General features: G+C 39.4%; 3 protein-coding genes across 5 annotated transcripts in view; 2 read left to right on the forward strand and 1 right to left on the reverse strand.

Annotated features, from left to right (window-relative positions):
* The window catches only part of KCNG2 (potassium voltage-gated channel modifier subfamily G member 2), a 20,342-nt gene extending 985 nt beyond the window's left edge, over positions 1-19,357 (forward strand). Inside the window, exons 1-2 of the mRNA XM_014057263.2 lie at positions 1-245; positions 17,812-19,357. The exon at positions 1-245 is cut by the window's left edge and continues 985 nt beyond it. Coding sequence (XP_013912738.1) covers positions 1-245; positions 17,812-18,624 — 1,058 coding nt within the window. The 3' untranslated portion in view covers positions 18,625-19,357. The remainder of the gene's footprint in view (positions 246-17,811) is intronic.
* A 6,553-nt stretch (positions 19,358-25,910) lies between these two features.
* SLC66A2 (solute carrier family 66 member 2) lies at positions 25,911-105,590 on the reverse strand. 2 transcript variants are annotated; one of them, XM_087707345.1, is made up of 6 exons: positions 105,407-105,590; positions 103,128-103,471; positions 91,692-91,825; positions 88,857-88,910; positions 55,368-55,584; positions 25,911-27,679 (listed from the first exon to the last, which is right to left on the reverse strand). In XM_087707345.1, exons 2-6 carry the CDS (start codon positions 103,355-103,357, stop codon positions 27,472-27,474), a joined length of 843 nt encoding a protein of 280 aa, XP_087563471.1. In that variant the 5' UTR covers positions 103,358-103,471; positions 105,407-105,590; the 3' UTR covers positions 25,911-27,471. The 2 variants fall into 2 exon arrangements, with proteins under 2 accessions (XP_087563471.1, XP_087563472.1); XM_087707346.1 differs by lacking the exon at positions 88,857-88,910 and having other exon boundaries at positions 105,407-105,589.
* Positions 105,591-114,216: 8,626 nt separating this feature from the next.
* HSBP1L1 (heat shock factor binding protein 1 like 1) lies at positions 114,217-119,649 on the forward strand. 2 transcript variants are annotated; one of them, XM_087707352.1, is made up of 4 exons: positions 114,227-114,403; positions 116,987-117,053; positions 118,325-118,421; positions 119,101-119,649. In XM_087707352.1, the coding sequence occupies exons 1-4, from the start codon at positions 114,359-114,361 to the stop codon at positions 119,123-119,125; spliced, it is 234 nt and encodes a 77-aa protein (XP_087563478.1). In that variant the 5' UTR covers positions 114,227-114,358; the 3' UTR covers positions 119,126-119,649. The 2 variants fall into 2 exon arrangements, with proteins under 2 accessions (XP_087563479.1, XP_087563478.1); XM_087707353.1 differs by lacking the exon at positions 119,101-119,649 and having other exon boundaries at positions 114,217-114,403; positions 118,325-118,425.
* Positions 119,650-122,230: the final 2,581 nt, after the last annotated feature.

Here is a 122,230-nt window from a genome sequence, read left to right on the forward strand (position 1 = left end):
AGGCGGCATTGTTTGAAGAAGAAGAAGAAGAAGAAGAAGTAGTAGCTAACGAAGCACCCCAATGTGCCTACAAGGATAGCAGCCGCTTGCATTTGTGTATGAGAAAGCTCAGGGACATGGTGGAAAATCCTCATTCAGGGATCCCGGGAAAGATCTTTGCTTGTATATCGGTTTCTTTTGTTGTCATCACTGCGGTTAGCCTCTGCATTAGCACCATGCCAGACCTCAGAGAAGAAGAAGATCGGGTAAGTGCACCCTATAAAAATGATGTCCCCCAATTGTAAACATTGCCAGAGACGTCTATGTCAATATTTGTTTATTCACTTGCTCTTGTATGTGCATATATGCATATGGCAGTAACACAAATTTTATCCCAAGCAGATGTTGTGATTGTGATTAGCATAATTACAAAATCCTTTTCTGCGTTTAATTAATACGGTCTTATATATTAACTCACAAAGGAATATCCCAGAATGATGTTGCAGGATCCAATTTAGGTAGGTCGCCATGACCACAGGTTTTGTCTTCTGAGCTTTTGGACTTGTGCTGGAAGTCCTCTGCAGGGAACATCTCTCTAGCAGGGTGTGCCAAGTTCCCCGAAGATGGGCTCCAGCATGAGTCTGAAACTCAGAGGACAAAACCTCTGGTCTCAATAACCGAGTCAGATTGGATCCTATATATTAACTTTCTGAATTAGTTAAGACAGATATCTCAATAATTGCATTTTGGACATTGTCCCAATTCTTTTTGTTTTCTTGTATCAAAAACTTTAGCTAAATTAAGGCTAGATTTTCTTTCTGACCGAAGAAGTTACAATAGACAGAAAGAAGATTTCTTGGCTTCTGCTGTGAAGGGAGATAAATTAACTGGGATGATGAGGGCCCTAAACCACAGCAAATTCAAAGGAAGTATTTGTGAATTGCAAACTGAGCAAGATTAATTTTGACTGTCTATAGTTTTATCTGATCAGTATAAAAAAGTAATTAGTGTGACATAATCCTTTTTATTATCAAGAACTTGTCTCTAAGCTAGTTTTGAAACTCATAGTTCATATGTAAACAGAAATCTGCAATTTGCTTTATAGTTCCATACAGATTTCTCCCTTGGGTAGAACATTTTGTAATCATTTTTCTTTTCTTTTTATGAAAATTATTGATTATTTAATTATTAAATTTATATAATTCCTTTTGCTTGAGCTCAATGAATACTAGTGTTATTGATGATAAACTTAGAGTTAAAGTAAAGAGTTTTGAGGACATAAATGGAAAGAGCAAAATCAACATTAAAATATTAGTGAACCTCACCAAATTCTAAGAGAGGTTTGAATACTTCTACAAAATTCTTACTTTAAATTCTGTTTAAACATTTTAGATTTTATAATACTGTGCGTAATGAAATATTCATTCTTATTACTGGTAGTTATCCTGCAACATTAGGTCCTTTTTCAAAACGTTTTAAGATCTGTATCTTAATAGTTAAGAATACTGTAAGTACAAGTTTCCTATAGTAATTCTTGAGACCTTACGTATACCTCTATCTTGTCTAATGGTTTTTTTTAAAGGTCAATGGCATTTTCTATAAATAGCATTTATTTCAGACTGTTAATATTATATCACTATATGTTGTTTATAGTTCATAACACACCAATTTCATCCATTCTTGATAATTAGAAGTGAAAGATCTGTCACACTCTGAAAATTCAGTTTTAATAACTGTACAACAGGGGTGTCAAACTGGCAGTCAGGGGTCTGGATGCGTCATGCGCAGGCCACGCCCAGCCCAGCTCTGCAAACGGGGAAAAGGTTGCAAAATGTCACATGACAGCAACATGACATGGCGAATTTGACTCCTGTGCTATAAAACATTTAACAATGTATTTTTGTTTCTAGATAAATAGATAAACAGAAATACAAAATAGAATACAGCAAACCTTGACTTACGACCACAATTGAGCCCAAACTTTATATTGCTAAGTGAGAAATTCGTTAAGTGAGTTTTAGCCCATTTTACGACTTTTCTGGTAACAACTAAGTGAATCACTACCATTGTTAAATTAGTAATACGTTTGCTAAGTGAATCAGGTTTCTCCATTGACCAGTCAGAAGGTTGCAAAAGGTGATCACATGACCCTAGGCCACTGGAACCGTCATAAAGATGAACCAGTAGTCAAGCATCCAATTGTAAATCACATTACCTTGGGGATACTAAAGTGGCCATAAGTGTGAAAAATGGTCATAAGTCATTTTTCCAGTGCTATTATAACTGAACGGCCACTAAACAAACTGTTGAATATCGAGGACTACCTGTAGGTACCATTTTTCCAACAAGGTTCGCTATAGAGAAAGGTGTCTGTCACATGAAAATAGATCTTTATCACTGCTTTGATTAGAGATAATGGACTAGGCAGCTATATAAGAGACTGAAACTGTGGTTTTTCTACACGCTAAATATTAGAACAGATGGTTAATAGGGGGATTTGAAGATTAGTGCAATGTTTACTTCAACCTGTTGACTGCTTTTTTACACACACACACAGCCACACACACGTGTGTGTGTGTATGCATTTAATATACATTTAATATACAATATTAACATTTAATATTGAGCAATATTACATTTAATTGATTACTTTTCTTTTTTCCCACCCTTTTTCTTTTTTGTTGATATTAGGGTTGAATGTATTCTTTTGTTACATTTTGTTTGTTTGTTTTGATATTTTGTATTTTATTTTTTTATGATAAAATAATAAATAATATTTTTTTTAATAATAAGGAAAATAGTTCTTCATCGAACAGGCAGAATCTGTTCCGAGAAAAATGAGAACTGTTCCAAGAAGAAAAAAGGGTGTTTCAGCAGGATGTAGCACAGAGCAAGGGAGGAGTCAAAATTTAGTGAAAAATACTAATTAAATTTGTTGTCTTCAAACAAGCCAAAGTAATGAATAACACTTTCTTGACTCAAGTGATCTAAAGGAGCAGATTTTTATAAAAACATTGCACGGTTATAAATTATTATATGACTTAATATAAACTCTCATAAATCAGTGGCTAAGATCTTTGTAAGAGTTCGTTTATTCTACACCCACAGAAGTGTTTTGATGCTTACTGTTGTGACTTAATGATAGATGATGGATGGATGGATAGATAGGTAGAGCTTTGATTAAACTCATAGATTTGGTCACAAGATTTTTTTGTCAAAATGTGGAAAAAGTAAGTGAAAAAAATAATGTTGATCTTAGACACATGGATCGAAAGGCATTCAATTAGTTCATTAGCTCAACAAAGCTTTCCTGAAAAGGCTGGGTCTGTGAGCTAGACCAGGGGTCTCCAACCTTGGCAACTTTAGGACTTGAGGACTTCAACTCCCAGAGATCCTTAGTCAGCTTTGGGAGTTGAAGTCCACAAGTCTTAAAAGTTGCCAAGATTGGAGATCCCTGAGCTAGAGGGCCTTCCTGCTTTGCACCATTGTTGAAACACTTTGTGATAGTAGCGAATATCTATAGCTCAGGTGTAAGATGAGAGTGGAGGTTTGTTCTCCAAGCTTGTGGGTTGGTTTTCAAACATTTCATTACCAGGCTCGGAGACATCTTCAGTGAAATTTAGGGAATTTCCTAAAGTCCACTGAAGACATTACCTAGTGTGGCAACAAAATGCTCGGAAACCAACCCACAACTTCGGAGAATGAACCTCCACCCTCAAGAAACACTTTAGAATAGAATAGAATAAGAGAGTTGGAAGGGACCTTGGAGATCTTCTAGTCCAATCCCTGGCTTAGGCAGGAAATTTCTCCTTAGTTCTAAGTTGCTTCTCTCCTTGATTAGTTTCCACCCATTGCTTCTGGGCCTGCTCTCAGGTGCTTTTGACAATAGCATGACTCCCTTTTCTTTGTGGCAGCCCCTGAGATATTGGAAAAATGCTATGTCTCCCCTAGTCCTCCTTTTCATTAAACTAGACATACACAGTCCAGCAACCATTCTTGATATGTTTTAGCCTCAGTCATCTTTGTTGCTCTTCTCTGCGCTCTTTCTAGCATTTCAACATATTTTTTACATCATGGCAACCAAAACTGGATGCAGTATTTGGGAGACTGCACTTCCTCAACTCTGCAGGCTTTCTTATTATTTTTCACTGGCAGTCTCTTCAGTTCAGAGCAGCAAAATGGGACACTAAATTCCCCTTCCTGTTCCAACAACAGTTTTATAGCACGGGCATGTTCTGAATAAGTTAAATGCCATTTAATGCAGGTTGTTTAGGAGAAGATTTTGATGCTCTCGTAATGTCATTCTTTTTCTGCTTCTTGCAATGATTACTTCAATTTTTATTTTTATTCCATGTGAGATGGTGGAGATGGGACTAGAAGTAAAATAAGCAACCCAACGTCATTAAAACAGAGCACAGGAATTATGCTTTCAGTCCAAGATATGGTTTGAGGATAGCTAAAAAGAAATGCACTTATAATCAAAGCTTCAGAGAATGTGGTATAATAATTTTTAGACAGCCAGTGCTGTCAAGAAAACTACAAAAATATACTTTCAGGATAAAACTGTTAGTCTTACATGGCTGATAATAAGCCATTGTCAAAATGCAATCTCCCTAAAATAACACACTAATATAATTAGTGGTAGCAACCAAATGGTGGAGATAGTTAAAATTCAACAAAGAAATGATAGGACGCTTATTAATATGCCAATGGAAAAGTAAAGCAAACCGTCATAAAGAGCCTTGAATTGTAGTGTCTATTTCTAGTCTAATATAACTATGAAAGAGGAGCAAATCTATTTTGGCTTTGCAGATCAGTGGGAGCAATCCAATATTAAGATACTAGGTATCAAATAAAAAGAACCATTAAAATGCTTGCAAGCAGCCTGTAATCACCTGCCTGCTTCCCAAGTATAGATTATTATAATAATTACAGCTAGCTTTTTGGACTCTTCCAAAGACTGCTCTACATAGTGAATATTCAATTAAATATACTTACTGGTTTAGGCAGATGACCTGAAGTGTAGGAAAGAAAACTTAAAAAAATATATTTTAAAAACATTTGAAAAGTGAGTTTTTTTTGTCATCTAACTTTGGCATCCTCACTCAGAATTGCCAAGATAACAAGTTAACAGCCTTGAAAGCTTGTCAAATGTGTAGCTTTTGAAATATTATGGTTTGTTTTAATTCACTTTATTTTTATATTAAACAGTTCACCTTTAGAAAAAAGGGAGTTGAAAAGTTCTACTGTTGTTTATTTGGTTTTAGTTATATTGTTATCAATTACCAAATGTTTGTTGTTTATTTTATTTGCCACTTTTATATGATTTCGAGCCTTCTCTGTGGGAGCACCTTCCCTCTGGAATGAGCTGCCCCCGGAGCTTCGTATAATTCCCGACCTCCGGTCCTTCCGACGCGCCCTTAAAAGTTGGGTTTTCCAACAAGCCAGCCTGGCCTGAACAAAACAAAATAAATTATTGATCACTGTTAATTTTAATTCGAATTTTTTTTTTAATGTCATTGTCAATTTTAATTGGGTTTGGGATATTCTATTTAATTTTTTTAAAACTTTTGTATTATGTGTTTCTTTTAATGTTGTACACCGCCCTGAGTCCTTGGGAGAAGGGCGGCATATAAATCTAATAAACCTAAACCTATTTGATTGCTGTTCCCTCTTTTGGACAATGTCACTTTCTATCCTCACTGATCGTTCAGACTATCTGGAGCAATTTATTGTTATTTGCCATCTTGTCATGTTTTACTGCTGTCTTCTCTCACAATATTCTGAGTTCTTTTTTTATATTCCCTCATTTATCTTATAATAGTTTACCGATTCATTAATCTGTACTCGGGAGATGCTCCAGTTCTTTTTGTCTATGACTGGATTCCTTTGCATGTCCTAAATTGATCCATATTTTTCCAGAACCCATTTTTTATGTCTGTTAGCCTTATGTGCCGGTATTGCAACTCACTACTACAGTACTTGTTTTCATCTGCTTTCAGCTTTTCAGTCTGGTCTTGATTTACTCTACTTTTTCCTCGGTTCTTCCATTCATTCACCATAGTACATTAACATAGTAGTATGTATAAGTTACCATAGTATGCCTAACTTAATCTCACACATGATGTACAGTACTTCATTGCCTAATGCTAAATATGCTTCTGGAGTGACTTCTAGTGACAATGAACAATGAATTAACATAGTTTTGCATCTCTCAGATGGTTATATTTTAACACTTTCCATCACAAGCAAACTAATCCTCAGAGTATTACATTTTCAATATTTGCTGCTAGCCTGACTGCTATATTGATGCAGTCTAGGACAATTTAAGCTGATAGTTGTATCTTGTAATTTGATAATAAACATTTAGAAGTCGGCTTGCCCCATCAAATTGTAGAGAATTGTTCTACTTTCATCATAATCAACATTATCCAGTGATGACACTGAAAACAAGAAATTGGGTAAGGCAGACTGCACATTTTAAGACTGAAAGCAAATGACAGTGCTCTCTTCTCCCATCTCATCCAGATTCTTCTTCTCCCATTATCAAACCTACTTTGCTAAAGGTGTTAGTTCCTCTCATCCTTGAATGATATGTATAAATATATTTGCCATTTACGGTATATGTACTTCTATGCTTGTTCCTTCACAAGCAGCTGTCAGGGTTCCAAATAACATCCAAAATTAAATCAGAGTCCAAGGCAAACTTGCTCAAAGTTCCAATTTATTAAGAGAGACATGTTGGCACATCTGGGAAAACCCGAATCTGAAAGCTTCCCGGTTTTCCCCACCCAGTTGAAAGTTCAAGATCCTGCCCCCACACCCACAAGCCCATCTCATGGTCCAATCTTCCACTGCCATGCTGGCAGTTACACCCATCCAGTTCCGGTCAGGTGCAGAGATATAGAGACAAAGGATGACCTTGGATTCTAGAAAGGAATTTTATTTTGAGATTCTCTTCCTTCTTGGAGGAGAGGAGATTACAGCTTGGAGAAATTTGATTGGTGGAGAGGTGTAGGCTGAGTCCATAGAAGGGGTCAAGCACGTCATCAATTTGGATCCCTTCACATCCACAAGAGACCTACCTATGTCCAGTCCTCCTTGAATTCCATTGATTCTTATCTCTCGACTGTTTGCCTTGACTGTTAGTAGTTCAGATTCTTATTTAGAGGTAAACTGAAATAAACTTGTAGTCATTTTGACCTAACTCTGGCTCCAGATTTCCTGCGCCGGACAGTAGGACCAAAAAGAAGCAGCATGAATTTAAAATATAGCACTTAACAAGAAAAGGTAAAAGTACTAGTTTGAGAATTTTTATTTTCTAAAATACCAACTGCCTATTTTCAATCTATTTTAGAGTATTATTTGCTCATGAGTGTTTTATAAATACATTAACCTGTGTCAGTCCATGAGAATGATGCTAGATAACCATTTGAGACTGGAAATTTGCCTTCATTTCTTCAACTAGGTATCGGCAGGAAGGAGAGATGTTGCTTTTAGAAATATTTGATCATTTATGCTAAATATGCTACTTATCATTGTATGAGCTTGTATAAAATAATTCTCCTAAAGATTGAAATATTGCTATTCAATATACAAGGGAAGCAGAGGTGGGTTCCTACCAGTTCATACCAGTTCGGTAGAACTGGTTCGTCAAATCTACTGAACCGGTTAGAAGAGGTTCCACCAGTGGACCCGGAAAGCAGGCCACACGTACAGAAGAGGTTCCAAAAATTTTTGAAACCCACCACTGAAGGGAAGAGTACAGGAGTGCTTTTAATCGTGACTTGATGTTGTACTGTAAGGTCTCATTCTCAAAGTCATAAACTCTGTCAAATCATGTGAGAAAGCTCTTAAGAGACCTCAGGAATCAAGAACTAATGTAAACTAAAACTATTCAAACAGATATTTACCTAATATTTTAGGCAGGTGGCTATTTCCTAAGGATTTTTGAGAAAGCTGTTACAAATTTTTGTCCTTTAAATGTAGGACTTGGACTAAAACAGTGTGTATGGGGTGGGAAATGTCTTGGCACAGAGATACACTCCAAAGCCAACACTAGGATTAATTGCATATTTTCAATCAAAATGATTCGTTGCTGCTTAGTTAGTTTCTTGGAGCGGGTTTTTCATGAGCCAGATGACTCATTTGAAACAGACGGTATCCAAGAGAAATGTCAAACTCCTTGTTCAATGGCAGGAAACATGACCAGACATCCATCAGGAAAACCCCCCCCCCCATTCCTCCTGCTTCAGGAGAGCAAACCTTGGGTTAGCAAATGAGTAGCATGAAATATCCTGGACACTTCTAAGAAATGGGATTACAATCTATTGCTGTGGTTAAGATTGTGCAGAAGTGGCTTACAAGAGTACATTTTGGAACTGGGTTTTTAAAATTATAATAATAATGGTTTTCCCCTCACATTAATACGTTCTTTCTTCAGCTTATTTACATTTGTCCTTCAGCCCCTCAGAACAGAAATGTTGGCTGTTCCTCAAGCTTTTACTAACATGACCATACCATCACAAGCCATTTTTCACCTTATTTTATTGGGTCAGATATATTCTTTGCATGTTCACGGTAATATGAAATCCCACCTCAGAATTGCTTCAGGTTTAGGTTTATTAGATTTATATGCCGCCCTTCTCCCAAGGACTCAGGGCGGCGTACAACATTAAAAGAAACACATAATACAAAAGTTAAAAAAAAATTAAATAGAATATCCCAAACAAACCCAATTAGAATTGACAATAACATTTTTTTTAAAAAATTGAATTAAAATTAACAGTGATCAAAAATTTGTTTTGTTTTGTTCAGGCCAGGCTGGCTTGCTGGAAAAGCCAACTTTTTAGGGCACGTCAGAAGGACCGGAGGTCAGGGATTATATGAAGATCCGGAAGCAGCTCATTCCAGAGGGAAGGCACTCCCACAGAGAAGGCTCTCCCCCTGGGGGTCACTAGCCGACACTGTCTGGTTGACGGCACCCTGAGGAGGCCAACTCTGTGGGATCGCACTGGACAGTGGGAGGCTACCGATGGCAGTAGGTGGTCTTGCAGGTACCCGGGGCCTAAGCCATGGAGCGCTTTAAAGGTCATAATTAGTACCTTGAATCGCACCCGGAAGACAACCGGCAACCAGTGCAGGCCACCTAAAAGGGGTGTAACATGGGAGCACCTAGGTGCCCTCATGATAACCCGCGCAGCCGCATTCTGGAACCAGTTGAAGCCTCCGGGTGCTCTTCAAGGGCAGCCCCATGTAGAGAGTGTTATAGTAGTCCAGGCAAGAAAGGACGAGGGCATGAGTGACTGTGCACAGAGCATCCCGATGCAGGAAGGGGCGCAACTGACGTACCAGGCGAACCTGGTAAAAGCCCCCTCCCCCCGGTCACGGCCGTCTGGTGTTCTTCTAAACTAAGACGTGTATCCAGCAGGACGCCCAGATTGCGGGCCCTCTCTGAGGGGGCTAAAATTCCTCCCCCTATCATCAAAGATGGAACAAAATGCACAAATCGGGATGACGGAAACCACAGCCACTCAGTCTTGGAGGGGTTGAGCTTGAGCCTGTTCCTCCCCATCCAGATCCGCACAGCCTCCAGGCATCGGGACATCACATCAAGGGCATCATTTGGGTGGTTTGGGGTAGAGATGAAAACCATACCCCAAAACCACGGATGATCTCACCCAGTGGTTTCATATATATGTTGAATAGGAGGGGTGAGAGAACCGACCCCTGGAGCACCCCACAAGTGACGCACCTCGGGGTCGATCCCTGCCCTCCAGTCAACACAAACTGCGACCGATCTGACAGGTAGGAGGAGAACCACCGTAAAACAGTGCCCCCCACTCCCAACCCCCCGAGTCGTCGCAGTAGAATACCATGGTCAATGGTATTGAAAGCTGCTGAGAGGTCTAATAGGACCAGGACAGAGGAGCAGCCCCTGTCCCAGTGCCGCCAGAGATCATCGACCAACGCGACCAATGCCGTGTCCGGGCTGTATCCAGGCCTGAAACCCGACTGAAACGGATCCAGATAGACAGCTTCATCCAGGGACTGGAGAAGCTGATGTGCTACAGCACTCTGAACAACTTTCGCTACAAAGCGAAGGTTGGAGACCGGACGATAGTTGGCTAAAGAAGCTGGGTCCAGGGAAGGCTTCTTAAGGAGAGGCCTCACCACCGCCTCCTTCAAGGCAGTGGGAAAGAACCCCTCTCTCAACGAAGCGTTGGTAATCGCCTGGAGCCAGCCTCGTGTCACCTCCTGGGAAGCCGAGACTAACCAAGAGGGACACGGGTCCAGCACACAAGTGGCACCATTGAGTCTCCCCATAATCCTGTCCATGCCCTCAGGGGTCACAGGATCAAACTCATCCCAGATGGTCTCCACAAGATTCATCCCCATCGACTCGCTCGAATCTACCCAGTCCAAGCCTGTCCGGATCTGAGCGATTTTATCCTGCAGATACTGAACAAATTCTTCAGCCCTACCCTGCAAGGGGTCTTTCCCAGCTCCTTGGTTAAATGAGCGGGTCACCCTAAACAGGGCAGCTGGGCAGTTATCTGCGGAGGCGATAAGAGCGGAAAAATGTTGCTATTTTGCCGCTTTTATCACACTTCAGAAAAGTGTCTATCAGTAAATGTAATTGGGGAAGGGGGGGAATAGAAATTGAAGAATTGATTACAGAGTCTTCAGAATGGAATATAAAATTGATTTTAAAATCATGGCATTGCCAGGGTCTGATATTTTAGCATTTGTTGACATGGAATGGTATATGGTGCTGGCTGGCTAGCAACTCTAGATACCACATAGTTTTAGAAAACCACTGGCCTCTTCCAGAGATAGAGTTAGAAGTTGCCTTTCTGGCTGCAATCCTCAGAATAACAGGGAATGAGAGCAGATGTCTTGGCTGGCCTTGTGACTCGGGCCTTCTGCCCAAAAACCCTGGAAGAACTGGTACCAGTGGGATAAAGCTGCCAGGGAAAGTACAGGCAGAAACAACAGGGATGTTTTATTTCTTTGCAGTGCTACTTTGCTCAGCTGTGGGTTAATGCCTTTGTTCCTCTATGTCTTCCTATGTTTGTTTGCTGTTGAATAGTTGTTAGATGCAGATAAATCTAGGAAGCAAGAACTCAGTTCCCCTTATTTCCCAAGTACCCTCTTAATTGTATTTTTGAAAAATAAAAGTCCTTCATAAAAGTTATTAAACCATATCACACCACACTATAAAATTACTAGTTATGTTATGTTACAGTACTTGTTATTGAATATTACTATTGAATAATAACAACAGAGTTGAAAAGGACCTTGGAGGTCTTCTAGGCTAACATCCTGCCCAGGCAGAGAACCCTATACCATTTCAGACAAATGCTTGTCCAATCTCTTCTCTAAAACCTCCAGTGTTGGAACATTTACAACTTCTGGAGGCAAATTGTTCCCCTGATTAATTGTTCTCACTGTCAGGAAATTTTTCCTTAGTTCTAGGTTTATTCTCTCCTTGATTAGTTTCCATCCATTGCTCCTTGTTCTGCCTTCAGATCCTTTGGAGAATAGGTTGCTCTCCTTCTTCTTTTTGGCAGCCCCTGAGATATTGGAACACTGCTGTCATGTCGCCCGCAGTCCTCAGTGAGTTTGTGTGTGTTCTACTATCACACATTCAAAAGCCAAGTGGACATAATCCCCTTTTAAAAGGAGAGTCTGGAGCCATTTTTAGAAAAGCCTAATTTATGTTCTGCACTTTTCAAATACTAAAGCAAGACAGGGGTGGGGGTGGGGCATTTTCCCACAAGTGGTAGCAGCATAACTACTTCCTTGTGTAAATACATCTTCAGTCACTTGGGGGAACAGATGCACACAGACAACCTGGGGTTCAGGTAAAGGGGTTAAAATGTGTGGATCCCAGAAAGAAATCAGATAGGCTTGTACTCTGTGTTCAGGATGGTTACCTGGCTAAAGAACTGTTACTTAGATAATCTGTGTAGTAATTTTTAATTTTTGACTATGAAGTGGGGGGAGGGACAAAAGATAATCTTCTGGACAACCTGGATCCCTAACTCATCCACTAGATGATATTCTTCATCATCATCATCACCAACACCATCATCATCAGTCATGTTGATGTTCTATTTTCAATTGTTCCTGGAAGAGTAAAACTGCGAGGGTACCTCAGTTCAAGCATGGCCTAATGCAGTGTTTCTCAACCTTGGCGACTTTAAGTCCTGTGGACTTCAACTCCCAGAATCCCCCAGCCAGCTCTCTCTGGCTGGGGAATTCTGGGAGTTGAAGTCCACAGGACTTAAAGTCGCCAAGGTTGAGAAACACTGGCCTAATGAATAGTATAAGGAAAACAGTACCTACAAGCCTCCAAAGCTTGTGGAATTGAAAGACTACCCACAGTTTTTCTCTCTCAAGATAAAGGAGCTGGTGAGCTTGATTCTGATTGAAGAAACTACTGAAGGTTTCACTACAGAGTTATTTTCAACTTTAGAGATAATCACCAGCATCTTAAATTGCACTCAGAAGTTAATTGGAAGCCAGTGCAGGGTATAATTATATATTAATAAGAGCCACTGCCAAGCAGTGAGCTGGCGGTTGCATTGTGAACTAATTGAATCTGTTGGGTGGTCTTCAAGAACAGCCTCATGTCAAGCACATTGCAGTAATCCAGATTCAGGATGATGTGTGCAGGAATGACTCTCCTGTGCCAGGTGTGATGCTTGGGAACTGGCCTAGATAATCTGCTTTTAAGGTGCTTGAATCAGTGTGTTCTAGCAGGAATGGAAGAAGCCTACAGGGTTTTGTCAACTGTTAACCTTCTTCCTGGGATGGGGTGGCTCAGTGGCTAAGATGCTGAGCTTGTCGATCAGAAGGTCGGCCGTTCAGTGGTTTGAATCCCTAGCGCCGCATAACAGAGTGAGCTCCCGTTACTTGTCCCAGCTTCTGCCAACCTAGCAATTCGAAAGCACGTAAAAATGCAAGTTGAAAAATAGGGACCTCCTTGGTGGGAAGGTAAGAGTGCTCCATGAGCCTTTGGCATTTAGTCATGCCGGCCACATGACCAAGGAGACGTCTTTGGACAGCGCTGGATCTTCAGCTTAGAAATGGAGATGAGCACCGCCCCTAGAGACGGAAATGACTAGCACGCATGTGCGGGGGAACGGTTACCTTTAACCTTCTTCCTACACCATTATTACTTACACTGCATTCTGTCATAACCCAGACTGAATAAAGTTTCTTTAAACAAAGCTAAAAACAATCACAACCAGCTGCCCAAACAACTTGCAAGAGTCTTCTCCAACATCAAAGTTCAAAAGCATCAACAGACTCCTTCTTTAAAGCCCAACTTTCACTTCTTTAAAGTGTCACGGGAAAATCATTCCCTGCATGAGCCTGATCTTTGTAAATACAGACACATTGCAATATCTGAATGTCTTTTCTAGCACTTTCATTGCTAATTTAGCAAGTTTTAATCCAGAAGTGTCAAACTTGCAGCCTGCAGCCCAGATGTGTCACACGCTGGCCACGCCCACCCCCAGCTTCGCGAAGGGGAAAAAAACTTGCGATATGTTACGTGACAACAACATGTCGTCACGAGTTTGACACTCCTGTTCTACACTTATAGCATCCTTCTTTAGTGTTGGTTCCTTTAATGATTGATATTCAATAATAATATGGATTCAGCTAGGGAAACTATAACTTGTTTCACTCATGGCCTGGTGTACTGTGAATATTACTTAATGGAGACATGTCAGGAAAAAATATGTTGCTAGAGCATGTTTATACCAAAATCTTTGCAGTAGCAAGAAGCCAAAAGAGAGGGGGGAAATTCACTATTTTACCTTCTATTTCATTAAAGTGCCCTCACCCCAAAAAGAAGTTAGGTTTGTTTCAGGAAAACAATACAGCACTGTCCTGTAAATCCTGGTAAGAGATTTTGGATTTCTTACTCTGTGTCTAACTCCCAGGATTCCCCGTTTATTATATTTTGATAATTTTGTTAGTTATTGGTTTTTAGTTCCAGAATAAAAGCCTTTATAGGAGAAAAGAATGATGGCTAGGAAGAGATTTTACTATAGAAATTATATAATTAAGCCTGGCACTGAATATTTTAATCCTTTTCTAAAATTTTAGGAGCAAGCAATAAAATGTACTACTAGATGGAGATAAAGTACTTTGCACAATGTATAATTAATGTAATTCACTACCACTGGAATCATAATTATTAGTCACATAGTTGTTGTTAGTTTTGTCAGTTGAAGCAATTTATGAAGAATAAGTTTGTTGGTAGCTCTAACCTGTAAGAACTAAATGCGAAAGGGAAGAAGTGAAGAAAGACTGCTAGCATCTTGCTTGTATAGCTAATCCTATTTGAAAACCAAATGCAAGGCTAAATGGATCTTTGTTCCAATCCAAACTTTAGTTGTGCCAGCTATAAAATTATAAAATATATGAACAATGAAATGAGGAAATAATTCTCGGTTCTCCTTCCAAAAGAAATTGAAAGTGGGTGAATTTTAAAAAGAGGTATTATGTCAGCTGCGTGTTTTCTCCCTGAATTACATGTGCTTTTTCCATGTTGCAGGGTTTTTTTATAAATTTTTATTTTATACACATAAGCACATCAACAGAAACAAACACATAACTTAAAAACAACATAGGAACAATAAGTTCCATCGTATATCATACCGCAGTTCCGAATCGGTTTCTTTGCAGTTAGTATTTTCCCTACTATACATTTCTATCTTGCATTCATAATCTCCTTATTCGTTATCCATTTTTATGTACCATTCTATATTTATTGATACTTAGCTACTTATGACCAAATATTATTTACCTATATTATGCTTTATATTTTTACTGTCATTTATTCTCTTACATACAATTATAGATATACATTCACATAGTTATTCTTTTTCTTTGCCATTCTTATATTATTATTCCATTTAACTGCATATTGCAGTTTTCTACTTGAGGCTTCTTTGTTTAAAATAGTCATTCCACACCTAGAACTAGTTCTTTATGATCAGCCTATTTTATATATAATATGCATAAATGAGCCACTTAGTTCTCTGCCAAATTATCTTTGCAAATCATTTAAATCATTTAAAATAATTCCTTTCCGTAACAACTTTTAATAATATTCCAGCATGGTATTATGCTGCCAGTATGCACCGGTTCAGGCAAACCGGTAGTAGTGGCAGTGCAAGGCTCCGCTCACCCACCCTGATGTCATCACGGACCTTCTGTGCATGTGCGCGCTCCTGCCACCGAACCGGTAGTGAAGAGAATAGAATACTATTACGGCCTTCAAGGTATTCCAGACAAGAAGATACTATCTCTATCTTTATTGTAAGGTTGCGTTAACAGAATCTTGCAACTCTGAAAGGCACCCCTCTCCCTGCCCCCCGAGAGGGGATTGAAAATTTTTAACAACTGGTTCTCTTTCAGGTTGCTGGGTGGGTGTGGTCTAGTTGGCTTCCTGCACCGTGATGGGGGGGGGGGCATTTTTGCCCTCCCCATGCTCTGGAAGCTTTTGTTGAGCCTCCGGGAGGGTGAAAACGGCCTCCCCCAAACTTCCAGTATGTCCATTTTTCGCCCTCCCAGAACCTCCGCTCAGACCCAGCACTTAGCTGGTATCCAAAATGGGTCATGTGGCGCCTCCTGGAAGGAGTGTGGTGCACGGGGTCAGCCGGCCCTTATAACTACCAGTTCAGTGAACCAGATTAAAATTAACATCCGGTTTGCCTGAACTGTTACGAACCGGCTGAATCCCACCCCTGCACACACACCCTTCACTTTTACACTCCCCAAAACTAGATCCCTTCTGAGATACTTTTGCCCTCTGTCCTCCTTAAGTCTCAAATTTTATCAAACCATTGTATAAGTTGTGGCTCTTCCTCCTGTCTCCCAAGGTCCTTCCCATATACCATTACAGCCATTCAGCAGTTCCTTGAGCAGACTTGTAGGAAATGTCTAAACCCTTTCTTCCTTCCCCTCCCTCCAAATAATGATGGATTTTAGAAATTCATCAAGGCAACACTCTTTTTATCTTCAGAGAAAATGAAGATGCATTACTAGAAAACAGACATCAACTGTATATAATTCAGTTTAGTAGTTGAGTTCCACTACCAATATGTCTGTGGAGATTCTCAATCATGCAGGTTGGGGAGAGGGTCTCCACACTTAATTCTGGAATACCACAAGTCTTAAAAGTTGCCAGGTTAGGAGACTCCTTATCCAAGTCATGGTGGATGGTAGTTTTTCCAAACGTCTTGAATGAGGAGTGAAATGTTTTGAAAAAGGAAAAGAAAGTCCAGTTGCCTTTTGGCAAAAGCACTTTTACTACCCCATATGATACCTATGCCCTAAGGGGTGGGTTCCGGCTTCTGTTACTGCTGGTTCGCTCAGGGACGCGCTTCGGGCACATGTGTGATGCGAGCTACGCACGCTTGATGTGCGCTATGCGTGCATGCTCAGAAGCAAAAAACAATATAAAACTGGTTCAGGTGCGTGCCCAGCTGAGCTACTACCTACTTGGCCGAACCGGTAGGAACCCACCTCACCTTGCACCCAGAAATCACGTTGTCAAAATACAGCACCAAAAAGGCTGGTTTCCAGCGGTACAATTTGCGTGGTTCTTATAGCAAAAATAGAAATGGAAATGTGGAAGGCAAACCTTGTTCCACCTTTAAACCCTGTGCTCTTCTCATCAAGTACATAGAATTTTTAAGGAAAAATAATTCATGTTTATTCCAATAGCCTTTATTTGTTCTCGCTTCTTGCTGGAGATGATTAACATTCAAAATAAAGAAAACGATAACGGTGAACTGTAGCTATATTTGGAAGTGGGGATGAAACAACCAAATAAGAAGCATTATTCATTGTTGCTTTAAGTTTTGGGCTCGTGAGTTTATTTGCAACCTTTAAATAACAACTTTATTCAAACAGTTCTCTTACATTTTGGATTTTTTTTAATGGCAGTTATTAGTTTTAATTTAGGGGCAATTGTTTTATAGAACAAGCTTTTTAGAAGCTTCTCCAGTATAATTGATTAGTGTAGAGTAGCTACTACATTAGTATTATTATCACCACTTTTATTCATTAAACATGAAACACAGTCAACTAAACATTTAAAAATGTATCACAAATACCATTGACTGGCATTAATGGTTGATATGGGTTGCTGCCAGCATCCTAGGTGTCAACCATGTTTCTTCTTAAAATATACGATATTCTGAGTAGCACAGGTTTTTGCAGTTCCACTGGTGTTATTGCAGGAAGCTGCAATTTCTTGATGTATTTTATAAAATTCTTGGACATGGTACCTGTGGTGGTGGTGGTGGTGATGATGATGATGATGATGCCAGAATCAAGTCCCAGATTTAGTGTGAATTTGGGATCTGGCCTTTGGAGAAAAGAACTAGTTTAAACCTATTATTCATGCTGGCTGGAGGGAGTTTAAGTCCACATATCTCAAAGTTGTCAACGTTAAAAAAAACTGCTCTAAATGAGTTAGGCATTTATAAAAATGAAGTCAAAATAATCATTATTTTTAAAGAAGTTTACCAAAATCTTTGCAAATTCATTTGGAAAATGAGTAATATGAACAGTTCATGTGATAAGGAGGCTATTGTCTGGGCAGGTGCATCCCATAATAAATCTGTTGGTCTCAAAAATGCCAATGCACAGAAATGCATTTAGTTTAGCTTTATATTGCAGCTTTAAATCTGTAACAGAACATAGAAGCACACAATACAAGAGCATTTTTGGCATCTCAAAGTACTTTTTTTTTTTTGGCTGGCTTGTTGAATAACTCTTAATTTTCCGCCTTCTTTGCAGGGGGAATGTTCCCAAAAGTGCCATGACATCTTTGTGCTGGAAACGGTCTGTGTGGCTTGGTTTTCTTTCGAGTTCCTCTTGCGCTCTATCCAGGCGGAGAGCAAGTGTGCCTTTCTGAAGACGCCGCTCAACATTATAGACATTTTGGCCATCTTGCCTTTCTACATCTCTTTGATTGTAGATATGGCTTCTCCCAAAACCAGCACCAAGCCTGGGGGTGTGGGTGTTGGAAACAAGTACCTGGAGAGAGTGGGGCTGGTGCTGCGCACCCTGCGAGCCCTTCGCATCCTCTATGTCATGCGCCTGGCAAGGCACTCTCTGGGGCTGCAGACCCTGGGACTCACCGTGCGCCGCTGCACCCGGGAATTTGGACTACTACTTCTTTTTCTTTGCGTCGCTATGGCACTGTTTTCACCCCTCGTCTACTTGGCAGAAAATGAATTGGGTGCCAAGCATGAATTCACCAGTGTTCCCAGCAGTTATTGGTGGGCTGTGATATCCATGACAACCGTCGGCTATGGTGACATGGTGCCTCGCAGCATTCCAGGGCAGGTGGTGGCCCTAAGCAGTATCTTGAGTGGCATTCTCCTGATGGCTTTTCCGGTCACTTCCATTTTCCACACTTTCTCGCGCTCATATATTGAGCTTAAGGAAGAACAACAGCGTGCTTCTCATAGGCAACCTCATGACCTGGAAGAAAGCAACAACCTTCCACAAGACAGCAGCTCTCAGGAAGAAGAGTCCTCCTCTTTGCGGGGCAATAACGGAGCAGCGATTCCCACTGAAATGGAACAAGGCGCTAAGAATTGCTGACGCAAAGGAAATTGGAATCTTGGGGAACAGGAGAGGAAAAGCGGATGGAGGGCTATTCATGTCTTAAAGCAGAGGTCTTCAAACTTGGCAACATTAAGACTTGGGGACTTCAACTCCCAGAATTCCCCAGCCAGCAGAGGAGCAGAACATCACAAGTCTTAATGTTGCCAAGTTAGGAGACACCCCCCTCCCTTAAAGTAACCAAGCTGCTTAGATCTCCTTTTGCAACCAGAAAAACTCCTTTTGAGTAATGGCTTACGTGATCCATCATAGCGCTGAAGACCGGTTGGCTTTAATGTAACATCCTTTAGAATTTCAGAGACTCTTCAGAACTAGCGATGCTGCTAATTGCGCTTTTCAAGAGCCATTTTCAAACTTCTTTCTGTTGTATGTATGTGGGAAGAAATAACACAGCTAACATATTTTTAAAAATATCCAGATTCAGGTAGCTCTTATTCCATCCATATTGCATAGAGCTAAAGAAACTGACAAGATTGTCCAGCAGTATTGTCCTCTCTAGCTGTTTTCATCCCTAGTGGATTCATGTTGTGGTGTACATCATGAAATATGCATAGAGGTTAAAAGGAGAAATTGATATATGGGTATGAAGATATTTTTGAATTAATTGCAAAGCCAATCCATGTGTTGCCCATGGTTACCCTAACCCTAACCCATGGTTTAAAAAGGCCTGCTTTAGTTCTTTATGCATTATTGCTATTGGCCACAGGAAGCTTTGCACTTTAACTTAAATCAGGATATAGCCTATAGCCCCTATATGACTTGTGGACTTTAACTCCCAGAATTCCTGAGCCAGCATGCTAGGCTGAGGAATTCTGGGATTTGAAGTCCACTGCTCATAAAGGGGCCATAGTTGTCCAGCCCTGGCTTAGATGGTGTTTCCTTTGCTCAGATTTAAATGTGTGTTGCTTTAAAATGATTCTAGTAGATTTTTTCCCCGTATGTCTGATTGATTGGTACTAAAGCTATGATATTTTTACAATGGAAGATGACACTTTCTGGGGCATTTATAGCTGGCTTTAAACTAAACAGCAAAATTGGGCTTTCATTTTATTCCAATAATTATAACCTGCAGTGTTAGGTTAAAAAATCTGGGAAGCTTTGGCTCTTGTCTTTCTAAATAAATAAATAATGAAATTAAAGCTATTAAAGCCATTGCAAGGATGCACAATAAGGAGGAAGCACAAAATATTTGCACTTCTTAATTTCTTCTGAATTTGCAACGAAATTTTTGTTACATGCAGCATGTGAGATTTACAAAACGTGAGATAAAAGCTTCGGGTTTGGATGGATTTTGACCATGCAAATCGTTTCCTCATAGTTAAAAATGACTTCTCCATTATGTTGGAAATAAGCGCACAAGAGTCACAACGAGAAGTATTTTTGAAGTACATTTTGCCACCAGAAGGCAGGAGCCTTTTACAGTAATTAAGAATTGTGGTGAATTCCAACTCCTGGATCTAAGTGAAAATTAAAAGCCTTACCACTTATGAAAATGGAGGGTCTTCGTGCCGGAGGTACTAGTAGTAAGTCTACTTACTCTTCCATTTGTATTGATTCTTGGTCCGCAAGATTGTGATGACGCTGGGAGTTTTATGCAGTCTTGTTTTGTGTGGCTGAGCTATATTAAACATGTCATCTGTTAGCAAGGAGCATTGTAAACAAAAGCTTCTTAATTTCTATTTCCTGAGTCTCATTTATTCCAGTTTATTTTGAAAATAAGAAAGGAAAATAAAATTACCTTGTGTACATAATCTAAAACTAGTTTTCTTTTACCATTTCACCTGCCCCCTGGTGTCTTCAGGCCTGCTGGCACAACTAGGTCTTGAAGGACCTGCAACAGCTCCAGAGTGATGGCGCTGACCTCATGGGTGTGGTGGGGTGGAGTAGATTCCATAATACAAGAGCCACAGCAGAAAGTCTCATTGCCTAGGGCTCATCAAATGTGGCTTCCTAGATGATGGAACCCACAATAGGTCTGCTCTATTAGAAATCAGGAAGAGACTGTCCCTCAAATATCCCGGTCCCATGTCATTTAGGTCAATACCGGCACCTTGGATGGGATCCAAAAACAAACTGGTAACAAATGCAACTTGCACAGCAGAGGTGTAACATGAGTACTACCAGGAACATACATAACTGCTGTATTTTCCACCAGCTAAAGTTTCTGGATAGTTTTCAAGGGCAGCCCCATGTAGAATATGTAGCAATAGTCCAACTGGGAGATCACTAAGGCACTGAATGATTGTGAGCAAGCCCCCTTGATCCAAGAACGGATTAAACTGGACCGTTGTATAAAACGTTATACAAAGGCCCTCCTAGCTATGAGTGCCATCTGCTCCTTGAGCAGGAGTTGTGAATCCCGGTGTCAGCATTCCAAGTATCATGTAGAATTAAATCAGAGTCTAAGGCAAAACTATCCTTAAAGTTCCAATTTAATAGCTCAGACATCTTGGTATTATGCTATGAAATCCCAATACTGGAAATGACATCAGAATTCCACTCAGTTAAAAGTTCATGATCTTGTCCCCACACCCACAATCCATCACATGGTCCAATCTTCTTCCATGCTGGCATCCACACCCAGCTGCTTCCGGTCAGGTGTACTAGCACGGAGACAAAAGATGACCTTGGCTTCTAGAAAAGAATGATAACAATACATTCCACAATCTTACTCCTGTCTATTCCCCCCTCCCATTAACTATACTAATGAAACAGCATAATGAAATAAGAGAAAGTGTGGCAGGCCAAAATTCTAAAAAGAATATAATTGCAGGCCTGATTCCAGGAGGACCCCAGGTTGTGCACGGGGTCTGTTTAGGGCAGTGCAATCCCATCCACCATTAGAAACGATTCATTTTACGTTACAGCAGTGAAAGGAGGGAATATGTAATTTTAAAGCTACAAGAAGTGGAACTCAGCATAAGGGCAATTTGTGCCTTTTCTTCCTCATTGGACCAACCAGAATCTTTCCTTCCCCCAATACACACACATGGGGGGGGCTGGCTTTGTGGGTGCGGCAGGGGAAGGATACTGCAAAATCCCCATTCCCTCCCCACTTCCACTATCAGTTCTCCAGAACCTGTCAGAATTCGATGAATACCACCTCTGAGATGGATGTGTCACGCGCTGGCCATGCCCATGCCTGGTTTATTGAAGGGGGAAAAAGTCCCGATATGCTACCATTACGTGGGTTTGACCCCCCCTGAATTACAGTGTTCCAATACTGGTTGTAAACTGGCAGAATCCTGATGCGTAGTACCTAATGTTGTTTGGGGGTCTGAACTGGAGCATCAGTTATCAGCAATTTACTCAAAGACTCTCTTCAATTTTTTTATCAAGTTTGATTTGATTTGATTTTGATTTGAAAGTTTATTTATAGGCCGCCCTTTTCCCTGGGGGGACTCAGGGCGGCTTACAACTCATGGGGAAGGGGATACAAACAATGACACATAAGAACAATACATAATTAAAAAGAACACAACATTCATACCATTCGGGTGGGGGTGGGTTAAATCTTTAGCCCCAGGCCTGACGGGATAGCCAGATTTTAAGGGCTGTGCGGAAGGTCTGGAGGGTGGTGAGGGTACGAATCTCCACGGGGAGATCGTTCCAAAGGGTCGGAGCTACTACCGAGAAGGCTCTCCTCCGCGTAGTTGCCAGTCGACACTGACTGGCAGATGGGATTCGGAGGAGGCCTAATCTGTGTGATCTAATTGGTCGCGAGGAGGTAATTGGCAAGAGGCGGTCTCTCAAGTATCCAGATCCACTACCATGAAGGGCTTTATGAGTGGCAAGTAGCACCTTGAAGCGCACCCGGAGATCAACAGGTAGCCAGCGCAGCTCGCGGAGGATAGGTGTAATGTGGGTGAACCGAGGTGCACCCACAATCACTCGCGCGGCCGCATTCTGGACTAGCTGAAGTCGCCGGATGCTCTTCAAGGGCAGCCCCATGTAGAGCACGTTGCAATACTCCAGCCTAGAGGTCACAAGGGCACGTTGGTCACAAGGGCAAGTTAGGTCACAAGGGCAAGTTAGGTCACAAGGGCAAGTTAGGAGGAGCATAGCCGCTGCTGGGATATCTGGAGCGCTCTTCCAAAAGAAACCCTGGTGCAACTGCCAGAAGCAGCACTTTTTCTGTGGGATCCATTCTTCGAGATGGACACAGTATCATTTTTATATTTTTATGTCCAAAAACAAAATACAGATAGTCCTTGACTTATGATCACAATTGAGCCCAGAATTTGTGTTAAGTGAAACATCTGTTCTGTGAGTTTTGTCCCATTTTACGACTTTTCTGGCCACAGTTGTTAAGTGAATCACTGAAGGTGTTAAATGAGTAACCCAGTTGTTAAGTGAATCTGGCTTTCCCATTGAATTTGCTTGTGGGGAGGTTGCAAAAGGGGATCAAATGACCTCAAGACACTGAAACCATCATAAGTACGAGTCAGTTGCCAAGAGTCTGAATTTTAATCATGTGACCATGGGGATGCTGCAATGGTCATGTGAAAAACAGTCGTAAGTCACTTTTTTCAGTGCCGTTGTAACTTTGAACAGTCACTAAATGAGCTGTTGTAAGTCAAGGACTACCTGTAGATTAAAGCAGCACAATTTGCCAAAAATAAGGGCAGAAAGGCTAGAGCAGTGTGCTTTAGTAGGGAGCAACTGGAACCTTCAGATTATCACACCATCATATATAGAATTGTAGAGGTGATTCAGATATCACATTCCAAAGCTTGTGAAGAGATTCTGGTGTTGCAAAGAAAGACAAGATTAAAAAAAAATCTTTTGAATAAATAAAACTTTTCCTGCAATTTTTTTTAATTAGAATTTGAAATAGTTGTTCCCTTCCTATAGTCCAAACAAAATTCACCATTCATTGAGTTCAGCAAATCATAAATACTTATACTGTACTCTGGGCAAATAATTAAATGTTTTAATTTACATATCAAAACTTATAAAATAGCAGTGTTTGGCTGTAATTGATGGATCAGAACAGGAGGTCTATTGGAATAGGTCAAACATCTATTCAGAAAGTTGTTATCCAGAGGTCTGGTTCTGTCTGAATAGTGTATAAGTGCATATATTAACATCTCTTTTATTATTAGATAATTGGTATCGTGAAGAAATAAACTATATTTGCTATCAAAATGCATTATTTTAAAGTATTAAATTATTAAAACCATCAGTTTTAGAAGACTGGCCATTGAGTATAAATGAGATGCTGTGCTGGAAATGAGTATGTTACTTTCTTTCGCAGTGGTGCACAATCAGTCTTGAACACAATAAATAGTCTCGTTTCAATATCAGAAACTTAATGAACTTTGTAAAGTTCTCCTCTATGTATATGGAAGTTAACAAATGTTTTCTTTTTTAAGTTCAGTATACTTTGGAGGAGGAAGCCAGCAATATTTCTTGCGTTACATTTGAAAAGAACAACAAATAATGAATTTGTGTATAACTTTATTTTTTTTTTAAAAAAATCAAACTGATCGTTAATGAGTGCATTTGGATTTTTCCATACATTCAACATATAGCTAAAATATACAAAAGTTCTTTACATATATTTTTTTAGGAAATAGTTTCCTAATTACTGAGATGCTCTTTGGATACTCTTACAGATGTATCAGAGCTGCTACTTGATGAAGAGTTTACCTGTGAGTAGGAGAATTAAGCAAGTGATGGACAACCTGTGTCCTATTTTTGAAATTTGGCCTCTTAGCATCATGAGAACTTTTGAAATTTGATGGCAAAACAGCCAGTTTTCAAGGACATGGGTCATCCATCCTCCCCTGTCCCTCCCCCCCCAAAAAAACTAAGAGAAAATTGATTCTCCCACCATAACTAAAAGGCATGCTGCGCTTCTCTAGTTGATCAGAGAGTAAGCTTCACCATTATTTAATTAAAGATTGAACACTCGTGGTTTAAACCAGAGGTGCCCAACCTTGGCAACCTTTTGAGACCTGTGGAATTTAACTCCCAGAATTCATGCTAGCAGGGGAATTCTGGGTGTTGAAGTCCACAAGTCTTAAAGTTGCCACTGTTGGACACCCCTGGTTTAAATGTTCAAGCCAAGGCAACCAAGTTTCATGGGGGGGGGAAAACAGGCAATTGGCTCTCTTTTATGTGATGGGATAGTTATGATTCCCTGGGAATCAATTGATGTTGAGCCTTAAACGGTATGTGGGTCGTGTTACAATGGCCCTTTTCTTAAATGCGTGGCTATCTGGAGTTCAGCCGTGAGTGACTCACACAGTTAAATTCTGCACAAGTGCGTAAACTTCTCTGGTGTCATTTGTAGTTGTGTTGTGATATTCTGAGCCTACATTTTAATATTGGCATCAGAAGTTAAGAATTTGTGGACAGTAACTCATCTAAAAAAAAGCAGGTGTGTTTGTGGAATACTATAAATTTTACCTTCAATAACACTTGTTTAAAAAAAGAGGTATTTGTATATATTCAGGCTACACTAACATAATAGTTAAATCCTGTATCTCTTCTCAAAAGACACTGGGAAAGCAAAGAATATTACCCCATACAAAAATAAAAACCAGCATTGCAAGTTTAATAAATTCTGTTGTGCGAGTAGAAATACAATCCTCGCTACAGCAGCACACCAGGAAAAACTAGGATGAAAATGTATAATTTAAAAGATGACTGCCACCCTGTTCTAACGCAGTTAGAACGCTTGTGAAAAAGAGAGCAATGCAACATTCACATTCAGCCATGCCACATAAAATCAGCTTGGTTAAGGTCACTTCAGGCACCAAGGAATAAGCAGCGAAGCTAATCAACAGCACAAGTCTATTCAACTACAACATTCCACACCAAGCCCTCATTAAAGCAGCTTTCCTGAGGTTTAATTTATTTGCCAGCTAGGCACAGAGACCTCCACTAAAGCGATAGCCAATCAATATATTGCCTCATCCTTGTCTTGATTTTTTATTTTTATTTTTTTTGCTGTTGAAGGGAGGGACTGAGTTCCTGGGCATTCAGAATTGCCACAGTGAAACACTTGTCCCCCAGACCTAAAATATAGGAGAGGACCTGAAATATAGATGTGCAAGTGGAAGGAATTAAAGCAAACTTCTGATAAGATTCCCACTCTTGCAAAGATGGGATTTTGATGTCTTCAGGTCACCCCAGATTTGAGAGAGGGGGGGAAGGGAGGGAGAGATAGACAGAGAGACAAGCAGGCAGTCAGCTGGACGAAGTAAGGAAGAGATCCAGCTGAAGAGTTCTGGTCAGACTTGAATATCTTTTTTCCCCCCCCAATAGTTGAGGGAAATCAAGATGACAGTTGAATCAGCATGTTCATAAAATGGCCCTCCAGGTAGGATACATCTAACAACAAAAGCACATATACGTAGTATATTTTATGGCTAAGAGAAGAGAGCAGTTCCTGAATCACTGTAGAATGCATATATATTTCATAGCTATGGAAGCAAATTTGCTTTGACAAGTTAGTCGAGGAACTTTCAAAACAATACAAGCGATGCTTTTCTTGCAGCCCAATCAAATACCAGAACAGGCTTACATAAGTCTGGTGAACTCATTTTATAGATCCTCCACGCTCATAAATATGCCCCCCTAAGTGATTTTTCATTCCCCCCTTTCAGGTACTGGCTATGGCATTGCTAAAATGAAGCAAGTTGCAAAACTTTAATGGACTCAGGATCACTATCATACTTCCCCTCGTTTTCAGTAGCCCCACTTCTTCCCAAACATAAAATGACATTTGGTATTAAATATTTAGAAAAATATCACACACAAACATTTTCTTTTTTTTAAAAAAAAAATTGCCCTATTATCCAGCACTAAAGTATTGCTCTCTCTTCTCTATCCTAGTCTAGTAAACCGCCTCTTTTCACAGAGGGAAGGTTACTTAGATAATGTCTTGAGCTTAAAAAGCAGTGCTGTTGTAGTTGGCCTGTGCAACTTAAGAGTATAACTTTAAGAATGTCATTGTGCTCGCCCTGCGAAGACAAGATTTACATCACTGAAAGTGGCTTTTCCACCAAACAAAAATACAGGAACAGAATGCAAATAAACTAAACACTGATTTTCTTTCAAGCTTATCCTCTTTAAGTTTAAATCCTTTATAGATCCATAAAGAAATTACTTTATTCTCCAAGGTATCGAAATTACTCATCCTTCTGAGCTCTCTGAAGACTTACTGCGCATTAGTCTGTTCTGTTTGGCTGTAGGAGCATTTGTATCAAAATCACTAATCACTTTGATGTATTTATACATCACACTGGCCCAGCAGTGTGTACATATATATATTTAACACAGTTGCACAAAATCTATTCCTTGACATTATTCACTAAACCATCTTTTCCTAGTATCAACTCTTACAATCTTACCAAGTGTGGCCTACCACATTTTAAAAAACAAGAAGTTCTGCACTTTCATCTAAGGAATGTAAAATATTCCAAATACATAACCCATATGCATATAAATAGGTAAATGCTTCAGACAAAATACTCCCAATTTTTAAGACTGACCTTTGAAAAAATAGCATTGAGAACATTTAACAACCAGCCCTTGTGATACACACATTTGTCCATACACAAATATTTTAGAGAACTGAGTAGAACATAAAAGAAAACCCCTCACTGCAATCCCAAACAAACCCATTTCAATAGATATGCAACCCAATGAAAGAAGAGGAAAAAGTGCCAGAAGAAGTGTCCCTGTAGGTAGGCATTTTTGAGTCTTCTATTTCTAGTTCCTCAGAAACACAGTAGGTACAAGCAGAGCTGAAGCTACGGCTGGCTCCCAGCCTCTTCTACAAATCTCAACGAATAACCGCTTCCATCCTGTGCCTTAAAGTGCCTTCGTGCTGGCTGGATGTGATGAATGTGGAACAGGTTTCTGTGGGTAACAGCTGAAGAAGTAAACCTGCAAAAGGATGGCCATGTCTACAAAAACCTGGAGAAGTCCACAGACTGAGAACTGGAATGGAGCTTGATTCAGGAGGAAATACACCGTCTTGAAGGTGTCACCGCTGGTCCACATTAGCACCATCTTTACACTTAAAAAGGGAGAGAAAAACAAATCAAAAAGAGAGAAAAAGCAGTAATAAAAGTATCCTGACACAGATTTTTGCAATTCTGCTAATTTAGTTTTTTTAGTTTTATTTGACATTTATAGGCCGCCCTTTTCCCTGAGGGGACTCAGGGCGGCTTACAACTCGTGGGAAGGAGTGCAAGACAAAACATAAAATATGTGAATAAAATAAAATAAAACAGTAAAACACAACATTCATTCAGCATTCAGGTGGGGCGGATTAGGATCTTATCCCCAGGCCTGACGGGATAGCCAGATCTTAAGGGCTGTGCGGAAGGTCTGGACCTTCTGGTGGTGAGGGTACGAATCTCCACGGGGAGATCGTTCCAAAGGGTCGGAGCTGCTACTGAGAAGGCTCTCCTCCGCGTAGTCGCCAGTCGGCACTGACTGGCGGATGGCTAATGGCAAAGCAAAGATGTCCTTTTCATGAAGAATGAAAGTATTACAATGTTTATCCAAATAACTATCAAGGCCAACAAGAGAAATGAAACAAACTGCAAATCACTGTCATCTATGTTCGAATATAAAGAATAATAAAAATTTGATCAGATGCCATTATAATGCAGATAACACACAAGGTATATCCTTAGTCTACTCTTCTGCAAAGTAATAGGTTACAAACCTATCAAATTCATCCAAATCAGGCCATAGAACTTCATACGATACACAGCCAAACAGATTCATTTACACACACACATAATTCAGATACATCTCTCTTTTTTAAAGGTAGCCACATAAACAGAGGTACTTAACTTTGAACCAGCTTAAAGTGTGCAGTGCTGCTGGCTACAGACGTGCACACAAGTCTTCCTTAAGTCATGCAGTACTTCATATTTTATAAATGGGTAAAAGAAGTCTGACAACTTGCTGAAGGCTAAAAAGGGGATGACCTAGTTCAGATTATAATACCTTGTCTTAACGAGCGAGTTCTGGACAAGCCTCCCCCCCCCATGAATAAAATCTCCTCACTCTACTTTCGTAAACTATGTTTTAATTGGTCATGATAATTGGTCAAGATATTAAATGAGGAACACAATTTACCAGTGCTCCTCATTTTGTATGAAGCAAGAGATAGTGGTTCCAGCTTCAAAATAAACCAGGATATTAAACTACATTTAAAATCTCGAGTTAGTTTTAGAGCGTGTGTGAAAACCTGTTTGTTCCAACTATACAACAAATGCGTTGTGTTTAGGAGATCAACCGAACCATTCCGGATGAATTGTGGAACATCGTGAAATGAAACGGGGAACGTCTTGATTGATTCAGCTTAGGGATGTTTCAGGTGGGTCCTGCAGGATGAATAGAGCAAGCGTGGGGCACCTTGGTCCTCTGTGCCCTCAACCTTTGCATGGTTTGGGCAGCAAATCTTCGCTGTCCTTAGCTGCCACGCTTGAATTCAAAGATGGCATAACCAAAATAGACTCTCCTTTGATCCTCCCGCCCAACACAATTCTCTGGTATCTTTGCTTAACTGTTGCCGCCAATGATCTTGCCATCAACCTGGTATCTTCCATCATATAACATCTATGCCAAGATCCAGCATACTTGTTCTGGATTTATAACTAAAATGAACACTTTGGTCAGTATGTGGACCAACTGAATCTCCCTGTTCCATGCAAATTCCCTTTTGAACATTTTGAACATTTGGTCTGTGATTTCAAAGCTAAGACACACCTTCCCCAAATGCAAAATTAAGTTAACTAGAGGTTTCCCGATCTAATGGCAGCATTTAAACAAGGATGATGTACGTGGGAATCACTGGGCACAAATTCTGTCCTATGCTACCAGATAATCAGATTTTGTGGCAACAAAGAAATAAAGCAAATATCCCAAACTATAGAATTAACTAAAAAAAGGAAGGAATATATAACATTATTTTCCAAGTCATTGTTTTCTAGCTTAAGGCATAGTAATATTTTTTCTTGTCACATAATACTAACATGAAAGCAATGTTAAATAGCTCTTATCATTTAAACGGTAAATGTTTTCATTAATGCATTATATATAGCAACTCAAAGGCATTGCCAGCTTTTAAGTGACTTTGTCTTAGTACATTATAAATGCATAATCTTTTAAATGGAAATTATAAGGAATGCCCACTAAAAGCTTCAGAGCTGTTAGAATAACTTTAAAATACATTGTGCGTCATGCACAAAATATAACTGAAAACCGTGAGCACTTCTTGTCTCATTTACAATTTATGATGTGCAGCCATGGGCATTGACTGAATTCAGAAATGGTCCAGATCTTATCCAACCACTGAAATAAGAATGAGATCCAGGGATATGGGTTAGAAAGGAGAAATTTTATACTAAGACCCAAAAATGTCTTTAAAATTGATGAAAGAGAGGTGTACAATCTTCAATATTAACATTTAAGAATAAGCTTCATTATGCAAGGAGTGGTTAGGACTTACTGAAAATTGAAGCTAACAAAAATATGTATTGTATTTGTGAATTACCAAAATCTGATGATTGAGGTTAAAAATCTTATCTTTTACAAGAGAGATGAGCTATTTACTATTTACTAAGATGCTACATCTCTAAGGACAATGTTCAAAAGCTCAAGTAGTTTATATAAAATGTATTTTAGAGGAGGCTAAATGAATTAAACATACGGTAGATTCCCCCCAAATGAAATAAGTTCTTTTGCAATGCAACTTAATTTCAACTGGATTTGAATTCAACTAACCTCACATCACGATTCAATACACTGCCTGTTGAAAGTTACTTATGCATATATGCACTTCATTTGGTTCTCCTGGTAATTCATGTGGATTGGAAATAAGTATTCTAAGGATCAGCCTGCCTATTTGGGCAAACTATCTCCAGTAATTTGGAGAAGTGTTGAAATTTTCAGAAGGAAGTTTGTATCTAGCTATATCACCAGTTCATGTCAGAGATTTTCACATCAGAGGTTCCCCAAACTTTCTTGATTCGTGACATTTTAGCGTCACTAATATTTTCACAGGCCAAAAAATTGCCAGAAACGCAGCTTCACAAAGATATGATGTTGCAAATGGATGTGTCCAACTCAGCATTGCCAATGGGCATAGCAAAAATTAGAAAGTATCTTCCATGGGAACCATGGTTCACACAAATGGCAACAGCTTTAAGGTTCCATGAAGAGATCCATTATCCAGGAAGCAATAAATTTCAAGATGACTGTGTATGTCCACAAATTTTCCAAAGAGAGAAATGGTCTTCTGCATGATTGGGAACCAAGGCAGCGATTTGTACTTGAGATCTTATTTGAGTTTCACCTAAAGAAAGATGGTTGTTGTGTCTGCCTAGAACATTTCCCAGCATTTAGTGTATGTGAAAGTGCAACAAGGAACACTATAGATACTAATGAAGCTTTTATACATCCATAAACTCCAGGAATGTAACAGCAGGATTAAAGATAACTGTTAATGAACTGTAGTCTTCTTTTAAAGAAACACAAAACTACATTTAGTGCACAGTTTGGGTATCATTTCCTATGCATCCAATCCTACATTTTCACACGAAGCGGTTACAAAACTGAAATGTGTTTTTGGTTAATGACAACCCCTCTAAATAAATAAAGGAAACTGCTAACAGTTCTCTTTCTTATTTATAACCATGAAGTGTTTTCTTTTATTTAAAAAGAAAAGTCCCCCCACTCCTATATTTATGCACAAAAAGCTTAGAACCAATATCAAAAAAGCACAAATTGTTAAGCAACCGCTTCATTCTGCATCTATAGTTCTATGTTGTGACTCAGCAGAAATTTGCTGTGAGTTGAGTCGGGATGCAGGAATAACAATGCAGCTGGGGCTCGTTAGTGTGGTCTTCTGGAGATAAAAGGACTGATGGTGCCACGCCCTGGTTGCAGAAGTCAACGTTCGTCGTTCGTTCATCGTTCATCGGTCGTGGTTTGTTTGTGAGAGGCACTTGGAGAAGTGATCTGCTTTCTTTCTGTAAACCTGGTTTGGCCGTAAGAGATCTTTGTTTTTGCATTCTGTTATCTTCTTGCTAGAGACTTTATTTATGTTTATTTTGGGCTCTCAGTCAGTCTGAGCCAAGTACTGATAAAGTTATTTCCTTTTAAGTCTGTCTGCCTGTCGTCTTTGAACGAGCGAAGGAGGGGGGGTCAGAACAGTTCTACAATATGATGAAGTTATTCTGACTATAGTACAACCCATGACGTGAACATTTCTGCTTTGTGTACGCTCCCATTTTAAGATATTATTGCCTCATCATTGCACATCCTCCAAGCCCCCCTCCTTCAAAATAAGAGATTGTAGATTGTAGATTGTAGATAAATTTATTTATAGGCCGCCCTTTTCCCTGAGGGGACTCAGGGCGGCTTACAACGTATAGGGAAGGGAGTACACACAATGACATATAAAAACAGTATATAATTAAAAGTAGAAGCAACATTCATTCATCATTCGGGAGGGGGCGGATTATAATCTTTAACCCCAGGCCTGACGGGATAGCCAGATCTTGAGGGCTGTGCGGAAGGTCTGGAGGGTGGTGAGGGTACGAATCTCCATGGGGAGATCGTTCCAAAGGGTCGGAGCTACTACTGAAAAGGCTCTCCTCCGCGTAGTTGCCAGTCGACACTGACTGGCAGATGGAACCCGGAGGAGGCCTAATCTGTGTGATCTAATAGGTTGTAAGGAGGTAATTGGCAGGAGGCGGTCTCTCAAGTACCCAGATCCACTACCATGGAGGGCTTTATGGGTGGTAAGTAGCACCTTGAAGCGCACCCGGAGATCAACAGGTAGCCAGCGCAGCTCGCGGAGGATAGGTGTTATGTGGGCGAACCGAGGTGCACCCACAATCACTCGTGCGGCCGCATTCTGTACTAGCTGAAGTCGCCGGATGCTCTTCAAGGGCAGCCCCATGTAGAGCACGTTGCAGTATTCCAGCCTAGAGATCACAAGGGCACGAGAACCTTTGCATAGGAAATCAAGGAAATCAAGCTAACTTTCTGCAATCAGAAAGAACTGGGGGGAAAAAATATGTGGCTTTCTACAAAAGCTGAACAGCTGCTTGGGCTCATTATTCTGAAGGACAGAAGAGGAAAAAAACAGATCAAAAGCCCCAACTTGCAGGAAGCCAGAAACAACACACAATCTGCCTGGAAGCAAGAAAGAAAGCCAAGTGCGCGGACAGATAGGAGTTTTATTACACAAAGATTATTTTCCCCATTTTGAACAGCTGCTCTGCAAAACAGTCTTCCTCTCCATCAATTTTTTTAAAAAAGGGAGATATGTAGCGAGCAGGGTTGTAATTCTGTTGGGGAAAAAATCCCAAAGTGTTTTGAGGGTTTAAAAATATGCTAAGAAGGGCTAGCCAAGTTCATGTCACATTTTTCCCTGCACAAAAGACATGACACTAATGGAGCATGGAAATTCACGGACCAACCTGAAATAGGATTATGTCCAAAAGGCTACCAAGTGAACTTTATTAATCATTCATGAATGGCAGAGTATGTAAATAGTGAAACAAAAAGATAAAAATAAAGGCATGTATGCAACACTACCATTTAGTGGCCATCAAATCCCAGTGTTGAAGCAAAATAATCCTTGCACCACATTGAAGACAAATGGTAAACAGATTCACAAACCACAGGCGACGTCTGTGCCAGGAGTCATAGTGTCAAAAAAGTCAAGATGGCAGCTGTGACCGTAATCAAAGCACTGCACCCTTTATTCCCAGGCATTGTGTCACACATAACAAAGAGGCAGAGCTTTCTTTGTGTGGTTGCAACTACCATCTTGGCTTCTTGACCCTGTCCTGCGGAGACACAAGCAGAAGTTTGTTTTTGTTAAATAAAAACCTAAGTAAAGTACGCAAATATTCTATGAATACTCAGAACGGTTCCACCACAAAACCGCGGAGGACAAAATCGCGCTCGACGAAAGCGCGCATTTGACATCATCACAGCGCGACGAAAACATCGCGCTGTGATCGAAAAATGTAAAAATAAAGCGAAAACCTTACCCTAACCCCCCCCAACCTAACCCTAAACCTAACCCTAAACCTAACCCTTAACCTAACCCTAAATCTAACCCTAAACGTAACCCTTAACCTAATGCTAAACCTAACGCTAACCCTTAACCTAACGCTAAACGTAACCCTAACGCTCTAAACCTAATCCTAACCCTTAACCTAACCCTAACCCTAAACCTAACCCTTACCTTTATGTGAATCGGCTTGCTTTAATTTTAATTTTATTTCAATTTTTAATTTTTTTCGTCGCGCTGTGATGACGTCAAATGCGCGCTTTCGTCGAGCGCGATTTTGTCCTCCGCGGTTTTGACGGGTCACGACTCAGAACTACATCTTTATAGCAGTCTAACCTCTGCAGGTTGACCTTGATCTAAACCCACAATTGAGCCCAAAATTTCTGTTGTTAACGGAGACCCTTGTCAAGTGAGTTTTGCCCCATTTTATGACCTTTTTTGCCTCCGTTGTTAAGTGAATCTGCCCTCCCCATTGGCTTTGCTTGTCAGAAGATCACAAAAGGGGATCACGTGACCTTGGGACACAGCAACCGTCATAAATATGAACCAGCCCGTCATTTTTCTTTGCTGCTGTTTTAAGGAGTCAACCCTTTAAATGTGAAAGCAGATCAATTTTTTTTTCCAGGCTTGTGTAGTTTAGAAGCCAGAAAATGACAGTTTTCTTCAGCAAAGAACTTGGCAAGTTCAAAATCAGTTTTCCTATATTTTTTTTAAAAATGCAAGCCTTAATATACCCCAATCACAACACTCTGATCTTCGCATTATAGCTAATATTGCGAGCACATTTTCTGAAAATCTTCTAAGAACCATCACCTAAATGACCCAGATATAGTGGTGGGTGGGAGGGGCAGAGTGTCATCCAAAACCACGGGTGCCAATTAGGAAATGCTGCCCGCTCCAGGATGATCACAAAAACAAATTCATATTAGGGGGGGAATCAGATCTATAAAATACTGAAATGTACTACAATATGGCTAGTTAAGTAGCAAGAGGCTCAAGGGAAGCATCCAATTTTACAACAATGCACAAGGTGGCCAGAGGCTGAAGCAACAAAAATGGCATTTCCATGCAATGTAACTCACTCCTGTGATATCCAATATCAAACCTGTGCCTTTAATATAAGTGCCTTATAGCAGAGCATTTAAAAGTTTCAACACAGAAGGCAAAAAGTGTTGAAGTTGTGCAATGTAGAGGATTTAACAACAGTAATTACATGTAAAACAAGAAATAATATTACAGGTAGTTCTTGACTTAAAATCAGCCAGTTATGACAGACCCAAAAAGGGGGACTAATGATCCGAATCTGAAGTTCTGACATTCTCCCCTCCCTAATAATCACATGACCGCACTATGGACACTCATCAACAATACCACCTTCATGGTCATTTGCAGCATCTCACCTTCACTTGAACGTGTTGTACAAGTTTTGCCTAAAATTGGCACTTTCTTCCAATTTACGCCAAAATTGCACCATAGAGAACAATGGATTTGCCTAACTGTGCCATTCGTCTAACGACTGCAGCATTCGCTTTATGACTGCTACAAAAAAGCTTGTAAAATCAGGTTGGTCACATGACCGATCATTATAACTTGTAACCATAATGGGCAGTTTCCATCACGGTCGTAAGTCAAGGATTGCTTGTATTTTGTACTACAAAAGATGGGACTCTGCTCTGGGACTCTGCTCTGATGGTTTCTCTAGATTTTCAGGTGCTGGAAATGACAAGACATTTGTGCCTACCACTTCAGTGCCAGGCTGAATATCCATGATTACGTCAACCTGATTTAGCAATAAGTAACCCTTCCAGAGTAGATTAACAATTAATTTAGCTTGCTATAGTAAAATGTAGCCTGAGGCCCCAATGGGGTGAAAGCAAAACTGGGTGATTTTGGCCCAGTCACCATCTCTCAGCCCACCCCACCTCACAGGATTATTGTGGGAAAAATAGGAGAAGGAAGGTGCGTTGTATATGTTAAACCCCTTGAGTTGTTTTAAAAAAATAATAAAGGCAAAAAATGAATGAATGAATGTACCCTGTTTCCCTGAAAATAAGACCTCCCCAGATAATGAGCCCAATCGAGCACATGCACTAAAATAAGCCTTCTCCCAAAAATAAACCCTCTCTGAAAATATTGCAACACAGCAGCAGCCATGAGGTGACCCCACTCACCATCTCCTGCACCTCAAAATAATAAGACCTCCCTTAAAATAAGGCCAAGCACTTATTTTGGGAGTCAAAAGAAAATAAGAACCTGTCTTATTTTCGGGGAAACACGGTATGTATGTATGTATGTATGTATGTATGTATGTATGTATGTATGTATGTATGTATGTCTCTCAGGACTCAAGAAAAATCAACTTTATCACCCTATGTTGAAAAATAATACAATATTAAAACCCACCAAACAATTGTGAGAAGCAGTAGGACAGGGAACATATAAATTTTAATTTTTAGCGCAGTTAATATTGATAAATGTAAGCCATGGAAACAAAAACTCTTTTGGGGTCCTCCCTAACTTTTAAAAGTGGTAAGGGGTCCTTACAGGAATGTAAAAACAACAACATTGCTACACCATAATAGTCCTATATTAATTGACTCTGTATCTAAAAAAATTAAATCATGGCAACGGGGCCAAAGTTTGTTAATCTGAGATGTTTCATTACTCATCCAAGTAACTTCACCAGTCAAAAATAAAAACATTTAAAAATTAGGCAGGGAGTCAGAGAATTGTTGGAATGTACTAACTCTGGCCACACCTTAATGTTTCTCCCCAAAATGTATTTCAATATGTTAAAGAAGACTCAATCATCCAGGCCAAAAGTTTAAAAGGTTAAGATAGAAGATGGGTATATTCCCCAACCCGATTCTCTCTTCAGGTTTTACTTCAAAGTCCTCTTCTAGCCAAGATACCTGTTTGAGGCCCAATGTATGTGAAGGATACCTATTTAGATCTCTGCTCCATCTACCTGCAGAAAGGTTATTTTATTTATCATGTAACAGAGCTACAAACTCTTGACTGTTTCAGAAAAGATTACCCATTGCACCAGAGACACACAGCCCATTTCTATAAACTTCATGACAAATCCAGAACACATTTTACAGGTAAACTTTAAAAAGAAATCAAGAAGTGAAGGTGTAAAGTAAGCAAAAATAAATGTTTCTAATTCAGATTTCTAAGGCTAGGATAATGGTAACTGACTTTTACAATATAAACTGTGAAATTAACAATTTCAAAACATACGTGATTCTTTCATCATTACCTCCTTCTCTCGCACACACAATCTCTATCTCCCTCAGGTGAGTCATTAAAACAGTGTGGGTAATATCTAACTGTGGAAAGTATTCTTTTATTAGTCTCCCTCCTGAATATTTTAATCCGTTATAAGATTCCCAGCAGAAATTTCTCCATTATTAGACTCATCTGTCTATGGTCTAAAGCTGCCAGATTCCTCTCCTGAACAAGGTTTTTTGTTGTTAATTCCTCAACTTTTTGCTTAGCTATTTCTTGACGTTTCCTAGGGGTCCTTTCTGAGAAATGGAGAAACACATGAGGCAGAACATAGATCCCAGAGGTATACAGTAATTTCTCTTTAAAAGTCCAGTAAGTATACCACAGGCCTGTTCATACTTTCTTTTGGGGGGGGGGGGCGGGGGGATAAATTGTTTCTGTGTGCAGTTTAACAAGAATGTAATCAAATCACAGAAATACCCATTTTCTGGCAAGACGCTATCAGCCTTGTTGACCACAAAATTAAATTTTGTAGGATCTTAGATTACTTCAAACATGTGCTCTAAAAATAGGTCAATGCCTCCATTACCTAAAATACAGTAAAAATTCAGAAAAGGAAAATGGGGTGGTGGTGTTGGGATAGCTGCCTCCAAAAAACAGATATTTGAAAACTGGAAATGTTAATTTCATCCTCCTGGAAAAATACAGATAACCCTGCCTTGCCTTCCACTCATTCAGTGCCTGTTTGAAGTGGCAACCGTACTAAATGAGTGGTACTTACAACTGGTCCTTGAAGTTCCGGCTGTCACAGCATCCTTGCAGGAATGTGGTCATAATTAGACACTTGAAAACTGATTCACAAGAGAGTTGCAACATCCCAAGGTCAAGTGATCACCAGTTCCCTGCTGGCTTCTCACAAGTAAAGTCACTGGGGAAGCCAGCAGGAAAGATTACCTTGGTAAGTTTCCCCTGGCCTTCCTGAACACATGCCCTACCACACCACATCCACATCTGGGCTTCCGTCTCTGCATCTTGTCATACTAACCCACCCACACCTTGCCTTCCTGTAGATGCACTGCATCTCCTTCCCTGGACTCTCTCCACCTCCCCCAATTTATGCAGGGCCTGCACTAGCTCTCCCAGGTCCTCTCACATTACCCCTAAACTCTTTGCTCTTGCTGCTTAACACTTAAGAACAAGTTAGGATTAAAACAGCAACCAGACTGCTGGGATTTGTCATTGCTACACAATGCTGTCACGTGACATCATGCTTTATGACTGCATTGCTTAGGGATGGCAATACTGGTCCCAATTACTATTCCTACCTGAGGGCTACATATAACACTTTAAAATATTCAGAGTAGAGTTGTGTAATCATCTAACTCAGTGGCCCCCAACCTTTTGGGCACCATGGACTGGATCTATGGAGAGAGGTTTTTCTGTGGAGCGGAATGGGCGTGGTTTCACCTGCTGCCTGCATCCCGCTTGTTTGCATGGACCAATTTCTGGCATGCCATGAACCAGTGCTGGTCCATGGACCAGGGTTGGGGATCCCTGATCTAACTCAGAGTCTCCTAACCCTTTGGGTGCCAGGGACCGGTTCCATACAGGACAGTTTTTCTGTGGACTTGGGTGGACGTGGTTTCGTACGCTGCTTGGACCTTATGCATGTGCCGGTTCCTGGCGGGATGTGCCCTGATCTAACTGAAGGGGGAATTTTACACTCTTATTGAAGGTGGCAGATCTAATAATTACATAAGTGAGGAAAAGATTTATTTCACCTCAGTTATTTACCAGGAATAAGCTGCCTCACTGTGAGGTGAAATCTCCTTTCTTGGGAGGAATTAAAAGTAATTTAGACAGTAGAAATCTGACCAAATGTCAGGGGGACAGATGTGATACCCCCTGTTCCAATATAGCAACTCAACTCTAGTCTCTGTGTGCAAAGAGAGAATTAGGAAGTGGTGCTGCTCCATTCCTTGCAATACTGAGGAAAAAACCCCAAGATCTTTGCACTGATGACAATGATGTATTGAGGCATAGCAGAAAACTGTTCCTCTGAATTCTATGTGCATTGAACAATTTCACCAGGAAGCTGCTTTGGCACAAACACCAATTTGACTATCAACTTATCTTATTCTGCCGCATTCAAAATCAGTTTTACATCCAGTCCACACAATTTATGCAGCAGAGAGTAAAGTCCCTGCTACAGAATATAATTTTTACAATCTAAACATTGCAGTCAAAAAACCTTGCTTCAAATAGTAATGGTGAGTTTTTAAATGTAATTCTGATTATTTAATAATGCAGCTTTCACATTTCATAAATCTGTCCTAATTTTTCCAACGTTTGGCTTCATTTCTAGGTCTGTGTAATTGCTGGATAGAATGGATGTCCTTCAGAGAATACATTTCAGGGGAATGAGAAAACACACACACACACACACACACACACACACACACACACACGACTAGCCAGCTCAGCAATGAAGCCGTCTAAGCATCTTTCCGGTTCCTTGGGAGCCCAGGGTCTAATAATACAACCAGGTTTTGAGAGCCATATTTTTAGACAAACCTTTTCAAAGAATCAGTCCATCAATGTGTATGAGAAAAAAGCAAATGTAGCAATAAAACATTTTTGAAAGGGTGGATTTTCAGGTGAATAAATAATTCCATTATCCGGAATCAAGCTTGATTCCAGATGAGGTTACATGTAATTGCCAAAGTGTTTTTGGCTTTGCCTGTTGCTGGGAATTTTTCCAACTTTCCAGTCTAATACACAGGCCTGGTATTTGCCTGGTAGTTTCCCATCCTCCACAAAACAGTGATCCAACCCAGTTTAGTTTTTTTAGTTTAGTCAAGATCAGTATAGTAATTAATATGATCCAAGTATTACAGAAAAAGCTTTTGTTAACATTATTTTATATTTATGCATTTCAGTTCCTTATTATGTTTTGAAACTTTATTTGCTGTTTTTTTTTCCATATCCTTTCATACTATTATTTTTTAAGTTCCTCAGAACTTCTACTGTCTATCGGTTTTTTTTTATTTTTCTCTTTTATAGATGCCATGTTCTTTGGAACCCTGTTTAAACCAAGTTTAAACTTAACCTTTTATGCTTCCTCCATGTAAGTAGGAGTTCACTTTTTGAATAGTTAAGAATTATGTCACAGGGGGAGGGGCATCAGGATTTTAAAGATGCTAAGGTGGGGCATGGCCAAAAAAAGGTTGGGAACCACTGAGTTAGATGCTCTATCATACAGGGATAGATAAGATTGTAATATAAATCAATAATTACAGTTAAAAAACACACCATTTATGCCAGGGGTTATGCCTGGTCGTGACCCGTCAAAACCGTGGTCCACTAAAGCACGCCCGATCAACGCGCGTACGTGACGTCATCAGCAGCACGACAAATAAAATTAAAATTAAATTAAATTAAAATTAAAATTAAATTAAAGCAAGCCGATTCACATAAAGGTAAGGGTTAGGTTTAGGTTAAGGGTTAGGGTTAGGTTTAGGGTTACGTTAAGCGTTAGGGTTAGGGTTAGGTTAAGGGTTAGCGTTAGGTTTAGCGTTAGGTTAAGGGTTAGGGTTAGGGTTAGGTTAAGGGTTAGGCTTAGGCTTAGGTTTAGGGTTAGGTTTGGGGGGGTTAGGGTAAGGTTTTCGCGTTAATTTTAAATTTACCGCTCACAGTGTGCCGTTTTCGTCGCGCTGTGATGACATCACGTACGCGCTTTCGTCGAGCGCGCTTTAGTCTACCGCGGATTTGTGGTGGAACCATGCCAGGTTATTTTGCCCAACCTCCAGGCTGCAGGCAACTACTTGGCCACAGGATGTTCAAAACCGAGCCACCAAAGTGGCCGCTTGTGTGCAAAGTGGACAGGCAAGCATGTGAACATAGCTCCATTTATGCCAGCAGCATATCTACCACTTTTATAAATTGAGCTATGTGTACAATAACCCACTGCTTGCGTAGAACCATCTCCCTGCCTCCCCACAGTCCACAAAGCCAGAAAGATTGGAGACTGCTGATTTATGCAATTCTCCTTTTGGTATAAATGAGAATGCACACTAAACCCACATTTCTGTCACTTCAACCAGGATACGGGATAACAGAAACAGCAGACATTGCAGAAGAACAACTGATGAAGTGTATAAAGAAACCAAGTAATCAAAAAAAAAAAAAACAGATAGGAAAATTTATATCCTAAGACTTGATGAGTCTAGCAATATCCAGAATGGGTTTGTATATCAACAAAGGAACATATTTTTCCCCCAGAAAGAAGTGATATGTCAAGAAAATACATACACTACTAAATTAAGCGGAAATGAAAATTGAAAAACAGTTAAAAGAATTTCAAATGCCTCGTGTGCTGGTTGTTCACAAACAATGCTGTAAATTATGGAATCTGAGAAGAAATTTAAACCAAAGTGAAGAAGTTCCCAAACTGGGGGTGAACAGTTGGAATGGTCCCTTAAATCAGTGTTTCTCAACCTTGGCGACTTTCAGTCCTTTGGACTTCAACTCCCAGAATCCCCCAGCCAGCATAGCTGGCTGGGGGATTTCTGGGAGTTGAAGTCCATAGGACTGAAAGTCGCCAAGGTTGAGAAACACTGCCTTAAATGTCCCTCTTAGCAAAAGATTTAGTGCTCCAGAAATAAAGGCTAATGAACCTGCTTTGCCAAGTATTTTTGTAATAACCATTTTATTCTTTCCACAAGTTCTCAAATGGAATATGATAATGGAATATTTGGAGTGCTGGCCAATTCTATCTAATAGCTGAGCCTGAACTTAGCAATGAAGAAATAGCTGGATCTGTTAAGGCCGAAGTTCTTAATGTGGTTTTCAAAAGAAATATTCAATCTTTAATCACTATTCCCAAGTCTTTTTCAGTTGTCTTGAACAACTTGCAAAGATGGTTTATTTTTAATCCTGCCAAAATCTGAGAAAAAAACATGTCCTTCAAAAGAAAGATGGCCAAAGACATGTAGACCATAGACACTAAGAAAGAATGAAACCAGTACCATCTGTTGCTCATTTTTTTAGCAATATTTTCAATACTTTCTATTCAGTCAATCTTTATCTGCTGATGAAACAGGAACCGATTACAATACGGGCATCTATTCTTCCAAATGCTGACTGTAACAAGATATCAATAGTAATTCATGTCGAAGAAAAAGGCCCCCTGTTCAGAAAATACAGCTATATGCTGGTGATTTATTTAACCTATTTTTGTAGAGAGACAAATACAATAGATATAGCATAGGGGAAAAAATAATCAATGACAAAAACATGGCATTGTTTCTATCACACACAGAGACACAAATATATGTGAAATCTTAAGCAGAAATAACAAAGACAAAGTTTTCCTCACGTCAAGGTCAACTTTTGGTGATACACTAGCTTACCCATGTTGTTTTCTTTGGAAAATGGTGTTGTTAGCCACTGCCTTGCTCTAAGGCTTTGCAGCTTCCCAATCTAATCTATAGACTGGATGGATGGATGAATGGATGGATGGATGGATGGATGATGGACAGACATAGATGATGCATGGATACCTGGATGGATATCCAACTCTCAACAATTTTGGGTGGTATACCCACCAATCAATTATTACTTGCTTGCTCTGTTTACTCTGAGATCAGCTGAGAAATCACCAAGATCAGTGTTCAATATTCAGCACTGAATATTTAAGAAATATTAGTATACAAACGAACAAGACACTTCACCCCAAAAAAACCATCAAAGATATTACCTAGTTCTGGTAACGAAATATCCAGGAGCTAAGCAACAAGCTTGGAGGACAAATCTTTGCCTCCATATTATCCAAGCTACAAATGTTCTCTACAATTAGGAAAACTTACTAATAATGAACGATGACCAGATTTGCGTAAATTCCCTGCCTGAGCAGGTGGCAGCATTTGGTCAATCTTATGGGACTAAGGTTTAAGCAGGTCTAGTTAGCACAGGGATGTGAAACTGGTGGCCCGTGGGCCAGATGCCTCATGCACAGGCCACACCCACCCCAGCTCCACAAAGGGAAAATACGTCATGTGAAGGTAACGTGACACCACGAGTTTGACACCCGTGGGTTAGCATTTGGACAGGAAATGACCACAAGATATCACAGCTGCAGGTTAGACTGGAGAGTCAGAAAGCATCCCAGAAGAAATCAACAGCAAGCCAACTTCTGTGGCACTGCCATGAAAATGGCACAGCGGTAACTTGCTTTTACCTTTCATGTAAAATTCAACTAAGTTCTTTGCTGTGTCAATGTTTGCAGCCAAAATAGTTTTTGATACACTTTTAAATCAAATCCTTCCAATGAAAGATGCACGGCGTCAAATCCTCAATATGATTTGGATTACTGTATTCCCCTAATAACGTTAGAAGAATCTGAGTACTAAAAAAAATATACATTCAGATACTCTCACTCAACAAACAATAGAATTGTATTGCCCAATGTGTAAATCATGATTTAAATAGTTTAACTATTAATTAAATTATTTTCACTAAAATGAATTTAACTGATATCAAATTGAACCTGTTGTATTATAAAATTATGCCGTTTCTCTAAATCAGTTATGCGTAGGACTATTTTTATATGACTACTCAGGAATATGTCTTTACCATATATGACAGTTTAGATGATCATAAAGAACAGATTTGCATCTGCTCTAAAATTAAAGACAGGAAGGAAATTGCATGATAATTAAAGAATCTGGTATGAATGTAACTGCAACCAAAAATTCAGGAAGGTACTGATGCAACCTATTCCCAAACTTCTAAACAGTAGTTTTATCAAAAGAGTAATTAAAAAAAAGAATTATCTTTTTATACTTTTAAAATCTGAGTCTGTCTAACTTGCACCTAAAAATATGGAATTCCTGAATGAGCAGGTAATAAGAGTCTCTTTCGAGGCCAATCCTGGGATCACTGGGCAACACTTAGGAGTTCTAAATTCAAAGCTCATTCCAGAATGCCGATGGTACAACCTCTCGGAGTAGGAATTTCTTATGTCACTTTGCAGCAATCCGTCTGGCGTTTCAGCAGCACTGATAATCTCAAGAGCCAGCAAGATGTCCAGTCCCATCTATCAGAAAAAATCAGTTAACTGGGCTTGAGAAAGAAAGAAAGAAGAGCTCCAATGTTATTTCGGGAACTCTGGTATGAAGCAGAAACTGTATCCCCCGAGTAAAAGGATGACCTAATACAAGAGGTTTGTTTCAGCTAACTTTGGGACAGAAGCGGAGATGTCATGCCTGACTCTTTAGCAACGGACCATAGAGAAAGACGATCCTGGATCACATCCGCTAAGCAAATACAGCATCATCTTGGAATGTGCTCAGGACTGATAGACTTAGCTTTGTTAATATAATTAAGGACAGATTTGTGTAGCTGAAAACTAGAATCTCACAGATATCTGCCACGGTGATTAAATACTTAAATCAAATTTAACAATGGGAATATGGGCTTTCCTTTTCAGGAGGTTCCTGAGGCATTCATAAAATTAGCAGTGTTCATACAGGATGAAACCCTCACACTAGGGGCTCTCCAGGAGAAATCTCACTTCAAGCGTCATAAAGGGGACTACAAGAATTCTGACCTTCGGTTGTGTTATTTATGTTTCAAGCAATGCAACTTTCCTACCCACACTGCCTTGAGAACATGTGGTTCTGCTATTAGAAATGGAAGCTATAGATTAAGGGTCTCCAAGCCCTGGCTTAAGGGCCACTTCTGAACCTTGAACTGTTCGAAAATGGGCCACGGAAGTGGTGGGCGACTGCACATTTGTGTGAACAATGGGTGCACCTGAACACCACTTACGCAAATGAAGCTGTGCACATGCACACTTGCCTGCCGTTCACACAGAACCATCCCCTCACTCCCCCCCCCATCAGTCCGCAAAGCCAAAAAGATTGGGGAACTCTGCTATTGATCGGTAGATCTCCACTTCCGAATGGGCAAGGGATGATAAAAATAGAAATGCCCCCTACGGCGCCTGAGGGATCCAGGACACCGGGAGGACCAAGGAGGTGAGAGAATGGCCAAATTAAATAAAGGGAATTTTGTTCACCAAGCCTGCTTAAAGTCACGAAAGTTATTTTTACACTGTAGCTCAATGGAGAGTCCAAGCAATCTATCCCAAATTGACGAGAAACTCGAAGCGCGTCCACTGGGCTTGCTGAATTGAAAAAAACTGAAGATAATCCGTGACCCGTCAAAAGCGTGAACATCATAAGCGCGCCAACAACAGCGTGCCGACAGAAGCGCGATTTCATTTAAGGTAAGATTTACAGTTAGGTTTAGGGTTAGGTTTAGGGTTAGGGTTAGGTTGAGGGTTACATTACAGTGCGCTTCTGTCGGCGCGCTTTAGGGCTAATTAGTCGCTCATTCGTCGCGCGGTTTTGTCACCGCGCTTTAGATACCGCGGTTTAGTCAGGCGCGCTTTTGTTGTGCGCGCATTTGTGGTGGAACCAGATAATCAGCACCAGAGACGTGGCTTAAAGTTTCAATTCAGTTCTGGGCAGTTTGGCTGTATTTAACCCTTGCTTGGACTCTCCAGAGCAGCGCCCTGGAAAAGCTGTTTTTCTTAAGGCGCTGCTTACCATGAAAATTTTGCAAGCTATTCATTACTCAGTGCAGAGTTATGAGTTCAAACAGTTAATTTTTTTCAGAATGCAAAAGCAATACCACTTTTGAATTAAGCCCATGACTAGGTGGAAATCAAACACTGTACACTTAATTTGAGACCATGCTGCACAATAAGAAAAACCCATGAGTTGCACATTTCAAAATTCAGAGACAATATAGAATGCCAAAGAGGCAATAATCTACCATTTAATTAGAGATTAATCTTGCCTGGGGAACCATTTTAGGAAATGGAAGATCAGACCAAAACTCATAATTATCAACAAAGATTAATTTAATACTGTTGTCTTGCAAATCCCTTAAGAAAATGTAGTATATTAAGTTCTTTATTTATTTAAACTGGGACATCATGTCAGTAGTTCATACTGTTGTTTTATTTTAATGATCCTAAAACCAGTCTAGACAATTAAATGTTAGATTTTAATCCACAGCAGTTGTTCAGAGTCTGCCTTTCAAACTAACTCTCATAAATATATATCAAAGTATGCATAACATACATACTGTACATCCATTTTTAAGAATTATATTTAAATATATAAAAGTATATTTTAAAAAATTGTTCAGTTTTTTTTTTTTGCAGAAGATAGAAGTTCAATGGCATGGAAATTTCTACTGGACAGTAGAAGAAAATTCATACTGGTAAGAGTGATATGAATGAAGGAAAACAGTCTGTCTCAGGAGAGAATGGACTCTCCTTCCTCCAAGGCTGTTTGTATAGAGCCAAGATATCATCTATCACAATCTACAATAGTAGATTCCTTCATTGGACAGAGGATTCAGTTAGATTATCTCTAAGATCCCTTCTGGGAGCCCATTATCTCCAAGTATAACTTAACTACTTGCAAGAATTGAATCAGGTATTTTAAAATGTAGTAATATCCTTCCTTAATCTAACTATCCTAACTTGACATATTAAGCATAAGGGGCATCTAAAACTTTTTTTCTGGGATAGTTTGACAAGAAACTATCAAACTATCTGGGATAGTTTGATAACAAACTGCTTCCATTGAGTTCTTTGTAATACTAAATCCCATATAATGGTTACCAACATAGTGATAAACTATAAGCAGCACCTTCTTTTATGAAAGGGCAAGCCATGTGGTCACTATTATTTGTTATTTACCTATGTGTATTTTCAAGCTGAAGAATCTCCTAATATAAACCAAATGCATTTGAACAGTATTTACTAAGCAGCAGAAAAATTATCTCTATGAAAAACCCCAACGATATGAAAAATAAAGGCTCACTCTAAGCAGTGTGTAAAACAGCACTTATAAATGGCTAATTTTCTTTCTGTGCTTGTTCAATCACTACTTTTTTAAATATTTAAAAAAGTAAATCAGTTTACTAATAGTATGTGAAGTTTTACTGTCTCACTTTGCAAGGATCAAGTTTATTCTGTATGTCTACATCAAAAGCTGAGATTTATTTACTGAATTAAATCCCATATCCGAATTCCTTATACAGCGAGTTGCCGAATTCCACACAGACAGCCAATTATCCATAGTCTCAACAAATAATTGCTTGAGGTGCTGCATTTTAATGCTCAAAAAAAAAAAAAAGAATTCTTATTCCAAGTGCTTTCCTACGTGCTATATAGTCAAACAATGCTCCTGGGCTGACAATTATTTGGCTCACCAGGTTCTCATTCGAGGCAACCTGGTGTTATCCTAATTAAAAAGTCAGAAGAAAGAAATAGTTGCAGCAATACTGACCAAAAGGCATTCAGGTCAAGGTGGTAGACAAGGGAGCCATAGAAAGGCTATTAAATAAGGCCATGTGGATGACAGAGACCAATATCAAAAGCATGGGAGTTACCGAATAAGCGGGAGGGTGATGAAAGCATTGATGGCAGAAAAAGCACAGCACTGGTTCAAAGCACATAGTTCATAACTGTGGCAGCCGAGGAGAATATATTGGTTACAGAAAATGCAGGGAGGGGGAAATAAAGTTAGAGGAGGCATCAGCCTTGGGAGAAATGGAGTTGAAATGCTGATTGTCACAAGATGAGAACTACACCAGCTACACAATGCTGGAAAAGGAAGCTATGTTTATTTACTGTGTTCTCCCCAAGGAAAACGTCCAAGGAAACTTGAATCCAAAGGGTTGAACAGCTCTTAATGTTAACATCAAAGAAGTCTGAAATGACATACTTACCGTATTTCCAGATTCTACAAATCAGATGCTACAGGCCTCATTAAGTCTAAAATTAACTCTCATTTAAATTAAATGCTCTTTTATAGTAAGAAAATGATTGCTGATGTACTGGAATCTTGACCGGAAAGAACTTCAGTAATTGTTTCTTTGATGTGGCTAATATGTAATTTTGAGAGATTGAGCATTTGGTAGCCAGAGAGAGTTGAATGGTCAGAGTTTATTATCAGTGTATATCAAAACAGGTTTTGCTTAACGTATTTTCAGAAAAAAAAGGTGTGAGTTATTTTAAAGATGTATTTGAGCTGACCTACCCAGCTTCTTTGATCTATACCATAGAAAACGGCATGTGTAAATGTGTAATACATTTCACAAATGCATGTTCCTATCAGAAATTTCGTACATTCTCTGGCAGCTGTGAAAAAGCAAGTTAACATCTGATGGAAAATTCTCAGCAAAACATTAAGCTCCTATGATTTAATTTCTTGCTGTCGTCAATCACTAATTGGAATTTTTTTTCCAAAAAAAATATATCCTTATGCCATCCTTTTATCAAATTCCTAGCATTCAGGAATATTCTTTTCTAAACTCTTTAAGAATGCTATTAACAAAATAATCCCGTAAAGTAGATAAGATGGGAGAGAAAGCCCCAACAGTCAAACTCCTGGCCCATAGGCTGGATGCGTCACACACTGGCCACGCCCGGTTTAGCGAAGGGGGAGGGGAATCCTGATACATCACGTGATGCTACCATGACCACGTGGGTTTGACACCTCTAGTCTAACTCAACCATCACATAAATTGCAGCTTTGTCCTGAACTGATGAAAAGCAACAAGGACAATTGTAGTCCATAGATGTCAGCCTTTTAAGGTAGCCATGTCAGGAAAGAGATACCGCCAGGACTACAGGAACCCTGCTTTATTGTTTTAGGGTAAGAAAATTGTGAAAGGCTGCTAGCATTTCCCTCTGCCCTCTCAAATTAAGCAGAATCAAGGCACAGTTATTTTGGATCTCTTCCTCAAAATAACTTTCTCTGGTGTTTTTTCTCCCTTAAAGGCTCATCAATCCCTTCATCAAGGTCAATTCCACATTCCTTTGAAACAGGTGAAAGCTCAACTTAATGGAGGGAAAGGAAGATGAAATAGACTCCAGAAATTTTTGAAGTAAACAGTAAAACCTCTTTGATGGGGTTTCTAAAGAAATCTCTTTCCACCCCACTATGATTGATGACACATAATTTAAATAAATGGATTTTAAATGGAACTCCCCACTACGAAAAAAGAGGTTGAAGCTACAATGCTCTATAATTGACACACCGTGTTCATATTATCATTCTTAATTCTAGAAGACATGCCATTTAGAATATAAATTTTGTGCCCCTATTTTGCAGTGATGTAAAGAAAACAATGCTGGTGCAGGCAGAGCTCTATCTTTCTTTTAAATAACAGCAGATCTGGAGGAAAAAAATCCATTAATTCAGTTCCCAATACATCATTAAGAAAGAGAAAGTGTAAGGTAACAAAGAAAGGAATTCATGAAAGGTGCAATTAAGATAGTATTGCAGAGGGCAAGCAGGTTTGGCATCAAAACAGTTAAGACAGAGGGCTGACAGTACAAGACTTCAATGCTCCCACAGCTAAGTAGATTGAAAAAAAGAATTCAGAAAGAAATTGTGCAGCTCACTCAGAGCTAAGAGCTCTGCCAAATTCAAAGAATGCCTCAGGCATCCATCCATGAGAGAGGAAAGAGAGCTGAGCCCCAAACTATCACTTCAAAAGTTTTTCTCTGATTGGAAAAAAATGGAAAAAATGGCAAAAAAGAGACCCTTCAAATGAGACCCTGGGGGGGGGGGGAAGCATTTTCAATGAAGTTCTTCTTAGAACAGGGGTCTGCAACCTTAAACCCTCAGAGAGCCATTTGGACCAGTTTCCCAGAGGAAAAGAAAACACAGCGGGAGCCACAAAACCTGGGTGGGCATGGCCAAATACATGTCACTCACTCCCACCCAGTCACATGAACCCCTAGCCACACATACCCAGCAAGTCATTAGGGGCGGAGGACTGGTTGTTAAATAACACAACTCCACAACCCCTCTTCCTCTCTCCCTCTCTCTCTGTATCTTCCCCTCTCTCTCCCTGTATCTCTCTATGCCTATCTCCCTTCCCCTCTCTCCCCCCCTCTCCCCCTGTGTATCACTCTCCCCCCTCTCCTCTCCCCTCTATATCTCCCTCTCTATGTCTCTCTCTTTCCCCATCTTTGTCTAAATTGCAATTTCACTTTGAAAATGGGATTTATCAACATTTTATGACACCAAGAGCAGAAGTATCTCTGTGGAAAGATGGATCACTATCTATGGTAAGCTCCATTATGGGGATAAGTCAGGGAGTTTCTCTATATACTAAACTTAGGACAAAAAACGTAGTGGGGAACCTGGGATGCTATGGTCCATAGGGTTCGTAAAAAATCAGACATGACTTAGCGACCGAAGAGCAACAGGGGTAAAATTTATTCAAGAAACCTAATAATGATAATACCTGTCAGTTTATTAAGGCTATGTATTGAAAATTATTCAGAGGTGCTTTGGAACTTGGATAAATACAGGCCTCTTCAAAATCTGAAACCACTTGGCCTAATTACATGAACAACAGAGAATTATCACATTCGCAAGAAAACTTTCCTTTCCTATTATTTTTTCAAAATGTGCAGCACAAATTATAATTTTTATAACATGTCAATTAGTCTATATATGAATTACCCAGCCTACAGTATAAGCTAATAATCAAATAATGCTTTTTTAAAGATGAAGGGGGGAAAACGTTCAGGAGATCGTGATGCATCATAAATTCAAGTTTGTAGAAGATTCCAGCTATTGTATATAAAGCTCTGCTTATAACACAGAAGACTGTATATTTCCTAGTTTAGGAAATTCTTTTAAGATTGTATATGCTACACAGAGCCGTGGTGGCACAGTGATTAGAGTGCAGTACTGCAGGTTATTTCTGCTGATTGCCAGCTGCCAGCAGTTTGGCAGTTCGATTCTCACTGGCTCAAAGTTGACTCAGCTTCCATCCTTCCGAAGTGGGTAAAATGAAGATTCAGATTGTTGGGGGCAATATGCTGACTCTCCGCTTAGAGGGGGCTGTAAAAGCACTGTGAAGCGGTATATAAGTCTAAGTGCTATTGCTACTGTGATATAATTACACTGACTCTTACACAAACACACACATATACACACACATACACACAGTCACATACACTCTGATCTAATATTACATTTTTCTGAATCTTCCTTGCCTCTCAATTTCAGTCTCAGAATTGTTGCTTTGCAAAAGCAGCTTCTTCCAATTTTCTACCACCAATATTCCCACAGTATTAGCGCTAAGACAGAATTATGGTCATATATTATACACTTGTGGATAAGGAAAAAAAATACACTCCCAAAATTGGAATTGCTTTATCCATGGATGGGGTTTATCCACAGGTTTATCCAATAATATGTGTGTGTGTGTGTGTGTGTGTGTGTGTGTGTGTGTGTGTGTATATGTGTGTGTATGTGTGTGTGTGTGTATATATATATAATATATATATATATATATATATATATATATATATATATATATATATATATATATATACACACATACATACATACATACACACACATACACATACATACATACATACATACATACATACATACATACATACATACATACATACATACATACATACATATATATATATATATATATATATATATATATATATATATATATATATTTAAAGTCACAACCCCTGGTATGCCCAAATATGGGAGGAAGGTCACACTTCCACTCTCTGTCTTTGGCTCGTCACAAGAGACCATTCAGACAGAAACCCAATATTTTTTTACTGTTGCCTTTTTTTGTTACATTTGTTATATTCGATTATATTCGATTCGGTTCGATTCCCAACATAGGGTATGGCTAGCTGATGAGAGCTAAATAGCTTGAAATAGATCTATACTAGTCTCCCTTTATTTATCAGCATAAATATTATATATATATATATATATATATATATATATATATATATATATATATATATATATATATATATATATATATATATATATATATATATATATGTTTTCTGAGGTTTTCGCGGGTGTTAGTATGTAGGTCTCTAGTTGTTCGGGTTTTCTCCCGCGTAGAATTGGATATGTCTTTGCGACGTTTCGACGAAGTCACATTCGTCATCTTCAGGCTGCTGCTGACTACTTCAGGTTTGGTGTTTCCAGGAGTAGTGTGGGATGTTGGCTGTTTGTCCCTTATAACTGCTGGTAGGGGATTAAATTTTAACTGCCAGTAGGGGATTAAGTTTTAACTGCCAGTAGGGGATTAAAACTGATTGAGTGGGGGCTTGGGTGTGTCTTGATTAGGTGGAAGTGTGTCAATATTTGGTGGAAGGGTGTTCTGTTCTGATTGTTTGGGAGGTTGTGTTTCCTGTGAGGGTAGGAGGGGTTTTGAAGAGGCTGATTGTGCTTTAGCAGTTTGGCTTCTGGTTCTGGGTCGTGCCTCCTCATCAGTTTGTGTTTTTGGTTGTTTTCTTTGTGTATGTTTTTTGGTAGTATTCTGTGTGGCTATTGTGAGTGTGGGCCTGGTCTCATTCTTCATGTTTGGGATTCGTTTGTTAATGAGGGCGGGTTTCCAAAGGGCTGGCAGGCGGGAGGTGTCGTCACGCCTGTTCATGCTATGTGGGTGTTTTTCTATTTCGATTGCTTCCCTGATTATACGGTTGTTGAAGTGTTCGGCCTTGGCGATGGTTCTTGTCTTATTGAAGTCAATTTTATGTCCTGTGGCTTTGAGGTGTTGGACCAGGGAAGAAGTTGGTTCTTCTTTTTTGATTGCATTTTTGTGTTCTTCAATGCGTGCACTTATTCTTCTGTTGGTCTGTCCGATGTATGTGGCGGGGCAAGTAGTGCATGGGATTTCATATACTCCTTGATTTTCTAATTCAATTTTGTCTTTGGGGTTTCTTAGGATGGTGGATATTTTCCGGTCTGTGCAGAATGCTGTCTTGATGTTGTGTTTGCGGAGGATTTTGCTGATTTTGTCTGTGGTGCCTTTTATGTATGGGAGGAGGGCTTTTCCATTTTCTTGTTCTCTGTCCTGGACTTTAGTGGGGGTTTCTTTTTGGATTAGGTTGGTGATCTTATTTCTTTGGAATCCATTGGATGTCAGTACGTTGGTGAGAGTGTGTAGTTCGGTTTTTAGGTGTTGTTCATCAGCTAGGCGTTTTGTTCTGGAGATGAGTGTCTTGGCTACGGAATTGATCTGGGCTGGGTGGTGGTGTGAGAGTGCGTGCAGATAGCGGTTAGTGTGTGTTTTCTTCTGGTAGATGGTGTGTCCTAGGGAGCCGTTAGATTTCCTGTAAACTAAGACGTCCAGGAAGGGGAGTTGGTTGTTTATTTCTGTTTCCATGGTGAACTGTATTTTGGGGTGTAGGCTGTTGAGGTGTGTAAGGAAGATGTCCAGTTGTTCTTTCCCATGTGGCCAGATTATGAAAGTGTCGTCTACATATCTGAGCCAGAGTTTAGGTTTGTGATCAGATTTTTCCAGGGCTTGGGTTTCAAAGTTTTCCATGTAGAGATTTTGATCACCCCTCTCACCTGTCATTGCCAATCTCTACATGGAAAACTTTGAAACCCAAGCCCTGGAAAAATCTGATCACAAACCTAAACTCTGGCTCAGATATGTAGACGACACTTTCATAATCTGGCCACATGGGAAAGAACAACTGGACATCTTCCTTACACACCTCAACAGCCTACACCCCAAAATACAGTTCACCATGGAAACAGAAATAAACAACCAACTCCCCTTCCTGGACGTCTTAGTTTACAGGAAATCTAACGGCTCCCTAGGACACACCATCTACCAGAAGAAAACACACACTAACCGCTATCTGCACGCACTCTCACACCACCACCCAGCCCAGATCAATTCCGTAGCCAAGACACTCATCTCCAGAACAAAACGCCTAGCTGATGAACAACACCTAAAAACCGAACTACACACTCTCACCAACGTACTGACATCCAATGGATTCCAAAGAAATAAGATCACCAACCTAATCCAAAAAGAAACCCCCACTAAAGTCCAGGACAGAGAACAAGAAAATGGAAAAGCCCTCCTCCCATACATAAAAGGCACCACAGACAAAATCAGCAAAATCCTCCGCAAACACAACATCAAGACAGCATTCTGCACAGACCGGAAAATATCCACCATCCTAAGAAACCCCAAAGACAAAATTGAATTAGAAAATCAAGGAGTATATGAAATCCCATGCACTACTTGCCCCGCCACATACATCGGACAGACCAACAGAAGAATAAGTGCACGCATTGAAGAACACAAAAATGCAATCAAAAAAGAAGAACCAACTTCTTCCCTGGTCCAACACCTCAAAGCCACAGGACATAAAATTGACTTCAATAAGACAAGAACCATCGCCAAGGCCGAACACTTCAACAACCGTATAATCAGGGAAGCAATCGAAATAGAAAAACACCCACATAGCATGAACAGGCGTGACGACACCTCCCGCCTGCCAGCCCTTTGGAAACCCGCCCTCATTAACAAACGAATCCCAAACATGAAGAATGAGACCAGGCCCACACTCACAATAGCCACACAGAATACTACCAAAAAACATACACAAAGAAAACAACCAAAAACACAAACTGATGAGGAGGCACGACCCAGAACCAGAAGCCAAACTGCTAAAGCACAATCAGCCTCTTCAAAACCCCTCCTACCCTCACAGGAAACACAACCTCCCAAACAATCAGAACAGAACACCCTTCCACCAAATATTGACACACTTCCACCTAATCAAGACACACCCAAGCCCCCACTCAATCAGTTTTAATCCCCTACTGGCAGTTAAAACTTAATCCCCTACTGGCAGTTAAAATTTAATCCCCTACCAGCAGTTATAAGGGACAAACAGCCAACATCCCACACTACTCCTGGAAACACCAAACCTGAAGTAGTCAGCAGCAGCCTGAAGATGACGAATGTGACTTCGTCGAAACGTCGCAAAGACATATCCAATTCTACGCGGGAGAAAACCCGAACAACTAGAGACCTACATATATATATATATATATATATATATATATATATATATATATATATATATATATATATATATATATATATATATATATATATATATATATATATATATATATATATATATATATATATATATATATATATATATATATATATGCGCAAATAAGCCAACTCAGAGTTAAGCTGACCCTTGAATTTTTAATAAAATACCATGAAAAGTGAACCACCTGTGGATAATTCAGTTGTGAAAAAATTAAACATGAAAATTTTTGATGGCGCTAGCTTATCTGCACATGGCAGACTTTTCATGGTGTCCAGGCTACAAATGTGAAGGTTGACTTAACAGCGGAGGGGCTTGTCCACAAGCATTTATGGTGTTTTTGTGTTGTGTTATTGTTTTGTCGAAGAAATTCTGGCACTGGCCCTTAGGCAAAGAAAACAACCACATGTCAAGAAAGGCAGAAATTATGGTACATGCATACAATCTTACCTCATTCCTTCAGTTGACCTATTCTGATAATTACGGTAGAGCTGCGGGATACCCACCATGGCTTCAATGAAAACAGCAAGGAAACCCAAGGTTTCAACAAAGATACTGGAGTCAAGGGAAAGGTAAGTGACGCATCCTGTTACCCCAGTGAAAGCCAGAACGCACTGCACATAATCTGCAAACTTGTTCCAGTGCCAGAAAGAGTTCAAGTCAAAATCTGAAAAACAATGTTCATAAATAAATAAAAAACAAAATGGACTGCTTTGCCACTTGCGCTTCCAAAAGAGGGTGGGGGAGGGAGGGAGGAGTACAGGATTATTTGGAAAATTTAAGGAAACCGTCATTAAAAAATGCAAGCTGGAAAATTAACTGAGACCGTAATTTATTCAGTTAGATCACTGATAAATCATAATTTTATAACAATAGGGAGAGAGGGTGACATGGAAAAATAAATGCACAACACAACCCAAATTTAAAACTGCTTTCGTGAAATATTGTAGAGCAAGCGATTACATGAACCATGATCAGGAATATCATTTGTGGCAAAGCCTGACGTTGTGGAGGGAGGGAAATAGACAACAGTTGTCCTACCAACAACTGATGTATCACAAAAGCCACGTTCTGTAACAATCTAGAGCTATCCATTCAGAGAATGGCGAAGGACAAGAAAACAGAATCAGAAGACACATTAAATACACACAAGGATCCAACAGCTATGGTCGTGCCACAAAGCACAACACTTCTTTCAAAAGATTTTCACAAGATTCTGAGAATCTCAGAGTTGATTCAAATGAAGAACTTCTTACCTTCTTTATTGATTATACTGTCTAGGCAAGAAAGAAAAGTACATTCTCCCTGTGCTGAGAACATTCATCACATTTCTGGGACTAGAACTTGGGGCAAGGAACAAATCAATATCTATCAATTAAATGGGAGATCTTTAGTCTCAGGGATGGGAGGCCTCACCCTTTTCTTCAGCCATTAAATGATCAGTTGAGACTGATGGGAACTATAGCCATAGGCATTGAAGGTTTGATTCTCTAGGGTAAAGGAAAAGCAAAAACATGTTGAAAACATTGCTTTCTAGGGCCTTGGAATGGTGAGTGAGTGAGTGAGTGAGTGAGTGAGTGAGTGAGTGAGTGAGTGAGTGAAAGAGAGAGAGATTGCAAGTGGCTACATCTAATAGTCCTTCCCTATTCCTAGAAAAACTAAAATGAGGTGGAAGTTGAATGGGAGATCCCAAGCAAAATCCAGGTTTGTTTTTAAAAAAATCACAGAGAAAGTAAAGATAAATTGCTTCCATATTGTGGCCCAGGAAAAACATGGACGTATCTATGCAGTCAAAGTTAACCTTTACGTATTTGGGATGAAGGCAACCTATCTAACCTAGCTTCTTTGAGACCCAAGGTAGACAGTGATTCACCATCTTCTGGTGGTGCAAATGAAGTGAAGTGACTGAAAGGGAAAAGCAAGGTCAGGGAAGCTCCCCTGCCTCCTGCCTTTGTCTTAATCAGAACAAATAGAGAAAAAGGAAAGAATCTGAGGCGGGATCAGCCTTATTAGAACAGTGTTTCTCAACCTTGGCAACTTGAAGATGTCCGGACTTCAACTCCCAGAATTCCCCAGCCAGCGAATGCTTGCTGGGGAATTCTGGGAGTTGAAGTCCAGACGTCTTCAAGTTGCCAAGGTTGAGAAACACTGTATTAGAAGACAGCAAAATTGTGTGAGACTTTTCTTTCTTTTTTTTATATAGCAATCTTGACATTCTCTTGCTTGCATCTGCTGCAGCAAAAAGCACTCTTCACCATTGCAAGCCATCTTATTCGCCAACAGATAGGAAAGCTTTCTTTTATTGCCAATTCAAAATACCTGGGACAAAACAATTCTCTGAGAACATTAAAAATAGAAGTCATTTATTATCCCTTCTCTATAAGCACTGCCTAGCCGAGATTAATTATATTTCAGTTATAATGAAAGCCTCACCCCATAATAGACTGGTCCACAACTGTTAGCTGAGAGCAATAAGCCAGACCCCAGTGGGTTTGCAAGATAAAACCCAGCCTGATAGATCTGGGGGAGGATCAAGCTTAATTCTGTCAATAATGTATGAAGAGCGGTGCTCAACTCACACCAGATAGCTCTGTACTTGGGCTTCCCAAAAAGTAAATTATTCTAATGAAGAGAAAGACCAAGCCTTACATATTTTTTAAAGAGAACAAGAGACATTGAAATCCTATCCCCCAAACAGTACATTTAATCAATGATTAACATTTATTCATAGAGAAGAGATGATGAATCCAGTCTTCAGAGATAAATGGCAGGAGAATTAAATATATAATTCTGATGCTCTGAGGGATGCTTTCATTAAAAGGATTTGCTTATTCAAATAGGACTCCTTTAGAAAATAAAGGGAAACTTAATTTACATATGTATTATCTCCATGGTATGAAGTTCAGACTAAGGGAACAATCTTCTCCAATTAGTAATCTAGTTCATTCAACTGGGAATAACAATCAGTTTCTTCAGGTAACTGCACAAATTATATCTATCATCTATCTATCTATCTATCTATCTATCTATCTATCTATCTATCTATCTATCTATCTATCTCTATCTATCTATCTATCTATCTATCTATCTATCTATCTATCTAATCTATCTATCATCTACATTCTATCTAGAAAATCCATCTGCCAATCTTAAATGTACCAGAAAATAAGTCTCGCAACCTCTCTCACACATACACACACACACACTCCCTCTCCCTCCTTCTCTCACACACATCATAACAAAGTTGATATTTCAAGATAGGATTAGGGAAGACTTCTTCTGAGATTTTTAAATGGCAATGCGAAAGTAAAGGTCAATTACTTTATCAGGATCCAACTTTTCCATCTACATCTAAGCCATAAAATGTGATTAACTGAAGCTAGATAAGGTTAGATTAGGACTCCTGTGATAAAACTGAAGTTTCATCCTGTCTACCCACTGAAGATTTAGAGCTTTAAAAGATTAGTAGAAAAGTCAAGGACATCTAACCCAAATACGGGATCTCGTTTTTCGAGATTATCCCCCCCCCCATAAAATTCTTGAGCAATGTTTAAATTCTCATGGCTCAGAATTAATACATTATTCACATGTAAATAAGATAACTGCAGGGGTCTTTGTTTTTTGTTTAGAACATTACAGGTTGAAGAAAGCCATAAAACAGACTCCCGTCCTGTTTGTTGTCTTTTAGAAACATATGATCACTCAATTGGGAATGGACAATATCCATCTGAAGGATTATCAAATGTAATTTCTTTCTGGAAAAAAATACTGTCTACCACCATTCCATTATGGCAAGCGGAACTGCCATTTGAAAATGAAATCTGAAGGAATAAACATCTGAACAAAAAAATGAAGTTGGAAACTATGCTATCCTTCCTATCAGTAAATTGAAATTGTTTTTGTCAGGTAAGAGATTTTCAGTGACCATTTCCCCCTTGGAAACCTAAAACCCGGCACGACATCTCGTGTTAAACAAAACTTTAACCCTTTTCATAAGTTAGCTTCTTGCATCAAACAATGATATGAGATTTTAAGGTAGAAATTAGGAAAAGACATAAAGTTACCTAAGAGCTTAACCGTGAATGATCTGCACTATTTATCTACCGCCACTAATGATCTAAGTCTAATACAGCTGCTCTGGTTTTCATCTTTTTTAGGTCTTATATAAAAAGAAGAATTTAATGTTAAGCTAGGTACATCCGTGGAATGATCAATTGGTTGAGTAAAGAAAACTGATTATGTATGTGTTCCCATTTCTACAGCAGAAAAGGTAATTTCATCAGCCTTTAGTTATCTGTCCAAATGGTAGTGTTCAGTCATGTGTGTGGAGGGAATTCATTATCAAATTGGAGAAGGAATCAAAAGATAATTAAATGTAGTAGTGCAACAGCAAAGACCTATTCAATTTTTTTTGACAGATTTACATGATTAACATCTTATTTCTATATAGCTCATCCTCATGAAGGAACATGTTTCTATTAGCAAAGGAATAAAGGAATAAAATTATAGCTAAGGAATAAAATTATAGCTAAGGAATAAAATTATAGCTAAGGAATAAAATTATAGCTAAGGAATAAAATTATAGCTAGAAATAACAATAAAATCAACTATCTTTAAAAACAATCGTAAAAAGATTTCATTAAAAACCAATATAAATCTGAAGGTCTAATTGTGGAGTATTTGTTATCCTATTAATGTTGGGGTTAACTGGAATGTTTTCCACTGCTGTCTAAAAAAAGATGGGGGGCAGCTGGGAATGGGGAAGATGGGGCGTTTCTTGAGAATCAATTCCATAATAAGTGTGGTACTATTGAGAAGTTCCAACAAACTTGGCAATTTTAAGAATTGTGGACTTCAATTCCCAGAATTCCTTAGCCAGGGAAAGTTCACAAGTCTTAAAATTGCCACGTTTGGAGACCCTTGAGCTATACCGACTTGCAGGAAATAGCAGGGACTCCCTAGCCAATCTTAACGCAAGGAGTTGAATGGCACTAAACATATCGATTTTTCAAATATTAAGCTTCTAAGCCTTATTTAATTTGCAGGAAACACATTTTTTCCAATCATCTTCAAATAATTTACAAAACAAAAAAGAAAAGAAAAATCCTACAGAAATGGCTAAGTGCCAGCTCAGTCCACTATATGTTCCCTCTACACACCCTTCTGTAATTTCAAAATTCATTATCATCTTGTTTGGGGATATCAAAGCAGTGTGATATTCCCAAACATGATGGCCACAAACAATTCTTGACTTCCAAGAGATTCCCTGCTCACCTTCACTTAATTTTTTAAAAAAAACTTTTAACTTTCAAATTAACCTGCTGAAAGCAGATTTCTGCCTCTTAATGTTTTCATACTGTGCGAAGAACTACTTCTCTGAAGAAATTACCATGCTGGGAAAGGTAAAAAGAAAAAGAGGATGATCAGATGTAGAAGACAGAAAATCCTGGACATAATCTAGCTATGATTGCCAAGAGTCAAGAGGGAGCTTGATGACACCAAATCAATCAATGTTGTCATTTCTATAAATTCCTCTGGGTTTCATACAGATGTCCTCAGAAAATAGGCCTCTGAAGTTAACTGAAAATAAAAATAAATACATTTCAAGACACGGCTGTTTTATAAGATCCCAGAGTTCCTTTAAAAAAAAAAGCAAAAGAAGATTTTATAAACTTAAGATAAATGGAGTATGATGTTTAGTTGGCATCTGCAGGCATCAGTTTGCCTCATCTAAGAGCCACAGTGGTCTAGGTAATTCTCGGCTTTATTTAATCCTCATAATAACCATTTGAGGATAATGATCGATCCAATCTCAGTTAGAAAACTTCATGATTGAGTGTGAGTTTAAATCTGGCTCTCCCAGCCCTAACCCAGGTGATCAAAGATAATTATCTTAACCTTACAGTGTGGTTCAATAAGAAAACAGAAAAATAAATTTTAAAATAAATTTTATCAGATAATTTTAAAAAAGCCAAGCCTAGCTCCTGTAGCTTATTCTGTGAATTATGTTCTGATTGTGCAAGCATATTGATGTCAACAAGTTCAGCACTCTTCACAGCAGGACTGCTTGTCCTGTTGCTATAAAAGCTGGAGAATTAAGAAAAAGAAAAAAGTTGATGCAATCAAATAATTTTTAATCCGATGACAGTGCTGGGGTCATGTACCATCCGTTGCCAATGGAAAAATAACTGGGTATCTAGGAAAACTGTCTTTAAAATAATGGGAGGTAGGAACAAGCCTAGCTGATAACACAAATTAATGCCAACGGTGCAACACCCCCAACCGGTGCGATGTTAAACATTTAACCAAAGCCAAATTCTTTAAAATCAAATACACTAATTCCGAAAAATTACAGTATCATATTGGAAGGCACTAAAATTAATTCAGGTTTATATATTTGCAACCATTTTCTTCTAATGAGTGAACAAAAATAATCCAGAAGATTTTGCACACATAGGCTTTATTGATTTGATAGCAAACAACAGAAAACAGGTATGCTTAATGAGAAAATTAGTTTCCTTCATTTTACTGCTGCTTCAGCAATTTTTGTTTGACATGTATTTATTTTAAATACTAAAAATGTCTACCTTCCACACACACAAAAACTTACAATTGCACTTTCTTAGAAAACAGACCATGGTCTTTTTAATTGTCAGTTTTGTTTCTAAGTTTTTTTTTGAACCTGACAGTAAGACCCAATAACCAATGACTCTAATGCTCAAACAAGAATATAGAAGGATTTACAATCATTGAACATAACCACACACATGTAAATGTGCAAGTAAGCATTACTGCGGGTTTTCATGATTTTCAGTAGTCATTCGCACAATGTGTTCTTGCTTCTAAATAGATCAGGGCTTAAATATTTCATGGGACTCTTGTAATATTTTGAAAAATACAAGCTGCTACAGGTCTAAATTCTCTGCAATGAAGCAGTCTTTGGAGATCAGAAAAAAGAAAGATACATCTGGAAGTACTTTGGCATTAGACACTATTGCATTCTGCATAAAAGCTGCACAAATACATCTGTTGTTAGATGTAATGATAAATATAATGCTGATAAAATTCACTTCCTAGATCCTGAACAAGTGCCCTGTTCTTTGGGGCTTTTTAAAAACTTGAAATCATGACCATCCTATCTTCCCTGCCAGGTACCTAATTTACAAAGACTCAAGTTAAAAGCTGGAAATATCTTAAAACATTACCCATCTTCCCTCTTCCCCAATTAATAATTACTGATGAAAAAGAAGGGGGTAAGAAAGTAGAATAATATCACTGCTTTAAGAGCCATGGAGGTGCAGTGGTTTGAAGGCAGAATGCCGTGTTGCAGGCTAACTCTGCCCATTGCCAGGAGTTCGATCCTGACTCGCTCAAGGTTGAATCAGCCTTCTATCCTTCAATGGTTGGTAAAACGAGGTCCCGGATTGTTGGTGGCAATATGCCGACTCTGTAAAAAACTTAGAGAGGGATGTAAAGCACTGTGAAGCGGTATATAAGACCGCTAGTGCTATTGTTATTACTATTTATTTTTATAAACACAAGTTTCAGTTTTTGACTTCAATAACCATTCAGATACCACCAGAATCTATTGAGATAAGCCTTTCAGGAATAAATGGGGTTCAACATTTTGAAAAGCAAAGTAAAACAGCTACAAATGCAAACACAAAGAGGGAGAGGGAGGAAGGGAAGGAGGGAGGGAGGGAGAGAAGTCTTTTGATTAATGAGAAAAAAAACCCTGGCTGCTTTTTCTTGTGAATTTTGTACCAATTTTTTGTGTTTCTTAAACATGCAGCATCTGTTTCTGGGGGTTGGTGGGGAGGAGAAATCCGGGAGAAGAAAGCTTTATGTTTTTCTCTCTTGTAAACAAAACTGGAATTGGATGCTGGAATAAAAAAATAGTTTCTGTTCCATGCACTGCATGAAGCAACGTAATTGCAACCGTCTTCAAAATCATACACAAGGAGTAATTTCTTCAAGGGCAACTACATGCAAAGCAAAACAGAAAACCTTCGTTGTTAGCCTCTCCTCTGGCTTCCTTTGTTATACTGCAGTTTGTTTTGGTCCAGGCTGCCTGTGAAGTTGTATTTATTTACTGTTTTATATTTGGAAGCCATCCAAATCTATGGAAATGGGTGGCTATAATTACCATCATCATCATCATTAGTATCATCGTGCTGAGAACTACTCCCTATGCAACTTATTTCCAGACTTTTTCTACAGGGTATTTCAAATACCTGAAGAGCGAAGAAAAGCGAAAGGGAGCCACTGAGGCATTTCATTCATTGTACGTGCAAAAGCTTTTGTGGCTCTGCTGGGAAGAGAACATATGGCCCAAACCATAGAAATCGATAATGCATGCCTAAACACAAGGCAACCAAAGAGAATCAAAGGAAAACTTTTATGAATGTCTGTGAATGAATAGAAAACTTTGACCACTTGGAAGAAAACTTTTGTCTTCTATTTAAAAAAACATTTTTTTTCCACAACGGGAGAGGTAGTTTCCTGTAGATGATAGCCTAGAAAGCAGACTACAGATTATTGTCTTTGACTTACAACCAGTGGTGGGATCCTGCCGGTTTAATAACCGCGTTGGTGATTGCACGCGCATAAGCAGTTTTAAGAAAACTTACCTTCCACGTTCCAACCCATAGATTCCAACCCCACCCGAATTGTGTGACTGTTGTGCTCTCTTTTAATATGTTGTATTGTTTCCATATTGGAATACTGTTTGTCTTTCCCCCCCTCCCTTTTTGAATTGTGAGCCGCCCTGAGTCCCCCCAGGGAAAAGGGCGGCATACAAATAAAGGAAATTCAATTCAATTCAACGTTACTGCTGGGGTGTAACACAGCTGAGGTGCGGCAATCTACTCGGCTGCGCAAATCAGCTGAGAAGACATAGGTCAGTAAAGCTCATGGGCGGGCGGGCCCACCTGATTGTCAGAGCAAACTGGTTTGCTCCCAGCTGATTGTCAGAGCTATCGGTTCACCCGAACCAGTCCGAACCGGTAGAATCCCCCCCCCGGGCTTACAATCATTTGTGTAGTGACTGCTCGAAGTTACGACAAGGACTGAAAAAAGTGACTCATGATTGTTTTTTACACAACCATTGCAGCATCCCCATGGTCACATGATCAAAACTCAGATGCTTGGCAACTGGCATGTGTCTCTGAGAGTTGCCCTGTGCTGGGGTCATGTGATCAGATTTGTAGACTTCCCATCAGACTTTTGACAAGCAAGCCAGATTTGCTTAACAACCACATGATTGACTGCAATTCGTTTAACAACTATGGCAACAAGGCCATAAAATGAAGCACAACTCACTTAAAACTGCCTTCCTTAGTAAATAAATTTTGGGGTCAACTGTGACTGTAAGTCAAGGTTACCTGTATTGGTTGTATGGCTCCCCTAAGAATGAAAATCAGTTAGGTGACTTTGGGCCAGACACTGAAATTATAAGTAGTCCTCAATTTACAACAATTCATTTAGTGACCATTCAAGGTTATAATGGCACTGAAAAAAGTGACTTATGACCATTTTTCACAACCGTTGTAGAATCCCCATGATCACATAATCAAAGTTCAGATGCTTGGCAACTGGTTCATATTTATGGTGGTGTCCTGGGGTTATGTGATCAGCTTCTGCTATCTTCTGAAAAGCAAAGTCAATAGGGAATCCAGATTCACTTAACAACTGTATGATTAACTTGACAAAAGCAATGATTAACAACGGTGGCAAGAAAAGTCGGAAAATGGGGCAAAACTCTCTTAACAAATGTTTCACTTTGCAGCATAAATTTTGGGATCAATTATGGCCGTACCACGAGGACTACCTGTACACTTTGCTAGCAACAAACAAATGTAAAAAATCCAGAATGTTTAGTCCCCATTTCTATTTTGGCCCTTAGATTATATCTATAAGGGTAAAGGTTTCCCTCGCACAACCTCGCTAGTTGCTCTCGACTCTAGGGGGCGGAGCTCATCTCCGTTTCAAAGCTGAAGATCCAGCGCTGTCCAAAGACGTCTCCGTGGTCATGTGGCTGGCATGACTAAATGCCAAAGGTGAACGGAACGCTGTTACCTTCCCACCAAAGGTGGTCCCTATTTTTCTACTTGCATTTGTACATGTTTTTGGACTGCTAGGTTGGCAGAAGCTGGGACAAGTAACGGGAACTCACTCCGTTAGACGGCCTAGGGATTCGAACCGCTGTACTGCCAACCTTTCTGATTGACAAGCTCAGCGTCTTACCACTGAGCCACTGCGTCCCTTTTATTATATTTATAGTGGTACCTTAAGGTGATAGCAAGATCCATTTCAGCACATTTCACACATATTTACCAATATATAACATTGTCTAACTAATTTTGCATTAATTTAGCTCAGCAGTTCTCAACCTTTTCATCACCAGTGACCAGTTTTGTGGAAAACAATTTTTCCATGGACCAGGCAGGAGGTGAAGGAACACACAACACAGATCCTTTGCACGTGCAGTTTTTCTCACCCCACACTTACACCTCTATCTGTGTGGCCTGATTCCTAACAGGCCATGGACTGGTACTGATCTGTGGCCCAAGGGTTGGAGACCCCTGATTTAGTTTAAACAATTGCCACCATCCAACTCTTTCCCTTATGAATTTGAGTTATTTAACATTGTTTTCACACTAAATACCAGGTGTGATGCTTGGATGATAGCCAGAGGTATAAATAATATGTCTAATAATTTTCACCTTGTTCTACTTGCATTCAAAATCTGCTCTGGAAGGTTGGGAGTTCCTTCAGAACAGGTCTGGGGATGTGAGGCAGGAAAGATAAATCCCATCGGGCAAGCAAAAATCCATTTGCATGATGCTAAATGAATGCTTCGTTTCCTAAGAGGGTGCTGTTTGCTTTCTGGTCAATTATGACCTAATTGTACTGAACAACCTACAGAGAAAAAGCAGCAATTCCGTTTGATTAAACTTGACTCTGCTCCAAGTCCCACATATAAAGCAACAGCAAAAACAGTTTTTAGAATAAAATATGATACCTAATTGAATGAATTACTATTATCCTTTTGCAGAAGAGTCCCCCAAATAGCTCCCAGATTTTTCTCAACACAACCCAGTCTTATTATTTAGTTTATACCAATCAGGGCAAGTGTTGGGGACAGCTCTTAAATACAGCTGAATACTAAAGCAAAATAGATCATAGAGAGGGGCAAAAATTCAGGAAAATACACTGCTGGCTGATAGAAACTTTAGGTATTGGACCTGGGTACTTGAGAGACCGCCTCCTGCCAATCACCTTCCTATGACCAATTAGATCCCACAGATTAGGCCTCCTCCGAATACCAATGTCGACTGTCGTCCCCTCAGGGGAGGGCCTTCTCTGTGGCTGCTCCGGCCCTCTGGAACCATCTCCCCGTGGAGATCCGGACCCTCACCATCCTTCCGGCTTTCCGCAAAGCCACTAAGACCTGGCTGTTCCGGCAGGCCTAGGGCTGATGAGTTCCCGGCCCCACTTAAACTGTTGTGACTGTTGTTTTGTTTTTAACTTGCTTGACTTGTGTTCTGTTTGTATTCCCCTTCCCTTTGGTTTGTTAGCCGCCCTGAGTCCCTCGGGAATAGGGCGGCATACAAGTTGAATAAACATTCCAAACAAACATTCCAACATTCCCTACCTATCCATCCATGATCCTGCTTGAGAAATCCATATCTCATTTGTATCCAGTGCTCCTTGGATTGCATACGCTGTACCTAGGAGACTGTCAAACAGCTTTTGCAACAGGAAGTCCTCTTATCCCAACCGAATCCAATAGATAGACCACAGCAGATTGCAACATCCCAGCTAAAAAGATCAATTACCTTTCCAAAAAGAAGATTCTTTCTACAGAGACTCAGTTACTAATCAGAGAGAACCTGGGTATAAAAATCACACCATAAAATCATTTTGTAGCTCCCCATCCACAACCACTATAAGTATGCATAATAATTAAAGCTTAGTCAGATTGATAATGTCCTTCCTCATGGCTATGTTGGGATTTATGGGGCATTTGAGCAAAGTGTCTGAATGGCATCAAATTGTATAAAGTTGCATACTCTGAATAAATCATACAACATTCCCATTCTGGAGGAAAGGGGAGTTCAAAGAATCAAGCAGAGATTTATTCTGCCTTTCTCATCAAAGCACCAAACTATTTTTGCAAGGATCCCTCAACCCTGAGGCTTTTTCTTTAATGAATGGATGGATATTTATAGTCAAAGCCATGTACTTTCATTTATCATATCAATATACATGTATCACAAATTTTTATTCTGCGAAGAGCTTTTCCCTTTAAAAAAAGCTTAAGCTCTCTATAGTGTTCTTAAATCAAATTAGAAAACCAAGTCGTATTTTGTCCCAGAATGGTGGAGTAATGGGAACATCTATAATCAGTGTAAAGGCAGCTATTGTACACCAAACCCTTTCCAACCTGGTCTCCTTGAAAGTGCAGAACCAACAATTTCTAAGGCACCATGGGAGTTGACTGAAGCTTCAGGACAATTGAGTCTCACCATCTTTGAAGGAAGTCAGGTAGGAAAAAAAAAAGATACAGCCTGTTCTCCCCACTAAACGCTGTATTTATTTGAAATCAATGGGTAGGACATGACCAAGCAGAGCCCATGAGCGGGATCAAACACGTCACCAGTTTGGAGTCATTACATTCCCACAAGAAACCTGTGCTGCCCCCACCCCTGTGAATTCTGTTCATCCTTATCAAGGGGGACAAATTTGGCTAGACCGTTAATAGATCAGCTTCTTATGTATAGGTATAGCATGGAATAAACATTTAGTGCTTTGAATTCTACCCCTGCTGTTCCTGGTTTCTCGAACCGGACAAATGTTATCACCAGACCTAGATCAAGACTCTGTATTTTTTTTAAAAAGTTTCAAGTGTATGTTATGGACATTCTTTTAAAAATGCCCCCCAAGGACAGGAAGCACATTTACCAGAAGGCAAACTGGGTGAAATTATAACACTTCCTCTCAGGGCGCCTGGTTTTTTCCTGGGTACACAGCACACACCAAAACAAACCGTGGGTTGTACTCTAACCCTAACTGTAACCCTAACACTCTCTCTCTCTCTCTCTCTCTCTCTCTCTCTCTCTCTCTCTCTCTCTCTCTCTCTCACTCACTCACTCACTCACTCACTCACTCACGGAAAATACAAAATCTGCACATTGTTTTCCATGTACGACTTTGAGTTCAATGTGGGGCTAGACTAGAGGCACTGTAAGAAATATAAATTACATACACGCAAGCTTCAGATTTTTGTTTGACAATGTTATTAAATTGTGGTTTTAAAATAATTCCAATACCCAGAACCACTTACTTCAAACACATTTTATAACGCGCATGGATGTTCATTTAAGATATTTTCATAAAAGTTTTCAGTACACATTGAATATGTTTTTCTTTCAAAAGTTCCAAATATAGAAAAAAAATCAGTTTCTCTTCTCATTCCTCTGCCTTTTAAGTATATTCCACACGACTGTCTAAATGTTTGCCGGGTAATGATTCAATCACATCTCAGATATCAGAACACGCTTCTTGGTATTTTTGCTGCACCTCCATACTTTCCCTTAAGACTTGAGAATACAAGTTTTTTTCTGTATAACTCAAACAGTCTCAAGTTAATATTTTGAAAATCTAGGGGCACCCTCAAGTGTTCAAATATAGCAATTGCAGCTTTCGTAGCATTTTCAGATACCGTATGTCACCTCAAAAGTTTTCATCTTGACATAAAAGCTCTTTTGTTCAGACTAACTTTTTATCTAAATTGCCCATTTCCAAAAGTACGAATCTTTATCATTAGCATCTATCATAATCCATGCATATTTGTATCTAAAATTACCCTCCTGGAGCTACCCATACACTTATGATATGTACATTATCTTGTGGCTAAGGAGATCCAGCAGTTAAGACAACCGGGTGCTCTACAAATATGGCCAGGGTGGGTGTGGCCAGCTGGATGTCAGGGTTGTGTTTGACCTCGGGGGCGCCTGTAATGGCCTGAGTGCTCTGCCAGAGAAAACCGGCTCCTGAACTCTGTTTTAGGCTTCCTAAAGCCTAAAATGGAGACGGCCTCCTGCAACCCTCTGCTAGTGAAAACACAGCTCAGGAGGCACAAACTCCGTTTTTGCTGGCTGAGGTACCATGGGCCGGTCCTTCACTATTTCCAGGGTGGCCCGCGGGCCAGATCTAAACACCCTGCAGCCTTGAGTTTGACACTCTTGGCCTAAACTGACTGAAGGAGAAAGTTCTCCACAACACCAGTCAGGAATTTTCTAGAAGGACCATGCTTGGCAGAAATGCCGATGGTGGGGCTAACTAAATTCACCATTATTATCTCTTCAAGGCTTCTTTTGTTTTTTGGAAACTATTCAACTTTTCCTGCCTTGAGAGTTGGAAATGGATACTAACAATACTGCTATTTGTATTCCATCTTCCATATATTTTATGGAAGATGGAAGGCAAATGCCTGTATTTTTAACATGCAGTGCAATTCTTTCTCTTTTTCTATGACTGCTATTTCTTGAGTAAGTCATGTACTGCATTCAAAACATTTGTCATCCTACCAGTCTCTGCTACATCTTTAAATTATTTATTGCCCTATAATTAAAATTCAAGCTCATTCCATTTAATTCCCATAATCCAAACTTGAGTATGTAGATAATTAAGGCAGTGAACTTCATGAATTAATGCTTTTTTCCGATTATTCACGGAACCATTTAATAGGTTCTAGTATAGTTATTTCCATTCGCCTCTAGAGTACATAAATTCTTAATTATAGATTTCCTTCCCCAATCCCAAGATTCAATGTAAGATCCTTTTGACCAAGTTTCACATGATTTGATCACGTACAGCAGAGACCCAATCTCTCCTAAGGGACCATTGCTCTAACACAGTGTTTTTCAAACTTGGGAACTTTAAAATGTGTGGACTTCCAACTCCCAGAATTCTGGAAATTGAAATCTACCCATCTTAAAATTGCCAAGTTTGAAAAATACTACTCTAACAAATCATTTGCAAAATTCTTCTTTCCCTCTTCATCACCTTTCATTAATTGGAGGGTGTATGAAAATACCTACCAAGCTCCCAAATATCCCAGTTCCCTTCACAGATCTTCACAGCCCAAGACGTGGTTATACCTGATCTTGATAGTTATCATTTGTTCTGATGTAAAAGAACTGGAAGGGATACATGTCAATTGCTTAATGAGTCATAGCAACTTTCTCTCATTCTTGGCTCTGGTCCCAACTGTACTTCATGAGCCAGTGAATCCAGATTGTACATATTTGTTCTTCATAGTAAGGAGTCATCAACCACCTAACTCTCTTCTTTGCCTTCTTGTAGATAGGAATTGCATTGCGCTGCTGCTCAGCTGTCCAACCTCTCATCTTCTGCCTAGCCCAGTCTCGTGTTTCTTCCTTGCAAACTCATAAATTTGAGGCCCTTCTCGGAGAGCTTATTGACGAATTCCAACAGTGTGGAAGATTATCTTCTATACCTCTTGGTTTTCTCTCTTTTTCTCACTGCTTTGTTTGATTCTTATTCTAATAGATCTTTATGTTCTCTTTCAGTTCCTGTTGTTGTTCCTGTTTTGTTTAAATCTAATAAATCTTCATCCTGCCTTATAAGCTGAAGCATGGTTTTGCACGATTTTACTTTCCAGCACAAGCCTGCACTTGCTTCATGGAGAGCTTGTTTTGAGACAAAAAGACCATTGGTTCTTACCTGAAGGGTCCTTCTCTGCACACTGCGGGAGAGTCCAAGAATGGGTATTATCACAGTCTGCTTGCCCTGGACTGAGAAGTCTTTTCCCTGGCCACGCCTCCTTGCGTGGCCACGTCTCCCCAGAAAAAATTCTCAGTCCAGCCAGGGCAAGCAGACTGTGATAATACCCATTCTTGGACTCTCTAAGCAGTGTGCAGGAGAAACACAAACCTGCCACATGTATTTGGGGTCATGACCGCATAATCAGATCTGTTCTTTTTCACTTGTGTTTCTTAAGCTAGAGGAATGTTTTGGGACCTTCTTGTTACTTACCTAGATTCTTAAGTTTTTTTACACAACATCAACTGAGAGGAAAAACTAGTTAGAGCCGAGGTGGCATAGTGGTTAGAGTGCAGTACTGCAGGCTACTTCAGCTGACAGCTAGCTGCAGTTCGGCAGTTCAAATCTCACTGGCTCAAGGTTGACTCAGCCTTCCATCCTTCTGAGGTGGATAAAATGAGGACCCAGATTGTTGGGGGCTGACTCTGTAAACCACTTAGAGACAGCTGGAAAGCACTATGAAGCGGTATATAAATCTATTGCTAGAGGCTTCGTACTTGAACTTCCCTGCTATAGCCAATGGCCATGACTTTACCACAATAAAGACTATAATAGTTGTGATAACAACACTTGTATCTGTGATACCTTACTTTATCACTTTTAGTTTCAAGACTAATATAAATTAATCCTCCAATATTTCATCCTCTTTACTCTAAATGGGCAAAGATAATCCTTGCTGAATATTATCATTGATCCAATGTAACATTTTATTTATACAGCTGAAATTTCAGGAGAAAGAACCCATAAGGAGCAACAAGTTAAGGCAGGGTACCCAATTACAGCGCACTCTAAAAGTAAAATTTCCAATAATCAATAAACAATTCCATTGGTGGTTTGGGGAGATGCAGTTTTAACTTGGGGAACACTAAAACAGAATATGCCTTCATTCCTCTTCCTTTTTAAATCGTCTCTCTTGTTTTCCAGTTTCAAGATGCAAGCATCATAAAATTAAAAGCTAGAATGAAACCTCAAAGAACCGCATACTCAGCAAAATCACAGCATTAGATACCAAAGACAAAAAAATTATCCTATAATTGAAAGAGTCCTAGCTTAACGGTACTCCATTAGAAAAATCACAGTTCTGACTCTCACATACTGTTTCAACTGGCCTCCTTCGGAGCAATAAGGAATGGAAAATATAATAGTTACAGAGACAGACTAGATTCTATCATCATTAGCGAAAGTAGGACCCTGCAAAATAGGGCAACAGTATGAAATATTCATATACCAAGCAATTAAGATACTTATATTTAATCTTGCATTTTTAAATGAGATTTCCTTTAGGCGGGCAAAATCTTACACTAATCTATGCAAAATGTTAATTAGATTAACATTCATAATTGGAAACTGGCTGGTAATTTCAACAGATGGAAAGGAAGAAGGAAAGGACATTGTTATAGGAAGTGTGGGGCAGTGAAATTTCAAATACAGGAAAAGCTAGGAAAAAACCCTTCCTGGCTGGTTTTAAATAAGAACGGCTTCCCCCCCCCCCCCCAAATAATAAGTTATTTTTTAAAAGACCATCTTTACCAATTCAAGTTATATCTATGTACCTGGGCTGAATTGATAAGAGCAACAATAATTTTCTCCCCAGATGAATATGCTGCAATCTTTTATAATAATCCCACTATAGGAATTATTAGAAAAACAATTTCCCTAATAATGATTAGAATATATATATATATATATATATATATATATATATATATATATATATATATATATATATATATATATATATATATATATATATATATATATATATATATATACTTAAAGTCACAACCCCTGGTATGCCCAAGTGTGGGAGGAAGGTCACACTTATTTATCAGCACAAATAATAACATATATATATATATATATATATATATATATATATATATATATATATATATATATATATATATATATATATATATATATATATATATATATATATATATATATATATATATATATATATATATATATATATATATATATATATATATTCGATTCCCAGTAAGGGTATGGCTAGCTGATGAGAGCTAAATAGCTTGAAATAGTTATATCTATGTACCTGGGCTGAATTGATAAGAGCAACAATAATTTTCTCCCCAGATGAATATGCTGCAATCTTTTATAATAATCCCACTATAGGAATTATTAGAAAAACAATTTCCCTAATAATGATTAGAATATATATATATATATATATATATATATATATATATATATATATATATATATATATATATATATATGTGTTTTTATTTGTGCTGATAAATAAATAAAGGAAGACTAGTATAGATCTATTTCAAGCTATTTAGCTCTCATCAGCTAGCCATATCCTTACTGGGATTCGAACCTGTGCTCTATTGCCTTCCCAGGCAGGGAGTTAACCATTTGAGCTACAGAGAACGACTCCTTTTATCAGCCAGCCAGGGTGGGAGGTATATACTTAAAGTCACAACCCCTGGTATGCCCAAGTGTGGGAGGAAGGTCACACTTCCACTCTCTGTCATTAGGCTCGTCACAAGAGTCCATCCAGACAGAAACCCAATATTTTTACTGTTGCCTTTGTTATATTTGTGTTTTTATTTGTGCTGATAAATAAATAAAGGAAGACTAGTATAGATCTATTTCAAGCTATTTAGCTCTCATCAGCTAGCCATATCCTTACTGGGATTCGAACCTGTGCTCTATTGCCTTCCCAGGCAGGGAGTTAACCATTTGAGCTACAGAGAACGACTCCTTTTATCAGCCAGCCAGGGTGGGAGGTATATACTTAAAGTCACAACCCCTGGTATGCCCAAGTGTGGGAGGAAGGTCACACTTCCACTCTCTGTCATTAGGCTCGTCACAAGAGTCCATCCAGACAGAAACCCAATATTTTTACTGTTGCCTTTGTTATATTTGTGTTTTTATTTGTGCTGATAAATAAATAAAGGAAGACTAGTATAGATCTATTTCAAGCTATTTAGCTCTCATCAGCTAGCCATATCCTTACTGGGATTCGAACCTGTGCTCTATTGCCTTCCCAGGCAGGGAGTTAACCATTTGAGCTACAGAGAACGACTCCTTTTATCAGCCAGCCAGGGTGGGAGGTATATACTTAAAGTCACAACCCCTGGTATGCCCAAGTGTGGGAGGAAGGTCACACTTCCACTCTCTGTCATTAGGCTCGTCACAAGAGTCCATCCAGACAGAAACCCAATATTTTTACTGTTGCCTTTGTTATATTTGTGTTTTTATTTGTGCTGATAAATAAATAAAGGAAGACTAGTATAGATCTATTTCAAGCTATTTAGCTCTCATCAGCTAGCCATATCCTTACTGGGATTCGAACCTGTGCTCTATTGCCTTCCCAGGCAGGGAGTTAACCATTTGAGCTACAGAGAACGACTCCTTTTATCAGCCAGCCAGGGTGGGAGGTATATACTTAAAGTCACAACCCCTGGTATGCCCAAGTGTGGGAGGAAGGTCACACTTCCACTCTCTGTCATTAGGCTCGTCACAAGAGTCCATCCAGACAGAAACCCAATATTTTTACTGTTGCCTTTGTTATATTTGTGTTTTTATTTGTGCTGATAAATAAATAAAGGAAGACTAGTATAGATCTATTTCAAGCTATTTAGCTCTCATCAGCTAGCCATATCCTTACTGGGATTCGAACCTGTGCTCTATTGCCTTCCCAGGCAGGGAGTTAACCATTTGAGCTACAGAGAACGACTCCTTTTATCAGCCAGCCAGGGTGGGAGGTATATACTTAAAGTCACAACCCCTGGTATGCCCAAGTGTGGGAGGAAGGTCACACTTCCACTCTCTGTCATTAGGCTCGTCACAAGAGTCCATCCAGACAGAAACCCAATATTTTTACTGTTGCCTTTGTTATATTTGTGTTTTTATTTGTGCTGATAAATAAATAAAGGAAGACTAGTATAGATCTATTTCAAGCTATTTAGCTCTCATCAGCTAGCCATATCCTTACTGGGATTCGAACCTGTGCTCTATTGCCTCCCAGGCAAGGAGTTAACCATTTGAGCTACAGAGAACGACTCCTTTTATCAGCCAGCCAGGGTGGGAGGTATATACTTAAAATCACAACCCCTGGTATGCCCAAGTGTGGGAGGAAGGTCACACTTCCACTCTCTGTCATTAGGCTCGTCACAAGAGTCCATCCAGACAGAAACCCAATATTTTTACTGTTGCCTTTGTTATATTTGTGTTTTTATTTGTGCTGATAAATAAATAAAGGAAGACTAGTATAGATCTATTTCAAGCTATTTAGCTCTCATCAGCTAGCCATATCCTTACTGGGATTCGAACCTGTGCTCTATTGCCTCCCAGGCAAGGAGTTAACCATTTGAGCTACAGAGAACGACTCCTTTTATCAGCCAGCCAGGGTGGGAGGTATATACTTAAAATCACAACCCCTGGTATGCCCAAGTGTGGGAGGAAGGTCACACTTCCACTCTCTGTCATTAGGCTCGTCACAAGAGTCCATCCAGACAGAAACCCAATATTTTTACTGTTGCCTTTGTTATATTTGTGTTTTTATTTGTGCTGATAAATAAATAAAGGAAGACTAGTATAGATCTATTTCAAGCTATTTAGCTCTCATCAGCTAGCCATATCCTTACTGGGATTCGAACCTGTGCTCTATTGCCTCCCAGGCAAGGAGTTAACCATTTGAGCTACAGAGAACGACTCCTTTTATCAGCCAGCCAGGGTGGGAGGTATATACTTAAAATCACAACCCCTGGTATGCCCAAGTGTGGGAGGAAGGTCACACTTCCACTCTCTGTCATTAGGCTCGTCACAAGAGTCCATCCAGACAGAAACCCAATATTTTTACTGTTGCCTTTGTTATATTTGTGTTTTTATTTGTGCTGATAAATAAATAAGGATATGGCTAGCTGATGAGAGCTAAATAGCTTGAAATAGATCTATACTAGTCTTCCTTTATTTATTTATCAGCACAAATAAAAACACAAATATAACAAAGGCAACAGTAAAAATATTGGGTTTCTGTCTGGATGGACTCTTGTGACGAGCCTAATGACAGAGAGTGGAAGTGTGACCTTCCTCCCACACTTGGGCATACCAGGGGTTGTGATTTTAAGTATATACCTCCCACCCTGGCTGGCTGATAAAAGGAGTCGTTCTCTGTAGCTCAAATGGTTAACTCCTTGCCTGGGAGGCAATAGAGCACAGGTTCGAATCCCAGTAAGGATATGGCTAGCTGATGAGAGCTAAATAGCTTGAAATAGATCTATACTAGTCTTCCTTTATTTATTTATCAGCACAAATAAAAACACAAATATAACAAAGGCAACAGTAAAAATATTGGGTTTCTGTCTGGATGGACTCTTGTGACGAGCCTAATGACAGAGAGTGGAAGTGTGACCTTCCTCCCACACTTGGGCATACCAGGGGTTGTGACTTTAAGTATATACCTCCCACCCTGGCTGGCTGATAAAAGGAGTCGTTCTCTGTAGCTCAAATGGTTAACTCCCTGCCTGGGAAGGCAATAGAGCACAGGTTCGAATCCCAGTAAGGATATGGCTAGCTGATGAGAGCTAAATAGCTTGAAATAGATCTATACTAGTCTTCCTTTATTTATTTATCAGCACAAATAAAAACACAAATATAACAAAGGCAACAGTAAAAATATTGGGTTTCTGTCTGGATGGACTCTTGTGACGAGCCTAATGACAGAGAGTGGAAGTGTGACCTTCCTCCCACACTTGGGCATACCAGGGGTTGTGACTTTAAGTATATACCTCCCACCCTGGCTGGCTGATAAAAGGAGTCGTTCTCTGTAGCTCAAATGGTTAACTCCCTGCCTGGGAAGGCAATAGAGCACAGGTTCGAATCCCAGTAAGGATATGGCTAGCTGATGAGAGCTAAATAGCTTGAAATAGATCTATACTAGTCTTCCTTTATTTATTTATCAGCACAAATAAAAACACAAATATAACAAAGGCAACAGTAAAAATATTGGGTTTCTGTCTGGATGGACTCTTGTGACGAGCCTAATGACAGAGAGTGGAAGTGTGACCTTCCTCCCACACTTGGGCATACCAGGGGTTGTGACTTTAAGTATATACCTCCCACCCTGGCTGGCTGATAAAAGGAGTCGTTCTCTGTAGCTCAAATGGTTAACTCCCTGCCTGGGAAGGCAATAGAGCACAGGTTCGAATCCCAGTAAGGATATGGCTAGCTGATGAGAGCTAAATAGCTTGAAATAGATCTATACTAGTCTTCCTTTATTTATTTATCAGCACAAATAAAAACACAAATATAACAAAGGCAACAGTAAAAATATTGGGTTTCTGTCTGGATGGACTCTTGTGACGAGCCTAATGACAGAGAGTGGAAGTGTGACCTTCCTCCCACACTTGGGCATACCAGGGGTTGTGACTTTAAGTATATACCTCCCACCCTGGCTGGCTGATAAAAGGAGTCGTTCTCTGTAGCTCAAATGGTTAACTCCCTGCCTGGGAAGGCAATAGAGCACAGGTTCGAATCCCAGTAAGGATATGGCTAGCTGATGAGAGCTAAATAGCTTGAAATAGATCTATACTAGTCTTCCTTTATTTATTTATCAGCACAAATAAAAACACAAATATAACAAAGGCAACAGTAAAAATATTGGGTTTCTGTCTGGATGGACTCTTGTGACGAGCCTAATGACAGAGAGTGGAAGTGTGACCTTCCTCCCACACTTGGGCATACCAGGGGTTGTGATTTTAAGTATATACCTCCCACCCTGGCTGGCTGATAAAAGGAGTCGTTCTCTGTAGCTCAAATGGTTAACTCCTTGCCTGGGAGGCAATAGAGCACAGGTTCGAATCCCAGTAAGGATATGGCTAGCTGATGAGAGCTAAATAGCTTGAAATAGATCTATACTAGTCTTCCTTTATTTATTTATCAGCACAAATAAAAACACAAATATAACAAAGGCAACAGTAAAAATATTGGGTTTCTGTCTGGATGGACTCTTGTGACGAGCCTAATGACAGAGAGTGGAAGTGTGACCTTCCTCCCACACTTGGGCATACCAGGGGTTGTGATTTTAAGTATATACCTCCCACCCTGGCTGGCTGATAAAAGGAGTCGTTCTCTGTAGCTCAAATGGTTAACTCCTTGCCTGGGAGGCAATAGAGCACAGGTTCGAATCCCAGTAAGGATATGGCTAGCTGATGAGAGCTAAATAGCTTGAAATAGATCTATACTAGTCTTCCTTTATTTATTTATCAGCACAAATAAAAACACAAATATAACAAAGGCAACAGTAAAAATATTGGGTTTCTGTCTGGATGGACTCTTGTGACGAGCCTAATGACAGAGAGTGGAAGTGTGACCTTCCTCCCACACTTGGGCATACCAGGGGTTGTGATTTTAAGTATATACCTCCCACCCTGGCTGGCTGATAAAAGGAGTCGTTCTCTGTAGCTCAAATGGTTAACTCCTTGCCTGGGAGGCAATAGAGCACAGGTTCGAATCCCAGTAAGGATATGGCTAGCTGATGAGAGCTAAATAGCTTGAAATAGATCTATACTAGTCTTCCTTTATTTATTTATCAGCACAAATAAAAACACAAATATAACAAAGGCAACAGTAAAAATATTGGGTTTCTGTCTGGATGGACTCTTGTGACGAGCCTAATGACAGAGAGTGGAAGTGTGACCTTCCTCCCACACTTGGGCATACCAGGGGTTGTGATTTTAAGTATATACCTCCCACCCTGGCTGGCTGATAAAAGGAGTCGTTCTCTGTAGCTCAAATGGTTAACTCCTTGCCTGGGAGGCAATAGAGCACAGGTTCGAATCCCAGTAAGGATATGGCTAGCTGATGAGAGCTAAATAGCTTGAAATAGATCTATACTAGTCTTCCTTTATTTATTTATCAGCACAAATAAAAACACAAATATAACAAAGGCAACAGTAAAAATATTGGGTTTCTGTCTGGATGGACTCTTGTGACGAGCCTAATGACAGAGAGTGGAAGTGTGACCTTCCTCCCACACTTGGGCATACCAGGGGTTGTGATTTTAAGTATATACCTCCCACCCTGGCTGGCTGATAAAAGGAGTCGTTCTCTGTAGCTCAAATGGTTAACTCCTTGCCTGGGAGGCAATAGAGCACAGGTTCGAATCCCAGTAAGGATATGGCTAGCTGATGAGAGCTAAATAGCTTGAAATAGATCTATACTAGTCTTCCTTTATTTATTTATCAGCACAAATAAAAACACAAATATAACAAAGGCAACAGTAAAAATATTGGGTTTCTGTCTGGATGGACTCTTGTGACGAGCCTAATGACAGAGAGTGGAAGTGTGACCTTCCTCCCACACTTGGGCATACCAGGGGTTGTGATTTTAAGTATATACCTCCCACCCTGGCTGGCTGATAAAAGGAGTCGTTCTCTGTAGCTCAAATGGTTAACTCCTTGCCTGGGAGGCAATAGAGCACAGGTTCGAATCCCAGTAAGGATATGGCTAGCTGATGAGAGCTAAATAGCTTGAAATAGATCTATACTAGTCTTCCTTTATTTATTTATCAGCACAAATAAAAACACAAATATAACAAAGGCAACAGTAAAAATATTGGGTTTCTGTCTGGATGGACTCTTGTGACGAGCCTAATGACAGAGAGTGGAAGTGTGACCTTCCTCCCACACTTGGGCATACCAGGGGTTGTGATTTTAAGTATATACCTCCCACCCTGGCTGGCTGATAAAAGGAGTCGTTCTCTGTAGCTCAAATGGTTAACTCCTTGCCTGGGAGGCAATAGAGCACAGGTTCGAATCCCAGTAAGGATATGGCTAGCTGATGAGAGCTAAATAGCTTGAAATAGATCTATACTAGTCTTCCTTTATTTATTTATCAGCACAAATAAAAACACAAATATAACAAAGGCAACAGTAAAAATATTGGGTTTCTGTCTGGATGGACTCTTGTGACGAGCCTAATGACAGAGAGTGGAAGTGTGACCTTCCTCCCACACTTGGGCATACCAGGGGTTGTGATTTTAAGTATATACCTCCCACCCTGGCTGGCTGATAAAAGGAGTCGTTCTCTGTAGCTCAAATGGTTAACTCCTTGCCTGGGAGGCAATAGAGCACAGGTTCGAATCCCAGTAAGGATATGGCTAGCTGATGAGAGCTAAATAGCTTGAAATAGATCTATACTAGTCTTCCTTTATTTATTTATCAGCACAAATAAAAACATATATATATATATATATATATACTTAAAGTCACAACCCCTGGTATGCCCAAGTGTGGGAGGAAGGTCACACTTCCACTCTCTGTCATTAGGCTCGTCACAAGAGTCCATCCAGACAGAAACCCAATATTTTTACTGTTGCCTTTGTTATATTTGTGTTTTTATTTGTGCTGATAAATAAATAAAGGAAGACTAGTATAGATCTATTTCAAGCTATTTAGCTCTCATCAGCTAGCCATATCCTTACTGGGATTCGAACCTGTGCTCTATTGCCTTCCCAGGCAGGGAGTTAACCATTTGAGCTACAGAGAACGACTCCTTTTATCAGCCAGCCAGGGTGGGAGGTATATACTTAAAGTCACAACCCCTGGTATGCCCAAGTGTGGGAGGAAGGTCACACTTCCACTCTCTGTCATTAGGCTCGTCACAAGAGTCCATCCAGACAGAAACCCAATATTTTTACTGTTGCCTTTGTTATATTTGTGTTTTTATTTGTGCTGATAAATAAATAAAGGAAGACTAGTATAGATCTATTTCAAGCTATTTAGCTCTCATCAGCTAGCCATATCCTTACTGGGATTCGAACCTGTGCTCTATTGCCTTCCCAGGCAGGGAGTTAACCATTTGAGCTACAGAGAACGACTCCTTTTATCAGCCAGCCAGGGTGGGAGGTATATACTTAAAGTCACAACCCCTGGTATGCCCAAGTGTGGGAGGAAGGTCACACTTCCACTCTCTGTCATTAGGCTCGTCACAAGAGTCCATCCAGACAGAAACCCAATATTTTTACTGTTGCCTTTGTTATATTTGTGTTTTTATTTGTGCTGATAAATAAATAAAGGAAGACTAGTATAGATCTATTTCAAGCTATTTAGCTCTCATCAGCTAGCCATATCCTTACTGGGATTCGAACCTGTGCTCTATTGCCTCCCAGGCAAGGAGTTAACCATTTGAGCTACAGAGAACGACTCCTTTTATCAGCCAGCCAGGGTGGGAGGTATATACTTAAAATCACAACCCCTGGTATGCCCAAGTGTGGGAGGAAGGTCACACTTCCACTCTCTGTCATTAGGCTCGTCACAAGAGTCCATCCAGACAGAAACCCAATATTTTTACTGTTGCCTTTGTTATATTTGTGTTTTTATTTGTGCTGATAAATAAATAAAGGAAGACTAGTATAGATCTATTTCAAGCTATTTAGCTCTCATCAGCTAGCCATATCCTTACTGGGATTCGAACCTGTGCTCTATTGCCTCCCAGGCAAGGAGTTAACCATTTGAGCTACAGAGAACGACTCCTTTTATCAGCCAGCCAGGGTGGGAGGTATATACTTAAAATCACAACCCCTGGTATGCCCAAGTGTGGGAGGAAGGTCACACTTCCACTCTCTGTCATTAGGCTCGTCACAAGAGTCCATCCAGACAGAAACCCAATATTTTTACTGTTGCCTTTGTTATATTTGTGTTTTTATTTGTGCTGATAAATAAATAAGGATATGGCTAGCTGATGAGAGCTAAATAGCTTGAAATAGATCTATACTAGTCTTCCTTTATTTATTTATCAGCACAAATAAAAACACAAATATAACAAAGGCAACAGTAAAAATATTGGGTTTCTGTCTGGATGGACTCTTGTGACGAGCCTAATGACAGAGAGTGGAAGTGTGACCTTCCTCCCACACTTGGGCATACCAGGGGTTGTGATTTTAAGTATATACCTCCCACCCTGGCTGGCTGATAAAAGGAGTCGTTCTCTGTAGCTCAAATGGTTAACTCCTTGCCTGGGAGGCAATAGAGCACAGGTTCGAATCCCAGTAAGGATATGGCTAGCTGATGAGAGCTAAATAGCTTGAAATAGATCTATACTAGTCTTCCTTTATTTATTTATCAGCACAAATAAAAACACAAATATAACAAAGGCAACAGTAAAAATATTGGGTTTCTGTCTGGATGGACTCTTGTGACGAGCCTAATGACAGAGAGTGGAAGTGTGACCTTCCTCCCACACTTGGGCATACCAGGGGTTGTGATTTTAAGTATATACCTCCCACCCTGGCTGGCTGATAAAAGGAGTCGTTCTCTGTAGCTCAAATGGTTAACTCCTTGCCTGGGAGGCAATAGAGCACAGGTTCGAATCCCAGTAAGGATATGGCTAGCTGATGAGAGCTAAATAGCTTGAAATAGATCTATACTAGTCTTCCTTTATTTATTTATCAGCACAAATAAAAACACAAATATAACAAGGGCAACAGTAAAAATATTGGGTTTCTGTCTGGATGGACTCTTGTGACGAGCCTAATGACAGAGAGTGGAAGTGTGACCTTCCTCCCACACTTGGGCATACCAGGGGTTGTGATTTTAAGTATATACCTCCCACCCTGGCTGGCTGATAAAAGGAGTCGTTCTCTGTAGCTCAAATGGTTAACTCCTTGCCTGGGAGGCAATAGAGCACAGGTTCGAATCCCAGTAAGGATATGGCTAGCTGATGAGAGCTAAATAGCTTGAAATAGATCTATACTAGTCTTCCTTTATTTATTTATCAGCACAAATAAAAACACAAATATAACAAAGGCAACAGTAAAAATATTGGGTTTCTGTCTGGATGGACTCTTGTGACGAGCCTAATGACAGAGAGTGGAAGTGTGACCTTCCTCCCACACTTGGGCATACCAGGGGTTGTGATTTTAAGTATATACCTCCCACCCTGGCTGGCTGATAAAAGGAGTCGTTCTCTGTAGCTCAAATGGTTAACTCCTTGCCTGGGAGGCAATAGAGCACAGGTTCGAATCCCAGTAAGGATATGGCTAGCTGATGAGAGCTAAATAGCTTGAAATAGATCTATACTAGTCTTCCTTTATTTATTTATCAGCACAAATAAAAACACAAATATAACAAAGGCAACAGTAAAAATATTGGGTTTCTGTCTGGATGGACTCTTGTGACGAGCCTAATGACAGAGAGTGGAAGTGTGACCTTCCTCCCACACTTGGGCATACCAGGGGTTGTGATTTTAAGTATATATATATATATATATATATATATATATATACATATATGATTCCCAGTAAGGGTATGGCTAGCTGATGAGAGCTAAATAGCTTGAAATAGATCTATACTAGTCTCCCTTTATTTATTTATCAGCACAAATATAACATACATACATGCATGCATACATACATACATACATATTGCATTTGTGCTGATAAATAAATATATATGTATGTATGTATATGTATATATATATATGTATGTGTGTATGTATATATATATGTGTGTGTGTGTGTGTGTGTGTATATATGTATGTATGTATGTATGTATGTATGTATGTATGTATGTATGTATGTATGTATGTTGTATTTGTGCTGATAAATAAATAAATATAGCACAGGTTCCAATCCCAGTAAGGGTATGGCTAGCTGATGAGAGCTAAATAGCTTGAAATAGATCTATACTAGTCTCCCTTTATTTATTTATTAGCACAAATACAACACAAATGTAACAAAGGCAACAGTAAAAATATTGGGTTTCTGTCTGGATGGTCTCTTATGATGAGCCGATGGACAGAGAATGGAAGCAGTGAACTTCCTCCCATATTTGGGCATACCAGGGGTTGTGACTTTAATATATATATATATGTATATGTATGTATGTGTATATATATATATATATATATATATATATATATATATATATATATATATATATATATATATATATATATATACACATACACACATACACACACATACATACACACACACACACACATATACACATACACATATACATGTAATTTATTTTTCATATATATATATGTATATGTATGTATATATATATATATATATGAAAAATAAATATAATACCACTAAAGCTATAATAATAGATGTTAATATCCCAGAACAACATAACAAATTTATGATCAAAAATATTGCACAATAAATCAGTTGGCAATAGCCAAAATGACAAATCATATCAACCAGCTCCGAAAGCAATCAATAGGAAAGTTTATCATTTATATTAAAGCTGGGTATGTATTTTCTTTAACCTCATCACACACCCCCACCCCCCAATTGTATTTTGGAGTTTCTTCCAAAACTGCAGGTGGGCTGCAGTTCAGCAGAACAGTACTCAGATATATTTTGTTTCTGCTGTTTCAGGCTAAATCTTCAGGCAAAGATGACACGGCCAGTACATCTCACCCCTCTCTTCTCTTCATGGTTTGGGTTACATCTCACCTGCTGATTTTCTTAACACCTCCTTTTCCTTTTCTCTCCTTGGGTTTAAGTATAGCATTACTGAACCAGTCATCTGCCTCCCATCTTCCCAGCACATTTTTCCTTATCTCCACTAAGCCGTGTTGTGCACCTTTTGAATTAGTTAATGTCCTTGGCCTGTTCCCTTTCTCTCCCAACTCAAAACACAAGTTTGTGAGTTTCAGTCTAGATGCAGACCATCCAAAATAAATGTTCCGCATATGAAATGCTCGTGCAACTACTTTTATGTATTCTAATTCAAGACTCACTGGAGAAGAGCCTAATGCTGGGAAAGATTGAGGGCAAGAGAGGAAGGGGACGACAGAGAATGAGGTGGCTGGATAGAGTCACTGAAACAGTTGGTGTGAGTTTAAATAGACTCCAGAGGATGGTAGAGGACAGGAAGGCCTGGAGGAATGTTGTCCATTGGGTCACGATAAGTCGGACAGGACTTCGCAACTAACAACAACAAATTCAAGAGGTGCTTTGATATCTGCAGGATGCAAATGTAGCTCTTCTCTTTCAGCCTAAATCAGAGATTTTCAAACTTGGCAACTTTAAGACTTGTGGACTTCAACTCCCAGAATTCTCCAGCCAGCAGAGTTGACTGGAGAATTTTGGGAGTTGAAGTCCACCGTGACCCGTCAAAAGCGCGGACGGCAAAAGCGTGATCGACAAAATCGCGCCTTTGACGTCATCACAGCGCGACGAAAAAGATCGAAAAATTCAAATAAAAATTAATAAAAATTAAATTAAAGCAAACCGATTCACATAAAGGTAAGGGTTAGGGTTAGGGTTAGGGTTAGGTTAAGGGTTAGGGTTAGCTTTAGAGCGTTAGCGTTAGCGTTAGGGTTAGGTTAAGGGTTAGCGTTAGGTTTTTCGTTACTTTAACGGTTAGGTTTAGGGTTAGGTTTAGGGTTAGGTTAAGAGTTAGGTTTAGGGTTAGGTTTAGGGTTAGGTTTGGGGGGCTTAGGGTAAGGTTTTCGCTTTATTTTTACATTTTTCGAACTTTTTCGTCGCGCTGTGATGACGTCACAGCACGCTTTTGTCGAGCGCGATTTTGTCCTACGCGCTTTTGTGGTGGAACCGAAGTCCACAAGTCTTAAAGTTACCAAGTTTGAAGACCTCTGCTCTAAATTAAAGCAGCCATGTTCCTTACGTGGCTCATACGTGTGGTGTTCTGGAAGCTGTTCCTGACTGTTTCAGCATGAACAAGAAAGAACTCGCTGTGCATGCACATGAACAGAGAAACAGCCAAAGCAGACCTCAAAACAACTATGCCTGCAAAATATGCAGTTTTAACAATAAGATGAGGGAGGAACTTCATTTGAACTCCCATATATTGTGAAGTTTCTCTTTACACACATCTATCATGTACAGATCCCAACTGAAACAAGAGGCATCTTTCAATGACAATAATTACCACATTTGAAACTCCCCAAGAGTGTTTACTACCAGGAAAAATGTTATTTATCAATATTATCACCATATAGTTTTAACAATCCTAAAGCAGGATGCTAAACAGAAACAGAAAAACTAAGTAGGAAAAAATATCAAACTAGCCAAATCATAAAAAAGAGAGTAACTTCAAAGCATGATGACAACAAAACAAGAGACGTAACACAAGTACTTGTTCTCCATTCAAATAAAAAGGAAATTAGCTTTAAAAGCTAAATACCTGACGCAGCAACTACCTAAATTAACAGTTCCCAGCCTTGGTTCTTTAATCTCAACAACTGGCACTGCCGAGTGGGGATTACAATGCACACTAGTCAGCATCTGGGTTAAGTTTAAAGTTGGAAGGAATTTTAAAAGCTAATTGAGAATCAAGTACAGGCCTTATTAGATGAATCATGTTTAGCCATCAAACAAAAATGCAACTAAACCACAATAGCATTAATACAGAACAACTTTCAGGTGCTAGCAACTCTACAGTAAAAAGTTTCTGCACTATCTCTTGACTTAGAGAAAGGTTCTTTTAAGACAACACATTGAATGTTATTTAATTGAATTTTCTTTCTTAGAGAGATTCAGTGATTAAGACCAACCAATTGTGCTTTTTTTTTTAATTAGCTCCAAATAAGCCAAAGGCTTAATGAGAGCAGAAATCTGCACAGGAATCCATTTTTATCTATTACTTTTGCATAGATAAGCCTGACCAATATTTTGTTTCCATTTGAAAAATGGATATTGTAGCTGCTGCTTGGCATTACAGCAATTAGATTTCTGGATAAAGCATGTGGATAAAAGCTTTGTACTGCTTTTCTTGGTAGTGGTGATGGGGACAATTAAGGACACTAAGTAGTTTTCTGGACTGCTGAAAGGGAAGTTTGTACTTCCCTTTCAGCAGTTTGTACTCTGAAGTGAATGCCAAATGACTATTTCAAATAATCTACCATTTTTACTGTCCTTTGATTTATATAAACCAAATAACGCTATAGTTCTGAGCACTCTGGTGTGCAGGACTACTACTCCCAAAAATCTGAGCCCCTGTGGCCACTAGAAGTTACTATCTAGCACATCTGGAAATAATAACATATTATACACATTGTCCAAACCCCTTCCAGAAGAGTCACATTTCAAACAGTCATTTCTTGTGGCATCTTGTTCAGCAATAATTCAACAGGTATTGTCCCCCAAACCCCTCTATATCCACGTGGCACACAATGTTGAGTAAAGACCAATCTCCAATCGTGTCACTTTTCCATCTCTGGGAGGCAATGCTTTTGGCTATGGTCTTCTAAATGTCAGCATTCTAAGTATTAACCACATAGAAAGCAGAACTGCGAGGCAGGCAGATTCCTCAAACAACAATTTTATTGGAGAGATCATATTGGCACAACTGGTGAAAACCGACTCTGAAAGTTCCCACGGTTTTCACCTAATTAAAAAGTGAAAGCCCCCCCTCCTCTTCCCCAAACAATCAGTCACATTGTCCAATCAAGGTGCTGGCCAGTTGCCTGGTTACTTCACTCCTCCTTTTTCTAGCCACCTGTTCGAATGTCCTTGGTTCCCACAGGAAGCTATTTTGTTTTGGCTACAAAACCCCCATCTAACTATGTCCTCCCTCCGTATCCCTTCTTCGCGTCGTGGCAATCCTGAAGCCTCCAAATGGCCCCAGTCAGGTTCGCTTCAGAGTTGACACTAACCTTTCCAAAATGGAGGATAACCAGCTGATTTTTCTAGCATGAATAAAGTAGTCTGGAAAATTGTAGTGGGGAGAGGTGGTCCTGCAGCCATTAGGTGTTACAACACTTGGTATGTTAAGACCAGACTTTTAATCAGCCCTCGGAAGCTGACAGGTAATCAGTGCAAGTAATCATGTATGACATTTGAAAGTCTGATATTTGAAATATGTGCGTTGTGATATGATTTTACAGCCATATGTGCATTTTAATATGATTTTCTCAAGATGATAATTATTACTATCCACAGTTTCCACACAATAGTTTCTAAAATGCTCAACTGACTTGGAAAATAACACTCCAACCTAGGGAAAGCACAGATTATGTATCAAGTAAAGAAATTTTAAAAATAAACCTAAACCAGTAGAAACCTTCGAGACCGCCTGCTGCCACATACCTCCCAGCGGCCAGTAAGATCCCACAGATTGGGCCTCCTTCAGATGCCGTCAGCCAGAGGGCCCGTCGGCTGGCGGGCCCTCGGAGGAGAGCCTTCTCTGTGGCTGCTCCGACTCACTGGAACCAGCTACCCCCGGAGATCCGGACCATACCCACTCTCATAGCCTTCAGGAAAGCTGTAAAAACCTGGCTGTTCCGGCAGGCCTGGGGCTGTTGACCTCACTGTTGAGGTCCAGCCCCGATCAGAATGAATGTACGAGGTGTTGCTGTTTTTAAACTGTTACTTTCGTTATGTGTTTCGTTATGTGTTTTTTCTCTTTATTTTTGTAAGCCGCCCAGAGTCCTTCGGGATTGGACAGCATATAAATGTGTTTAATAATAATAATAACAACAACAACAACAACAACAACTTCTTTAACAGTAGTAGGGAAGCCAGGGCTATGGCCAGATAGATGGCTTTGAGCCAGTTCTTATCCCTAGACTGGGAAGTCAAAAATATCTATACATCAACACGCAATGCACCATTGTGACAGATTAGTTTATAACCTTCAAATGAGACTTTCACCCTGCAGTGCATTGATTCATATAATACATACACGTGCACACTCATGCATACAAATGCTTTTAAATGTATCTGCATATTGTTCACACACGCACATCCAATTGTCACAAATTGTTGAAACACAAATTATTGAGTGAAAATACGATGAATAAAGTAAACTTAACAGGATAAATTCTATAATATCAAGTCTGGTCATGGAACTAATGGGGGGGGGATATATGGGAAACACATAAGGAGCCAAATTGAATGTGCTTTCTCCATTAGTCGTAAAACCCAAATGAACATGTCGCTGTTAAGAAGATGTAGCACGGATAGTTTCTTCTTAGAAATGATAAGCATGCATTCATTTCTAAAATGGCAAAAAAAACCAACCAACCCCAACACGCTAAACTAAATCCCAAGCAAAAAGAAAAAAGCAATGGAGAACAGATGGTGTTTCAATGGCACCCTCATGCAACAAGGGTTTCTAAAGTACATACCTAGAAAGGTTCTCCTGGGAGCTGTTTTGATTTCTTCATCCTTACTATCTGCAGCTATATTAAAATATTGAAGAGAAAGCAAAGACAAAACAAAGGTAGTTTGACTCCTCATAATAGCAAGTGCTGAAAGTGCTCTAAATTAGCTTAAAGTTAAAGGTAGCTTGACGGCAGTCATCATGCTAGAATACTTTTTTATATTTTAAAAAGAAACCAATTTAATTTGCTGGATTCCGATATTAGTCATTCATATACTGTGCTCCCCAAAATTTAGAAAAGCAAAAGAAACATTTAGAAAGCATGAATGTACAAGAACCGTAGCTTAAGCAAATATTGAATGCATAGATCAGTATCAAGAAGTTATATTAGTTATCTATTTTACACCGCATTACATGTTTTCTCGCTAAGAGGATTGTGAAAAAAAAAAATAAGCAAAGGTTTAGCTTAGCTAAAATCAAAAAAGCATGAAAGAGTTCATCTGAGACTGTTGATAAATGATGCTCTACAATCCAGCCAATAATTCAAGAGATAAATATGTACAACAAGCTTATATGAAATGTCAATAATTGAATTACAATATGAATAACAAATAAAATCTTAAGCTATATTCCCTTAGCCAAAGTGGTATAAAGCTACAAAACCAGCAAGTGTTTTCGTTCTCTGTAGCCAACAAGATCTATTGTTGGATAAAAGCAGCTAAATTCTGTTCAAAACAATTCTCTCTAAATTTTGCAAATCTAGGAAATTGTTATATGATGAATGTTGAAATAAAGTCAACAATTGCCTTCAATCACTACATGTAATCTTTTACACACACACACCAATCCAAACATTCACATTTCCAAACTCATTTATAAAAATAAAAAGCATGGATTCAAAACAAAACAATGCAAACTATCAACACAGGTTTTTGGATATTTCACATCATTAGTTCATAGAACTCAATGTTTTAAATCATATAAGAACATGACCAAAAAATACTGCATTAAAATTAGAAACAGACATTTCAGAAAAACCTCTAATCTATACTGCACACTATGGTAATTATAAGAAGGATATATTTAAGCGAATTACTCTTCTTATGCAGGACAGATTTCATATACAGGCCTGTATAAACAGGTCAGAAATGTAGGCTATATAAAGTGGCTCTGAGCTACAGATTGGGTTTAATGTCATAAAGCAGGTGACTCAAGAAAAAGTCCAAGGATGAAGGCTCAATATTGACTAAAAAGCAAAGAGGAGACTACATCTTACTCTTTAATTAAAAGCTTATGGAAAGGTTCAATAATTTGCAACAATTTAATAAATATTCCAACCAGCACAGAGCAGACTGTTTACTGATCCTCTGAGATTTTCCCATTAAAGATTTGTTTCGTGTAATACATTTTTCTGTGCAACTGCCCATTCTGTCAGTGTTAGGCAACGTGAAAATCATTAATTCCCATTCAGAATCAGCTGCATGCGTGAAGGAACCTGGTTGTATAGACCAGGGCTATCAAGCTTGATTTCACTGAAAGCCACATGAGGGTTGTGTTTGACCTGGGGGGTGGAGGCAGGTCAGCATCACTCGTGTCAGGGGCACCTGTGGTGGCCTGGGTGGGGATCCACTTTTGCTAGTAGTTTGTTTTGCTAGTGCTCTAGCAGAAAAAAACAGAGCATGGGGGGAGGGGTGCTGTACATTGCCCCTCCCAAGCTCGGGCTGGTCCACTGTTTCCAGGGCAGCCCCGCGGACCAGATTTAAGCACCCTGAAAGCTGGATCTGGCCCGCAGGCCTTAAGTTTGACACCCCTGGTATAGACATTGAAGCTAAGCATTCAATCAGAAAGTGGAAAGTATGAACTTAAGAGAATTAATAGGATGAATGCACATACAGATGGATGGACAGATGGAAGGAAGGAAATCTAGCAAGTCAGCTTTCTTTGCATTGCCATATCTCACTATCTAACATTAAGACGTGTGGACTACCAGAATTCCCCAGTGGGAATTCTGGGAGTTGAAGTAGTCACATCTTAATGGTTTCCAAGTTTGAGAAAAACTGCCGTATCTGAAGAGGAAGGGGAAAAAAGCATACACAGGTCTGTAAAGTATACATATCTTTGATGGGATCATGACATCAGCTCTTTCTCTCATTTCTTTTATCGACAAACTTTATTATCACACAATGAAGAACGAACACACCCAAAAGCTGAAGAATGAGAAAACTATAGAATGTTTTTCTACTGCAATGAAAATATATGCACATATGATAGTCGTACCCTATTCCCATATTTTATATTTGAAGGTCACACATAACTTGATGGAAGCCATCTGAACCTCTAACAGATAAGAGTGCTGACTAGCTTGTCCTGCAATTCATCATTTAATATATCACAGTGTTTGTTATCATAACCAGAACATTCATGATAGATGGAAGGACTGATCCATAAAATGATGGAATGTTACGCTTCTGAGCAGAACAATGAGTACAAAAGGATAATTCAGTGGATGCCACATGAGTTTAGAGCAATGAATGTGACAGCAAGAAGCATATGAGTATATAGCAGCAATTGGGAAGATCTTTCTTCTATAACTTTGCAAAGGAGAACAAAACCAACTCTATAGTTCACTACTCGAATAAATGGGATCACTGGATGAGAATTGCTTTAATTAGGATTTGGCATATATTCATATACACACAAATAAAAACAAATATTTTCACAATAAATCACATTTCCTCAATTGGAACGCTCTTTAAATCTTGAACCATCAAAACAGAGTTTTGCCAGAATATAATGTAGCCAAAGAAAAGAGAGGAGAAATAATGTTAGACAGAACCAATATGCAATGATTTCAACCAACCTGAAAAGGAGCGTCGTTTTATATTCAATTCATTGGCCACACGTACTTCAGTGCACAGTTTCAGCATCAATAACATTGTGGCTATCATTATAATGCTTTGCAATAGTAAGGGTGACTCAAAATGTCTCCCAAACCTAAAAGAAGAAAAAGAGATATCAAGTGGTTGAATACTAAAAGAATAAAAGCCTTTCATAAAACCAAATTCCAGGATGGATATAAATTAATTTACTGATATTCAAATTCTTCCAAGAGCCGGTCACCATTTTAATTCTAGGAAGGGAACCAGAATATAAATCTATTAACTAGATAATCTTTTGACAAAGTCACGTCAGATGCCAAATAAACTGCTCTGGATAATTATAGAAAAATATAACAAATAATGGATAACAAAATTAACAAATTAAGAGTAACATTTGCCTGAGTTTCCTAACCTTACACAGTGAAGAGAAGATTGTAAAATAGTGGTACTGGACATTCTTAATTTTAAATACAATTTTTTTTGCCAATGAACCTAAATCTATACATTCAAAATCAGTTTCTCCCACTAAAACCACTAGAGGGAGATCCATGCGCCTCTTAAGCCTTAACTGATCATTAATAAAACCATACACCTGAAACAGCTTCACAAAACATTTTCAAATATATTGAAGTAATACTTAATATTCATGTTTACTATCATTAAAAAAAACCTGCCCTTGTATTAGTCATTTGCACTATGGCAGCTGTGACCAATTGTGCTTACTTCAGCATCAATTCCAATGTTCTAACCTCTGCAGTTGATTAACAAGACATGTGTTCAGACAATCCAAAAATGAAACTATAATCAGTAATTAAGAAATACAGTTTAAAGAACACTGGAAGCTAACAGCACACAAAGCAATAAAAGACTCACTTGATATTTAAGAACTTAAACTGTCTCTGGGTCATTCAAGTTTGGGGAGACAAAGTGAGTTCCAAGAAGGGCAGTGGTGAACTTAGCATCCTGGCTTATTCCCATAGCAAAAATAGAAAGTTTAGCAAATGCAGCATTTTCACATATATACATGCAAATGTCCTAAAGGCAAATACCTTTTGCACTGCTTCCCATAGTCACAGAGAATAGAATAGAGAGAACAGAGAAAAAAACAAGGCAAAGAAAACAAGGTTTCTGGACAAAATAGAGAGAAAGAATTCGCTTGCATTTTGCATGACTTGGCTGTTTGTACTATCCAATGTTTGGAATAAAAAGACAAGGGAGAGTTGCTGGTCTCCACTAGATAAAAACAAAAGGGAAACAGAAAGCAAGAAAAAGGGGAGAAACTTGTTCTGTTCTAAAATGCAGGGTGATTGACACCACTGGGAAGGGGGATTTTAGTAAATCATCAAGAAGATATCCCTCAGAAAGATTTGTTTCCTGGACTGATGAGAAAGGGGAAAAGGAAGAATATCATAATATATGATGAGCAGGATATTTTCCATTTCTAGTCTAACAAAAGCCTTCACTGAAATTTCTGGGTTTCACAACAACAATTAACTAACTTCATCACAGGAATCACAGATTGTTTCAGTAGCTCAAGATGTATTGCTTAAGATTATATTTGTGTCTAAACTAGGGGTGTCAAACTTGATTTCATTGAGGGCCACATCAGGATTGTGTTTGACTTCCGGGGTGGGGAGTCAGGATGGGCATGGCCAGGATGGGCATGGCCAGCTTGACATAACTCATGTCGGGGGGCACCTGTAGTGGCCCGAGCACTCTGCCAGCGGAAACGGACTCCTGAGCTCCGTTTTCCGCTGGGACAGACTCTTGAAATCCTCTGCCAGCAATTCTCTGGAGCTTGGGAGGGTGATATGTGCCCCTCCTGAACTCTGTTTTCACTGGCAGAGGCACTACGGGCCAGTACTTCACTGTTTCCAGGGCGGCCCCACAGACCAGATCTAAGCAGCCCACAGGCCAGATCTGGTCTAAACTAGACCCCTGGTCTAAACATTTATATACAGGTAGTCCTCGACTTACAACAGTTCAGTGACCACTGAAAGTTATAACAGCACTGAAAAAAGTGACTTATGACCACTTTTCACAATTATGATCATTTCAGTATCCCCATGATCGTGTGATCAAAATTCAGATGCTTGGCAACCAGTTCATATTTAGTAGCAGTAGCAGTTACACTTATATGCCGCTTCATAGGGCTTTCAGCCCTCTCTAAGCGGTTTACAGAGTCAGCATATCGCCCCCACAGTCTGGGTCCTCATTTCACCCACCTCAGAAGGATGGCAGGCTGAGTCAACCTTGAGCCAGTGAGATTAGAACTGCTGAACTGCAGATAACAGTCAGCTGAAGTGGCCTGCAGTACTGCACCCTAACCACTGCGCCACCTCGGCTCTATATTTATGACCATTATGACCCTAACATTATCTAATCAGCTCATCTTCTGCCATCTTCTTCTCCTTTTGCTTTCACTCTTTCCCAACATCAACGCGTCCCTTTTCAAATGATCATACTTCAGACATATTTTGTAAAGGCTTAGCACTCTGAAGAAGGATCTTATGCTGGGAAAGATAAGACAAAGAGAAGAGGATAACCAGCAGCAAATTGGATGGACTCATTTACTCTGGTGACAGGTGCATCATTAGAAGACCTAAAGGACCAGATTTGGGGCAGTTCATCAGAGCAGATGAATGTTGTTGCTAAAAGTTGACATCAACTTGACAGCACATAATCTATCAATCAAGGAGTATATAATAAGGTGTTGTGGCCCAGCAGGTGCCGTTGGAGCTGCCACCAGACTCTGACAGTGAGGGCCCTCTGAGTCGGCTCTGGAGGAGGTGGAGGACCCTGGACAAGGTTCCAACTCCGAGCAGGGCGCAGAGAGACTGGTTGGCCACCAGGTGGCGCCTGAGCCTTGGACCAGTGGGGAGGAGACAAGGGAGAGTGATCCAGAAGCCAGCAGTGAGTTGTTCCTGGATGCACGCCATCGAAGAGCTACTAGGCATCAGGAACAATTACGCAATTACAGGAGGTAATTGTGTTCAGCTGGTGGTCATTAGGCTCCTCTCCAGACTATAAAAAAGACTGCTTGTGACACGCCCTTCTTGCAAAAGTCAACGCATTGACTAAAGAGAACGTAACTAACTTGGCAGGCTGGATTGCTGCCAAGGTTTGTCTGAATTGCTGCCAAGGTTTGTCGGACTTGCTGCCAAGGTCCTTATCTGTTTGCTTGCTTGGCTTTCAGCCACCGAGATTCTAGTCTTGTTATTAAAGGACATTCTAATTAAGCTCGTCTCGGCTTTCATTACTGGACGGAGGAGGGGGTCAGAACAATAAGGTATTGAAAAGAAAAGAAAAAAGATTTTCCTACTACATATTGGTATGAAATTATTAATGAAGAAAAATATAGGGTAAACGGTTATATAATAGAAGATTCAAGGATAAACATAATACAATTTACTGCTGGTTTGGATAATAGCTTTTCTCTGTGAATGACCAAAATACATTTCCAAAGAAGGTGAATATTTGCTTGCTCATTTAACTGTCAAAAGGGCTTGCCAGGCATATTTAATGCAAATATGCTTCTGTTATACATCCCACGATCTTGCTTGAATTCAATGAACCATATAGATGGAGAGGCTGGGAAAAAAAGCTTTTCTAATAGAAGAGAATATCTGTAGCTCAGAGTTAAACTGTGGCATCCTTGGTGCTTTCTGAGCTTGCTTGTTTGCTTGCTGGCAGTTGTTTTATTACCTAACTAGTTAACATCATAAGTGGCAAAAGTGCATTGTTGATGTTGTCTAATGAAGTAATGAAGTATATGAAACCAAACAACCAAGTTCAGGGAACATCCAGGACTACATATTAACTTTGTCTGCTTGGGCGTATCCTCCTTACAGTAGTCCTTTTTAATATAATTTTCTTCAGGGCTTGGTCAAACAGCAAGCCAAACTGAGAATGTAATTAAGGGAAGGGCAAACAATACATGACAAGTCTCCTCCCCTAAATACCAAAGCTAGATTTAAGACATTACACAGCCATCAAAAAGTAATGTTAATTTTCTCTATGCAAGGATTTACAGTACTCCTCAATCTATAAAATGAGTACTATAAAGCAAAAGTACGGAACCCACGGGATGTTTTTTTTAACCTAATTTAAGGGTATCAGAGAAATAATCAAGAACAAAATGTGTTCCACCTTCTGAATATTGCATGACGCATTCCAGAAAGATAAAGTTGAATGCTGTTAAAATACATTGTAAAATCTTGTTTGCATCCCATCTTACACTGGTCTTTCTCAACTTAATACTTTTTAATTGCATTTGGCACTCTAAGCAATAACCAAAATTGCAGTATGATTGTTCTTCAAAATATCTGCAGAGCACCGACTTTAGAAAACTTTTTTACATCGTACATGAAATGGCAATTTTTCTTACTATGCCATAAGCATATGAATGACCCTACACACACTGAACAAATAATTATTCACATGTCCTATGGATAGGTAGCAATGTAATTTAATTCTAAATCCACAGGGGGGGGGGGGAAACCTACCCAGGTCAATAACATTTGAACAAAGCATAAAAACTGATTTAAAAAATGATATTGTACTATTTTCTTCTCTTAACTCCAATCAACTTCCTGTAGTAATTGAGTCATACGACTGGAAGGGATCTTGGAGGTCTTCTAATCCAAGCTCCTGTTTAAGGCAGGAGTCTTTATACCATCCCAGACAAATGGTTCTCCAATTTTCCCTTGAAAGTCTTCAGCGAAAGAACTCCAGAGGCAAATCATTCCATTGATAAATGATTCTCACTGTCAGGAAATTCCTCTCTTTTTCCAGGTTGGATCTCCTCTGACAAGCTTCCACCCATTCCTTCTCCTACCTTGAGGACAATAAATTGACCCCCTTTTCTCTGTGACAGCCCTTCAAGCATTGGAAGATTTCTCCAAGTCTTTTCTTTATTAAGTTAAACATACCTAGTTCCCTTACACACTCATCATACGATTCAGCCTCCAGATCCTTAATCATCTCTGAATTATTTAGGGTGTGTGTGTGTGTGTGTGTGTGTACACATCTCTCTGTGTATATGAATGACAATTAATGTTCTTTTCTTTAAAAAGAATTGGATTTGTCAAAAAAGTAACATCTCTGAGCAAGTTGAAAAATCAATCTGATATTGAAGATTCTGATTCCATTGAGTGAGGAAGGGATGGATGCTAAGAAACATGGTGCCTGATCAAACAAAAATGACAGTAGATTGACAAGTCAAATTCTGAACAAGGAAGATTTTTGAGATGAAGATAGAAGGGATAAAAAGAAAGGTGCAGAATAAGGAGCTATAGAAACTAAAGATCAAGTGTATCTGACAGGAAGAACATGAAAGGAAAAGAGCTTTGAAAACTATGGAGTATAAGAGAATCCATTTTTCAATATTCAAGGAAAATGAACAGTTCTTTGGGATCACAAATCATGCTACGTGACCTGAGATCTAGTAAATAACCCCCATAAACAAGGTGTATACCACACATTAAATCAAAGTCAAATAATGTGATATGTTTTTAACAACATGGCTCTAGCAAATATTATTGTGAGCCAAGCAAAGGATACATTGAAGATGAAGCCTACTCAACAATTCCTTAGAATCAGGATTAAAATTACCCTCTATTTGCTGATGTCAATTTAGTAAGGTTGACAGAATAACTGGACTTGAAAACCGACAGTGTAGCATCAGGTTTATGATCATAAACCCAGAGTATGATTTGCAATAAGTCTTGGTTCTCTTAACAGAAGGACCAGTACAGAAATGAAATAAAGACAAAATGTTTGCTATTGAAGTTCTTCCAGAAATCTCTATAAGCAGTAATAATTCTTGCTGATAAACAATATATATTTGAAAATAAAGTTGTAAAACATAGTCACCGTGCACTGATTTTACTGCAACATGTTGGATTTATGATAATCATAATTCTACTCTTATTGCAGCTGGTGAGTATTAATGCACTGTGATCTATATATAGTTAAGACTTATTATTCTAGGCAAACAAATATGAACAGATGTATGCTTAAAGCCTTTTTAACAGGATATTCCACTTTCAAGGACAAACTGTTTATTATTATTTAACTATTTTTAAATATTTTCATTCACAGTGTTTTGTAACTACAAGCCACAATTACATTGCCTATTGGTTGGAAAAAGAGAAAGCAGTAGCATAATCCGGATAGTCCCTGACTTACAACAGTTTGTTTGGTGACTGACTGAGGTTACAACAGCAGTGAAAAACGTGAGTTATGATCCTTTTTCACACCATTACAGCATCCCCTTAGTCACATGATCAAAAGTAAGATACTTGACAACTGACTCATGACAGTTGCGGTGCCCCGGTCATGTGATTTGTGAGCTTCTGACAAGCCAAGTCAATGGAGAAGCCAGATTCACTTAACAACCATGTTAGTAATTTAACAATTTCAGTGATTCATTTAACAAATGTGGCAAGGAAGGTCATAAAATGGGGCACAATTCATTTAACCAATGTCTCACTCAGCAAACAAATTTTGGGCTCAATTTTGGTTGTACGTTGAGGACTACCTGTAAACCAGATTAAATTGAGAAATTAGAGAAATCCTTTCTCTAAAAGCAGCCCATTAACAATATTCAACAAACGGATTCAATAATAATGAACACTAATACAATTCTTCATTTCCTGAACTTTCTCTCAGCCTGTATTAATATAAACGATAGGATCTCCAGTAAATTGTTTTGATCAAATTATCTACTAGAGGCTAATGTAGAGTTGTCTTGTCCTGTGTGTGAGAGAGAGGCAAAAGATATCCAGAGAAAATGCAAAAGGGAATTTCAAAACATTACCTGCCTTTTCTTGAACTATGCTATAACAGGGCAGCTTGGAAGAGAGACGTTTGAATGAGTCAACCTTTTAAAACTCCTTTAAAATACAGCCTTTCCCCCATAATTAATTATAAAATCTAAAAAGGCTTGAGGAGAGGATATCAGCACTGTCTGGACTCACCACTAACAAAAAATACAACCATCATCAGAAAGAAGATCCTGCAACTACTTGGCATAAAAGAAATGCACGATTAAAGGTCATAGTTGGTATTTTTAAACACCTGTCATTGATAAATCAATCTAAAAAGCCCATCTTATAATAGCCTTGTGCTATTATATGTTTTAGGTCTAGTTTTAAAAGAGGGGTTTCTGGACTCAGTGATCCCCTTGTCTAACACTCAAGGTGAAAGGCTTTCAGGTAGGCTATATAATCTAATTAGTCTGTTCTGCCTGCTACACTCTGCCCTCCTTGTTCCTTATTTTTGCCAATTATTCTTTGCTGGGAAAGCTTGGAGCTGTGTTTTCTAATGGCCGGAAAATAATAACCCTGTCCCCACCCCTTCCAATTACATAGAAACAGGAAAGCACTCAACTAATTTCATTGCTAACAAAACATTAATAGAAGAAACCTGATAATTCTTTCAGATTATCTAAAGGAATATATAACTCAGCAGCTGTACAGGTAACTGTACCCAATCAAACAGCTCAGCAACTAATGTTATGAATAATTCAGGTGTATTTTTTTTCACCAAGAAAAAATAATTCTTAGCAAAAAGAGAGCCTAATATTACATAATCTTATCAAATCCTGTTTTAAAAACAGATGGTTATGTCCAAGCTTAAATTATCTGTTCGCTTTGATCTGATTTAAAAATATGAATTATAAAACACAGATTTTACACCAAGGAACATCACATAAACTACATAAAGAGTGATGCTCCTGAACTGCCCAAATTTAATTCTACAATTTGTACCCCAATTTTCATCATAATAAGACATGTATTTTGTCTGTCTTGTATTAAGTCTTTACTTTTAAATAGGCATAATTGGAACTAGAGACATATTCAAATTTCATTAACACCTATCTATAATATTCCTATAAAAGGATGTAGAATATGTTTTGGGAAGGCATCTATTGTCTTATATTTATTAAGGCAGATTTCTTATTTTTATTACTTAAAAGATTTTAACCTTTTTCTTCTCCTAGGCATTCTTTTTCCTAAAGTTTCTGCCTATTGTCTTCACTTTCAAGTTTTCCTTAATTGCACATGAATACTCCAATTAAAATTTAGACCAGCTCAAGATGTGAAGTAGTAAATATTGTTGATATCACAGCTAAACATGGAACATTTTAGCCACTCACCAATAATTTTTGGGAGAAAATGTGGTATAAGAAGCAAGATTAAATTCTTTGAATTAAGATTTTGAGATAGTCACCATCTTTCAGCCTAACCACTTCCAAAGGTTTATTATGAGGAAAAATTGGGAAGGATGAGAGATGCAAAGAAAGGCACACAGACAATTTTTCTCCCTACCTATTTAATTCTTTGGATTAAAAAAGGATCTAATATATCTGACTTGCACAAAGATGCTGTATTTTCAAGATTCTTTGATGCTGTGGTTTTTTATATTTCATAATTACAACAATGTAATAACAATCAGGAAACATAGTCCCTTAAAAAATGAAAGCACATAAATTGTCTCAATAATATTCTATTTACAGTACAGTAATTCAGAGGCTCTGAAATAGTTACATTGGTTTGTGTGGGGAAGCACCATAGGAAAAGTAAAGATAACTAGTCTGTCATTCATCTAACTGGTAGAGAAGGTGCAGAGGGAATATGATGCTCCAAATGCCAACCAACTATTATTCTCATCATCCTGTACACTAGACACTTTGAAAGGAACAAAAGAGACTTCACCAACTTCTAAGGGTACAATATGCTTCATTCTTATCTCTAATTTCAATGAAAGTCTTGATCAGCGTGGCTCAATAAGCATTCAATGAACATTCATTATTCCTTTACACAGAATTGTTTAATGAAAGGTCAATTTCGATCTCCAAACACAACTATAAAGCAAACAATAAAAGTATAATTCTTCCTCAGGCAGCCAAGAAAGAAAAAGTTAAGTAGCAGCCAATCTTTTTTGAAGGTCAGATCCTGATGGTGGATGGTAGATAAATACATTTATATGGTAGATGGTGGATAGATAAATTTAAGGCAATCACAGGAAAAAACAATACTTCTATTTGTCTCCAAGTGCTTTATTCCGCATTACATTCTTAAATTATAGCAATACTTCCTAAAAGGTCATCTGTAACCAAATTAAAATCCAAGGAAAGCCCTTCCCACAAAGATTTATGAATCAAACTAAATGTATAGGGCTAATGGTTTCCTTTATGTTTAGTCATAAACATTGATGAGTTATATTGTGATGAAAGATGCTTTGCTTCAAGACCAGAATGAAAGTCTTCTGAAGTTGAAGAAAAAGGTGACAGATGACTGTGCTATTCATCCACCCACTAAATCATAGAGCTATTTGATATTAAGACCAATGTTGTTACATTTCAAATGTTATATGACAGACACAGTACATAATAAATTCCTACACATAAATTTGGTCTGCCATAATCTGATAATTTGCGAATTATCCCAAACTAGACAGTTGTCATCAAACAGAGCCTTTTGCTACATTCTAGTACATGCATGATTAGCACGAGCTACACTGAAACGCATTCAGGAAATATGTGGATTTTAAAATTAGATTAATTTTACATTATTTTTTATTTTACGTCTGGCACTTTCTCATAGGAGTATGACATGTACAAGAGAATCTTACAATGCTGCTGTATAATTGAAACATGTATACTGTACATAACACATAACAGACAGTTTCCAGAAAGATATAGCTTGTTCAACAAAAACGTGAAAGTCGTTGTTGCCATTCTAACATTATATAAACCTTTGCTGATCACAATAGTCTACAAAACCTTTAAATCATTGAGGCTTTAAAGCTCCACAACTTTCTCAATTAGCCACAACAATCTACAGATTGAAGAAATGGACTAGTGGAATACTGTGAATACAATATTTACATAATACTGTATTATTTCATTTCAGATAATGGGTGGGGGGGCATGATGGCCTAGCAGTTAAGATGCTTGTGAATCGGAAGATTGGCCCTCCAAGACCCAAGCACTACGTAACGGGGTGAATTCCAATTCCTGCCCCAGCTCCAGCCAACCTAGCACTTCAAAAGCATAAAATGCCCCATAAATACTGTAGGTACCATTTTGGTGGGAAAGTAATAGCATTCCGTGCGCCCCAGCATATAGTCATGCTGTCCACATGACCACGGAAGCATCTTCAGACAATGCGGGCTCCCTAGGCTAGGAAACAGAAATGAGCACTGACCTCTAGAGTCAGACACAAATGGACAATGGAAATTTTTACCGTTTTTAAAAAAAAAGTTATTTAGCTTAGGCTATTCCAGTGATGGCGGACGTTTTTCTGCTCGGGTGCCAAAAGGGCGTGCTTGCGCGTTGCATTAACTACTAGACCCATGATGGTGAACCTATGGCATGCATGCCACAGGTGGCACGCAAAGCCATATCTGAGGGCACGCAAGGCGTTACCCTATGTCAGTTCCAGCATGCATGCGGGCACTGGTCAACCAATTTTCGGCCTTCGGGAGGGCAGGGAGAGGCCGTTTTTCACCCTCTGGAAGGCCAAAAACCACCTTGCCAGCATGCGCAAGCACATTGGAGTGGACATAGGGCAACGCCTCACGTGCCCACATGACTCCGTGTGCCATCTGTGGCACACGTGCCTTAGGTTTGCCATCACAGGGCTATTCTTTGGTAGGGCTGAGCAAACTTCAAAGTTCATGGTAAAAAGTGCTTTGGAGTATACGGGAATACATACACAGCACTTGACTGCAATCCCTTAAAACAACTTTGTCATTTCCCAAGGATCACAAGACTGCCATCTGATCTGAAGTAAAGACACTTTTGATTTAAGGAGTTGCAGGCAGGCCCGATTGGTCTTTGCCTGCTCTTGAAGGATCTTTTTCCCTTCAGTTCTAAAATGCCACAGAGCCTTATTCTTCATAATACACTTAATTGTGCGTTAAGCTTATACTATGTCTGCCAGATGAATATTGCTAAAGCCTCCGCAGCTAATTTCAAAAGAGCTTTTGTTTAGGTTTACACGTTTTCAAATCCTGGCAACTGCAGGCTGACTAAAATATTCAAGCTTTCCAATACAGCATATACAATATATTTCAAAATATTAGATATCACAAATTTAGGACTTTCATTAGGTATCACAGGTTTAGGGCCACCATAAAAATGCCATTTGGATTTCAACCAAGTTAGCCTTTTGAATATACTCATGAAATATTGACAAAGGACCCAGAGGGAAGCCAAATGCAGCTGATATATTACTTATACTTCAAAGGAGTTTCATGGAATTTGGCAGCACAGTAAATCAATCTCCCTCTCCTCCCCACTTCTCTCTCTCTCTCACACACACACACACACATTTCTTTTTTCAGATATTCATAGAACATTCAGAAGTACAGAGAGAAATGTAGTTTTTAAGAAAGAAACAACTTACCAAAAGAGTATCCTTAAAATGTTTGCAATTAATAATACTAAGCACACGTAGGTTGAAAAGCCCTCTGCGTTCTGTGTCCTTTTAATATCACGGTATTGAGGGATGTATGGCACTACACCTCCAAACATCATGGCTGCTGAAGCCCCCCAGGATATCAACTGTTGAACTGCCGTTACCAGCCATTCCCAGCCATCTGCTTCCATCATGGGCAGGATGATGTCCCTCAGCATGAGGACAGTTGGTAACTAAAGGGAAGCCCCTTTATTACTTCCTCGGGATTTACTGACTTGTATTCATATCTGATTAATCTTCCAATAGGACGTATGCCATTCTTTAAGCATTAACTAGAAAAACAAAGTGAGATAAGACAAACTCAAAACTTGCCTGGAAATATTCAGTTGCATAATTAGAAAGTAATTAGTCAAATCATAATGATCTAGAGGAAAAGGCAATCTATTTGTCTAAACTAGTGCTTGTTCCACCATGCTGACATTCAAACAAAATATGTGAGTTGTCAAGAATAACAATCCTAAAAATAAGCTTTCTAACAAAATATCGGTTAATATACTCATGATACAAAATGTGCTCATTTGTTGCGTTCCAGCCTAGCAAGCTTTTTCAAATTAATTCCATTAAAGGAAGATCTGCATAGTTTTATAATATAGTAAAAAAAAAATCCACAGGTCAGATGCATACTTATAATTAATGGCATAAATATAACACTTTTAGGACCGATACTTAAGACAACTATTGTTCATAATAAAAAGGCACATATTTTAATGGCAGACAAATCAGAAGCATTCTAGTAGCTTTTAATTAGATGTGTTAATTGAGAAAGGTGCTACCAGATTCCTTTGGATTTTTAGTCATCATAAACTAACATGGCTCACCTCTTACAAAATAGATTTTCTCTGGTTGAGAATTCCTATAATCATGAGTTTTAATGAGTAGAAATTCAACAGAGATTGATAAACTGTTGTTGACGTATTTCGTCAACAGCAATACAAACAAGATTTTTACTCAAATAAGCGTGGTTACAGAGTATTTTAAAATTATATCCCTTTTCAGAAAATAAGCAAGAAGCTTTCCTCCTTGTACACAAGAGAGAAAATCTCTTTCAAAATACCTCACTTGCCAATCAAACTCTTAATAACTTTCTTATCTAGCAAATTACATTGTCATTGTTTTCCTTTCATTAGGAGTTATTTCCAACAATCAAAATTGCTTTTAATTAACAAACTCACCTTCCCCCCTCCCCACACACACACTACAAATACAACAGTTGCATTTCCCAGAATGCCCAGTCAGATCACAGGGAATTCTGGGACCCGTAGACCCAATTCCGCTGCAGGGCGTGCAACTTTTTAAAAACTCATGTAACTGTTCTAAATAATTCTCAAAACATGCCGTACTAACTTCTTGCCAGGGAAACTGCTTGTAGAGGAAAATTAATACAGGTAGTGCTGTTAAGTGAGCCTTGCCTCATTTTGCAACCTTTCTTGCCAACCTTGTTAAGTGAATCACAGCAATTGTTAAATTAGTCATTAAGTGAATCTGGCTCCCCCTTCACTTTGACAGAAGATTGCAAAATGACCCCACGACACTGTCAGAAATACATGCCAATTGTCAAACATCTGAATTTTCATCACATCGCCATGGGGATATAATGCAACGGTTATAAGCATGAAAAAGAGTCATGGGCCACTTTTTTTCAGCATCACTGCAACTTTGAATGGTCATTAAGGGAATGGTTGCAAGTCAAAGATCACCTGTACAGTTAAACAAGAAGAGTAGTGAGAAATGGATCTATGAAATCATGAAAAGTAGTGAAATGCAGAGATGAAAGAAACACGTCTGCTTTCTCTGGGAGGTCCCAGGAACTGGAGAAAGTAAAGACTCCCTTTCAGACTTTCTGCCTCTTCAGCTGAAGAGACCAGGTTGCCAATAACTGGGACCCCAAATTACGGAGACTTTTAGCCAGAAGATCATTTTAGCCCCCGTCCCCGCCTTACGAGGGGAGAGAGAGAAAGCGAGAGGAAGTGAAAAAGCCACTTTCCTCTAAAGTGCTTTTTTTTCTCTCCACTCCTCTCTGAATGGCCAACCGCGGCTCTGACACCAACCGCGACTTCTGCTTCCCTTCCACGCTTCCCTTAGCAACTCCGCCAAACTGCCCAGCGTCCAAAAGGCGGAGGAGGGAGCGGTCAAACGGGCGGAGAAACCTTTACATCCTCCCCCCCGAAAGAGGGGGAAAAAGGCAGGGGGGCTCGCCCTCTCCTTACCTGGGCTCTCGCCAAGGCCCCTCGCCCCAAGAATCGCGCATCTTCTCCCCCTCTTGCTCGAGGGAGCCCCAGCCCGGGACGCCGCTCCTGGTCTAGACTGCGCTGAAGCCCTTTTCCTTTGCTCCCAAAGCCACAGGCGCCGCCGCTGCTGCTGCCGCCGCCGCTGCTGCTCCCGCCGCGACTGGAAACAAGGAGCTGGCAGCGGCAGCCCCCAAGCAGCGAGAAAATGAGCCCCGCCTCTGTGACATCACTAGAAGCTGAAGCGCCTCCGTCTATGAAGAAAGCCGCCCTTCCCGGCTTTTCGTCGTTTGGGTCCTAGCGCCCGACCCGTCCCTGAGAGAGGGAGACTCGCTAAAATCCTGGGAAACGCGTGGGGGAAATCTCAGCTTTCCAAAAGGGAACACGGAGCTCGTTCTCTCACTGTGATGAAAGAAATGTCCTTCTGGGTTCGGCTCCAAGTGGGGAAAAAGACACTGGAGACATGGAGGCTGCTTGGAAAGATGGTTTATTGTTGGACAGGGCCACATGGCTTGAGCCCTGAACAGAAAAGGGGATCACATGCTTCAATGTTGGTGGAGAAGAAGAGAAGGGGTGAAGTAGGGGCTTGCTAGGCTTTTTATAACCTGTTCAGTCCCACCTCTCTGTTTCCTGTTCCTGTGTAAGAAATGTATTCTGATTGGTTGTCAGACTCCCATGGGGCCATGCAGGGGCTACTCTCTAGGCTGTGTTTTGAATCCAGGTATGGATGAGTTCTCAGATGCCATGTGGTCAGTTGAGTAAAGCAGTGTTTTACAACCTTTTTGTGCAAAGGCACACTTTTTTCATGAAAAAAAATCACGAGGCACACCACCATTAGAAAATGTTTAAAAAAATTAACTCTGTGCCTATATTGACTATATATAAAGTGTTTTTCCCACGGCACACCTTACACTATGTCACGGCACACTAGTGTGCCACGGCACAGTGGTTGAAAAACACTGGAGTAAAGGGCCAATATTATCATGCCTTTACTCCCATCCCCCCTGGGGCTGCAGTGGAGAAGTCTTTATTATGTAAAAGGGACTAGCCTGGCCTTCTCAATGGCCCATTAACAGTGGGGATGAGCAGGAAGCTACAGGCAACTATTCTGTCTTTTAAACATGTTTCTTTCTTTTCATATCCAGATAAATATTCTGCCTTTTCAATATTTCCTAGGATATTTCATTTTTCTGGGAGAGGGCTGGATGATAACTTCCCACAACTGCTAAGCAAGGATTTAGATGGTGACCTCCATCCACCCACTCAAAATAATGGGATTTTTCCTCCTTTCCCGTCAGATACAAGTAAAGAAAGGTGTTGGGAAAATAGCACATATAATAATAATGACGTATTATCATATAATAGAATAGAATAATAATGTCATATTAACGTATAATATAGAATATAATAATGTCATATTATCGCAAAGTCTTCCTGAAACAAAGTGAGCATGTTTCATGTAGAATATAAATAGGTCGGAGCTGCTTCCAACGCTTCTTTAAAATGCCATGATCACCAACGGCAGTAATATACTATTTTTAACTGAAGAAGTGTGTTGAAGAAAGAAAAGGGGGTGGGGCGTGTAGAGGCAGGTTGGTGCTTGCACTAAATGCCTTAGAGTTGTTTCCTATTAGTATTATTCAAATTTGTTACAGCAACCCAATTCCAACAGACTGGGTGGCGTATAAAACTATAAATTTTAACCACTGTTATGCAAATTTTTGCCTACTCGTTGGTAATGATGTCTCAGCTTCCTATGAAATGTTCAAGGCATCCTTCATCAAAAGTGGTATAATAACTTCAAACCTTTCTGGTTAAAAAAACACCCCTCTATAAAACTAAAAAGCATTATTAGCAGCTTCCAGGGTTTGTTTGTTTTTTAAGTGTTCTGTAAAACTGTATTTAACTCTGTAGGAAGTTATCACCCAGCCCTCTCCGACAAAAATGAAATATCCTAGGAAATATTGAAAAGGCAGAATATTTATCTGGATGTGAAAAGAAAGAAACATGTTTTAAAAGACAGAATAGCTGCCTGTAGCTTCCTGCCCATCCCCACTTTGTCAATGGGCCATTAAGAAGGCCAAGCTACTCCCTTTACATAATAAAGAGTTCTCCACTTCAGCTCCAGGGGGATGGGATTAAGGCATGATAATATTGGCCCTTTACCCAACTCACCACATGGCATCTGAGAACTCAACAAACCTGGATTCAAAATGCAGCCTAGAGAGTTGCCCCTGCATGGCCCCATGGGAGTCTGACAACCAATCAGAATACACGCTCAAGATCAAAGGCCAGAGAGGGCATAAAACCAGGGACTCAGCATCTCAGTCCTTCCTTCTCTTTTCTCCACCAACATTGAATCACCTTTTCTGTTCAGGACTCAAGCTATGTGGTCCTGTCCACCATTAAAACTATCTTTCCAAGCAGTCTCCATGTCTCCAGTGTCTTTTTCCCCACTTGGAGCCGAACCCAGAGGGACATTTCTTTCATCAACTCCATCCAGCAATAAATCCAATATACGTAGTTCGAAGGACTTACTTCTAAGAAACTATATAGAACTGGCACCAGGAGCAAGGAAGTAGCCCCAATCAACAATGTCTTGCAGAAATCACGTCCATTGAGAGGGGAAGGAAGTGTAAAAACAGGAGGCCCAGCTCTCATGCTGTTCCATAAAGTGGAACTCATGTACCCTGGAACTTGATAATATACAGAGAGAAGTTAATATTCAAAAGTGTTACAAGGTCAAAAGAGTTTTTCCTTTATCAAATGTTTTATCAGACAGAATAAAATGAAATAGTGTTTCAGCAGCAGAAATGACAAGAGTAAATGTGTGCGTAGGGAGGGAAAAGCCACAGAAGCTAACTTGGAGTCCTTGTAAGAGCTGAAGTTAGGATATGTATCTTTTCATTAAACTCAATGTCCTGAGTTCACAGAGGGGAGTTTGGGAGGGTGGTAGAATTTGTATCAGTCTTTGCAACTTTCTTGGGAAAAATTTTCAGCTGTGGTTTGCTGTTGCCTCCCTCCTAGATGTGAGAATGACTGACTGGTTCAAGGACACCCAGCTGGCTTTGGGTCTAATGTGGGATTGGAACTCACGGTCTCCCAGTTTTTAATCTAATTCCTTTACCTCTATACTAGTGTTTTTAAATCTTGGCAGGTTTAAAATGTTGAAGTCCACATATCTTAAGGTTCTCAAAGTTGAGAAGTACTCCTCTGCACCAAACTGGCTCATAGCATGTTGGTATACAAATCAAGTAAATAAATAACACAATCAATGGAACTCTATTTACTTTCTAAACTGGCAATTAAAACATCAGCTTAGGTTCTGGCATGTATTGGATCCACAAAGCTCAAGGAATTCCACTCCGATTTTCTACTGTGCAGAAGCTGGATGGGAGCATGGAATTAAACATGTCCAATTTCTACCATTGGAGAACTAGATGCAAAAGAATATCTGGGAGAAAATCCAGAAGATATAACAGCCTTATTTCTGCTTCCTATTCCTTCAAGATCCAAGAACAACATTTTTCAAGTTACCCCACAGAACAAGTACAAAAACCCACCAATTAGTCTCCCCTTGGTGAACTCCATAGATCCTTCAAGATCGATGAATTGAAAAAAAATAGTGCCTTTTTCTCTTTTTTTATGAATACTGGGGATTTTAAAGATCACAATGGTGGTGTTAAAGTATACAGATTTTTCATTAATTTTCCTCTTAAAGTTCCTGACCTTAGCCACAGGTACATTTATACTTCAACCTTTGACAAAGGATGGCAACCATCCAACTGACTTAAATGTTGAGGAAAAATTATCAGTGGCACTGTCAGATTCAAAGAGAGTCAGACCAAACATTTTCCTGTAATCCCAATGATTTTGCACTGGCTGACCCCCACAAATAACAGACAGTATATTTTTTACTTTACTAGCAGCAAAAAATATCATTCTTTTGGTCTCTCTCTCTCTCTCTCTCTCTCTCCCTCCCTCCCTCCCTCCCTCCTTCTTTCCCTCCCTCATCAATTCCAGATTCCTGTGAAGATGCTCCAATTGAGCAAGCACTCCAGATAATCCAAGCAGCAGCTAATCTCCAGAGGCACCCATCTTTTCATTAGCTAGCTCTGCAGTCAATTGCACACTCCTCCGTGTGTTGATTTTCAATAGCATCTCCCAGTATCCTTAGAGAAAGCAAGATTTCTTCAATTCGCATGTACCGTAATTTGGAGAAAAAAATGCTTTCCCTGGTGTGTAAATAAAAAAATCCTGAATCTACTGTTGTTGTTTTTTTAAATCAATTCCTTGCTTAATCTAATTGGATTCTCTTATTTACCCTTTCCAACTCAACAGAAAATTTAAAAGAAAATATGTATATGAGCTTACAATCTTGTCTGTCAGCAGGATAACTCTCAGAATACTGACAGAATTAGGCAAATTTGCCGCAAAAGTACTGGGAAAGAAGCAGCAAAAAGAGAGATCAATTTGAAATGCACCGATCTGGTTGGGGACTACACAGATGACCCGGGCAGCTTCTCAGAATACTTCTGAGTGCAACCTGATATCGTCCTTTCCTAACTCCCTAGTTAGGTGACCCAGGACAGAGTTACTATAAAAATGCTCTTATTCTAGTAAAACCTGTCCTGCCAGTCTCATATGTTCCTTCATGCGTGCAAGCCATCTATATACTTAAGGGTGACTAGGAATATTTAAGAGGGTGTGTCACTTCTGTTCCTTAGCTCTTACGTAAAAAAATAAAAATCCACCATCTAATGGAAGATCCATTGAAATATCACCACTTTCATTTGAGTAAATTATTAAACTTGATTTCTGCTGATTAAACTAGACAAATGCATCTAGTTTTCTTGGCAACAGCAAGGAAGTGCTTTGCTTTTAGGTTTTCTTTTTTTAACTTTGAAATCTATCTAGCCCATAGTTCTGATGCAAGTAGTCCTTGACCTATGACCACCATTGAGCCCAAAATTTCCATTGCTAAGCAAGGCAGTTATTAAGTGAGTTTTGCCCCATTTTACAACTTTTCTTGCCATGGTTGTTAAGCGAATCACTGCAGTTATTTTGTTAGTAACAAGGTTGTAAAGTGAATCTGGCTTCCCCATTGACTTTGTCAGAAAGTCACAAAAATGATCACATGACACCAAGACAATGCAACAATCAACATGCCAGTTGCCAAGTGTCCAAATTCTGATCACATGACCATGGGGATGCTGCCACAGTTGTAAGTGTGAAAAATAGCCATGTGACTATTTTCAGAGCCCTTGTAACTTTGAATGGTCACTAAACAAGTCAAAGACTATCTGCATTCCTTGGAGAATACAAGACTAACCAATCTCAGCCCTGCTTAGCTTTCAAGCCAAACAAGGTCAGCCAAGGCTTGTCGCCTTCTTTTCTTGCAACAGGCTTTAAAGATCTGTTACTGGTTTTGTGAGTTTAAGGTGGTTGGGTGTTAGCCTTGCCTTTTCTTATCGTCTCTCTTTTCTTACCAAATTGAAGAAAATATATTTTAAACAGGTACAGTATTTTTGACAATACTTGATATAAAGTTAATATTTTAATGTTATAGTTTATAAGGCTTAAAACGCTACTAACAAAAATATACTTTTTGGTTTTTGATCTTCATCTCTGGACTATGTCTGTAATAATATTTTTTTTAATACTTTTTTTTTATTTTCCATTTTCATAACATATAATCACATGTATACTATTACATAGCCAATATCCTATTGTATGAAGTAGTAATTACATCAGTTCCTCTTGTCATCAACGCCCAGAAAGATAAAAACCCATTATTAGCTCTTCTGCTCTCCATACACCTCTTTCTTCTACCTCTCTCCTACCTCCTTTCTTCCCTCCATCATCTTTTCTACTCTACTTCCCCTCCCTTTCTCCTTCTCCTCTCTCTTCATTCCACTCCTCCTTATCCTCCTCATCTTCCCCCCTTACCCTCTCTCCTATCCCTCTCTTCCTATCTTTCTTCTCTCCTCTGTTTCCCACTCTTCCTCTCATTGGTGTATTTCAGCTTCTGAGCAAACTCCATTCTATGTTGATGGTATTTATGCTTCCATATCAATATACTTAACATATCTTAGTTTTAAAGAAAAAATAAGAGAAGACAGTATACATGTGCAATCATATTACATTAAAATCTAACACCCCTCGTCAAGCCTAATATTCATCCCTCCCTCCCACCCTCCCCCCCAACCCCTCCCCCCAAGCCTTCCCTCCCCTGACTTCCCAGAACCCATACAGGGTATAAATCTTTAACAAAAACTGTCTAAAATATATTGGAAAAAAGAATAAAAAATTGGCATGCCTTTATGATGGCGGCAGTGTTCCGAGTCGAACGAAGGCCCGCACATCTTAAAGCTGCCCGGGGTTGAGAAAAACAGCAGTCCAACTTCCAACAATAATATTATCCTAGTTCCAGGCTGCTTTTATTTTTTAGTTCTTCATCTTGATTTGAATTATATTGTGTTAAAAGATAAGGACAATGATCATTTGAAAGAATAATAATGATCATTTATTATTATGTTGTATAAGAAAATGGTATTGTTTCTAAAAAGGTAAATGTTTGATATGTCAAATGGAACAATTATAAGCTGTTTCAAAATTACCTGTATGTAGCAGCTAACAGCTAAGAGCCACAATCTTAGTGAGGCTGAATATCAGCTGAAACCCCAAGCAGAGGGAATACGAAAATAACAATAGAGCTTATGCTAGCAAAGAAAAAGGTTATGGTGAACTTGTTAAAATTCTTTGAACAAAGGTGGAGCAGACTTTTAGAACAATTGTGTAGGATGCTATGTCAAGAAGGGGAGAGGGAAATGCATTTGTGCAAGGGAATAAAAGCTGATGAATGCTTTGTTCGTGTTCACCTTCAATGCACCGGTGTTTGCAAATACGTGAATAAACTTCTTTGCTGCTTTCATGTTGTTGTACCCATATGCGAACATGCACTGTTTATAACAATTGTGTATCTTAATTTCAGCATAGGCAGCACAGCTTTTGAGAATACCCTTGTTTTTCAAAATAAACAGCTCCTGGTATTAAAGTTAAGATTTAGTTGATTTCACTACAATATTTCCTGTAAGGATTTTGGCAGCGTCTCCTTGTGGTGAGACGGTGACAAATAAAATAGACAAACAAATAAATTTTACACTACAATAGACTACTTGTTATTTGCCTAAGGCTTTCTAGAGCAGTGTTTCCCAATCTTCAACTCCCAGAATTCCCCAGCCAGCATATCTGGACTTCCACTCCCAGAATCGCTGGCTGGGGAATTCTGGGAGTTGAAATCCAGACATCTTCAACTTGCTAAGGTTGGGAATCACTGTTCTAGAGGTACACATTAAACATACTAAACAATAATTTACATATTTCTGCTTCTAACAAGACAGGTTTGTTCCGTTCACGTGCTATGCAGTTACAGAAACTTTTGGGTGGGACAAAATGCAACCTTTCTACATCCAGAACTATCTACACAGTTGCTATGGGGAAAAAGAAGAATGAGAGCATTATATACTGGAAGTCTTTAAGAAGATGTTGGATAGCCCTTTATCTGAAACATATAGGGTTTCCTGCCTAGGCAAGGGGTTGGACTAGAAGACTTCCAAGGTCCCTTCCAACTCTGTTATTGTATTGTATTGTATATATAGACTATCTTGAGCTTGTGAATGAAAGATGGAATATCATTTGACCAATGTGCTCTTCTCTTGCAGTGCAGATGGATCATTTACTGATGATGGGCCATTAAGTTGCTATAAACTCTTAGCAATCATATATTGTAAATAGATTTCCCCTCCATGAAAATCCACCTGGAACCTTGTTCTTAGATCTTCCAACCGATCACACTGTAACAATATACTTTGCTGCCAGTTGTCCTATTCTTTCTCTTTCCTTCCACCTTTTCCAGCATTAGAGATTTTTCCAGAGGATAGGTCTCTGCATACATAATGTGTGTGCAAAGTAAGACAATTCCATCATTGATTTGTTCAATGATCCATTTGTGTTTTCTTGTCTTTTTTCTCAGTAGTTTTCTCCAACACCAACCTTCAAAAGCATCAAATTCCCAAACAGTTTAAAGTTGGGTCCCTGCAGATACAACTTTTCACCCATTTCATCTCTGGTTTTTTTTTAGGACTCCTAACACAGTGGAAGAGAAAACTCCAACTGTGCCACTGGAATATTTTCTTTCTTTCTTTCTTTCTTTCTTTCTTTCTTTCTTTCTTTCTTTCTTTCTTTCTTTCTTTCTTTCTTTCTTTCTTTCTTTCTTTCTTCCTTCCTTCCTTCCTTCCTTCCTTCCTTTAATTAATTCATTCATTCATTCATTTTCTATAGCCCCCCTTCTCAGTCAACGATTCTGAGTGGCTTACAATTTAAAAATATATTACAAGCAAAATACTAAAATACCCTAAAAATAATAAAAGCAGTTGAATCCTATTTTAATAGTCCTATGAATAATAATAGCACCGTAACAAGAGCGAGACAACTCAAGACCTCTTTTGCTGGCCGATGATTATCCAACCTTGGGTAACTCCTCTGCTAATTTAACTGACCGTCAAGCATAACCCAAGGCTCAGCTTAGCAACCAATGATATCTTTCAAACTTTAAAAAACTGGGAGGGAAAAATGATATTTTCTCTGCTTAGAGGGGAGCTGGGAATAAAAATCCCCAAGAGGGAAACTTGACATCTTTTGTAATCTCCGGAATTGCAGGCAACCAAAATAATGACGCGTCGGGCACGTGGCAAGGAGGAGTGGAAAAGTCCCTGTCGCTTTTCGCATTGGTTCCTCCGCAAGCGCCGGAGGTCGTAGCTGTGTAACCGCGCCGGCGAAGAGAAAGCCCGGCTGGACAGCTCGGAGGGCGGCAGGGAAGCGGCTTTGTCTTTGGAGCCCCCCGCCCCCTCGTCGCGGGTGGAGAAAGAGGGCATGGCCGACAACGACCCGCCAAGCGCCAAAGAGCTGTCTCAGTTTGTGAGTACGCCCCATGCTCGTCCGAGGCTTTGCCGATCGCGCTGAGTATCGCGCACAAATCGGATGGCTGTTGCAGGCAGCCCCCAGACATAAATACAGGTAGTCCTCAAACGGACGACCACAAGGGAGCCCAACCTTTCTGTTAAGTGAGGCATTTGTTAAGTGAGTTGTGCCCCGTTTTACGACCTTTCTTGCAGCGGTTGTTAAAGCGAATCGTTGCAGCTGTTAAATCAGTAGCCTGGCTGTTAAAGGGAATCTGGCTTCCCCATTGACTTTGCTTGTCAGAAGGTCACCAGAAGTGATCCCATCACCTTGGGGACGCAGCGACGGTCATAAATATGAACCAGTTGCCAAGCACCTGAACTTTGATCACAGGATCATGAGGAGGCTGCAAAGGTCGTAACTGTGAAAGACGGTCATATGTTGCTTTTTTCAGTGCCGTTGTAACTTTGAACGGTCACTAAACAAATCGTTGTAAGTCGGGGACTAGGTTTATAAACTCCGTGTTAGCAATTGGGACCAAACATAGCTGAGGAGAAGTCGCTTGGCAGAGATGGACACAATCACTGTGACCCAACAAGGAAGAGGACGGGTACTGGGCTAAGGGTGATGGCTCTTGGTGCTCTCTGAGCTTGGTTATTTTTTGGCAGATATTTCATTACCCAAACTAGGTAACATCATCGGTTCTTACCTACACTAGGTAACATCATCAGTGCTAGTCAGTTATAACATCTTTACTAGATTATATTGCCTAGTTTGGGTAATGAAACCTCTGCAAGAAAACAACCAAGCCCAGAGATCACTGAGGATCCCTCATTTCAACCATGAGTTACAAATATTCTCCTTTATCGATACAGGAGATGGCATCTATAGCCACCTCCCTCCACTCTCTGCATCCTTTGACCTACTGTATTCTACCTACCATAATGCAAATCTACCATGGTATCTCCTCAGTTGGCAGGTAGTGATGGTCATTGCATAAAAAATATTCTCCACAACCCATCTGCGGTGCGTTTTGGTCCTCATAACCCAAGATTGTGGCATTGCGGTCCAGTATCGGTAGAGAGAACCACATTTGGGAAAAGTTAGAAGATTTTCAGAAAGTTTCTACATCTCTTCACTGACGATCAGTGCCTGTTGCTTATGGGGCCAGAAACTCTGGAATGGGAATGAGGCCAATTTTTAACCCAAGGGATTTCTTTCAATAATGTCTAAATAAAAAAAAACATACTGTACTGTGTAATATTGTATAAAATCAATAAAATACAATAATATTGCCTCGAGGCTGTTAGGGACTGGATGGGGCTTAACAAGCTTGTACTCAATCCGGATAAGACCGAGTGGCTGGTGTGTTTCCCTCCTACTAATTGGCCAAGTGTTCCATCTCTCAGGCTGGGGGGTCAAACAGTACGCCCCTCAGACAGGGTTCGCAATTTGGGAGTCCTCCTGGACCCACAGCTGACTTTTGAACACCACTTGTCGGCTGTGACCAGGGGGGCATTTGCCCAGGTTCGCCTGGTGCACCAGTTGCATCCCTACCTGAACCGGGAGGCCCTCACAACAGTCACTCGTGCCCTTGTGACCTCTAGACTGGACTACTGCAACGTGCTCTACATGGGGCAGCCCTTGAAGAGTATTGGGAGACTTCAGCTTGTCCAGAATGCAGCCGCGCGAGCGATCGTGGGTGTACCTCGGTTCACCCACGTAACACCTATCCTCCGCGAGCTGCACTGGCTGCCTATTGGTCTCCGGATACGCTTCAAGGCGCTAGTCGTCACTTATAAAGCCCTTCATGGTATTGGACCTGGGTACTTGAGAGACCGCCTGCTGCCAATTACCTCCACTAGACCGATTAGATCCCACAGATTAGGCCTCCTCCGAATCCCATCCGCCGGCCAGTGTCGACTGGCGACTACCTGGAGGAGAGCCTTCTCTGTGGCTGCTACGACCCTCTGGAACGAACTCCCCGTGGAGATTCGAACCCTCACCACCCTCCAGGCCTTCCGCAAAGTCCTCAAAACCTGGTTGTTCCAACAGGCCTGGGGCTAAAGAGCTGTTGCCCCCGTCTCGAATGGTATGACTGTTGTGAGTTTTAAATTATATATTGTTATGCTGTTGTTTTTAAATCTTTTGTCTGTATCCCCTTCCCCGGTTCAAGTTGTGAGCCGCCCTGAGTCCCCTTCGGGGGAAAAGGGCGGCATATAAATTTAATAAACTGAACTGAACTGAAAATACTATATAAAAATTACTTACAATATATTAGTGACCTATAAACACTTCTATATAAAAGGTGTAATCCAGTGGTGGGATTCAAATTTTTTTACTATCGGTTCTGTGGGCATGGCTTGTTGGGCGTTGCAGGGGAAGGATACTTTTAAAATCTCCATTCCCTCCCCACTCCAGGGAAAGGATACTGCAAAATCCCCATTCCCTCCCAATTAGCTGGGACTTGAGAGGCAGAGAATAGATGGGGGCGGGGCACATCAGAGATAGTATTTACCAGTTCTCCGAATTACTCAAAATTTCCGCTACCGGTTCTCCAGAACTGGTCAGAACCTGCTGACATAATTTTTTCACCCACAGGCAGAAAATCTCCTACAAAAGGTGCAAGAAAATTTTGAAGACCTGACCGATAAATTATCTCTACAAAATATCCTTTTCGGATCCTTTTCTAAAATTAATGTGAAATCATTTGTAATCAGCTTGGCTGATTCCTAAATGTTTCCAAAATATGTTTATGATTTTGAGTTCACCTGTCAAATACAAAACAGGGCAAAGGTAAACTGGGAGATTATAGATAGGGGCTGATTTTGGGAACTAGAAGTGAGTATACCCATCAGGTTATTTTCTGATAAGAATTTTGTATAAGAGAGCATTTTTCTAAAGCAGAACACTAGATTTCAGCCACTCATTTTTATTTCCTAAGAATACTTATGGAACTTGTGTGAGGATCAAAAGTCTTTATAAATACAATTTCAGAAGCTGGTACTTTATATTATAGCATGTCAACTCACCATTTGAATTTTTCACAGGAGTCTAATAAATGGAATATTACATACGGCAGTAAGCCTAGCAAATTTATATCAATTTTAGAAAACATTAATTTTCAGTTTACAGCAACAATTATGCATCATTCTTAAATACCAATAATGATTAACAATTTAAATATATTAGATCCTCCTACATAGGAGATTATGATGATATATTCCTCTCCAACTTTATGAATTGAGACTATTGACAGTATACAGGAAACTATTAAATAATAGTAATAGTCTTTTAAAGGAAATTAAAGTTGCCGCAACAATTATATTTGAAAACCTCAGAATGTTCAGTCTTGAAATACTTAACTACAATATTATACACATTATAAGCTTTTAATATCCTGTAGCATACATTCAAGGTTCAAGGTTCATTTTATTTATATGCCACCCTATTCCCGGCGGGACTCAGGGTGGCGCACAAACCCAAAGGAGGGGAAGGGAAACACAAGAACTACAACAAAAAGTACAGGGCATTTAAAACAACCAACAGCCACACGATTCGAGAGGGGAAGGGACCTCATCACCCCCAGGCCTGCCGATACAGCCAGGTTTTAACGGCTTTTCAGAAGGCCTGGAGAGAGGTGAGGGTCCGAATCTCTGTGGGGAGCTCATTCCAAAGGGCCGGAGCCGCCACAGAGAAGGCCCTCCCCCGGGTAGTAGCCAGATGACATTAAACCAGATAAGGCAAGAAGTATGAAAACAATTGTTTTATACCCAATAAGATAAAATCAAACAAACAACACTTTGGATTTTTTTTTTACAATAGAAAGAAACCAAATGTGAATCCTGTTATATATGCGCACCATGTATTCTTTTCTCAGATAGATTAATATAAACTAATAAAAATGAATTAACAACGCAGTGTTCTTTAACCTTTTACTGGATGAGATGGGTGAACGGATAAATGATTTGGAAAAGCATGTTGCTGGACTAATGGCTGAAGCTGGAATAGAAAATACTAGTGAAGATTCTGAACAGTGAGTTTCTGTTTTTATACAAACTTGTCGCAATAGCTAAAAATCTGCTATGACAAATTTACCATAACCAATTCAAAAGGGTAAAGAAACTCCTCCTTTAAAACAAATTCTTGTTTGCATTAATAGAAGCACAAGAACACAGCTAGCTTATGGTAGAGTAAGAATTTCCACAACTGAAACCCAATACTTCATGAATCCATAGAACCACACAATTTGCTCTATCTTCTTTCAATTTCCCAGTGTAACCTATTAATCCTGAGATCTCTCATCTAAAAATGCAGCAGATCCATCTTTGCTTAGCTTTTAAAAACTCAGGCACAGCATATTCATTTGCTTACTAGAGTTCTGAGAATGAAAGTTATAGCTAAGCACAACATTTTGGAGTTATTGCAAGAATACTAGGACTCACCTGTTAGCAACGAAAGCATGAATGTGCATATTTGTATAAAAATAATTCAGGTAGTTAAAAGGTTTAGCAGACACCGCACGTTGAACTAATATCACCTCTCATTAAGAGTATGATTCTGTGTTTTAAAAATTTTGGACAATAAATGATTGCCTTATATTCATTCACAGAGTTGGAAGAAAGTACAAAGATTGAGATAGTTATTTATATGATGAATTCATATCAGGCTTTCCTAATATTAACTCAGTTTCTATGCTAATTATTTTTATGCAGAACTGAAGAAATCAAAGAAACCTGAAGACCTTTAAGTATGGTCTACGTTTATACAATTTCAAGATATTTGTTAAGACTATATACAGTATAACTAATGAATCCACAAGCAATGCTTTTCTATACTACATCACTGGCTACAAAGAAAAATCAAGTTGTAAATATTTCTGGCCTATATTTCTGCTATAATATCGAATCATGCAAGTGTGATGGGCAGTAATTTCAGTGGTGGGATTCAGCCAGTTCGCACCACTTCGGGAGAACCGGTTGTTAACTTTCTGAGCAGTTTGGTGAACTAGTTGTTGGAAGAAATCACTAGGGCAGAGAACTGGTTGTTAAATTATTTGAATCCCACCGAGTAATTTGATTACAGAAATAAATTCTCCTTTTGATTTTTTTTTGTTTAAGAGTGACATTAAATGTTGAAAACTGGCTTCATATTAACATTCAATTCATAACAATTAATACCCTTTTGGTATGAATATATTTATAAGCTTTTATACCAAGTATAGTTTCCATTTTTTCCTTGAAGTTCGTTTTCTTGGTACATCATGTATTTAGTATTTAGTATTTTATGTATGGATGTTAAAACTATCACATACGAAGAAAGCAGAGTTAGAGTCCATGCTAATACGTAGGTAAAATTCGTGTCATCTCTACTTTGATTAGTTTTCCTCTATTGGGATCAGGTGTTTTGAACTCATATTGCTGTATCTCACTAATGCAATTCTGAACAATTTATATGATTTTTAGAATAATATTCCTAGATTAGGAGCCCTTCGTGGTTTAACTACTGCAACACATCCTACATGGGACTGCCCTTGAAGATGACACAGAAGCTTCAATTGATCCAGAATGCAGAGGCATGGGCAGCAACAGATATGCTTTGATATGCCTGTGTAATACCCCTGCTTTGTGAACTGCACTGGTTGCAGTGGTGGGTTTCAAAAATTGTTCGAACCTACTCTGTGGGTGTGGCCTCCTTTGTGGGAGTGTCTTGCCACCCATGTGACCGGATATGAAGATGCCAACGACACTTGTCAGAACCACCTTAAATTACCTCACACACAGCACTGGCATGCATAAGAATATGATGTATGCTTGTTTTTTAAAAGGCATCTTTGGTTTGCGTTAAAACAACTTCAACACACGCAATGTTCTGATTGCACCACAAACGCAGTAGTCATCCTTACCTTTCACAGAGGCACTGAGTTTTATAAATATGAGCATGATAATGTAGAATAATCATATCCAAGGACCAGTGGTGGGTTTCAAAAATTTTTGGAACCTCTTCTGTAGGTGTGGCCTGCTTTCCGGGTCCACTGGTGGAACCTCTTCTAACCGGTTCGGTAGATTTGATGAACCGGTTCTACCGAATAGGCGCGAACTGGTAGGAACCCACCTCTGACTGGTTGCCAGTTTGTTTCTGGGTGAGAGTCAAGGTGATGGTAATTACCTACGAAGTCTTACATAGCACAGGGTCTGATTTCTTGAGGCACTGCCTACCTCTCATAGTAACTAGCAAATTTGATTCAGGTTTTGCATACCCCCGTTTTTTGTTTTTGTTTTACTAAGCAACGTCATCTCTCAGCACCCAGAATTACATCTTCTCTGCTGGAGTGTCTGCCCTCTGGAATGAGGTTCACCAGAAGAACTAGGTGGTTTTTATGTTGTTGTTTTAGAAGGTCTTGAACACCTGGCCCTTTGCCCTCACCTTTGATTATGATGGGTGTAGTAACTTCCAAGGAGTGCTTCTGTCCTCTCCTTCCTTTTAAAAGGACTTTTGTTCCTTGTTTTTATTGCATTGTATTGTTTCTTTTTTTCTTTTCTTGTGAACTGCCCAAATTGTTGGGAGTTGGACAGCATACGTATTTATTAACAACAAAATTACGATTTTCAGCAAATGAAATGAGGAAATTAGATAACTGAATGTCAGAAATGTAACCTGAACCTGGATGACATTTTTCATATGCCATGCTAAGTCATAGTTTGGTTCTCCATGGTTTAATGAGTAAGCAAAAACTGGATATATGTGTGCTCTAAGTTATAAAATATTATTTACAAATTGCAATTTGTCAATCACGCTAAGCAAAAAATAAAAAAGATCACACAGCGGCTTACAGTATGTGAACTGATCTGTTTTATGTTGATATGTAAGCCTATACATTTTGTATCCCCTTTAGATGTGTTAATAGCATTGCCTAAGGAGCACATAGTTGAATTCATCCCGCAAACATGTTCAAATGGGGTCATGTTTTTGGAGTATAACTTAAGTATTTAGGGATCACATATTTGTTTTGTCAAGACAGACAGGATTTTTGGTTTAATATTCAATATGTTTAAAGTATTGTTAGTTTTCTGATTCATCTTTCCTATAAGAACTCAACTTTTCTTACACAATGATCTCCAGCAGTTAAAAAATTTTAAATACTGAAAACCACCCAGATGAAAAACACTTTGCTCAACATTCAGAGAATAGCATGAGTGCAGAGAGAAATTTTTAATTCAGGGATTGGCAATCTATGGCCTGTAAACCAGATGTAGCCTCCCTCCCACAGTCATTCAACCTGTCATCTGAAAAAGAAATATATTCACCTAGTCCATAAGCCAGAAGACAATCACCGGCTGCCTCTGTAGGCAGGCATTTTGGCAACAATTTATTAACTGCCCCACTGGGAATTAAGTAGCAGGTGCCCTGAAATCCTGGCAAAAAGTTCATCTCTGGTTCCTATATTCTGATACTGCTTGTACAGGCACCCAAAACATTTTAATCAGGAGATCCTAAATACTAGAGGACATCAAGGCTCAAGAACCAGATGTAATTTGTAGGTCATGCTATCACCAGCAAGGTTAACAAGCTTGTACTCAATCAAACAAGACCGAGTGGCTGTTGTGTTTCCCTCCCAAGAATTTGGACAGTATTCCATCACTCAGGCTGGGGGGTAAAAATTTACGCCCCTCAGACAGGGCGCGCAACTTGGGAGTCCTCCTGGACCCACAGCTGACTTTAGGACATCACCTGTCGGCTGTGACCAGGGGGGCATTTGCCCAGGTTCGCCTGCTGCACCAGTTGCGTCCTACCTGAACCGGGGGGCACTCACAACAGTCACTCACGCCCTCGTGACCTCAAGAC

This window comes from Thamnophis sirtalis, unplaced genomic scaffold, assembly GCF_051295495.1.
Source record: "Thamnophis sirtalis isolate CommonGarterSnake01/CBP01778 unplaced genomic scaffold, rThaSir2_p1.2 scaffold_2, whole genome shotgun sequence".
Lineage (NCBI taxonomy): Eukaryota > Metazoa > Chordata > Lepidosauria > Squamata > Natricidae > Thamnophis > Thamnophis sirtalis.

Excerpts from the sequence above, each read along its gene's own strand:
- HSBP1L1 (XM_087707352.1), top strand. The coding sequence starts at position 114,359 with ATGGCCGACAACGACCCGCCAAGCGCCAAAGAGCTGTCTCAGTTT. Across the intron at positions 114,404-116,986 it reads CCAAAGAGCTGTCTCAGTTT|GCAGAAAATCTCCTACAAAA; the intron begins GTGAGTACGCCC and ends TTTCACCCACAG. Across the intron at positions 117,054-118,324 it reads CGATAAATTATCTCTACAAA|TGGATGAGATGGGTGAACGG; the intron begins ATATCCTTTTCG and ends TTAACCTTTTAC.
- SLC66A2 (XM_087707345.1), bottom strand. The coding sequence starts at position 103,357 with ATGCTGAGGGACATCATCCTGCCCATGATGGAAGCAGATGGCTGGGAA. Across the intron at positions 91,826-103,127 it reads ATTTTAAGGATACTCTTTTG|GTTTGGGAGACATTTTGAGT; the intron begins GTAAGTTGTTTC and ends TTCTTCTTTTAG. Across the intron at positions 88,911-91,691 it reads AAAACGACGCTCCTTTTCAG|CTGCAGATAGTAAGGATGAA; the intron begins GTTGGTTGAAAT and ends ATTTTAATATAG.